The following is a 120,000-nucleotide window of genomic DNA, read 5'->3' as shown; positions in this document are numbered from 1 at the left end:
TTGCATAGACTATTCATAAAAATCTGAGAGAAACATCTTTTGCACAATAATTTGGAACACGGTGTACAGACAACCATTCACAATCACATTCACATGCTTACGGACAAGCTAGAGTCTTCAATAAAGATATCATGCATGTTTGTGGAATGTGGGAGTCAACCGGAAGACCCAGAGAAAACCCACACAAGCATGGAGAGAACATACAAACTCCACACAGGAAGCCCAGAGCCAATATTTGAACCCATGACCTCTGACCTGTGAGGCAGATGTGCTCACCAGTAGGCCGTCCATTCGCTCCACTTTCATTTCAGAGTTTAAAAATATAACAGATCATAGCCAGATGCCGCCCCATTCTCTTTCGGGCCAACACAGAGACACTATGCAAACCGAAAATTCCTAGTCCTGCAAGCTAAGGAAGATGTGAATTTCTGTTAGCCAAATTGTGCCAAATTATAAAAAAAAAAGCAGGAAACAGTTTGTTACTTAAATTATTCTACGGTATATACAGTTTACAGGACCCCTCACATTGTGGCATTTTATCCGCCGTCTTCGTCCGCTTTCTCTCCCAAGCCCCAACAAACTCACTAAGAAATTCTGGAAACGCTTTTTCTCCAGCACCGTGGACGCACTAAAGAAATCATAGCAACAGGCCATCGTCAAATTATTCCAATATTACCCGTTTTGTGGGTGTTTAATGCGGGTCGGACTCGTAAATACGAAATAAATACAAACTGTAAAACACTAGCCGGGCAAGCCAAACCCACTTTCTTTCTGCACGAAAGAAATGGAGTGTGTGGACAGGTCACTGTTGACCGTGACTCGGTCCAGTTCAAAATGAACCGTACAATCAAAAAAGTGTTTATTTGCTGCGACGCATTCCTTATGAGCAATGTCACTCTTTGACGATGGAAGTCAGCTTGTTCCATTCAACATTTAAAGGTATTAAAGAGGAGAGAGAGAGAGAGAGAGAGAGAGAGAGAGAGAGAGAGAGAGAGAGGGAGGGTGGGTCTTGATATGGCACACCAGTGAGGTGGGGTGGATTATCTCGGCAAAAGAGAAGTGCTCACCATCACAGATTTAGACTGCTTCGTGAACAATATTTGAGAGAAATGGTGATATTGTCTGCGATTGGCTGGCAACCAGTTCAGGGTGTACCCCGCCTACTGCCCAAAGCCCGCTGGGATAGGCTCCAGCACCCACGCGACCCTTGTGAGGACAAGCGGTTAAGATAATGGATGGATGGATGGATGGTGATATTGTGTATGTGGAAGAAGTATTAGATCTTTCAGTTCATCTCTTAAAAATGGGAGCAAAAACAATAGTGTTGTGTTTTTAATTTTTGGGGAGTATACAGTATATTCTATGGAAATAATTAATTCATTTTAGTTGAAAATATATACAACAAAGGAAATAAAATACAGTTTTAAAACATTTTTATTCCGTCTGAGATTTATGCGCCGCTGCGTCATGACGGGCACGGTGGTCATGTGATGTGATACGAGGAGCAAGTAGTGAGGTGCCTGTCCGAAACCCCAAACGGAATGAGGGCACTACATATTAGGCAACTTTAAAGTGTGGGATTATACTGTATAATGAATGAGGTGTTAGGGGATAAGAGTGGACATTCAGACAAGGCCAAAGTGTTCTTCCTGGTAAAAGTCTCCTTCTCTCATAGACATTAAGTAGTAGGAGCACTACAGCATGAAGTCATCCATTTAGTGGCAAATAATATAATTACAATTCAAAACTGAAATCGTAGCTATTGGTAATTTTCAGTATATCAATAAATGAATTGAGGTGCTACTCTGAATTGTAGTTAAGATGAGTGGAACTCTGACAGTGTGGGAACTTGCTTCAAGCATAGTTTCCTGTTTGTATGCAGAAGTTTCCAGATCTTTCCCAAGAGAGGGTCACTCTATTCTCCCTTTGCGTGACATTGCAGATGATCATTTCACTCTCGCATACACTATAACTCTAGAACGATGGTTTCTGTGTCTTCAGGCCAACCAAGTTAGTAAGGCATAGTGCCTTTTCTATTTAAGTGCTGCAGAATTGGGTCACACATTAGGACATTGGTTATACATAGCCAGAAGATCAGATTACAGATCTACTCTGATATGCATGCCACTCGACAAACATCATAAATTGATTGCATTCTAAATCATCAAATTTCATTTCTAAATACTACAAATAAAGTGGATCAAACTCACGTCCTCATCAGTCTCCAGCTCCAGGCCCATATCTCTAAGTTTGCCTTCAAACTCTTCCCTCCGCAAGTTTTTTTGATCCTCCTGGCCACTGAAGGTCTCCCCGGGGGAGTGTAGATCCACATTGGATAGTGTTGAGGTTTGTGATGATAAGCAGCCTTTTTCTGCAGATGATGGATGCTGGCTACGGCGCAGGCTGCGTGCAACAGCATTTTCTGTCAGCAAATGTGTCGAGTATCGAATGGAACGTCCCCCAGACGATTTCTTCAAAGCGTAGGTGAGAACATAGTCCACATGCCGCTGACCATCTTGAAAGTAGAGGCCGCGTTGACAATGGTCATTTTCCTCTGGGGTTAGAGTCTTGAGCAGCTGACATTTACAACACAGAGACAGACAATGAGAAAGATTGAGCATCAAGGATATGAGTTTTTAAACCAGATGACCAGTGTTTTAACTTGTATTATTCTTGTTTTGTAGAATGCTCCACAAATATGATTGGACTTAACTTAACGTCTTATTGTTGATGTGCAGTACCTTATCTTGTAGATGCTGCAACAGGTCCAGAAAGATCCAAAAAGAAAAAAAAACTCTGCCACAGTTTAGCCACAAGTGCTTCTACTCAAACGGCAGAAAACAAACTCATTTACGTATGGTTGAGTAAAAAGCTGCTTTACTTTCCAGTTGATTAGAAACACCTGTGGCTAAAGCCAAACTGAGGCTGGGATTCTACTTTCTGGACCTGCCCTTCCCAAAAAGTATATTTAAATATGCTTGAAGTATACTCAAAATTAGGAGAGTATACTTCCAGTTTACTTTTCTTGTACTTATTGAAAGTACACTACACCAATTAAATGTTAAGTGTACTTGTAAGTACCGTATTTTCCCCGACTATAAGGCGCACTTTAAAGTCTTAAATTTTCTCAAAAATCTACGGTGCGCCTAATAATGAGGTGCGCCTTATGTGTGGCCTGAGGTCCAAAATCTGACTGGTTGTGTGGGAGGATTTCCCGTTGACACATTGCTTATATAGCCTACATGAAAGGCGGACCTGGCTGAGGACAGACGTGACGAGAGCGCGAAAGAGTCAACTTGGTTTGCGAGTTCTCCGGCAGCCCCTCCTTGCCCCCTGCCCTCCCTCCTGCTCTGTTGTTCTCTCCGCCTCTCCGTGACTTGTTGTGTTCTAACTTTTGACATGGCGCTGAAGCATTCATGTTCAGTGAGCATGTGTCCTCTACTTTCGTTTTTGCTTGTTTCAGAACTTAACGACCCACTTACAAGTTAATTGTTTGATTGACGCTAATCTCCAAAAGTGAACGGTCGGAGCGCGCGGGGAGGGAGGGAGAGGACAGTCATTTCCAAGAGGAATACGCTGCCTAAAAAAACATTTCCAGCCGGAGTCATCGTTAAGGCCAGTCAAAAGGGATGGATGGACGAGGACAAAATGAAAGAGTGGCTGTGTGACATGTACGTTGTCGTGTTATTCAAACATAAAAAGAGGGTTCTGCCACAACGGGTCCAACAGTAGGCTTTATTTCACGAAGCCATTCCTGGAAATGACTGTTCCCAACGCCCGCCCATCACTATGTCATGTGTAGATGGAACATACCAAAAGCAAAGAAATGTCCGGGCTAAACTACTCCATAGTGTATCTTTTTCTTTTGTTTCTTCTTCTTTTTAATGCTTTATTGCACAGCAACATACATCGCAAAAGTCACTTTGAAGTAGTGCAAGTCTACACAGTGTATCTAAACAGATCATACCCCATATGTAAAGAGACCAGATGTTTTTTTCCACGCATCACCGTCCCTCCTGATCTGTGACTCAATGCATGCACATTTCACAGCCGCTGTGAAAAACCAAGTGCGGCAAATTAACTCGGAACTTGCTATCACCCCGGGAGGCCTTAACTTCAACCTGGGCATTGGTGTAAACAGGGCGTTCAAAGTCAAGTTACTAGCGGCGTGGGAGCACTGAAAGACAAATGGCAAACACAGTTTTACCAAGACTCTGAGGCAACGCCGTGCGAGTTACGCCACAATTTGTCAATGAATTGTGAATGCTTGGGCGAACGCAAAAGCCAACATAATTTCTGAGGAGCCTCTGAGACTGACAATGAGATGGAAACTTGCCCAGTTGTTCGTTTTGGATACAGAAGATGAAGACTGAGACATTTGTGGATTAGGGTTGATTAAAAGCAATTGCAGTACATTGTTCAATACTTCAAGTACAACTGAACTCACTGTTTACATTGTTACAATCAATACTTCAATAAAGTACAACCAAACTCAGTTTTGCTCCGCTCGCTGCTTTTTTAAAAACATACGCTAGCGCTTGCATGTATGCTAGAAAATGTTTTAGCATAACAACATACTACTATATGTTTTGAGCTAGCGTATGTTTCATCGTGCCTGCACCTAATAGTGCGGTGTGCCTTATGTGTGTGTTAAACACAGAAATAGCGCCCCTAACTGAGACTGCACCTTATAATACGGTGTGCCTTATGGTCGTGAAAATACGGTATACTGAAAAATATACTAAGTTGACATACTGTAGTATATACTTAGAAGGCATTCGGTGAAATGGACCGAATTTATAGGTTCAATTTATTGATAACACCCAAAGCACCATGTGGTTGGATAACCTAGAGGTTAAGGTTTACCTTTGGTACCAGAGTACGCCGGTACGATCCCAGTCAATTAATCACTAAGCTCTTTAAATTAAAATTTTGATATAAATATGCCACATAGTATATTTAAGTATACCTAATAATAGTGTACTTAAATAAAATTTAAAGTATACTTATTAATATACTTAAGTATACTTTTAAGTGTTCTAAAATGGGTCAATTTAGTCCCACTTTACTTTATTTAAAGTTTACTTTTAGTACAAGAATAAGTACACTTGAAATATAAACATAGGTATAATTAAGTATACTCTATATTATGTACATTAAGCATTCTACTTTTTGGTAAGGGTGGATTTGGGACCTCTGTTGGTTAGGATGACAATGTGGTCACTAGAACCATAAGTGTGGGACTCAATTCAAATAACTTCACTCGAGACTCCAGTCGCCACTTTTAGGACTTCTGACTTGCTTGGCTAAAACAACAGAAAAACTCAACTTTAACTTGAAAACCATTAAATGTGCACGAGTGGACTAGTCGTTACTGTTTACAGTCGATAGTCAGGATATCTTACATATTGTGCCATTTGTTTTGCTTTTGAAAGATACACATTTTTGTCAACTCCAAAATAAATAAATAAAACAAAACAGAACTTCACTGTCTGCTCTAACCGTCTGCTCTGTTTCATACGCACACAGGCTCGCCACTCTCCTTCCACTCGCACCTACAGCCCTGGTTTTCTTATTCAATCACAGATCAATTCTTAATGTATATTCACGACCTTACAGACCATTGAAACTTACAAGAAGTCTTAACAGCATTTCAGGTACCAGTAACTGAAGGGTCGTGACTCATTACAATGGGAACAATTTTAAAGGCACATTACGAACATCAACAAGCTAGGTTAACTGATAACAGCCACAAATGTAGCTTGATTACTATTTGCTATAACACAGATTATTAGTTGACATTTTATTTTTTTAATGTTCAATAGCATATGAACCAAAAGCTTTAATGTAATAATTAAGAGCAGGGGCGTAGCCAGAAATTTTTCATTGGGGTGGCCAGGGTGAAGCCATGACTCGTATACGGGTGGCCATAAATTCATACCGATTAGTGGGCTGCACAAAATAATTTCAGAGCATATTTTATGAATTTAATGCATTGGAGCTGTTACAATTGTTAATGAGTTGCTCAGTTACAACAGAGCTTTCTGCCACTTGACCGGCAATAAGGCAAATGTCAGTAACTAACCTGTACACAATAAGTAGAAAAGGAAACCGAACAGCGAAATTCATGACTAAGTATTAAAAATGCCTCCGGCATTGATTAAGAGTCCTAAATGAACCACCCAAACGATTGAGTGAATTAAAGAATGATTTTGATGTTTTTGTCACATCAGTTTAAAAACACAAATAGGTTGTTTAAAACCCTGAAAAAACTTTTGATTTTTGTATTAAAGGGAAATGAACAAAGAACATTCACATTGGTGCCCCTATTCTATTTTGCCTGGACTCTATGATCCATTCAAGTTTTAAGTCCATGCTTGTATCTAAGTTGAGGTTCCAAGAATTGTGCCTCAGAGGTGTTATAGTGCACTGGCATCCATCCTCATAATTATGTTGTATATCTTTCTTAAATGATGATTCAACGGTTCTCAATAAAGGTCAAGTTCAAGGGGCCACACAAAGTCACAACTTGGGCCTGATTTATTAAAGCTCTGTGCATGTGAATACAAACAACATACAAACTTGATTGCTCACACAATCAGATGTTCAAGCTAAGCTACAAAACAAGCAAATGCCAAATGTGCTAAATTGCCACACAGTTCATTCTGCGCATTCTGGGAGTAGTATAAGAAAATACATTCAGTTAGCATGGCCAAATTGTTTAGACTCGAGTAACAAATTTTCATGTGCAAATGATCATCCTCTTGTATTTAATTGCTTTGTATCATAGTGACACAAGAATTACTCTCAGTAACCAAACCGTCAAACTATTGTTGAGGTAAAACACAATCACAGTGTTTGTACATTGCACACAAAATGGAAAGTGAATAAAATTGTGTTTTACATTTAAAACAAAATGTTTAAAAAAAGAAGTCCAAATCCTCTGATTTCAGCCTTTAGATGTTTATACTTTTCAGTTTCCTTAGCCCTCCATCAATGCAGACTGTTGGGCTTTATTTTTTAGGTAAAACAAGACATTCCACAGAGATCAGCTTGGACTCAGGAAAACTAATCGATATTTATGTTTCATTTCTTTCATTTTTTCCTCACCGTTCTGAATCAAATACTTCCAGTCATTCCCAAGAGTGCCACAGCCCTATTCAAAATCAGAAAATCCTTTAAAGTCTTCCAAAATCTCAGCGCATGATTCTAGGATCAATATTAGCATATTTGTCAAATATTTAAGTTTCATATACAGTAGAAGAAGTGCATCTGAACATGGAGGTATAAAAATGAATTCAAGTCCAATGTATCAGTCCAATTTTCAAATCAATTAACAAAAGTACAGTGGTGCCTTGTGATAAGAGTGTCCTGAATATTTTGAGATACGTATTTTTTGCTTTGAGATACGCGCTCTGTATACTGGCAGCTGTGCCAATCAACTTTGGCAAATAGTGAACAATTCTTCTTAAAAACGAAGAAGCTTCAAGCTGTCTCATGCATAACATAAAACTAGAATTACACGTGCATTAAAACAAGCCGTTAAATATGAGAGGATGATCATTTGCACATGAAAATTGGTTACTCTAGTCTAAACTTTAGTCTTCTAGCTTAATGCTTAATGCTTGCTAACACATAATGGGATATGAAACTTTGAGCTTTTAGACTGAGCTGACTTGGCAACATTCTCCCATAACAAAATACTTTTCAACTCTGCATTTCCTTGCGTCTGGGTCATTTCAGCACACTGACGTTTGTTTGGGTCTGGCCTCTTCCAGAGCAGCTTTTCAAGTGTGCTGACCCCAGTTTTAAAAGTAACGTTATGCAGATGGGCACTCGAGACGAGTTCTAAGAAAACGTGAATTTTATAGGGTTCCTCGCTTAACCACAATGATCTGAGTGAAGGACATATTACTTCTCCTTAACTTAGTGATATATTTGTTTATCTTCCACTACACTTCCAATTACATCACTTTCAAACTTCGTTTTGTGCTTGCGGTGCTCTTCCATATGTTCCATAGTGGAATCCATCAGCGTTAACCAAAGCGCGAAACCTTTTTAAATATGACTGTGTTCACCACTGTTGCTAACATCACCCACAAGAACCCGCTATTTGGGGTATTTGTGGTAAAAGACCACAATGTTAGTAGATCATGCACAACACCATCACCAATCACCAGTAGCACGTGCAATCTGTCAAGAGTGAAAACGTAATTCATTTTATTTGGGATTGTGCTAAATAAGGCCCCTCGGGGGGGTCATTTCTTTTTTTTTTTTTTTCTCTTACTGCCTGGATCTCTGACTTTGTTTTTCCTTAGTGTGCTTTGGTAGTTTTCCTAGATCAGAATTGAAATGATCAATTCTTCAATCTTCACGTGTCGCCTGTGCACATCAAAAAGCAGTTTCTCATTTATTTGAACAATTTGCGAATGCTTTGCTCCATCAATGTAAATGATCATGTATAATTCTCTGTTGTTTACTACACTCAATTGCTAATCTCACATCAATCAAAATGTATTTTAATGTGTCTCTGTTGAATTGCCTCACACCCCAAATATTCTGGCATTATTACATAAGCCTTTACATGCAAAATGTTGAAACTTTGTCATATGTCAAGCATATTTCTATCCATTTCCATCTTTACTTTCGCTAATGAAAAGAAATGTATGGAACCATGCACTTATTAGCCAGTTTTCTGAAATAGCTCATCACAAGAGAATATATTTTTTTGTGATGTGGATGAGAATTTATGGCCCAAAAGCCAAGAACATCACATGTAGGAAGACTTCGTGCAGTGGTATCTTTTCTTTTCTGAGAAACTGTCAATGTTATACATATAGAACTACATTGCATTATTTATTTTACACACGGCAGCTATTTGTTCCCCCCCCCCCACCCCCCAATTGCTAAAATAATCTAGAAGATGTTTCACAACTGCCTGTCACTATCAGTGTCACAATTCACAAAGTGAACTGAGGTCACTTCCAGTAATTCTTCTCACTTTTAACTCATGGCAACACTGAAGAGAGATGACTAAACCGCCCATGAAGTTACGAGTATTTGGTACTCCACCCATTTAGAATGCATAGAGGGATCGAGCTCTGTTAAGTTTGTTTTATTGGTGGAATCAGCCGCAGGAGTAATACGCCGTGAGAAAACAAAAACAGGAATTTATGTAATGTTCATGTTCTCAAGCCAACATGGTACTTTTAAATTTGTACTCCATCACATGCAACAAGACACACGTGACACAGACATCATGCAGCTGCATCTAAAAAAACACTAAGAGGTTTTGTGACTCACACGATTTATGACTAACCCAAAAGAAAATTAAATCAAGATAGCAAATGAAAAATATTCTTTAGCGTCTTTAATCTACTCCAGCAGATGTATATCAATGTGGCTGAATTTAATTTTATTTTTTTACTATTAATATTATTAAACCATGTTCACCACTCTGAGGTTTTGTGACTCAACATTTATGAATAAACCAAAAGAAAATTAAATCATGATAGCAAATAAAGAATATTCTATAGCATGTTTAATATACTCCAGCAGATGGATATCAATCTGGCAAAAAAAAATTTTTTTTTTTACTAATACTAGACCATGTTCAATAATTGCGATAACAGCAGGTCTTGAATTATTATACATTCATATAATATATTATATCACTATACAGCTGAATAAAATTGAACGGGCAGCATCACCCAGCAAGATGAGCATCCTTGTAATGTAAAAATATGATGTACTTAAAGTACAGTTATGATTGATGTGGCTAACACTCACCTCAAATTTGCCATGGAAGACGACATCTTGCAGAAAATGTGGAATCTGCTGCCCTGACGATCCAGAAAGGTCTGTCAGCTCTGCCTCATCTCTCATTGTCGGTAGTGACTCTGATGTGCTCAAGAGGAATAACGAGGTGAATAGACTCGACTGTCCTTCTCCTCACTTGTGTTGTCTGCTAGTTGAAATGTTTCATCTTATGGTGCATCTGGAATCTAATGATCCTTATGCCTGTCAATGGCTTGATTGTCTCTTGTTAAAGCTCACTGTAAGTGTGCTGTTTCCGTCTGTTTCTGTCACCATGTGGAGCGGCTGCCCTGACCCACAAGCCTTGCTACTTGAGAAGCTGAATTTGAGCCAACATCTAAACTTAGACAACCATAAAACTCTGATGAACACAAGGCAAACTCCCTCACTTCCTGTCAATTCTCCCTCAACAGTATCCACCGCTAAATCCACAACCGCCCTCCCCCTCCCTACCCCCCTTTCACAACAGTGGAAACAAATTGCTGGAAGGTCAATTGTGATTCAAGCATTTTGAAGAAATACAAACACACTACATCGTACATACATAGTAAATGACCGGCCATCCCCACCCATTTACTCATGCTGATAAAAGAGTGTCAGCACACACTGACGTAAATTTGGTTCTATTTTTTATTTCTTTATTTAACCTTGTTTATCCAGATGTGGCAATCGAGAACAGATTATCATTTGCAAAACTTGACCTGGCAGCAGACAGCAGAGTAAAACAAAGCAAATGCACTGACTGATAGTCGGAAAAAATTTGGGAAAGCAAAAAATTTAATTTATATCACCAACTTCAATGTAGCAAGCAAAATGCCAAGCACGTAGTGCAATTTGTGGTTTAAATGCTGCATTTTACTCATGGCTATTAATTATCTTCCCTACCTATTACCTTGAAACTGAACTTGTTGAAACACATTATTTAAAGAGGTCAAAAATCATTAACTTATAGTAGTATACTTATATAGTGGAAATAGGCTAATCACTTTTCTAAAATCGACATGTGCAATAAGACAAAACATTCTGTAGATTAGGATTAGTATAGTCTTGTTTTTGTACTCTCATCTATATGCTATGTTGACCCTAAACCTGAAGTGCAAAACACAACAGCAAATGAAGGGGGGAAAAGTACTATAGGAAAAGTAAAATAAATAAATAAAAATAATAATAATTAAAAAAAAAAAAGACAGCAAATTCAAAAACACAACCAACAACTAAATCAGTCCTCAATTAATGGGGACGAGCCCCCCAGGTCAGGCACGGGGGAACATGTTTTTTTGTTTTGTTTTGGTTTTGTTTTGCTGTACTTGAATAAAGTGTTGTCACAAAAAAATAATAGATAGAATATAATAGCCTACTTAACAAAACACTACAGCAGATTATATTGAAAACAAATAACTAATCACAATAAATAACTAAACACAGCAGCAAGTTAAAAAAGACAAGAAATTGCTAAATAAATTGTTAAAGCTACTGAATGCAGAAAATTCTATTTTTGCTACTCCCACCTGTTGACGAAAAATGAAACAGCACACACCCTCTTCACATACACAATGTGCTATTGACGTCAGAAGGCAGGAAATTCGAACCTGAATCCAGTCTGAAAACTATTGGCCAGAGGCTTGCAGGAGTACCCATGGTAAACAATGTGTCAATCTACTAATTAGAAGATGCTTCAGTCATAAATGGTCAAATAAAAAGGCTATTGTAAAGATATTTTTGGCTTAATTGTTACAGAGAGCAGCTAAAAAAAATTAAAAAAAAAAAAACATGACAGCAAACAGCTAATCACAACTGACAAATAACTAAACAAAGCAATAAACAAAGCACAACAGCAAATTGAGAAAAAAAACATGACAACAAATATCTAATCAACAAATAACTAAACACAACAGGTATAGCTAAAAACAACAGTAAATGACAAAACACAACAAACATACTGTGGGTGCCGTCGGGTGATTAGACTCGTCGCTAATTGAACGAGAGGAACCACCATGATTTAATGTGCTGATTCCCTGTGAAAGAGTCATAGTGGTGGCTGGATGAGACTGCATCAAAGTCTGTATGCGCATAACGGAGGGTATTGCTGCCATGGTCCCATTCTCCATCCCAACATCTGTTCGTATAGTCTCATTCAGGTGACATCCTAACCATCCACTTGTCACGGGAGTCGGGCGGAGTACTCCAAAATCACCACTTTTCAGGAGATGCCAAAAAAAACGACATGCTTGTTCAAACATTAACCAAGCCGTTTTCTACACTTTAGACTGGTGAATAAGTTGCAGTGTGAATGTGCAAGTATACGTGAATGATGTATCCAATATGAAGTGCTTTGAGTGCGCTACAGAAAAGTGCCATATAAATCTGATGCATTACTATAATTATTTGCTGTTGTGTCCTTACACATTCAAATCAAACTCAGTGTGGTTGGTTTACATGCGCATACTGTATTAAAGCTAATAGTGATTTTTGCTACTGTACATAAATCATAATTCTCAATCCTTGTCGGGCAAAAGCAACACAACATAAAGAAGAGATGACGTAACTGCAGCAATATTAGCTGTATATGTAAAACTTACACACAAATAGAAATGTTACATAAAGGAACTGTTTGTTTTAGACATGTGCCGAACTGGAACTGGAACTCATGCAACTAATGGCATTATGGCACGCACTAAGAGCAGACCAATGCTCGCTAAAGCATATTGTATTGTGGGGGGAAAATGTGCACATAGGCCTAAGCAACATTGGCATTCATACATTGTGCATTTATTTTACATGTAAAAAATAAATGAATTACTAATGAATGAATGAATGAATAACACAGTACCAAAATTTGGGTAAACTCACAATAGTTGGCAAGAAATGTTTCATTCTCATTTCCCCCCCAGTTGTCTATCAGTTTGAAATGTGCATTATAAACACTTGACTAAATATGAGCAGTCGAACAACAGTATAGTTGTAAAAGAATATAGTACTGTATAGGATAAGGACGTTTCCTTTGCTTGTAATTGACAATTTAGTTGACTTTCATTGGGACTCAAAAACGTACAAAATTAACCAACCCTGACAGACATCATGCAAAAAGGCCAGTGTTGTACATGACATTTTTAGTTTAAGTTTTTGCCAGTTAGTTCAAGATACAAACCATTGTTCTGTACTCTTGGCATAACTTAGATATGGATCAGTGCTTGGTTTAATCAAGAAATAGTAGGTGCAGCAGCAACAACAATACTGCTTATAAACCCCATGAACCTACTTTGTTATTTTCATCTCTTCAAAGAACTGGGAAAGGTATATGTAAAATCCTCCTATTTCAACTTAATGTTTAATTTATTTGCTAGGTAATTCATTTTAATATTGGTTAACTTTTATTTTAAGTTGAAATGTTGCACTCCAAGTAACTGTCTTGTAATAAATGGACTGGCGAGTTGCCGGTTAAATTCCACACGGAAAGACACTGAGCACAGACGGACATTACATCAACAAGAACATTTTGTTTAACCTTTAAAGACAGTGATTGCCGACCTTTTTATTCACCATAATAAAATGTGTGCCATTACCTCAGTTGAACTGTAGCAGATGTAAATAGCTGTAGTTTGACATTATGTCGGAAAAACATTTTCAGATTACTTGTGGATTAATTTCTATCTAGAGTAGGCTATTATTATTATTATTATTATTACTATTATTATTATTATTATTATTATTATTATTACTATTACTATTACTATTACTATTACTATTACTATTATTATTATTATTATTATTATTATTGTTAAAGAATGACCAAACCCAAAGTATGAAGTCAAATCTGGATAGTTTCCCCTGTGAAGTCGCCCCAGGAAACTGTCCATCTGACTGTTTACTTAGAATTAAACTCCTAAAGTCTTCAGTTCAGCCTCTCATTCCTGACACTTCAAACTCAGAAGTTGCGCAACACAGTACTGAGAATATTTTTAGATTTTAAGAGGGAAGAAAATATACAGATTCAAGCAAAGGAACGCAGAGACCTTGAAGAGCACAAGCTGTCCAATTCTCACGAGGATAGTGTGTGTATTACTTGATGTTGGCTGTAAGATTTTGTGCTCAAAGGCCTCTCACAGGAAATAGTAGGAAGCTGTGTTTGTGTTTATGATCAAATAAACTTTACAGATACTGTACAAATTGTCAAACCATGTTGTACAATTAGTGTGAGTTAAAAATGATCAAACGTTGTCCATTGTAACTACAAACCTAAAATGTGCTCTTGTCTGTTTTATATCACAAACCATGATCCACATGACAGTGAACTTTTTTTTAAAAGATACATTTTCACTAATGAGGGGAAACCAAAGTTCAGGCGTAGATCAGAGCCTTGCTCAAGGGCAGCCACTGCGAGAGAAGTATGGTTGCAGGGGAACATCTCTCTATCAATTACTTGCAATTTCCTTTTTCTGCATTTGGACTCAAATGAGTTCTATTGCTTAACCGACGAGCTACACTACTCCCACCGCTGACGGTGTAATTCCAACACATGTAATGACAATGAAAATCATGAGTTGTAAGCCTGTTACAAAAGCTTCGCTATTTTTCTCCTGAGTTGTACTTTTCCACCCTTTTCGTTATTTGATGATCATTGTGTGTCCTGCCGACCAGCTGTGGACTGTTTTCTGCTCTTTAGGCCCTGACATTCATTGGAGGAGGGTGTCAGCGCTTGTTGTTTTGCACCTTCACAGGCAGCATGTTTGCAACAGCCCCGTTTTTGTTAAGGGGACAATGTCTGCGCTGTTGGACTCTCTGCAAAGGTACTGCTGCACGTAGCTGTAAAGAAAAGATGTCCAGAAAGAGATGTGGAAAGGAATGAGAGTTGGCGCTAAAAGGTGAAGTGAAGCGAGAGAGATGACTACCGGTAAATGGGACAGCAGAATTGTGCCAATCTTTCTGTATGTCTGTTACTCACCAATGGACAGGCTTGGGGAGTAACGGAATACATTTTTTTTTTTTAACTGTATTCCATTCATGGTAGGCATGAATCTCACACTGTAGCCCATGAGGTGTTTGCTCAACTTGAAAAATAGAAGGAAACCGTTTCCCTATGTAACTTTTTTTCTCCTTAGCTCAATACGTCTTGCGGCATGCACTAAAAAGTATTTGAATAAAATAGTTTCAAAACCGCATCGTGCTGAGACGAACCTCGACATACTGACAAAAGTGTCGCTCAGTAACTTTTGCTAAGGCCATGCACAATTCTATATGACATAATAAAAACCTATATGATAAAATAAGAGTGACTCAATCAGGGTTTTTCCTGGCTCAAATTGAGGCAGAGATGGTACCATCCTGACATAATGGGCGAGTGCCGATACCCGGTATCGGTGCCAATACAGTCTCATTTGAAGGTATTGGTACTCGCAGCGGTGACCAATATCATTATCGGCAGCCCTTCTGCAGCCGTTTTACTATCAGGAATTGGAAATTATATGATTTGCCATTAATTTCATGCAATGTTAAGGAAAAATATATATTGGGGTATAAAGGTCTTTCTTTAAAATCATCTGTCATTTTTGGGTGGGGAATTTTATTTACTAGTGGTATCAGGTATCAGTATTGGTGACTACTCAACAGTAGAGTATCGGTCCGAAAAAAAGTGGTATCGAACATCCTTAATCCTGACAATGCACCATGACGTGCATGTATTCTGTAAATTAACTGACTCACTTTAATTTTTTGCAGCCAACATATAATACTCCCATGTTCCAATAATAATAATAATAATAATAATAATAATATGACTGTTATCACGTTAACGCATTCATTCATTAAAACGGTTCTGCCGTAACATTGCATGTTGTATGATATGGCGACATTTTAAAGTATAGCCCATCGAATGCACATAAGTTTTGACATATAAATTAAAATTGCATTTCTAGGTTTAACCAGCAAGACGAGACGCCCGACAGCCAGCCAGCGTCATGTCAAATTACGCACAATATATATACAGACTACAAACATTTTGCATTTCCACCGTGGATGAAATATTGCCGTCATGGCACTACAGGCACGCGAAGCTCACCGCGAGTGCTCAAAACACACCAGCAGTTTCATTCATTTTGGCCACGAAGAGTCAACGGCTAGTCGTCCTCACTCACCGGGCAGCTGAAGGCTTCCTGCGGTCTCTAAAGCCGCCATACTCGAAGCTGGAGCCATGACCATGGGCTGGGCAAGCGGAGGCTCCGTGCTGCGGCTTGGCTGGAGCGCTCAATTAAGTGGATGGCCCGGTGTTGTCTGCCACGACTCGCCTTTTTTTTTTATTACTACAATCATTTAAAAAGTCATCCACTAGTATATACTAAATTGTAAATATTGTAGAGCGATGTAAAACACTATTATGTTTATTGTATATACTATGTTTTTATGACTTTGGCAATGGCTGGAGCATGCCACCTCTCCCTCGAAACCCGGAAATGGCCATGTGCAACGGTTGCTCTGTGATCTGTTTCTTCTTCAGTAAAATAAAGTTAAAACAAATAAAAAAATAAATAAATAAAAAGCAGTTTCTTCTTCGGTTGTTGCTTCAAGTCTTTCCGGTACACTGCTGTTGATATAGCGCCTCCATAATGGCGTAGTGCTTAAAAGTTAAAATACGTTGCTGTCAAGCTGGAGCGCTGCGGCTTTGTTGAGTGATATCAGTCGCTCAGGCTGGAGGTGGCGAGCAAATTAGGTGGTGGCAGCCGCCTCCAAATTTTCTACATAGGAAAAACCCTGTCAATACAAGGGACTCAGCAACTGCATAACATCTCAAAATAAGAGTGGCTAAATAGGGACAGAGCTACTGTACAGCAACTGACCACTTTCACATTATTTTCATGAGGAACATAGTAACTGCACAAGACTAGACAAACTAAGAGTGTTTAATACGGGTTAAAACAGCATGATCATCACATTATCATCATAAGAGACATAGTAATCGCATAAACATAATAACTGCATAAGAATGATACACCACAACCCCCCCCCCCCCCCGACCTGAAAAGCATAATAACTGCATACGTATAATACACCAACATCATAACACCATGACCCATGGACCCAAATCACACAAAACACAAAACACAGTCACCTATGACCCAGTGACCCAACCCTAAACACAATCACAACATATCATATCCTATGCTTGCTGACGAGATGTGGTAGTAATATTGAGTAGCTAGTCTCACAATGACAAAAGTTTGAGAATCTATAAATTGCATTTGCTCTTCGCTGAAGTAGGCTAAATGTAAAATACAAACATTTGTGTGCTGTATACTATAGGAAAGTCATAACAATACTACATCATATATACTACACTACTTAAAATGTGAATTTCATGTACATTTCTTACTTTTATTGATATAAATATGTTGTTTATATTAGAATTCATTCACAAATGTTAAAAGAAAACATATTTTGCAATTGGCATGAAGTTTTAGTGGGTGACTGGCATTCCAGACAAATACATTTTCATCATGTATTTATATTTTGTAGTGTTGTTTTTTTGGGCCTACGCCACACCCATTCAACTCCCACCATTAACCTCCTCCTGAAAATGCATATTTGATGTTTAACAGCTTTTTTTTTTGAAGATTTTTTTTGTTGCAAATCCGATTATTTCAATCAATGTACCTTTTTTTTTCATTCCAATGCATTTCAATGTGGGCCAATTATACCTAAATTAATTAAAATCAATTAAACATTTTAATTATGACTGTAGTAATAAGTCAAAATGAAATAAAAAATAAATAAAGAAATGATTGATTATCCTCTTTCATTAAGGCAAGGGTGCATATATCCAAGCTAATACAGAAAGAAAAAAAACTATACTAAAAAATTATTCATAAGCGAACAATGTCAGTGTCACAAATATTTTGTTAAATGCCAATTTGAACGTAAACATCGCATATCATGTGTTCAATCCTACAGCATTAACCACAAATTAATTAATCATAACATAATACATAAATGAATCCCAGACTGATTTTGTTGTTATGATTCAGTTTTTTTCATGAGACTGAAAAAAAGTTCAAATGACAATCAACGTTTTGACCACCAGCAGGGTTTGTGTGCAGACGAATCCTCACCAGCTGAACCATTGTAAACCAGTTGGATGAATGGAAAGCTTCAAGCGTTTAGAATGCTTCTTCTTGACTGGCCAGTCACTATTGCTTTCAGCCCTTTGATACAAATTTTATGACTGCGTGCCAAAATGACACATTCCAAGTTTGTTTTGAGTTATATTGATTACATTATTATAACGTCATATACTGTTGTCTGTGTAACAATTGTTTCTTGTTTATTTCCTTTTTGTGGCTTTTTTTTTCTCCAAGTGAGCAACGATGTAAAAAAGTACTGCCTTTACGTTTCGACGTAATGAATTGGTTTCTTTCAAGCAAAACTATAGAAGTCCCGCCTAATCTCAATTCTATTGGCTAGCATTTCCACATAAACGCAATTTAATTCGTGGATTGGTCAGAAAGCCATTCAATCACAAAAACAACACATGTCATTGGTTCGCCCTGCTCGTGTTTTTATTTTGGAAGGAGGGTTCGACTAGCTTCAGTCTCAGACAGTCGACTCAACAAGGTCTGTCTGATGTGTGCTAACAGGTACGGAGGTTTCGCCTTGATCACCGATCCTTAATCCGCGGGTGATTTAACATTACATTTGGAATTGTGAGTACAGTAACCAACTAATGTTGTATATTATGGCTCACTAGACTTTTAAAAAGTAAACAGAACAAATTCGTTTAGATTCCATCGTTTAACTTCCCTTCGATAAATTAGCCTGCAATTCGGTAATGTTTTATCATTTGACGGCACTTACTGAATTTAGCACACATTGAATACTTCAGTCCATCATTCTTGGCAGAGAGCGGCTGGTTGTGGTAAGTTTTTGGCTTCTGCCATCAGAATTACAAAGCTTGCTACATATTGAGCCACATCTGAACAAGCTAAACCTTTCAACTGTAAAATGATTAGCTACATAAGTATGGCCTCGTCGAAGTCACTGGTATGTCTTAGCGCTAGAAACGATAGAAAAATAAGGATTTAAATGTCACATGCATAATTGATCAAATGAGTCGGTTGATAGCTTATGTGCTAACTCTGTTTTGGTATGTTTAGATAATCATCACAATATGGCGAAGCAGTGTTGGACTGTGTGTTTTTAATGTTATTGTTGTTGCCACGTTTTTTGGAGGTTTTTTTTTTAAACAAGGATTTTGTGCCATTCATGTATTTTGAGGTCCCTATTAGCTTGTTTGGACGAGTCAGCACCTCTCTGTTTTGCTTGTATATGTAGATTTGGATGCATGCAATATACATACAGTATATGTAGTAGTTTGCACTATTGCACCCACAACACACATATAGTATACTACATACTGTACTTGAAGAACCGTGTGTTTAGCTAAGTCTGACATTATTCATAAATACATGCAATACAAGCACCTTTGAATGACTGCCCATTTGAGCAGAGCTTTCCCTTTGAGGCAAGCTCTTTTATTTACTGTGAAGGAATTTTTGTGGTGACATGAGGTAACTAAGTAGCCACAATAATAACCTCTTGTTGTGTTTACATCTAAAGAAAGTATATTGTTTACCCTGGAGACCACATGTTTAGGTGAGAATGTAAAAGGATTTGGAATTAGAGATTCTCTTGACTGTGATGAGGGGCAGTTCAAATGATATAGGTATACATTTTTGGATTTATCTAGCTATGTTACAGAACATGGTTCACATTAAGGCCACACCACTCATAGTTAGTCTCAAACACTGACCACATTTTGAGTTAAATAAGCTTTTAAAATTGTGTTATTATTATAACTACACAATCAGGATATTTAGAGCAGATCACCGATCAATGTGTTTATGTAAACCAATCACCGATCCAATCACAAGATGGATGTCTATCTAATTTATTTACTCCATATACTTGCCTGCTGTTTTACGGCATAGCAACATATTCCAAACATTTTTGCTGATGTTAAACAATGTTTGGCATGTGACTAAGCGTTGATTTGTATAAGAAACATTTATTCGTTAATTAACAAACGAGCTGCGCTTGATCTTTAGCAATAATAATAATCTTACTGATTCAACATGTCATCATCATAGGTCTCACTATTTCGTGTGTGTGTGTGGGTGTGTGTGTGTGTGCATATGTGCGTGCATGTGAGTTTGTGCTCATTATCTCACCTGAAACCTATTAAAAATCACATACCCTTCACCTAAACCGAAGACTTCAGAATCCCGCTAGTCATGAAGTTGTCCGGAGACCCGAGGAAGGATCAAAGAAAAGACAGGAAAGTGAAATCCAGCACCGACCAGACACCACCTACTTACTACCCACAGGGTTACAAACCAGAATCTTTCACCAACCCCAGAAACATCTAAATTCCAACAAATTAGGGAGACCTCAAGAGACCAAAGGAAAGACTGAAAAAAGGAAGGAAGGATAGATGAAGCAGAGTGAGATCCACAGACATCAGCCTCCACCGATTCAGCAACTAGAGGAAGAAGCCGATTCTGTTTGAATTTCGGTAGATGCTAGTGTAGTGGATCTGGCACGCATGAAAACCTCCACCAAAGAAGGGAGCCGTCAACCAGGACAGGGCAAGCATGGCCCCCCAGGCTGCGGTAGCGCCAGGGCACAACCCCCGGGCCCCGCGGGGGCCACCGGCCGGAGAGCAAACCCAGGAGCCCGGAGCGCCCCCACACCCCAACACAGCCCGCGCCCTAAGCCCAACACAGCAAAACGGGGCACGGCAGGCCCACCAGGCACCCCAATGGCCCACAGCCCCCGCTACCCCCACAACCCCCTGCCCCACACCCGCCACCCACCACAACCCAGCCTCCGGACCCCAGACACCTTCCCACCCAGCCACCCGTACAACCATCCCCCTCCCCCCAACAAGCCGCCATCCCGCCCCCCCAAATCCTGGGGACCCCCTTACCCCGTACCCAGGAATCGGTGCCAGAGAGGGGCTGGACAGCAGAATAGTGAGGGCACCAGCGCCTCCAGCCGCGTGGTGGGGCGGAACACTGGGAAAAATGCAATACATCAAATTAAACAACTGTAGGAAGGGATACCACAATCTCCATCATGTGATCAGAAATCTGGAACAATCACATCATTTTTAGCTGATCAAAATTGGGGGGGACAGGGATGTGTTTTATACTACACAACATCGTAACACAGCTGTAAACAGCAGAAGTAAACACAGCCAGTGGGGAAACTTCGGTTATTTTTTTTGTTCAAGAGGGCCAGGTTTTGTTAGACCTCCAGGAAAAAAACAGCCTAACATGCAGTACACAAGCATTCATATGTAGGGGGATAAACTGTAAACACCGTACTGGTTAAATTAGTTCTGTGTTTTGGACTGGGTGAATGGCCACACTACAGACCCTACACAATCATGTGGTGCCACCAAGAGTACGGTCCGACTGCACTTTGTCGATCCAGGTGTGTGTGCCATCGGCTCATTATTTCTGCAGAGCCTAGCCTCGGCATGGACCCAAACTTGTGTCCCTCTGTCCTGCATCATGAAATTATCATGAAATGAGTGAATACAGTATACATGATTGTTAATGGTGCATTAATGCTTTTCAGTGAGGACGGCCACCATGTCGGTGACTGTTCATGAGAATCGGAAATCCCGCACCAGCACGGGATCCATGAACATTTCACTATTCCACAAGCCATCACACCCTGACAGTGTCTTGACTCATCTCAACACAATGAGGAAACAGGGCATGTTCACAGATATCACCCTGTGGGCTGGGGACCGCTCCTTCCAATGTCACAGGTAAAAAATGGATTGTTGCTTCAAATGTATTTGTTCCTGTATATAGTAATATCATGTTTAATGTATATATTTAAATGGCTCATTAACAATTCTGAAAGACAATATAGGCCTTAGATCACTCCAACAAGAAAAATGAAGTACCGGTAATTTGATAGATTGGGATTTCTTGTGTTCAAAAAGAGAAGTTCTCATACCTTGCTAACAGTTTGGGGTATAACCACTCGAGCCTTCCTTAGAGCTGTCCTTACTTAGCTTCGCTTGTCTCCGCTTCCTGTTGTGATCACTAGGGCTTCAGACTAACTTAAAAACAAAACAAAACAAGGAGCACAGTGGCCCCTAACTGGAAATGTTAGGGTATGAAATTTCGGGTTGCACATTGTATATTGACTTGCGAAGTAAATATGCACATTTCCAATATTACTGATCAATGAGCTCAAATGTTTGTCAAGTTATGTCAACAACAAACACTCTTCAAGAGTAATGATAAAAAAAAAATCTGCTAGTTTACTTGTCGTACATGCAAGAATGGATAAAAAATGGACTTGCACTGTCTCAAATTTCAGATGTGAGTCAAGTCTTTTCGAACATGACCTGAGGGTTGTGTAAAAATGTCAATGCGACGAAAAAGACTCGAAAATACTTCCTGCCGTCTTTTGTAACCCACTTCTATCAAAACAGGACATTTAGTAAGAAATATTTGTTTTCATTTATGGCCGCTTCCTTGTTACTTGGCCTGACCCGTTTGAGACCCTTTTATTGGGACAAATCGACACAATCGATACTACTCAGACCAGCGACAATTATGTTATCGATTTTAAATGTAGCTATTAAATTCAATTTGACATTACATATCATATTGGAATGAAAGTACATCTTTTTCACAAGGTTCCGATATAAATCTGTACAATACGGGGAAAAAATTGTTATGCTTGTGAAGTCAAGTATAAAGTGCACCCTTGATTTAAAAAAAAAAAGAAGCACTTTTTACATGAGAAGTAATGTTAGTCAGGTTTCGGTGTGGCCAGTGAAAGTGAACTCAACTTTCCAAAGAATACGATTAGCCACAACTAATTAATGATTTAACCTTTACAATCATTTAAAAGCTACATTTTGTGGTTACTTGGGTTATATTTTTCTGATATTTTCTGAATTTCTTGCATTTTTTTAATGATCCTAAATATGGGGAAAGTACTTTTTCCCAACACTTTTATTTTTTATTTTATTTTTTTAAATAGAAACAAATCACCAAAATCATTTACAGGGTCTTTAAAACTGTGTGTCTCAACATATGCATGTAAACGATTTATATGAACAATTTGGATGATTTCAGTTACTGTAGCCAAAAAACTGAAAGAGTACTCTTACTTTAAATTAAAAGGACTCAAGGAGAGTAAAACATGAATTACACAAGGAAAATTATTCAGTGAGTAAAAAACAAAAGAAGTACTAACTGATGAGTACATTTTTGTTTATTTTTTAATTCAAAGCATTAATCTAAAAATAAAAGCTCATTAATGTGCATTCAGATTTTAGCCCACCAGCACATAAACTAAAACAATAATAAAAAATAATAATCACTACTATTGATAAAGTAATCAACAATTATAAATAAAATATTCATAAGTCAACAAATCAAGACAAATTCAGCCGCAAGAAGCGAGCTTATGCTGTTTTGTATACATTTGTTAAAACAGCACAGTGGGGTAGATGCCACGGACTTCCGACTTCCGTAAGTCACACACCAGCGCCGTTTCCGGCCACTGCTGCCACACACAGGCTGCGTCCCAACACTTGCACCCCCACCCTTGTGCCCCTCAACCGCATGTGCCCACCGATGGGTGCGAGCGCACAGGGCGTCTCAGCTCTTTGAAATGCTTCGGAGAACTGAGACAGACACTACACACTCGCGCTCATTGACGGGAACGCGCAACCGAGGGGCACAGGGGCGGCAGCGCAAGGATCGGGACGTGGCCCACACGTCGCAAACAGCAACCGATAACAGCGCCTGTGTGTGACAGTTGGAAGTCCCGCCTCCTCCATGGCATATACCCCATAAGCTTGCCAGGCAGAAGTTACAAAAACAGTAAAAATGTGGCTGTACACTAAGCAATAAAGCTTACATACTACACCCCCTGTTAAAATGCCAGGTTTTTATGATCAATAATGAGACATGGTTTCATAGCGTTTTCCACCATTAATGTCACCTGTAACCTTTATAACACAATTTAGGGGCGGGGTTTTCAAGAAAAATATTCTAGGGGGTTAATACAAATATTTAACTAAGTGCATTAAAACTATTTTGACAAGTGCAATTTTGCTAAAAAGTCACATGAGTAAATGTACTGAGTATAACCCACATCTGGTTGTCATTATGGTTTTAAAAAGGGCACACTCATTTATAAGAAATGGCTTTAACTGACCATTAACCCCCCCCCCCCCCTTCCAAAGTTTTTCTCTTGAACAGTCATATTTTCTCTTCAAAAAAGTCATTATTTTACAAATGATGCTAAGGTATGTAAACTTGTGAGCACAACTTAAGCTATGCTGATATCTTTTTGGAGGTGCCTAACAGAACACTTTGCATCTTCCAGGGCAGTATTGGCAGCTTGCAGCCGTTACTTTGAAGCCATGTTCAGTGGAGGACTTCGAGAAAGTATGGACAGTGAAGTAAATTTCAGAGACAGTATACACCCTGAGGTACTAATATTAGTATGGTTTTATTTATTTGTGGTTTGGCATTTATGAACTTGCAAATTTACAGATTTTTACTTCTGTAAGATATCCGCCAGTATTAGCCCAAAACTCTATTCAATGTTTTTTCAGGCCAAAGCCATGCCTAAAATAACAATATTGCTTTGGTGCCATCTTGTGGCATTCTGGGGGCAAGAATCTACACTGAACAAAAATACAAATTTATTACATTTGATTTTGATAAGCTAATGGGGATCCTTTTAAAAATAACAAATAAGCAGGTAATTGGTTGACAGCTGTGTCAGTCTCTTCATTTGATTGCCCAAGACATGTGGTTCATGAAGTCTGTCATCGAAATGCAGCCTATGGTGTCGTCCATTGTGTCCATTAATATTAATTATTCACTCTTACAGGTCTTGGAGCTTCTGCTGGATTTCGCCTATTCATCTCGAGTTATTATAAATGAAGAGAATGCTGAATCATTGTTGGAGGCAGGAGACATGTTGCAGTTTCATGACATCCGGGATGCCGCAGCAGAATTTTTAGAAAAAAACCTTCATTCTTCCAACTGTTTAGGGATGATGTTATTATCAGATGCCCATCAGTGTAAAAGATTGTATGAGCTGTCGTGGAGGATGTGCCTGCTACATTTTGAAACGGTAAACAGATGTACACTCCAGATACATCCTTTAAAAACAATATTGTAATTGTATAATTGTAAATGACTTACTTATACGTTAATCTACATCAAGGGGGGTACTTTTTTGGCTAGTGCATTACTTTGAAAATGTCTGTATCAAAATGATGTGCCATGGTGAAAATGAAGCTTGTTAAACGAAATAACAAAAAAATAGGTGGGGTAATCAGTTCTGATTTCTGACAAAATGAGAACAAATCGTATTAGCCACAGTCACTAGATACTTTATTTGATTAGTGTTATGGAACATAAAGTGGTAGGCCACCTCTGGTCCGTGGGCCTCGAGTTTGACTTACAGTATGTTTAAGAGTGCTATGATTTGATCCATTTACATATAGCATATTTATGCAGCTCCGCCCCCTATTCAATTATTTATTTTTCCTTTTATTACTTTTAAAATGGGATTTAAATTTAAATACAATTAATTAGAAAAAACGAATTACATGATTAACATTTGTCGAAAGATGTATAAATTTAATGTGACTTTTACCAATAATTGTTTTCCCATCACTTCTATAACCATTAGCTGTGTTTCAACATACATTGTTGACAAACCCATTAATGTTTGCAATTAAGTTTATGGGATCAATATTTTGACTTAGTATCTTTCACAGATGGAATTCAACCAAATACTAACCAAATTGTATGAAATGAATAGTCTCTCGTGATGTACTTTCGCAACAACTGTAACTGATATACTGCAGAACTTTTTACTTTAGACAGTAAGAATGTTTTTGTGTCATTTTCAAAACTATATGTGAAATTCTGCTTAGTTGGTATGTCTAAATAAGCAGATATTGATATGTTTAGTGCATCATGTTTTAAGAAGTGTTAATTGTTTTTTAGATACGAGAATCCGAGGACTTCTATAGTTTGACTAAAGAAAAGCTGCTGGAACTTGTGCTTAGCGATGAGCTGGAGATAGAAGATGAACAGGTAAGTAATTCTGTTTCATTACCGTTTTACTTTTAAATGTTAGCCATTTTTCTTAAAACGTCATTGTTATAGAATAGAATACGCTTTTTTGAGTCCTACAATGGGAAGTCAGGTTTTAGCAAGGGACGTCCCTGCTCATTTTAGCAAAACAATGCCACATTCTGCAAGTGTTACAACACTGTGGCTTTGTGAGTGTGGGGGTACTAGACTAGACTGCTGGCAGTGCACACCTGCCTCCCACTGAAAACGTGTGACACATTACGAAGCGACTGTTCAGCAACTTAAGTTGTATATCAAGCAAGAAGGGAAAGAATTCCACCTGCCAAAGCTTCAACAATTTTTTTCCTCATTTCCCAAACGCTTACTAAGGGTTGTTAAACAGAAAGGTGATGTAACATGCCATTGTTGCAGGCCAAAGTTTATCAGTTTGAACATGAAATATCTCACCTTTTTAGTGTATTCAATTGATTATATGTTGAAAAGGATTTGCAGATCATTGTATTTTGTTTTTATTTCCGTTTTACACAATGTCCTAACTTGACTCATTTTCCTGTACATGAATGACTACTCAAATTACAAAAAGGGATACAGGTACAGCAAGAATAGTCAGCTGCATTGTCAACCATCCATCCATTTTCTTCAGCTTATCCAAGGCCGGTTCACGGGAGCAGAAGCTTTAACAGGGAAGCCCAGACTTACCTCTCCCCACCGACTTTGTCTAACTCCTCTGGGTGAATCCTGAATCCCAAGCCAGCCGAGTAGTCTCTCCGGTGTGTTCTAGGTCATCCCTGGGGTCTCATGCCAGTGGGACGTGCCCGGAACACCTCACCAGGCAGTCGTCCAGGATGCATCCTAATCAGATGCCCGAGCCCTCTTGCTCTTCTTGATGCAGAGGAGAGGAGTAGTGGCTCGACTTGTATCCGGGATCTTGTTGTTTCGGTCACAACCCACAGATTGCCATAGGCGAGGGTAAAAACCTAGATCGACCGGTAACTTGTCTTTACTACGACAGACTGATAGTCTGCATCTGCGTCAATGCAGACGCTGCACAATCCGCCTGTCGATCTCCCATTTTATCCTTCACTCACTCGTAAAGTTCTCAAGATAGTTGAACTCATACACTTGTGGCAAGATGTCATCTCTGACCTGGAGAAGGCATTCCAACCTTATACCATGAGAACAATGGTCTCAGATTTGAAGGTGCTGATTTTCTTTCCAACTGCTTTACACTCAGCTGTGAACCGGTCCATTGAGAATGAGAGATTGTGGCTTGATGAAGCCAACAGCACCACGTCATCTGCAAAAAGCAGAGATGAAATAATGAGGCCACCAAATTGGAATCCTTCAGCGCCTTGACTTCATCCAGAAATTCTGTTCATAAAGGTTATGAACAGAATCTGTGACAGCCTTGGCGGAGTCCAACTCTCGCTGGAAACGAATCGGACATACTGCCGTCAATGCAGACCAAACTCTGACATCGGTCATACAGTAAACGATCCAGTGTCCCATATCCCCCAACGCATCCCCACAGCAGAACTCCCCAAGGGACACGGTCGAATGCATTCTCCAAGTCCTCAAAACACATGTAGGCTGGTTGGGCGAACTCCCATGCACCCTTGTTAGACCCTGCCAAGCGTGTAGAGCTTGTCCACTTTCAACAGCCTGTAGGTAAACCACACTGCTCTCCCTGAATCTGAGATTAGACTTCCTGATAGACACTCCTCTCAACCGATCAATGCATTTAATTTAATTGCAATAATGTGTTTTAATAATAATAATAATAAAAAGTCAAGACTAAAATCAATACTACAAAAATAAATTAATCAGCGAAAGCTTTTATTTTATTTTTTTAAGGAAGGTTTTGAGTCCTTTTTTAAAAGCTTCCACCGTCTGTAAAGCTCCGAGGTGGTCTGGGAGAGCATTCCACAGACAGGGGAGCAGCAGACTGGAAAGCCCTGTTGCCCCTGGTCTTGAGCCGAGTCCTGGGCGAGCGCAGAAGGTGCAATTTGCCTGACCGGGTTCTTTCTGATGTGTGCGGTTTGAGGAATCCTGTGAGTTAGGTGGGGACTAGATTGTGCGGACAGTGATGTGTGTGAAGGAGAATTTGTATTCGATACGGAAGTGTATAGGAAGCCAGTTCAGAGTGCGTAGGATGGGGGTGATGTGCTCATATTTTCGTATCAGGATACGGGCAACGCTGTTTTGTACATAGTGAAGCCTTTTTAGGCTTTTGCCAGGGATCCAGATGAGAAGCACATTACAGTAGTCCAACCTGGAGGAGACAAAGGCATGGACAAGCTTCTCAGCAGCATAACGCGAGCGAGATGGTCAAAGTTTGGCAATATTGCGGAGGTGAAAGAAGGACGTTTTGCAGATGTGATTAATATGGTTGTCAAAGCTAAAATGGGGGTAAAATCTGACTCCGAAGTTATTCACAGAAGGGGACAGGGGAAAGTTATGGCCAAGAATGGAAACGGAGGAAAAGAGGGAGGAACGAAGCTGGTGTGGGTTGCCTATATAAATAGCTACTATTTTGGAGCTGTTTGGCTGCAGAAGGTTTTCATTCATCCAGGCCTTTATCTCATCCAGTCAGGAGTCCAGTTGAGTGGCAGAAGAGGGGGAAGTGAAGGTTGGAGGGACTTTGAGGTAGAGTTGTGTGTCGTCAGCATAGCAATGGAATTGTATTCCATGCCTGCTGACGACATGACCGAGGGGAAGCATGTAGATATTGAAGAGGGTTGGATCAAGCAGAGAGCCCTAAGAGACCCCACAACTAACAGTGTGGGGGCAGGATGTAGCATCCCCTCGGGCTACAAACTCAGTCCTACCAGTGAGATATGATTGAAACCAGTGAAGGGCGGTGCCAGTGATTCCAGTATGATGTTGGAGGCGGTGTAAGAGAATGTGGTGATCAACTGTATCAAATGCAGCGGAGAGGTCGAGAAGGATAAGGAGGGAAGTAGCGCCGCAGTCAGAGGTCATCAGAAGATCATTTGTGACTCTGAGGAGAGCTGTCTCTGTGCTGTGGGATGAACGAAAATTCTCATACTGACTGTTTGACTTGAGATGGTCGTGAAGTTGAATGGATACAATTCTTTCTATAATTTTGGAGATGAAGGGTAGATTGGAGATGGGTCTGTAGTTTAACAGAGATTGAGGGTCAAGAGTGGGTGTTTTAAGGAGTGGTTTGATAATAGCAGTTTTGAGGCTGACTGGGACATGGCCGGTTTGGAGAGAGACGTTAATGATGTTGATTATTAGTCGGTTGATGTAATGACAGTGAGCTTTGAGCAGAGGGGAGGGAAGGGGATCAAGGGAGCATGTAGATGGTTTGGATGTAATTATTATTTTCTCGATCTCCTGCTGCACTGTGGGGGGAAATTGAGACAGATGTTGACTGATGGATATGATATCAATTGATGGAACAGAACTGTTGGTGTGGGAGAGAAATTACAATTATATAAAAAAAACACTTTTTAAAAAAAGTAAGCCATGATAATATATTTTAGTAAATCTTACAAATTGTTTGGCATCCAATAATCATCCAACTTGACTAAGTAAGGTGTACACAATTGGAAGAACTGCTAAGAGTAAACTCCTATGCCCGAATTCATAAAACCGTAGCGTTGTTCTAGGGAGCCACACACGGCTGTATTAGCTAATGTTACATAACTTATACCAATGAAATGTAATTATAAGTTATTTTTACTGTTTGTCCGTTTTACTTCTGTTATTTATAGATCGTGTTTAACTCTGTGATGCGATGGGTTCGAAATGACTTGGATAATCGACGTCACCATTTACCAGAGCTGCTTGGGGCCATAAGGCTGGCTCTTCTCCCCTCTGAATGTCTCCTGGAGGCTGTTGCATGTGAAGAGCTTGTAATGGCTGACAAGAAGAGCAGGTACCTTATGTTGATGTATTTATGTTAAACCCTCGATTCAGTTGGTGTTTTTTTCTCCCAATGTGGCATTTAAAAACATAATTGTTCTTAAATCCTGCTGAATGGTTTGCTGTTTACAGGGTCATTGTAGAAGAGGCAATGCAATGTAAAAAACGAATTCTTCAAAATGATGGAGTTGTGACAAGTCCATGTGCTCGACCGCGCAAGGCAGGGCACACGCTGCTGATATTGGGAGGCCAAACTTTTATGTGTGATAAGATATATCAGGTAAAATGTCAAATGCACAGCGTGCCACGACATAGTACTTGTGAGTTGCACATAGACACACGTTTGACTTTTACTGAAAGCTAAACTTGGACTTAAGTTGTCAGGAAAAAAAATGCTGATCAAATAGTGGTGCTTTAGATAGGAATTTAATTTGTTTCATGACCAGGTTTGTAACTGAAAACACTCATCTCAAATCATCTTTCTCCCATAAAATGGGAATACAACAGAAATACTTTTAATCCCTCCAATCCCAAATGTTTTTTTTTTTTTAAATAAGGAAAATAGTATTCTATAGTATTGTAGTTTCTAAAATTGTGTCATAACCTAATTAAATAGAATGTAAAGAATTAACTGTTTGTGCATCAAGATTCAATGCTGCAATTCATTTAATTGGGCTGCTCCTTCTGGTGTGCCCGCCTTGGTCATCAGGTGCCATATAATAGTCTTGCAGAGGCATTTGAAGAAGAATAACTACTACTTCTACTTCTATTACAAGTTGCAGAGTAAGCTGCTATAACATTAGTCATTTTTGTCGAGGATAAAAAAATATATATGCCTTTGCGTTTTCTGTTTATTATCTGTTAACTCACTGTCTGTATTAAAATATTGCACAAAGGTTGTAAAATTGTGACTATCAATGCTAAAATTAGCATGCCAATGGCATTTTCCATTATGTTGGCATTAAGCTAGCTGACATTCTTCAGGCAATGTTGTTCGGTTGTTTTAAGTACACTGTGTAATTCAGTGTGTAAGTCTTTAATGTGTAATTGTGGGCATTAAACAGCTTGAAGTCTCTTTTTTGATTAGTATTTCACTATTTACAAAACTGCTGCTTATTGTGAAGCAATGATCATTTCGTTGACGAAAATTTTTCGTAATTTTTGTCACAAAATAGTTTTCTGACAAACTAAAATAGAAGCCATTCATTGAGGTGATAACAATAACTAAAATTGATTGACAATTTTGTCAATGACTAAAATTAAAATGAAAACAACACAGTGACGAAAATGAACACAATCCAATCAGAAGGAATGAAATGCGGGTTGGAGAAAAAAAACTCTGAAACTGTTCAGTGTTCACTGCACTTGTTTACATTCATTGTGCAGCTGTAAGATTAATCTCAAGCCATTATGCAAATTCACGTTAAATTATTGTCAGTTCAACATGTTTCATTGAAACAATTAATAGACACCGATGTATTAAATGTGTCTTGCGTGTTAAACTACAGTTCCAAATAGGTGTGTTATAGTTTTCTGTATAGAAGTTGAAATGTATGCTGAAGGAAAATTATCGACTAAACTGTCAATTTAGTCGACTAAAATTGCTCTTTTATTCGTCGACTAAAATTTGATTAAATACTAATATACAATCAGATGACTAGATTGTGACAAAAACTTTAAATAATTTTAGTCAAAAGACTATAACAAAAACTAAATTAAAATGTATTGTCAAAATTAACACTGTTGGTGAAGTGAGTTACCATTCAGTGCTTGAATCTCAAATTTGCGCTTGCAAGTCAAAGCAAAAAACAAAACACAGAATGATGGCTCGTATACCAAAAAACTAATGAGTCGGGTTAATCATATCTTAATGCACCACTGTATGCATAGCTGTTTGCATTTTATAGTTACAAATTTATGACTAAATGTTCATGTTGAATTCATATACAGTACAGTACTGATCATTGTCATTGCCTAAATTTATTTCATCCATCCATCCATTCTCAACGATCACCAGTTTGTTACTGTACATTGGTGGTGCATAGAAGACAGCAAATTACACCATTTGTATAATTTAAATTACAAATATAATCAGCCATAGAGCTGCCATATTCAAAACCAGACCAGTCCCAGTTATTTGTTTTACGTGCAAACTAATATCAGGAGTGAAACAACAATTGCATATGCAATTACATCCTCGTTTTGTTGTTTTTGTTTCTGATTGTCTTTATGATTCATCCATATTAAGGTTGACCACAAAGCCAAGGAGATCATACCAAAGGCAGACCTTCCCAGCCCAAGAAAAGAATTCAGTGCGTGTGCCATTGGCTGTAAGGTTTATGTGACAGGAGGAAGAGGGTCAGAAAATGGAGTGTCAAAAGACGTCTGGATCTATGACACAGTTCATGAAGAATGGTCGAAAGGAGCACCCATGCTAATAGCAAGGTCTGTCATAATAAATGCATTTGAGGATATTGGAGCATACTGCTTAATCCAAGAGGGGGACAGGAGCTGTAATGTACATAATGTGAAAATATGTTGCTTTCACTAAGTCATTTTCATGGCTCAATTATTATTATTTTTTGTGGAACATTATTGCTGCTCAATATCGTCATTGAGGAGCAACGTTGTTATTTTGAGGAGCAATTTTTCCACGTTAATCCATGACAATATAACAGGATAGCTGTAGCGCTGCAGTTATTGAATATTAGTATCCTTCTGAAAATTCTATTGGATAATCAAATGTTCACATATATTCAATATGTGAATATTATTTGCTTGAATAAAGAGCAATTATTAATACAAATGGAGAGACATTGTGCACTACAGCAAACTATTTTCTTGTCCAGGAACATTTTCCATGCACTGTATTTCAAACAAAAATATACATTTAAATTTAAAATGAGCTCAACTTGTATCAAAAACACAAGGCATTAATCATTAAAAATCAAATAGCATTAACATTCTTTATTGCCTTCACTGAGCAAAACATTTAAGCAGTTGCTCTTCATAGACACAATACACACATCTCACTTAGTGTTTTTTTTTTTTCACTCGCACAAATCAGATTTGGTCATGGTTCAGCTGAATTGGAGAACAGCTTGTATGTGGTTGGAGGTCACACAGCCATTGCCTTTGTTTATCCTGCCTCTCCATCCGTCTCTTTAAAACAGGTAAGAGAACGACGTATTTGACCATAATACTTTTTTAATCTTGCCAAAGACAATTCTGTAGTAAACTAGATTGTTTTGTAATATTTTCCCAGGTTGAGCGGTATGACCCTGTCAGTAACAAGTGGACTATGATGGCTCCCTTAAGAGATGGTGTCAGTAATGCAGCCGTGGTCAGTGCCAAATTAAAACTGTTTGTTTTTGGGGGCACCAGTATACACAGAGAAAAGGCCTCTAAGGTTGGTCCAGGTTGATAATGCTAACAGCATTTTCTGTTTCAAAACCTGCCTGAACTCAGCCATTCTCTTGTCTTCTGTTTCCAGGTCCAATGCTATGACCCTGTTGGGAACCGCTGGAATATTGCAGCTGAATGCCCGCAACCTTGGCGTTACACAGCAGCTGCAGTCTTGGGGAGTCAGATCTTCATCATGGGTGGTGACACAGAATTCACAGCCGCCTCTGCTTATCGGTTTGACTGTGAAACCAATCAGTGGAGTCGTGTGGGTGACATGACATCCAAACGGATGAGTTGCCATGCTGTGGCCTCTGGAAATAAACTGTACGTGGTTGGAGGTTACTTTGGAACACAAAGGTGTAAAACACTGGATTGTTATGATCCAACATCTGACAGCTGGAACTCCATCACCACTGTGCCTTATTCACTCATCCCCACCGCCTTTGTCAGCACGTGGAAGCACCTACCTGCCTAAGTGGAATACATTATGAGGTAAATTCTCAATGACTGTTCATCGTTATTTTGGTAATTTGTTGCTGTTTCACTGTTTAGCTAAAAAAAAAAAAAAAATCCATTCATTCCAAGATAAAGTGCTCACGATCTAGTACTACACTTGTACATATGATTGTGCACACTGCACATCTTAGTACATGCATGGGTGTCGGCAACCTTTACTGTCAAAAGCGCCATTTTAGGCCAAATAAACAACCAAAATTCTGTTTTGAGACACAAAACATTTGAAGATTGTGATGAAGGAAACAGTGTTGTTAGTGATAGTCAAATGTACTGAGGGCCCAATTCGTAGAGATTAATTTTCTTCTACCTTCTGTCTTACGTTTTTGGATTTGTTTTTGTAATTTTTCATACTCAAATTTGACGTTTTTTGGCAATTTTGTGGACATTTTATGGTAATCTGGGAAGTTTCTTCTTTTATTTTGGGACATTTTATGGTCACTTTTTAAATGTTTTCTTTCCTGCCTTTTCTTAAATCACTTTTCTGCCTTTAAAAAAATATTTTTTACAATTTTTGGGACTTTTAATGGTAATTTTTGTGATTTTCTTCTTTTGTGTTTCAACATACCTTTTAAATGTGTTATTTTCTGCTCTTTTAAAAACATTTTTAAATTTTCTGACTTTTTGGGGCTATTTTATGTACATTTTATGTTTTTTTGGCCTTTCTTTTGTTTTTGGACATTCTTATGTCATTTTGAAAACGTTTTCATCTGCCTTTTGTCTCTTTTTCTAATTTAAAATTATGGACTCTTTGACATTTTTTAAATATTTATTTATTAATTTTTTTAAATCTAAATAATTAATTCATTAATAATCTAGTAAAAATTAAAATAAATATGTACAAAAATATTAATTTCTACTACTTGTTTTAGAGATCTACAGAGAGTCACGGGAAAGGGACAAAAGAGCCATATGTTGCAGACCCCTGGTATAGACCAAGGGTATAGAGAAGTCCGGTCCTCGATGGCTGCACTACTGCATATTTTTTATGTTTTCCTCCTCCACCACACCTGATTTAAATGATCAGGATCATTATCAGGTTTCTTCAGAGCTTGCTGATCATTTGAATCAGCTTTTTTGGAGGAAAACATCAATAGCATGAAAGACTGCGAGTTGCCCATCCATGGTTTAACTCATTCAAGCATTTCCAGTGGAACGGTTGGGAGAGTACGACTTTCCAGTGTCAGTTTGTACCAATCTATTGGGATGCCATCTGGTGGAAAAATAACACAGGTTGATGTGGGATTGTATAATCAGTATATTGAATATGTTGGTGCTGGTACTTTTCGAGGTCGAAATTTCATCAAGCGTTGTTACTTTTTAAAAACTAAGGGATAGCTTGTCTAGCCAAGATCCTGGTGTGTGTTTGATTGAACTCGGCTTTCATTTTAACACGTTTACTAGTAGTACCTGTACTACAAAGGGAAGAAGGTAGTACTGGGACATCATTCTCCACCATCAGAACGTGTCTGCGGCGCTCAATACACCCTTTACCTAATCTGTTAAGTGTTGATTGGCTCCCGGCTGGCCGAATGAGCCGCTCCTGTCACAGGAATCGACAAATTCTTGAGCCCTGAGAACATTGATCTGGACAGTATTTATTCTTGTCATCATTATTTTATTGTTACTGGTTACTAGTGTTTAATATAAGTTTTCATATCTCCAATTCTGTTGTATCTGCAGCATACAATGACAATAAAGGTTTTCTTTTCTATTCATGTTTAATAAAATGCCGAGGTATTGGATCGGGACTCTGAATCGGCCGATCTCAAAATAAGGTGACCCGGACTCGGGTCCCAAAAAGTGTGATTGGGACATCCCTAGAAGAAAAACAAAAAAATATATAGATTTTTTTTTTCCTTGTGGAATTTGGTGGTAATCCTTAATTTAGTAGATTCGGTGCACATGTGACCAAAATTGCTGGTATCTTTCTGTTAATGAAAGAAAAACCCAGTGTTCAAATAACTCTAAAAGTGTTGGTACCCAAGAAAGGCTAAAAATAATTTGACCTTAGGGGCATATTCAACCAGGTTTGTCAAAAATTTCAAACTTGTATCAGTCAGTCGGCCTTGATAAAGCAGTCACTGTGTTTGTTGAAATTATGTGTACCACAATAAACATGGACCAGAAGACAAAGAAGAGAGGTGTCTCAGGAAATTAGGAAACAATTATGGCAAGCACATTCAAGTTAAAGCCTATAGGACCCTCTTCAAGCAGCTTCATGTTTCTGTGCCCATATTATTCAGAAATAAGATGAACTGGACTGCAGCCACCCTTCTTGGGTGTGGTCGCAGGAAGAAAATTGATGATAAATTGAAGAGGCGGCTAATAGCAATGGTAGCAAAAGAGCCCAATCTCCAAAGAAATTCAGGGTCAAAGTACATTAGTGATAGATCGCACCATCCATCGTTGTTTGAGCCAAAGTGGACTAATTGCAGAGGAACAAGAAAGACGCCACTGTTGAAAATGAAAACCATTCGGCCTGAGGAGAATGTCCTATGGACAGATGAGACACAACTACAACCTTTTTGGCAATGAGCATCAGCTCCATGTTTACAAATGAAACATACTAAGAAAATTCCTGTGATGGCTCTATTATGTTGTGGGATTGTTTTGCTATATTTGGCACAGGGTGTCTACAAGCCAGGGTACAATGAAATCTCAGGACTATCAAGAAATTCTAGACTACAGAGAACTCGAAGGTTTGGTCTCAGTAGCAGGTCATGGGTCTTGCGACAGGATAATGATCCCAAACACACAGCGAAACACACCCAACAATGACTAACAGCAAACCATTGGACTACTCTGGAGTGGCCCTCAAATCCATCATTTTTGTTCAGGCCTGTTTCACAAATGTGTCTGTTTTTAATTCAGTTGAACTACACTTCAAAAACAATGGATTATTTCTGATTAATTCTTACTATTTTTAAATGTATTATTACTTTTGTCACATTCAAGGTGTTTTTGTGTCCGCTGTAGGGTTTTCTTTCATTAATAGGTGCTACCAACAATTTTGTCCACGTGCATATCCTCACACTAATATTTGTCCTTGAGATTTCCTGCAAAAATCTCAATTTTAACCCCCCCAGAAAAAAGGGATTGCTATGAGAGGAAAAAGTGACAGCTTGTTCACACAATGACACATCACCAGGAGTGATGATTGTGTGTTCAGAATGCAGAGATGGAAAAACCAGGTCAAGAAAGTAAAACCCCTGCCAGAGTTTGGGGCTTCTTGTAAAGACCTCGTTTACCTGCCGGTTGAGTACAAGCACCTGTTGCTAAAGCCAAACTGTGGCAGGCGTCTCTGTCAGAATGTTGCTCAAGCAGCAAATCTTGCTGTCGATTCCACTACGCTCAAATTAAGGGTCAATTTTGGTTTAGGTCTTTTTGGGACCGCTTTCTTTAATGAAAGAGTGCATGAAGACCAGTTACTGTATGTCGTTAAGGTTTGTTTTGAGTTTTGTTTATTAGAAAGCATAGCTTTCTTATGAGATGGGGCCCGTAATACCCATATGCAGCTCAGTCTCTTGCATTAGTTTTTCTTTTCTTTTTTTTTGCCCACGCGTCTTTAAAAATTTATTCTGTGTAAGTGCAGCTTGTACTTGAGTACATAGTTTTAAAAGCATTTTTGTCTTAATGCTTTGTCTCCCACTTGTGTATGTATTCCATACTTTGGAATACTTTAACATAACAACTCTCAATATAAAAACAAACACATTTTGTTTTCCCAAGTTTCCTTTCACAATCGATATTTTCTGTGACATAGAATACTACTATTGAAAAAAAAAATAAAAATACTCGAATGTGCATTGAGCATTGTGTGCGTGCGAAACGTGCGTGTGTGTGTGTGCGTGGGTGTAGATGTGGTAAAAATCAAGTGCAGTGCACTCCAATGATTCTCAAACCACAATACGTTTTACTCAAAACATTTTTATTTATATAGCACTTTCACAACAGCTGCAGATTATTAAAGACAAATAATTCAGAGCTAAATGCAGTCATAATTAAAATTCTGGAAATGTGTTTCATAAAGAAATAAATTTATAGGTTATTTATTTTCAAGGCAGGTGCACTTATTTGTCTTGAGCTCTGTTTTGTCTACATTTCTTGGCAGTTCAAACACACACACAAAATATCCAATGCATGGGCCTGGCCCATTATTCTCAGTAGATACAGTACGTTTGCCTCATTGTTTTTGTGGTAATGATTTATTTATCAAAACACAGATTAAAAATCTTAATTGCAGTACATTTAATAGATTGTAAAGCGTGTTTCTTTTTACATCAAATGAATATTTCATATCGAAGCACTACCTATATGGAAGACCTGATAGCCCAGAAAGTTGGAAAAACTTTTTTTTACACTGTTAGCCTTGCTAATCACAAACACTGGGCAAAACACTGCCCAGTGTAAAATGTCAACAGGTAATATCAATTATTATACTAGATGTCAACATTTATCACAGGCTGTTCTACCTATAAATTTGTGTGACGCTGTGTATTTGCATGAAAAAAAAAAGTGGGACCAAAAAAATAAGACTGCCAAAATGTAGATAAAGTCTTATTACTAGCATTTTAAATTAAATGTACCATGTTTTTTGGGGGCTTTTTTTTGCTTAGTTTTTGGAACAGAAGTAATGGAACAAATTGTTCAGTTGTTCCATGGCCGTGTATTCTCTTATTATCCGGGCAGATTAATGATCAAGAGTTCATTTCAAATGCGGTATTTGCATCTGGAACACTGTGAGTGACGAATGCTGTCATTAGGCTGAAAAATCCAAACAACCCCATCAGAAAGCTAGCAAAACATTAAAATTGCTTATTTCAACTGTTTGGAATATTCTTAAAAATAAATAATACAGAGGTAGGTGAATTTGGGTGTATCGGGATAATGTGGGTGTCTGGTTATACAGTGGAACCTCGGAGTTCGAACGTCTCGGAACTCGTACAAATCAAGACTTTACCAAAAAATCTGAGTCAAAAATGCCTTTAAGTCATATACACATGTACTGGATCGTTGAGGTCTGGTTTGATCAGCTATGAAAAGATCAGCCTCCATCCTTGTGACAGTCCCTTTTTCTATTTGTGTCTATTCTAGGAGCGTCTATGCTGGCTGGAGGAAAAAAAAAACAATCCTGCGACCAGATTCTGATTGCAACAGACAGTAAACAATTTCAACCTACACAGACAACCGCATTATCATTGTATACTGTATAAAGCTGCACTTGACACTATTTAAAAGACTAGATCAGCGAGGCCAAAGGATGACTATGCAGGGCTCAAGCCAAATGGACAACTGATACTATTTCCTTTCAATAATATTGTACAGTGAACCACCGCTGTCCGTGGTTGATAGGGACAGAACCCTGCCACGTATAGTGAAATCTGGGAATAATAGACATAAACCCCCTTCAACCAGTGTCAAAATTAAGACTGGGAGGATCATTAAGCACCAAACACTACAAAACTTGTAAATGTCATTTAATTCCAAGAAAACAACATAGCACACTTTAAAGGGACATTTGATTGGCTGAATATAATATTGGCACTTATATAATAGTATTTAAAAAAGGATGTTGGCTCTAAAATTCACCCCCTGAAAAACTAATTTTAAGGGGAAGTCGACCTTAAACCTTTCTTGACAATATGTTATATGTGACTTCACTAGTCCAAACATGACATTCCATCTCGGGGCGACCATTTTGCCATTTGCTGTTGACTGAAGATGGCATCACAGGAAAAAGGAAAAAAAAGATGGCATCACAAATGCGCCGGGCATAGGCAGCGACCAATCACAGCTCAACAGTGATGTCATTTTCACTAGCAAGTGGCAAAATGGCCGCCTTTTGATATTGTCAAAAACTGCTGGATTTTGCTGCTTAACCCATATTCCACTAACTCATTATTAACCAGAACACCGTATTTATATTATCCATATTATTGTCAAGGGTTTTTTGGGGGGTTGATTTCCCCTTTAATGATTTTTTTATGACTACATTCAACACATTTTAATAATGGCAATTTGGTTGGAAGAGGGGACCACTTTTTCACTCAAAAGCCTGACTTTTGTCATTGTTGCTTTTATATTTTTACAGGTTGAAATAGACAACAGTAGGAATATGTATATCTGAATTTTGGCGGTGATTGGTTTGCAGACATTTAGCAATGTTAAGTGTTGTTAGACTCCATTGACAGGCAGCCTAAATTAGCCCCCGCCGCTAACTGGCTAACACCACTGCCGCTGTTTGGACAGCACTTAGCCTTCAGCCACTGATACTGTTAACCCTTATAGATAGCAGTAATGACCTGCAAACAATTCCGTTTACAAAAATCCTCTCAGAACGCATTGTATTATGCTGTCTTGCATATTATGCTGTGGCATTGCATTAAACCTTTTTAATTAGGATTCTTAATACTGTATATTGTACCTACAACATTAGTTCGCAATGAACTTCTTGAAGGGATAATTAACAATTTGATTCGAGTTTCACAGTTGTCTGAAATTGCATGCTACCGCTTTGTATTGTCCATTGCAGTTTTGTTTTAAAGCAAAAGAAGCACAAGTATACTCAATAGCACAAATATTGACAAGGCAATAACTCGTGTCTTGTAGCTTGAATCTATTCCAGTTGACTTTCCATGACGTTTGATACATTGTGGACTTACACAGTACAGGCAGTTTAGTCTTTTTATGGCTTGGTGTACATGATGCAAAATCAACTGAGTTGATCTTTCACCCAATCTAGAGCTCATTGCTGTGAGACAATATTGATAATCAATTCATTTGTAAAGTAGCTTTTTTTTTTCTTTTTCTTTTTTTTTTTACTGTAAAGTGTGTTGTGTCTGCAAGGGGCAAACAGCTGTACATTTAAAGTGCTTCGAATCAAGTGTTCAACCGCATGCACATGCACCTTGTGTTGTTGGACATTGACTGTAGGCGACATAACTGTTTAGAATAATTCATCTTGTGGAACTTTTTCAACAAAGTTACTTTGTATTTTTACAGGTAAAAAATAAAGTTATTCTTTTGTTAGTTTTTTCATTCATTGGCTCTTTTTGTTGTGTTTACTTCAATCCAAATCTTTTAGTGTATTTTGTATTTGTGTGTGAATAAGGGTGGGTTTTTTTTGTTTTTTTTTCTGGGGGGAAAACAACTCAAAATGATACTTAATGTCAACCAAAAAATTTATAGCTCACACAATTTGGAGACCCATCATTTTAATTTGACAATGACAAACATTAACTTTCCCTTGGATGTATTTTGTGTTCTTTGTAATGTAATGCGCGTATAATATTGCATAATTAATGGTAATGTGAAGATACTGGTCACGTTAATAATTTCTCATAATAATTTTGTATTTCTGTAAATCTCTGCCAGTATTTACAAAATCAAATGATCACTTCTGGAACATTCCTAGAAAATCACAACATCGCATCATGGGTGAGCTATTTTTAGAATAGAAACATCGGTTGCACCTTGAAGATTCAACGTTGATTTCAATTAGATTAGACTAATTACAGATAGAACCTTAAAAATGTTTTCCTTTTTTTCTTAGGAGTGGGTTTGCATGGCATCATGGCTGATTGTTTTCCTTCTGTTTTTTGTTCTGTTTCCCCCCCAAATAAAACTCATTTTGAGCATGTTTGATAGCTCAGGGAGTGTTAGAAAAATGTCTGATAGAAGACATCTTAAGGGAATTGTAAATAACTTCAAGTAAAAGAGATTCAACTTTTTGCACTGTTTTTTACTAGTGGAATTAATAAAAATAAAAAAATACTTTAAATTAATGCTTGATTGAATTGTAATAATGTGTGTGCTTCTTGCAGAAAATATTGGCAGAATATGCTTTTTTGGACATAAAGTGCACTTGTGCAAAGAGTTCTATGTAAACAAAAACGGCGGTTCAGGTTCATACTAGAAGTTGTGCCAAACCAACGGAATAAGCATCTATGTGACTTCCTGGTATGCCGCTGAGCAGAGGCGTAGCTTGCCATTAGGCAAACCAGGCAATTGCTTGGGGCCCCCCAGAGGGCCAACAGATTTCACACAAACCGCGTTTCGTATTCTTTCACATTAGGAGTGCCAAGGTGCAATGACAATTGACCGTCTCAAATTCCCTAAAGGGACCCCGCGAGCCAAACTCGCCCCTCCCCCACTTGTTACTCATCAGAGTCACAGCGTGTGTACGCTAGTGTAAACAAATAGGGTGACAGGAGATTCTCTGACAAGACTGTCAAGATGAAGAGGAGCTATCCATCTGGGAGTGAAAAAACAAAAAACAAGACAGTGGTGACTAAGTAAGAGTTGTTTATGACTGCGTTAGGCTTAGGAGAGACTTTCAGGGCTGGCTTTAATTTCAATCGAGTACAGAGTGAGATCACTGAATCGTGAGCATATAGCCTAATAACTGTTTTTGCACAAGCCAAAGCAAGGAAGCACCACTTTTGAAAATGGCTCGAACATATGTTGAATCGATGTTGAATCAACCAAGTTTTGACTTTTGCGCAGTTTAATAACTTTAATATTGAATATGCAGTGCAAGTCATAGGTTTGGACACCCTTTCTTATTCAATGCATTTGCTTTATTCTCATGGCTGGTTACTTTGTAGATTCTCACTGAAGGCATCAAAACTATTAGGGGTGGGAATCTTTAAATGTCTCACGATTCGATTCCGATTTGTGGGTGTGCGATTCGATTTAGTTTCGATTAAGAATGATTTTTGGTTCAAAATGATTTGATTGACAATTTTTGCTTCAATTTATAGATGTTCAAGGAATTGTAATGATCTGCTCCAGTCTGACAGTCAGTAGTGCGTTACTCACAGCACTTTTATCACTCAAAAGAACAGCTCCACACTGCAACAATTTTTATTTTTTTTTCCTTCTACTCTCTAATGTGGCTACAACTTAACAGTGTATCAGACCGCGTGGAACCACACTGCCCCTAAGTGGCCAAATCGGGTACAACATGAACGGCGCTCCCAAATAAAGGCACACTTACAAAGTGAAGACAGTAAAAAATAATTTAAAATAGATTTTGGGACATTTCAAATCGATTCTGAATCATACTAAATGAGAATCGCGATTCTTATGAGATTTGTTTTTTTTTCACACCCCTAAAAACTATGTATGAACTGATGTGGAATTATGTACTGTGGTGGATACTCTTACCACCACCATCTTATGTCAGTATTGTTTGAATTAGCTTTATCTTAATTACAAAAGGATTTAATATTTTCAGTTAATTTAACTTTTATTTAATATTTAATTAATTAAGTAGTTTTTTTTGGATACATAATTTCTAAGGGGTGAACACTTTAGTTCATATTTGTATATTTACTGCATTTGTTCTTGGGAAGCAACGAGGCTGGAAGGTGAGAGGAGTGAAGATCTGGCACCTGCCATTGTTCAAGACTGGAGTGACAATACTGAATGTATTTGTTTAATGATTTGTTTGGAGTATTTGAATTTTTGATTTTGGTTTAAATGCAATTTAGTTTTCACTCGTTAGTGTTGATATATATTTTTGTTAATTTTTCCTATAGAATTAAGTTGGTCATTTGGTTTGATTTGTAGTCATACCTCTCTCTTGTGTTCATTTAGGTTGGTCCACCCCTATTTAATCCACCTGAGTTCAATGAGTTGTTTGTCTGATGGTCAGTCCAGTTTGAGTTGTGTTATGTTAAGTTGATGTCTTTTAAATTGGGCCCACAACTATTTGATCTTGGAATTGTTGTTAAATCTTTTTGCTCTGATTTGATTAAATGGAATCTTTTTTTGAAGTGCCTATGGCCTTGTCCATGTTTGGTCCACTACAGTATTAAACAAAAAACAAAAAAAGTGAAATAACTGAAAACTTGTTTTATATTGTAGATTCTTCAAAATAGCCATCCTTTGCTCTGGTTACTTTTTTTGCATACTCTGGGCATCCTTACATCTGGGAACTCTGGGAAAAACTGTTGCACTTTACTATTGTATCACTGTTTTATTTTGTTATTTGAATGAAGCACAATTCATGTTGATTCTTTAAGAAAAGTGAGAGTTTGGGGTAGAGCTGGTAGAGGAGTTCATGGCCAAAGAAGACAACAAATGAAATCAGATATGATCATGTCATCAACCATGGGCTGACAAAGCGAGAGGCTGCCTAATTTTTGATGCCTCTCTTTTTTAAATGTATATTTTTTCCTGCATTTTTCTTTTTCATTTTACTGTTTCGTGAGCATATATTTGTTCACTCCAATGTAAACATATGTTGTGCATATGTTGCACTGACTTGGTGAAAAAATAAAATAAAAAATCTAAATTGTTAAAAAGTTTTAACAGCATGTGTGTTTCTTCAAATATTCCTGTTCATGTGAACAATCTGAAGAATATTCTACAATTTCAACTATTTTAGTATTATGGCAAAGCATACTAAAGATGAGAGTGCTTTGCATTATGCCCAACAGTGTGTAGTTGATTAGACATAAATCTGGTCATATGAATGACGTGCGTGCCACTTGGTACAAAAGTTTGTACTTTTGGTTGCAGTGCTTCATTTTGCAGGATATGTGAGGGATTTGTGTTAAGTATTTTGATAAAACCAGCCTAGCTTGCAAAATTGTGTTTTAGCAATTGGAAAAAACTATAATATGAAAAGAAAAATGCACTGAGCCGTCACATCTTTCAAATGCAATTATGCCTTCTAGTGGCAGAAAAATGACCTCAACACAAATCCCTATCACACTTGATATTTTTTAATTTGAACTCAATTTTATGAATTTATATGAAATTATTAAATCAATGAAAGATACGGCCATATTTCTATTAGTTTAACATTTTTTTCCCACTTAACAAGAGTATGAAAACTTTTTGTACATTCTATTGTACATTTAGAACAGATATACAATTGGTGATTACCATTAAACATTTTACTCACACCCGACACCCCTATTAAAAATATATAATATATATAGGCTACTGTATTTAGGGGGCTTCAGGCCTAGTGGTGGCGAAAAGATATAAGCAGTGTATACAAAAGTGAAAAGTAACTTGAAAACCAGGATTGCAGTACAATAGTGCAAGCAAGCAACTTTCAGGGCTAATAATATGCACCTTTTTCCATTCTCCAAACAGTTGTGGCCACGTCGTGCGCTTCACCAATCTTGTTTTGTCAATATCAGTCTATTGCGGTGGTGTGTAATGACAAATAATTATGGACTAAAAGCAAACGCTTAAATAATCCATTAAGTGTTTTTCAACGCTCTGTGCTTATTTCAACAAATAAAAAGTTACTTGGCATAAGATTTTTAACTGTGCAGTAGGTCTTCGAGACTCTTTAATGGCTGGCCAGCCAACAGAGGGAGTAAATTTCACTAATGACTTTCCAATGGTCTTTAATTCTCCATTTAGGAGGAAAGGAAATGTCAGGGCCGATGGAAAGGTTAATGTGACTTTCACCCACTAATAAACATCCGAGAACAATGAAATTAAAATGTATTTGCTGGTCACACGCGTGCTGTAAATGCCCATGCATTTACCCATTGATAGCACAGTGACTTCCCAATTAGATATTCAATTTTAAATTAATTCAATGAAGTTAATGAAACAGTTTTGTGGAGCTAGAGAGGGTGCTATATACTCAAAGCAAGGGAATCATTTTGTTTGGTCTGGAAATTACATTTCTTTCATTTAAATGGTTAAGAACTAATAATAAATCTTTGCATAAAAATGAGATCCACCACCGCAAAATAAATGCCAAGTGATAAGGTTAAAAAACGATATAGTCCTAAATCACAGATGAAGCTTTTTCTGCTTTCTTGTTCTGCTTTTTCTGCAAGATACAGAACTGTTTCGGGTTAAAACGTTGCTAATCAAATTCCAGGCAAATACTGAGCTCAAGAGCAAAAGTCACATATTTGGATGCATGTTCTTTTGCAGTGTACTCTCAAGCTTAATTTCCCAACCAATTCATGTTAAAATAACAAACAAACAAAATCACAAAAAGCTTGCATACATCCTAATAAAGTTTTCTAATGGCCAGGCTCAAGAGAACCTCCGCAAATAGAGGCGCCAGATGACGCCTCCCTGCTTTCTATGTTTCTCTCCACTAACACACCTGATTCATGATCAGCATCGTTATCAGGCTTCTGCAAAGCTTGCTGATCATTAGATTCAGCCGTGCTGCAGGAGGGAAACATGGAAAGCAGGCTGGATAAGGGCTCTCAAGGACCGAACTTCAGCACCCCCGGGTTAGCACATCCACCGCAAATGAGTGGGTTCAAATCTGGCCTCCAGCCTTCCCGTGTGTAGTTTGCATGTTCTCCCCGTGCCTGAATAATCAATTACAGTGCACTATCCCCACGTTCTAGTTCGGATATTTATGCATCGTGCTGGATCTGTCAGCCTTTTCATGCCAGGACAGTTTTGCTGGGCAACAGGAGAGTTTGATATAATCCTTCTGATGTTTGGGTTCCGCCGATGGTTTTTAAAATGAATTTATTATTAGTTCACCACTAGATGACACAAAAAACAATTTACACTATCCCCTTTAAGTTGGAACATTGTAAATTACAAATTGGCATTTATAGCAACAGCACATCAAAGAAAGCAAGTCTCTACTCAAAAGCAAAATTTAAAATATTACGTTGAATTGCCCAACTTAAAATGTTGTCAGTTTGTTGCCATGAAATCGCATAACTTGGGTTTTACAGTAGAGCCACAGTTTTGTTGTTGTTGGTGTATTGAAATATTGTGCTAATTTACTACAAAACTCAAATCAGGTCATGTGCAATTGCCAATTTAATGACTTTCTTGCTAAATTTGGTGATTTTTTCCAAAACCTCTTTTTTTTGTAGACAAAGCATTTAAAGTGACAGTAATAGTTGACCACTAGATGTCGCTATAACATAGCATACAGCCGACGTGCATTCATTTCAAAGCACGCATACTACGGTGGCTCGAAGAGACCGCACTTTGCATGCCTGCCACCAATTCTTATTTAGCATGAGCGAACGAGTATCTCAGCAAGCGACGGCAACTTGGCAGCCGATGTGGAGGCCGATGAGCGACGCCAAAAGACAGAGCGAGTCGGAATTAGCTAAAGTAGCTAACAAAAGCAGCTAGCGGGAGTTCGTCAGAAACAGAGGCTACAGTGGCTAACAAGAGCGGCTAGCGGGAGAATCTAGTAAAAAAAAAAAAGACGTTTTTTTAAAAGCTTGCGGGAGCAAAGCAGAAGTGACAAGGAGCCCGAATCATGGGACTCAGCGACGACCACCTGCAGGCCCCAGCTGTGGGAGGTAAGCGGCGGTCAACCCATTTGGGTCCAACATTCGATGCAAGCTCCACCAAGGCTAGCTACGTTTGCAAAGTTGTCTTTCGGGCATCCATAGCAGGAAGATGGCGGCTCCAACCATGGAATATAGTGATTTGGCCTACTAGACCTACGATTATATAAAAATTGGCGTTGATGAGATAGAACTTTTCTGTTTGTTTTTTTTTAAACTGAAGTAATGATTTTCTTTTTTCTTTTTTTTACATTTTCTCTGCTTTGTATATATCTTCACCATATGGCTTTACAAAGCCTCACATTCACCCATTAACACACGCTCATACACAAGTGGTCGGTTTCTAACTTGCTGCCATGCAGGTCACAGTCATTTAAGTCATGAAGCGTATTTCAAAGGCAAACTAAAAAAACAAACCAACAGAAAAAAAAATCTATTTGTGGTTCTTATATTTAGGATGTTTTTGACTCACTTTTTGCCTTTCCTGCAATGTTATTCCTCTCTCCTACAGCGCCCATTACAATTACATACAATAGGCCAATCATGCAAAATTAGGCAATGATGTCATTTAGCAGAAAAGACTAAACTCGTGGTCTTCTCTAACACACGTGAGTTACAAGAGAATATCCCAACCCTTGTAACTCAACAAGGAAGTCCGATTGAGCTGGTTTCTAAATACAAGTATCTTGGTTTTCTTCTTGACCGTGATCTTTCTTTTGAAGCGCATGTTGCTTGTTTAGTCTCCAAGCTTAGAGTGAAGCTAGGGTTCTTTTTTTTTCTCAATTTTATACATTTGTAAAATGTATTTACATTTATTGTATGTATAGTCTTACTTTTAATGAAGTGTGCTGTTGACCTCTTGGCCAGGTCGCCCTTGTAAAAGAGATCTTGATCTCAATGGGATTTTATCTGGTTAAATAAAGGTATTATTATTATATTATATAACCACTTTTAGGACAGCCAATTGTTATTCACCTTACTGGGGAGTTGGCAACAGTGCTTGTCTATTTCCTGACGTCACACGTTATCGCTTCTGTGTCTTCAGTATAGTCACGTTTTGGTCACGTGGTGTTTCAATTGGTTTGCAGTCATCCATGTGTAGAACCTTTCAAAGTATTCAACTTGCTTTCTCGGTGTCATTTGTACACGCTTTGATACGCTTATTTCATACACAAGGCTTTCATCTGGAATTTTGCTGTCACCATTTCTTTCACTACTGCCAATATGTTTTCATTGATCAAGTCATCAATCCAGATTGTTGTGATGACTTTCTAACCATTGTTTACTTTTGTGTGAACACAATGACCAGCTGGCTTTTGCACAACATTAGTTTTTCTCCACATATTCAAGTGGCATTCTGTTTGCATTCCTGGACTGGTTTAATACGTAACGTGACTTTTGTAAATTGCACACCAATTCATCATCATGTGGTTGATTTAATCTCATAGCCCACTGGCTGTTCAGTGTTAATTTCACAGTCAATTGGTACATTCCAAAATGGTGTCAGGTTATCTTGTACTGCTTTTTGCATTAGCACTCTATAAACGCTAGTCATGTTTGCAGTGGGTGAACATGTCTCTTCATAATCGACATCCATCTTTTGGTTATATCCCTCTGCTTTGTATTTGACACATCCTTCAAGTTCACACCTTTTTTTACGATATAAACTCAAAGATCTAAAACTTCTGTGTACACAATATCACCATTTCTCTCAAATATTGTTCACCAAGCAGTCTAAATCTGGGTTAGTGAGCACTTCTCCTTTGCCGAGATCATCCATCCCACCCCACAGGTGTGCCATATCAAGATGCTGATTAGACACCATGATTAGTGCACAGGTGTGCCTTAGACTGCCAGTCAGTACTAACTGCTCCCCCCCCCCCCAATAAAACAAAACTGCCCCTTTCAGGGTGGTCTAAGGCACACCTATGGACTACGTTCATCTCATAAAAAATGGGATTATGTCACACATTAACCAATAACTGTAGTCAACACTAGTGAAAATCTGATCATCACTTTCCTCACCACATACATATTCAATTAAATACCCTGGTTTCTTTCTCTTTTCTTCTCTGTTTGCTCATTCACCTCTGGCGTCATTTTGGGGACATGACCCTGTGTGACCTTTGGATCCACACCCATCACACATGGATAAACGATCATGTGTAGAAGATATACATCATCTGCAAGTGGAGATTTTGCCCGAATGAGTGGAGAGCCGCTTCGATTGGCCGGGAGTTGGCATTTTCCGCTTCAATAGTCCATCCTCCTCTTCATCTGCTTCATTTTCAGCAGGATCGTACAAATAATGCCTTCGTAGTTCGTAGTTTCGCTCATCCCCGGCTACTCCAGCGGCTCTTTGTCTCAGTTGGCCGCCGATTTATTGCGCTAGCCATTGACTCACTTGCCGTTTAAGTCCTGGTAGGATTCTTGTCAAGTCTTGGCTTCAGCTGGATTTTGGGCCCTTTATAACCTGTTGGTTGAATGGTACTATGCAGCAGTATTCGAGTTCAACTATTTCCAGGAGCACACCAATAATATAGAGCTAAAATGACACTCAACCTGCCTCTCTGATACTGTAAACGAAGTAAGAACTTTAATACAAAGCCACAAGGAATCAGAGGAACACTGTTATGTAACAACATTAGAACCATTTGCAACAGTGTGTGTGTGTGTGTGTGTGTGTGTGTGGGTGAGAGAGAGAGAGAGAGAATCACTGTCTCTTGCTCTCTCCCTCCCTCCTTGTGTATACAAAATGTGACAGCCACAGAAGCACTCACTAATGAACTCGCCACTATTCTGCTTTAAATGTTCCCTCCCCCTCTTAGCTATTGCTCACCTCTCCGTACCCCCTCCTCCTCCTTCAGCAGCCCCTGTACCCTCCCACTCTACCAACCACCCCTCCCCGCCTCCCACCCGCTTTCCTCCATACTCTGTCTTTCTCTGCACTTGTCTCTTCAGTCAAGGAGAAACTAATTGGAGGGAAGAATCAGAAGAAGGAGCTGTTGCACAACAAAGCGAATTAAAAGTTTACTTCTCCCAGAATGCCACAAAAAGGTAGGCCCACTCATTCTTTCTTTAGCTTCTCATTTCTTCCTTCGTCATCTCTTGTCAACATGCACTTGTCAGGGACTGGAATTGAAAGTTGTCATGTTGAACCTCCTTAAAAGGGAATTTGAAGATTATTTATAAATAAATAAATGAATAAATAAATACAATTGTTTTGAATAGATACAACTACAGATTTGGAGGACCTGATCCAAAAACATACTCACTTTCACTTATAGATGGCAACTTTTTTTTATCTCTTTTTAATCATCTTGTGCCAGTTGAATGTAATATGTTATCTGTAGAAGAAACCATCAAAACAATGTAACGTGTCAGAACTAACCAAAAGTGTCATCTTTTAAGATAAACCTGTTTTTAGTCAAACAAATAATTTTACAAAGTAATGTACAGTTGTATTTGCAACTGCAAAAATTATTAACTGTATATACTCTTGATTGTTTTATATGTGATTTTTTTATATATATTTTTTTACTATGACCGACTTGGGAAGGGCGTTTGGTCACAGTTTGGTGTCGTTTCAGACCAAATTTCTCGTACTTATTTACAACTTCAGCTTAATATGCTTTCTAATTTCGTCCTCAGATTGTTAAAAACTATTTTAATACAACTGTTGGACTTGACTCATAATCTAATCAAGTTGTTAATGACACCACAATTCAATCGATTTATGCAGGAAGGAATTCTATCCTACATCTGAACTTGTGAAAAATCCCGTTGAAAATACATTTAGTAGAAACAGTTCGACTTAATTAATTTTGTAATTAAGATAGCACTGATGACGCCTCCATTCATCGATTACTCAGAGCGATTTACATCATCCGGCATGCGAACATGCAGGCGTGAAATGTGCGCTTTTGTGTGTTGAGAGGAAAGAAAAGCGCTCCCAAGTGTTCTGATGAAGACGCGCCGTGCACGTGTACAAACACGTCTGAATGCGCGTGGGACCACCTGAGCCACATAAACACAGATATATATATATATATTTTTTTTAAAGATTGCCATTACGTTTTACTTCTGTGTCGTATTATTATTAGCAAAAGGATAATGACATGCATTCAATAAACTTTGACTATGCCACATCTGTGTCTGCTGCCTTCCTTTTTTTAAATCATTTTCAGTTACAAAGGTATTTAAAAAAAAAAACATAGTTATTTTAGTTATTTAGCTACTGTATAGTACAGCGACGATAGCGTTTCAAATAATAATATTTTTTTATTTACTATTAGTCTCCGAAAAATAAAACGGTCGTATGTTCCGAGACCTAAAAATCTAAATCCAATGCGTTTTATAGACCTTCATCTTGCACTCACTCTATTAAACAAAAAAACAAAACACAAAAACATGACCATAAACAATGTTTAAAGCACAGGCACTTGTTGCAGCGTATGCCGCCTTCTCTGTAAAGAAACAGGCCTACATTTTGCTGTATGAACGTTGTTCGGTAGGTTACGTCGACATTTTCTTTCTTTTTTTAGAAATCAAAGCCAGTGGTGATGTGAAGCGGGTCAAAATAGATTTTACCCAAATGACGATGTAATATAGGCTATTATTGTATGCTCCCTTTCCAAATGTACTCACTCGCCACTTTGCATTTTGGAAAAAAACCTCTGGTTTGATAGGCTGGTCGTGAATGTAATTACTCATTTACTCACAGAGAAAGTTTTTCGGCAGACATATGGGCCTACTTGCACCATTATTCCTATACTCAAAAAGTCTATCTAAAACGCCATATTTCTTTTTAATTATCACGGCCCTAACTCCATCTTCAAATTATGATTATTATGATTATTCATATTATGATTATTATTATTATTAGTCGCTGCAGCTGCATCTGTGTCCCTTCTTTCATTTCCACGCTCCAAAGCTGCTGACTGAAAACGTTTATATTTGTCATCAGTGTGTTGAACAGAAGTCCATTCTGTCAGCTCTACTGGTCAAACTGGGCTCCCCGCCGCGGTTTTGTGCTGCTGTTTTTTAACGAGCCGCAACTAACGAGGTATGAAGACACCGAAATCCCGCGGACACACAAAGGCAGCCGCGGCGGAGCGGCTTCTTTCCGCGGGCTCTTGTCTTTGTCCCCTTTCACATGCAGGGTGCAAGGTGCGGCTGGGGAGCCGGGACGAGGTGCCCGGCGTATAGCCGGCCTGTCAGTGTGTGCGCGCTGCTGCCCATGTATGGAGCTGCATTGTGCATTTGGATAATGACAAGCGCCTGAGGAGAAGAGAAGCTTTGAAGTTGTTTTTAAACCAAGCGCAGAGGTTTAGTTGAGGATTTGGATGCATTGCATCATACCACTCAGTTTCAATATAGGATGACATGTGATGGCATGAAGTTATTGATGGTTTTCCTTGTGTTGTTATGACAGCACATTTTGCGTGGTGAACAATTGAGACACATTATATAACTGCAAGGGGAGCTAAGAAACGAATTCGTATAAGTTATTTAATTGGCCAGATTATTATTAATATTATTATTATTATTATTATTATTGCATATAAGAAGCACTCTGCTATTGCTGCTTTGATCTCATGGAAACAAAATAAGAAAATACAATAAAATTAAAAAGGATCATTATAAATGACAACGCAGCTTTTTTTAATCAATTTTTTTTACAATTATTATTAATTATTATTATTATTGTCAATTAAATTACTTGTATGTTAAATTTTGCTTTGCTATAGACTTTGGAAACGCTTTGTGCGTGCGTGCGCGTGTGTGCGCGCGCGCGTGGACCAATTTCAACTGCCAACGACCTACATTTGGCATTTGTGGGCGTATTTACCTGCAGTATATTTATTATGCCATATAGAAAATATTGGTTCTGAAAGAAAAGCTGCATCAAGATTCAGTAAAAAAAAAAAAAAAAACCTATACATAATTTAGAAATAATTTTCAGAATATAAAAAAATATATAGAGAACATGAATGCAGTTGATGCCTGTCTCCTGACAACCTCACGACTCTGGCTGGATTCTGAAGTATTCGGTTTAGGTGAACGGTATGGGATTTTTAATAGGTTTTAGGTGAACTAATGAGTACACACTCACACGCATGCACACATACACGCACACGCACACACACACTCCTACACTCGCACATGCACTTACTCACGCACATACAAAAGAAAGAAAAATAAAAAAGAGAAAAAAAAGAGAGCAATGATGATGACATGTCAAATCGGTAAAATTACAGAATGAACAATACTGAGCTCTCAGGAAAAAATAAAATAAAAATACATTCAGTAAAAAAACCAAACCTATACATAGTTTAGAAATAATTTTCAGAATATATATAAAAAAAATAGAGAACATGAATGCAGTTGATGCCTAATAATAGTCTTATGTAATATTTGAGGTATTTTTGATGAACCTTTCCATTACAACAGATTTCCCAACTGTTATTTTGTCAAGTCACATATTAGAAAAGCATCTCAAGGCACACCACTAAACAAACATTTCACACAAAATGGATACACAGGTTAATTAGGCACCTGTCTACCATCGAGATGAAGAGCATTTCATTGTTCTGCCTGACACTTAATACATTGTTTGAAGTAAAGGAATAATTTTCTCACCAATTAAGTTGGAAAAATGGACTCTTCAATAATTCACACTTTAATGTTATTTATGCTACCATGTATGTAATTTATTGGATTTAATCATTAAAATGTTTAGTATTTCATGTAGTATTTGAATAATGATGAATGTCATCACACGACAACAACTTATAACATTGTCAAATCAACAATTTCAAATACAAAGCTTCTTTCATGTTTTTCATTTCCTTCTCTTTCAATTATTCGATCAACACTGAGCAGAATTTGATGCTCGACAGTTTCCACATTTGTCATCGTTCATCAGACTGATTGCCTGAGATGAATTGTACACTGTCCATGATAACATAATAAAATATGTCATTTGTTTGGACAGATTACAGAAGTCAAACAAGCTGGGAGATCGGAGTCGCCTCCATGATGCAAAACAGTGAGTTCCTTGATAATACCATTTGCTTGATTTGAACCCATTGTATTCAAATAATTCTCATTTGAAACCTCACGTTGACTCTTTGGAAGTGGATGCATTGAGCAAACAATCGGAAATGCTCAATTCAGCTTTTAAACATGTCAACAATTTCAATTTGTGAGATTTTTCAGGAGTCAATGTACTTTAATTTGCATGGCATTTTATTATTATTACAGGCATAATAAGATACTTTATGAGTATTAAAAAAAATTACATCTTGGAAATTATAAACTGGCATGTGATTTGACAAAGGTCAAATGGTCTCGGCAGCCAGTCAATCACCCACTTTTGGTGTACAATCTAGATGAGTAGGACTTGTTTGTGTTGTGATGGTGCCAAATTGGTTTCTGTTAAAAGATGCAAACGCTTTTGCCAGTCACAAAAATGTGTTTGCGTGTGTGTGTTTAGCACATGTAACCTCCGCTTTGATCTCAACCAACTTGTCAGAAAATGTGTTTGTCTTTAGAGTAATACTCATCTTATCACATTTATGATGACTAACTGATTAACTAATTAACTGGCGAACTGACTGACAATTTTTTTCACCTTTTTTTTTTTACAATGCTGTTTGTAGTGAAGGTGTGTGCATTACACTCTGTCCTTTTATACATGTTCATTCCTTCAGTAATCCATCACACAGTGCTACTGCTGGTACCCCAGAACTGTAAAAGAAACAGCTCTTGTCCTTTTCTGAAGTATTCCATGTTTCATTCTGTCATACATAGCAATGCAATTCTTATTGGAAGACCTTATTTCAAGTTAACGGCACCAGCTGCCCCCTTCAGAGATTAAAACAACAGAAAATTGCCATTAATCTCATGCAATAAAAAAAACATTGCAATGGGAGTTTCTTTTAAATAATCTGTCATTGTTTTTTGGGGAACATTTTATTTAGTGTGTAGTTGTGAGAAGAGCTCTTCAGATATCTCCCAGTGGAATAATTACTAAACATGTTTTAAGGAGAATGAATATATTGCCGTTCAACTTCATTGAGTTGATTCAAAGTGAAACCTGCTGTGGTCCCAGGGGCAGGGGGCCATTTGGTCTGTGTGCAGCATGCTTTGCATGCACGTGGGTGTATGAGTACTCACACACTCCTATGTTTTTGAATGGGTGGGTGTTTTTGGTGGGGGTGGGGGTTGGGAGGTGGGAATAGACAGCTTTGCAAAGGGAGCGCAGCCAAATTGACGCCATATGTCTGTCTATTAATTGTATGTCAGCAAGCGAAAAGGGTGGCTCCTCTGGGAAATGATACTGTGATTAAGATTTGTGCTGCAAGATGATCACACTTAGAAGACAGTGTAAACACGGTGTGTGAAGCAGCCAGGCAAGGCTTAGACCGAGAGAAATGACCCACCTCAGACAAGTCAATCAAGAATTTTCAGTCGCAGTTGAGAGAGACCCAAACTTGCACAAAAAATATGAAGCAACAATAAAATAATATTTAAAATATAATAATGTTAACCATGTTTTTAATAGCGACACATTTGTGGTCAGAACTTAAAAACAAATTAAGAGAAAAAAAATGTCACATAAATGAATGATTTATTTATATAAACTATTGTTTTTCCAGATTGGAATGATTCCACAACTTACATATTGGGTGAATTTTCAAGGTTTCATGAGTTATGTGAAAAGGCAGCTGCTCGTGTATATGTACAGTTTGGGGTGTGTTCTGGCTGATGATGTATAATATATTAATACCCTGTGAAGAGCTCCGTAAATCTGCAATATGCTTTCCCCCACTAAACCATTAACAGACAATAGACAATTGATTAATTTTACAGTAAATCCCTACTTAACCTGCCCCCTGTCACAGCGCAATGTTGTCGAGTGGCAGACAGAGCATTAAGCTTCATCCAAACATTTTGACTTCCCCTTCCCTGAACATACAGTCACTAAAAAAATATTGAAAATATACATTTTAACAGTACAAAACGTGTGAGAATAGTGCAAGGTACAATTCAACGCTGTCACCATTTCTGAAACGGCAGCGAAAATGCTGTTTGTTGAAAAAAGAAAAAAAGTGCAGCATTTTGTTTGTGTTGTGGTAGCGAAGCATCATGCACAGCACAGCATAAGGTACCAAGGACAGCTGATGGCCCACTGAAAAGAACGACTATGTAATAATTTTACAACAAGAGTGTATATTTAAAAAAACAATAATTATGTCTAGAATTACAAAAAACAAAACAAATTATTGTAATTATGGAGTCATAATTTTACAAGCAAAAAGCCATTGAAAAATAAATAAATAAATAAAGTAATTATTATATGACAGGTCTCCATAAAAAGCTGCAATTCAATTCTTACAATTACACATTTTTGTAATATTGCAACTTAATTCTTGAAATGTTAGGACTTGTATTGCTAGTAAAAGTGCACAATACTGTATCCAAAAGTAAATAAAAGTACAAATTCAATAGTATGCAAAATCAAATTGACGAATTATGCATGCATGAATTTTTTTAGAAACATTTTTTGTTTCAATAAGACTAACTGGGAGTCTCACCCTGCTGCTCTTTAAATGTTTAAAAATATTCATTGTTGCTCAGTAACTAATAGAAAAATTCATTCCTGGTACCGAAACATTGGCGGGAGGAGCGAATAACTAACGTTCACTTGCTCTCTCAATCTGTCCCTTTCTCTCACACATATGAGCAATTGTATGAATCCCATTTAGGGACCATATCGTTTCCACCGTCGCACATAGGGAACCTGTATTGTGATGAGTGAAAATCAGGTCCCCATTAGTGAAACAAATTATGCCTATGCAGTGTGAGCTGTACCTGCTCAGAATCATCACAGGTCCTTCCACCTGTGGCTGATTACTGTACCAGTCTTAATTAGGACACCTGAGCAGCCATCCGCCAGAGCAAAACCGCTTGACTGGTCATTTGGCACCACTGAAAAATGGCCTTTCGAAGGCACTTTTCATCAAATGTATCCATTCTTGGGCAGTATCTCATTTTTGTTGCCAGACGTTAAGCTATTAATGGCTGTATTTTGAATGATTTTGACGGAAGAATACATTTAGGCTGTTCTCTGATCTGTACACTGACTACTTCTCATAGTGTCAACGTGTAATTTCTTCAGTGTTATTTCATGAAAAGATATTACTAAATATTTACAAAAATATGAGGGGTTTACTCCCTTTTGAGAAATACTATAAATACCCATTTTGGTCACATATATTCAAAACTAGAACAAGCTTTCTTAGGTCAAGCGATTCTTACCTAATTAAGCCCCACATCTGTGTCATGATCTGGGTTTCTGTTGATTTAGTTTTGGGTAGTTTTAGTTTTGTCATGTTGTTTATGTGTCTCTCGTGAGGTTATTGTATTCACTTGTGTTTGTCAACCCAGTCGGTCCCTTGCGCCATCCAATCAGCTCCCTCAGCCAATTATGTCTTGTCCAGGTGTCTCTTGTTGTCTTGTCAGTTTCTTTTTATTTAGTTCCCTGCATGCTTTCACTCCTTGTCGGTTCATTGTCCTTGTCACATGTATTTATTTTTTGCTCCTGTGAATCCTGTCTGTCTTTTTGGTACTAGTAATTTTATTCCCTGTTTTGTTTACTTTTCATTTTCTTTAAATGCTATTTGAGAGCGCAACTGCCTGTTTCCCTGCTTTTGGATTCTCCTCTTTATTACCCAAAAATGACAATGTACTCCCGTGTATAACACAAGTTTTTTTGCACCAAAAAACCCCAAAGAGAGAGATCACAAATTGAGGTGGGGTAGTATACAGAGAGCTTAATAAGTAACATACATCTTTCACATTTTTTGCACGTTTACCTAGGCAGTACCTAGAATTGTTAAAAAAAAAAAAAAATGAATCACTGATTTATACTTAATTTAATGCGTAATAGGGTACATCAAAAAACTAATTTTTTGATTTTCTATATGACTGGGAGCCAAAAGTGTTCCAGTATATCGAGAAATTACACATGCAAAATATTTTTTCAATATATGATGGTTTAGGGGTGCCACCATATATTTGTTTTTTTTAATATGAGTAAATTGTGGTCAATGGGTGTGAGGTAAAACAAAAGACTGTTTCTCAAGAAACTGAAGTGACCTTTATTGTTTCAGTTGGATATTTATAGTCTTATTACATTTTACCATCATATCTGTTATTTTTGTGTGGGGGTGTGCATGTGTGTGTGTGTGTGTGTGTGTTTGTACTTTTACAGTCATAACATCAACTAGCAAACGTTAGGCTAGTTGACAAACCTATTAAAAAATTTTTTACATCATAACATGTTAAGAAGGACCAGAAGGTTTTTCTTACAGTATAATAAACACTGATGGATATTAAATGATAAATTCTTGACTGTTAAAGGAAACAAAAACGTTTCATAGCTAAAGGTCTTTGTATGGGTGTTTTGTGTTCATTACATAAAGCTAACTAAGCTAGCAAACGTTTGCTAACCACAGTTAGGTTAGTTAGTTAACAAATCAATTTTAAAAATGGTTGCATCATAACGTATTAAGCTGGACCAATAGGTTTTTATTTTCTTTTTTATAATGAATACTGTCTCCTTCCCCCCCTCCCTTCCCCCTCCCCTGTCCGCCTTCCTTCCCCTCCCCTGGGCCGGGGAATCCATCCGTGGCCCGGGTCTTGGCGCTCCGGGGGCCGAGGGGTTGGTTGGGTTTGGTGTTGTGCTCGCCCCGCTCCGGTGGACCTCCTGGCACCTCGTGCGGGCCCCTGTATGCGGGGGGCGAGCCCTATCGCCCCGCCGGGCTGGTCCCATATGCCCGCCGGGGTCTCGGTGGGGTGTGTGGGGGTTTGGTGGGCGGGTGCACCTCCTGCCCCCGCCCGGTTGGGGGAGGGCCCCGCTGGTCGCTCCTCTTAACTCACTGCACTAGGTTTGCACAATACACTTTTATAGACATATAGGGCACATAACACACTTTGGGGGGGGGGGGGGGTAGGGTGGAAACTCCGTCTTCGGGGGCTGGGGCTGGTTTGGGGTGGATGGGGGGCGGGGGGTCGTGGGGGGAGCGGGGGCTGTGGACCGGCGGGGTGCCTGGCGGGCCTGCAGTGCCCCGTCCTGCTGCGTTGGGTTGGGGGCGCAGGCCGTGTTGGGGTGCGGGGCGCTCCTGCTCCTGGGTTTGCTCTCCGGCCGGTGGCCTTGGCGGGGGTCGTCCTTTGGCGCTGCCGCGGCCTGGGGGGCCCTGAGGTGTTGCGCTTGCTCTGTCCTGGCAGGGGTCGACGGCTCCCCTCTTTGGTGGAGATTTTCATGCATGCCAGATCCACCACACCAGCATCTATCAAAACTCAGACACAATGGCTGGTCACACCTCTTAACTCACTACACTAGGTTTGCACAATACACTTTTATAGACATATAGGGCACATAACACACTTTGGGGGGTGGGGTAGGGTGGAAACACCGTCTTCACCCTACAACTCCCCTCCAATTTTAATACACCACACAACTTGTGGGTGGGGGGGGGGCTTGGGGGCCTGTGGGGGTGCCATCGGTTGGGGGCCGCAGTATAGAGCAGTGCTGCGGTCCCCTGTCCGTGTCGCCACCCCCCCCCCCCCCCCCCCCCCCGCCCTATCTATTTTTTTTAATGCACCACATACACTCAGCAACATGCTTGGGTGGCGGGTGGATCGGAGCGTGGGAATATCATTTCCATCGGCTCCGGTTCACCTGCTCCTAATTTTAATGCACCACACACACACACTTGTATATACACTGGGTGGGGTCACATTCACGGTTTAGGGGTAGAGTTCGCCAGTCCGCGAGCTGGCGGACTCAGTAACAGGGGTTAATTTTCACAAAGAACGCTGGGGGTGACGACCGGGGCCTTCCCCCGCTGGGCCTGGGGTTCGGGGGTGTCGGCCGCCCTCCGGTGCCCCCATCTCCCCCTTCTGCCCCCGGTGTTCCGTCCTTCCACACGGCGGGGGGTGGGGTGGGCGCGGCTGCCCTCTCCGCTCCGCTGTCCGGCCCCTCTTCGGCGCCGGTGCCTGGGTGCGGGTGGTCCCCGGGGGCTGGGGGTCGGGGGTTGGGGGGCTGCCGGTTGGTCGGGGTGGGGTCGGGGGGGGGGCGGCTTTGTTGGGGGGGGGGGGCGGTGGTGGGGGTTGCGGGGTGGGGGGGTGCTGGGGGTGGGGGGTGTCTGGGGGATTGGGGGCATGGGGGCGGCTGGGGCTGGGTTGGGGTGGGTGGCGGGGAGTGGATGGGGGGCGGGGGGTGGTGGGGGGGCGGGGGTTGGGGGCCGGTGGGGTGCCTGGTGGGCCTGCAGTGCCCCGTCCTGCTGCGTTGGGCCGGGGGCGCGGGCCGTGTTGGGGCGGGGGGCGCTCCTGCTCCTGGGTTTGCTCTCCGGCCGGTGGCCCTGGTGGGGCCCGGGGGTCGTCCTTTGGCGCTGCCGCGGCCTGGGGGGCCCTGAGGTGTTGCGCTTGCTCTGTTCCGGCGGGGGTCGACGGCTCCCCTCTTTGGTGGAGATTTTCATGCATGCCAGATCCACCACACCAGCATCTACCGAAACTCAGACACAATCTGTTTCCTCCTCAGGTTATTGAATCGGTGGAGGCTGGTGTCTCGGATCTCACGCGGCTTCGTCTGTCCTTCCTTCCTTTTCTCGGTCTCTCCGTTGGTCTCTTGAGGCCTCCCTGACTTTATGTTTTTTGGATTTGTTGGGGTCTGGATGTTTCTTGGGCTGGGGAGGAGTTCTGGTGGGGGGTGTCTGGTCGGTGCTGGATTTCACCTTCCTTGGTTTTCTTCGGTCCCCTCGGGTCTCCTGGTGTTCGATTTAGGTGAACGGTATAAGATTTTTTTTTTTTCTAATAGGTTTTCTGGTGAGCTAACAAACACACGCACGCACGCACGCACACACACATACTCACCCACACACACACACAAAAAAAAAAAAAAAAAAGTATGTATGTATGTATGTATATATGTATATATATATATATTTAAAAAAAAAAAAAAAAAAAAAAAAAAAAAAAAAAAAAAAAAGAGCAATGATGATGACATTTCCGAATGAACAATACTGAGCTCTTATAAAAAAAAAAAAAAAAAAAAAAAAAAAAAAAAAAAAAAAAAAAAAAAACTCAGACACAATCTGCTTCCTCCTCAGGTCATTGAATCGGTGGAGGCTGGTGTCTGTGGATCTCACTCTGCTTCGTCTGTCCTTCCTTCCTTTCCTCAGTCTCTCCTTTGGTCTCTTGAGGTCTCCCTGATTTGTTGGAATTGAGATGTTTCTGGGGTTGGTGAAGAACTCTGGTTGGTGGCCCGGTGGGTGGTGTCTGGTTGGTGCTGGATTTTACTTTCCTTTCTTTTCTTTGGTCCTTCCTCGGGTCTCCTGACGGCGGTGTTCGGTTTAGGTGAACGGTATGGGATTTTTTTAATAGGTTTTTGGTGAACTAACGAATACGCACACACTCACACGCACGCACGCACATACACATTCTCACCCACATACAAAATTATTTTTCTTTTAAAAAAGACAAAAAAAGAAAAGAGCAATGATGATGACATTACCGAATGAACAATACTGAGCTCTTAAAAAAAGAAAAAAAATCAATACTGTTTGATATCAAAGTAGTTCTAAGGAACTTTTCAACTATAATCAAATATTTTCATAACTCTTCTGATGAAACATGGACTTAAAACTAGTTGAATGGTACCTCTGCCATGGCCTGGAGGTGTTTGTATCATTTTTACTGGCACTAAGCAACTTTAAGAAGGATGGTAGGAACACTGCCACACAAAAAATACTACAAATGTGCTGACTACTTTATGGCATACGTCATTTCCCCCTTTGCCCATTCGTTATAAAGACAGAAGTCAATTTGAATGTCGACGCACAATTACTGTTTTCCTGGCAGAAGCTGCAAAACAACTTTTTAAAAAGTTTTGTCTGAGGAGACAAAAAATAAAAATGGAAGCTACCCGGGTAAAAGGACAGTCAAATAATAAATATTTTATTGGTATGACCAAATAAACTAAACTAAACTCTTAGGGAGACATATCCAGTAGGTGAGTGGATGATGCAATGGTAACGTGGAGGGGACTCTGTCACTGACTGAGCAATTAAGTTTAGGGTTTAGTTAATATACCCTTTTATATTTCTATTAGTTAGCCACTAAATATAGATTGTTGCTCTACGTGTGTCAATATTGCTCCTTGTGTGTTAACAATAAAATCAATTCAACTTCATATGTGTCTAATTTCCATCTCTACTTCAAAAAATCAGTTCACACAGGCATGCCCCATTGACCTCCATTCATTATGTCTACAGGACGAATGAATGGAGAGTTTTTAAGGTTGATTTCTGAGAAATGTCCAAGTTCTATCTAAGGGTAAACAAACTAAATGAACTTTGATGACCCAAGAGAATATACTACTGTTAAAAACGGTACTGTATTCAACATTTCCCAGTGAACTTTGGACAATTACACTAAAAATATATATTTTTTTAAATTAATTCGCAAAAGTTTGTGTGCTTGGTGGCACGCCTAAATTTCAATACATTTCCTCAAAATTTTGTTAGTCATTTTTTGATAATTGGAACAAAATGCAATGCCAGCCAAATTCACATTTTCACATTAAAAATTCCCATTCAAATTTGATGCACCCAAATGCACAACATAACTCAATGTGCTTCACATACTGTAATTAAAAGTACAACATTTAAAAGCAGTTCCAGAGAAAGAGATTCAAAAGCAGGCAGAGAAATAAAACATAAAAAATTCCTGAAAGGTTTAATATAATTGATAGTTCTCGATCACATGATTAATGTCTGTGTGTCCTCCATTTTGGAGCTTGAAAGTCCAGATTGGGAGGATAAAATCGGCCTGAAATGGAAAAACTAGTAGTCTGGCATGTGTTCATTTTCATTTGAGTCTTCTCTGTATTACACTAATGAGGGAAGTTGAAAAGCTAAGTAAGTAACAATGGCGGTGTACATCCAAATAAAGTTTCTACGAAATGTATTAAACTGGAAAAAAAAATTGAAAAATTAATCTCATAGTTATGTTAGTAACAACCAAAGAAATAATATAGAGAAAACTTGTCATTACAGTCAGGGTTCCTTTTAAGGCAGTGCTGGAAAATAATGGTGGCCAAACAAACTATTGACATTTTGGGCATTTTCACTTTTAAAGCAGCACAAAGCAACTTCCAGTTTTCGTTGATTATGGCAGCACCATATGGACAAAAGCAGTATTGTTTTTCCTTGAATGAAAACCACATTTCCCATAAGGACCAGCGCATATTGTCGTGAAATCTGGATATCCCAGGCGCCCGCAGTTGGATTGGTTACTTTGTTTCTAGTGGCCATTTTCTATTTTTCTTTATACAGCATTCAAGTATGCTAACAGCAGACATTGGTTAGGATCTTACCTTCTTTATTGTGAACACACAAACGGCTGCGCTTCCCCTCCCTCCCAATTCCCGCGATGCATTCACAAGCACTCGTAAACAAGAAAGCACAGAGCTTTTGAGTGTTGCGTGGCTGGTCAGGTCAGTATGGAAGGGCGAAGTATCAAGCTGATGGCTATTTATTGCTACCACACAATTTTCCAATAGCTAACATTAGCATCATCATTTTGATTTGAGCATAGTAAGCTACCTACTAAAAAGAGCTGAGCTCCGCAAAGGCAGCGTCGGTTGGAAATCCCCCCTCGTCTTTGACCTCACGTCAGCGAGTGAAAGCAGGGTCAATATTAATCCTGTACTGCGCTTTTATCCAGGCAGGCTCCCTTTTTATTATTATTATTATTATTATTATTATTACTATAAATGTTGTCTCCTCAGGCAAAAATCTTCGTTTCTTGGTTTGTTTTACAGCTTCTCCATGGTAACAGTAATCATAGACGTTCAACTTGACTTCCGTCTTTAGAACGAATCGGGATAGGGGCACGTGACGTATGCCATAAAGCAGTCTTGTATGTTTGTAGTGTTTTTTTGTGTGTGGCAGTGTTGCCACCATCCGCCTCAAAGTTGTTTAGTGCCGGTCGGTAAACATGATACAGACCCCCTCAGGGCATGGCAAAGGTTTCATTTAACTAAGTCAATGCTTAATCAGCAGAATTATAAAATTCTGAATTAAAGGTTCAAAAGTTAATTAGCGGGGCTTTAAGGGCGTACTCACTTTTGTTGCCAGGTGTTAAGATATTAATGGCTTTATTTTGAGTGATTTTGATGGAAGAATACATTTAGACTGTTCTATGATCTGTACACTGACTACTTTTTATTGTGTCAAAGAGTTGTTTCTTCAGTGTTGTCTCATGAAAAGATATTATTAAATATCAGCAATACCGTAAATACCCATTTTGGTCACCTTTATTCAAAACTAGAACGAGCTTTCTTAGGTCAAGCGATTCTTACCTAATTAAGCCCCACATGTGTCTCATGATCTGGGTTTCTGTTCATTTGGTTTTGGGTAGTTTTAGTTTTGTCATGTTGTTTATGTGTCTCTCGTGAGGTTATTGTATTCACTTGTGTTTGTCAACCCAGTCGGTCCCTTGTGCCATCCAATCTGCTCCCTCAGCCAATTATGTCTTGTTCAGGTGTCTCTTGTTGTCTTGTCAGTTTCTTTTTTCTAGTTCCCTGCGTGCTTTCACTACTTGTCGGTTCTTTGTCCCGTCGGTCCCATTGTAATTTTATTCTCTGTTTTAAATTGTACTATGTATCTTGTTTTGGACATTTTTATTTTTTATTATACCAGTACCCTTGTTTGCTTTTCATTTTCTTTAAATTAAATTATGCTATTTGAGAGCACACCTGCCTCGCCTCTCTGATTCCCTGCTTTTGGATCCTCATCTTCCTCACACAAAATAGAGTGTATACCACAAATGTTTTAGTGAGAGAGAAAGAAAGAGAGAGAGAGAGAGAGAGAGAGAGAGAGAGAGAGAGAGAGAGAGAGAGAGAGAGAGAGAGAGAGAGAGAGAGAGAGAGAGAGAGAGAGAGAGAGAGAGAGAGAGAGAGAGAGAGAGAGAGAGAATAATATGCAGAGGTGGGTAGGAACGAGTTACATTTACTCCGTTACATTTACTTGAGTAACTTTTTGGGAAAAAAAGTACTTCTAAGAGTAGTTTTACCACCCAATACTTTTTACTTTTACTTGAGTAGATGTGTGAAGAACAAACGCTACTCTTCCCCCGCTACATTGGGCTACACTAGAGTCGTTACCCGCCGCCCTATTCATACATTAGATTGACCATATTTTCACGTAAGCGTTCCGCTTGACTGACTGTATGGGAGCATTTCCGCGGCCCTGGTTGAGGACTGGCAGGCATGATGAGAGTCAATATATAAATGAAAGAGTCAATATATATATGAGAGAACATTCAGATTATTTGTAAATCAAGTATCTATTGGTCCTTTTGAACAAACAAACCATTTTTTTATTTAGAAAATCAATTTATATATATGACTTTTGATTTGTGTCATATTTGATACATCCGGTCACAATGCTTTAAATTGGTACAAGTATAACTGTCAAAAATATAATAACAGACATATCAAACATATTAGTATTTCCAAAAATCTGAAAGAACATTTCACACTATTAATAAGTATAGGTTGTCTCTCCTTTCTCAATTGGGATCTTGTAAGTTTGCTGGAAAAGCCATCAGCTGGGTGATACTGCCCTCTAATGGATTATCCGTGCAATGCATGTGTCAGATCATATACATCAGGGCTTTAATGGGGGGAAAATATATTATATTCATGAAATAGAGGGCTAAAAATGTCTTGTATTTAATATGATACGTTTGGCTTTATAGGGTTAAGAAACTGCCACCTATGGTGATTAGACTGGGAGTAATGCCCCAATTTGTGAAGGGATTGTGCATTCTTGGGCTAACGTGTAGAGCGCAAAAAGTAATTTTATTTTTATTTTATTTTATCATTTTAAGATGCCAGAATGTGCACCAAATTTGAGGTTTTTGTCTATCTGATGACATTTTCTTTTTAAATAAATCAGACTTTATGTTCAAGCAGTTACTCAGTACTTGAGTATTTTTTTCAGCGAATACTTTTTTTTATTTGTACTTGAGTGATTTACTTTTTATTTGAGTAATATTATTTTGAAGTAACACTGCCCTTACTTGAGTACAATTTTTGGGTACTCTACACACCTCTGGTCCCTACCATGTCTAAGTATTAGCGCAGGGAGTCTTAACGTGATTTTGGCGAATGTGATGGATGTGCATGCAGACAGATTCTGAGCTCTGCGCAAGTGTGGTGAATGTTGTCATAGTACATTCATAAATATGAAAAAAGAATACATCGGACCTTTGGAATCATTGTAGAAACTGATAAATACGTTCTGTTTAAAACTTTTTTTCAAATTGCCAGTGTCCCAAAAACGCATTTATACGTTCTTTGTATGTGTGTTTTTCATGCAAGAGCATACAGAAGGCTTTGATGCAGCCTCTGAACTGAAGAGAACGGTTGAAGCAATTGTAGTTATTACAAAAACGGCCAGCAAATGGCAGCAAAGTGTAAGAGAACAACCAGGGCCATGTTGCAAAAAGCTGTTTTCCCCACAGTTGTAAACAGATTTGTGAATAATGATGACACTTAGCTACATTCTAATGCCAATTGCTGCAAAACGGAAGCAGATAGAAATATACTTTTTTTTCCTGGTGAAAAAAAGAGACTCTAATCTTTCTTTTGGTAGGTTTCATGTTTTTATAGCAATAGAACACAATATTCTGTGGGCCTTGCAAAATCAGTCAAAATCCAGTAAAAGGAGCGAAGGGGGTTACTTCAGTGAAAATGGCTGGGAGTGAATGAGTTAAACCATAATTGCCAACTTTCCCGATTCACACAGGTGACTCTGAATTTCAGATGCTAATCTCCCAATTTTACAGTGAAGTAAATAGTTTACATTGTGGGGAATATTTGACACAGTATCTTGCAACCCTGGCCTGCTTGCACGGTCAGCGGCCTGTTACGAAACTCCCACTGGAGGCAATGATAGTCAAGCAGCCTTGATTCTACTCATAATGCATCCAAGATTGGACAGGGAAAGCAGTTGGACGCTGGAGGGGAGGAGACTGCAATGTGCAGCGTTATACCGCTTCATAAATGGCAGAGATGGATAGTGAAAGAGACAACCAGACACCAACGGGAATTTCATGTGTTTCCCAAACATCTGGTCAATTTTAATCGCTGGATGAAGTTTGGCGTTTACTGTATGTACTTTTTATTTTATTTTATTATTATTATATTCTACAGTGGACCCCTGCATATATGTGAATTGGCAACCAATTGGATTCACCTAATTTCAGGTAAAAGAAAAAAGAGAATTGTATTTATTTATTTAAATTTTTGAATATACATGGTTCGGCAACCCTTGGGTTAACCTCATTTCAGGTTTAAAAAAATTAAAAAAAAAAACATAAATTTTTTTTTCTATGGCAGGAGCCACTGTATACATATTTTTGGATGATGAATAATTAAAACTTAGGAGGAACTGAGAAGTGAAGACCAACGTCTGATGAATCCATTCAGAGACATTTGTCCATTTACCATACTGTATCATGAAAAAACGATACAGCGTTTATGTAAATTATCTCTCATTTTGTGAAAGGCTGTTGGATAATTAAAAGCAACAAAAATGTGAAACAATGGACTAAGCTTTATCCGCTCTAAGCTACATGCATGCCTTGCATTTGCGTGGTCAGTTGTGGCAAACCAGCTCTCTAAAGTCATTTTCATTTGACAAGTTTTTTTGCTTTTGTTTTTTGTGAGTGTAGGTCACAGTGGAGTAAACCAGCTTGGAGGTGTGTTTGTGAATGGGAGACCTTTGCCTGATTCCACCAGGCAGAAGATAGTGGAGCTGGCCCACAGCGGAGCTCGACCATGTGACATATCCCGAATTTTGCAGGTAGAAAGTTGGAACCATCCTGTTCATGTATAATGTGCAATTTCCTGAAACATTTTGTTAAACAAGTTGCACTCAAATAAACAAATACAACATTTTGTTTGTCATACTGTCACATTACTCTAGTGTCCACATAAAATTGTGTTATATTTGTATCTTATCCAGGTATCGAATGGCTGCGTGAGTAAGATTTTGGGCCGGTATTACGAGACAGGTTCTATTCGTCCTCGAGCGATTGGAGGAAGTAAACCCAGGGTGGCCACCCCAGAAGTTGTCGGCAAAATTGCTCTGTACAAGAGAGAGTGTCCGTCCATCTTTGCCTGGGAGATCAGAGACAGGCTGTTGGCAGAGGAAGCCTGCACAAGCGACAATATACCAAGTGTGAGATTGGATTTTTCCACATTCTTGATGACAGGCATGGCTTTCAAACTGGAATATTGATCTAAATATTTATCATATTAACTCATTCACTGCCATTGATAGCCGTCAAAAATTAATTTGAACTATTTCTATTAGTTTAACATTTTTCCCACTTTTGTTAACAAGCGTATGAAAACCTAGATTTTTTTTTATTATTGTACATTTACAACAGATATAAAATTTGCCTCAAAGTGTCTTACTTTTTATTCAAGTCAAAGCTGCATTAGGCAGGCATTGCAGTGGCACTGGATTTTTAACTGTACCATATAAGGCACACTGTGAGTCATCTGTGTGAGATTTTAAAATAAATTATACTTATTTACCTTTTAGCACACTTTTGCATTATAATACCTAGAACTGACCCATGTTGTGGATTAGACTAGGGCCGGTCATTACATAGTGCTACACTTGTATATAATAACGGTATAAATATTGTACAGATACATATGTTATTTATATATTTTTTAACTCATGCAACATTATAGTGATATAGTATAATGATAATTGCAGCGTTGATGCCTCAGCTCTTGTTTGTTAATCTTGGTATGTCAAAAATGTGAAGCAAAACTGTGGGCATTATTATTATTATTATTATTATTATTATTATTATTATTATAAGCATTTTGTCATTTTCATCAGGTTTCTTCAATAAATCGAGTACTCAGGAACCTGACCAGTGACAAACAGCAAGTCATTAATGAGGGGGTGTTTGAAAAGCTAAAGATGCTCAATGGACAAGCTACCTGGGGTGGGCGCACTGGGTGGTACCCTGGGTCAACACTCACAATCACAGGTAAGATACTGACTCTTACTTCGTAGAAGCTTGCAGTGATACTAATTACCACCCCAGTGACTCAAAGTGTAAAGAAGACTAGTATATCATTGACATGCTATATAGAGAGTCTGGAGAAAAAATATTGAGGACAAGCATTAAAAGCATATGTACATACAGGTCACACGTGTTGCCATTTAATAATTCCTGTGACTAATACACATGGCAATATGCTATGATTCATTTATATTTGGCATTCTCAACATCGATTTGTGCACAGCAAGAACATACGGTAAACACTTTTTTTGCAGACCGATACCAGTACGAGTACACAACTCTTGAGTAGTCACTGACACCAATACCATATTGTCGCTGTCCTGTGAAAAACACTTATCTCTGTTTTTGTCTTTTTTTATTATTTATTTTTACGTTTTTGGGATGTCTGCTGCATTGAGTTTCTTCCCATAAACGTAAAAATGCAAAAAATGACAAAAATGGACATAAGTGTTCACAGGACAGCGATTATAGTGATGTCAATGTTAAAGTGTTAACTCATTGATTAATCACAAAAAAGATTGCATTAATCATGCATTAACGCAGATTAATATTTTGTTCAGAATAGGACATAGATGACAGGTCAAAAGTTTAAACTGAGAACATGTATAATTTTAAGGCAAAAATATGTTGATTGTAAATTTCATGGTGCCAACAAATCAAAAAAAAAGTTGGGACAGGTAGCAATAAGAGGCTGGAAAAGTCAATTGCACTTGCAAAAAAAAAAACAGCTGGAAGACCAGTTACCACTAATGAGGCCCATTGACAACTTGGTTGGAGTATAAAAAGAGCTTCTCGGAGTGGCAGTGTCTTTCAGAAGCAAAGATGGAATCACTAATTCCTCCAATGTTGCGCAGAAAGATAGTGGAGAAATATCAGAAAGGTGTTTACCAGTGAAAAATTGCAAACAGGTTGAAGTATTCATTATCTACAACATCATCCAAAGATTCAGAGAATCTGGAACAATCTCTGTGTGTAAGGGTCAAGGCCGAAAAATCCTACTGGATGCCCATGATCTTCGGGCCCTTAAACGGCACTGCATCGCAAACAGGAGTACTTACTGTAAGGGAAATCACAGAAAAGGCTCAGCAATACTTCCAGAAAACATTGTGGGTGAACACAATCCCCCGTGCCAGCCGCCGTTGCCAGATGAAACTCTACAGTACAAAGAAGAAGCCATTTCTAAAGCAGACCAAGAAGCGCAGGCGTTTCTCTGGGCCACGGCTTATTTCAAATGGAGTGTGCCAAAGGGGAAACCTGTTTTGTGGTCAGACGAGTCACAATTCGAAGTTCTTTGTGGAAAACTGGGGCGCTATATCATACTGACTAAAGAGAACAAGGACAACCCAAGTTGTTATCATAGGGTTGCATGAGTGCGTGTGGCATGGGCAGCTTCCACATCTGGAAAGGCATCGTCAATGCAAGAAGGTATGTTCAGATTCCAGAACAACATATGCTCCCATCCAGGCATCATCACTTTCAGAGAAGATCTTACTTTTCTCAACACGATAATGCCAGACCACATGCAGCACCAATTACAACATTATGGCTGCGTAGGAAAAGGATCCGGGTATTGAAATGGCCAGCCTGCAGTCCACTTCTTTCACTTCTAGAGCACATTTGGCGCATCATAAAGGGGAAGGTGCAACAAAGAAAGCCCAAGACAGTTGTACAGTTAGAGAGACGCGTGTTAGACAAGAATGGGACAGCATTCCTATTTCTAAACTTGAGAAACTTGTCTCCTCGATCCCCAGACATTTGCAGCATGTTGTAATAAGAAGAGGGGATGCCTCACAGTGGTGAAAATGGCCTTGTCTTGATTTGTTGACACTGTAGAATTTAAAATCAACATAGTTTTCCCTTTTGACCTGTTCTCTATGTTCTATTCTGAATAAAATATTACATTTTGGCACTTCCACTTAATTGCATTCAGTTTTTATTCACAATTTGTAGTATCCCAACTTTTTGGGAATTGGGTTTGTACATGCATTAAAGTAGAGCATTTAATAAATGTTTATATATGACATTCAGAATATTTGTTCATGTCAAACTATCAGGGTCTTTTTTTCATTTTAAATTATGATAGTCATTAACTTATTAGAAAAAGAGGAGGATGAAAGTGTGCAGTGGATCAAAAGATGTTGAAGACATCATCATAACATTAAATGTTGAAAGAATGTCTAAAGAGAAAAGAAAACAAATGTTGAAAGAATGAACACAGCAGGTGCTCTTCAAATTTGGTGGGCAAACATTTTTGATAAAAAAAGCCTTTTTAATTCATTCAAAGTAATTTAAGATGTGATTAGTCTGATAAAAAAAAATGTGTGTGTGTGTGCGTGCACGCGTGCTCGCGTGCTCGCGTGCACACACACACACACACTAAAAAGACATGTTGGAGCTTGAATTGTCTGAGCCGCTTTGCTGGCCAAATTGCTGTGGGAGCAGTCTCGTAACCTGCTGCTCCTCCTCTTCCAGCAGCACTTTGGGATTTGAACAGTGGGATCGTCATCAGTCTATAGAATGTCTGTGCTATTGTGTGCATATGTGTGTGTATCGGGGAGAAAATAGGTGGTGTCTTGCGCCATTTGTGTCTGTTTCTGCCTGACTGACTGTGACACTGAGCAATGGCTTTATTCTCTTTTGCATCCCCTCTCTGCTGGGAATAATGAATAATTAGGCTCCGACCACAAATAACATGGGTTCCACAGGGAGCTGGAGTCAAGCTCCAATCTGTTTAGAAATTACATGTTGGTGATCTACTGAACTGCTCTTATTCCTAACGCTCTTGAATAATATTTGTATCGAAAATAATGTAAATATCAAAAATTTCTCTGACTTTTGTTTTAGTAATTAAACCAAATACAGTGGAGCCACTGACGTCAAATACTTTTTGGAATGGTGACTCGGAATTCTTATTATTTTTCTTATGCAAAATGATGGTAAGGGGATTGGGGGGGGAGGGGGGGGGTGTTGGGAGTCCTTAAGTAAAAAAAAAAACATGGCAGCATAAGAATCCGGCTGAAATTAGTTTGCGGTACTCATCGTCCAGTAGACACGATGAGGAGTTTAGTCATTTGTGAGAGTTGCTGTTCATCAACGTCAAGAGCCATATGATTATTTTTCATGGGCATGAAATATATATATATATATTTTTTTTTTTAAAGACTACAAAAGTAACATGTCCATATTATGCAGCATAATACTAGTGAGAAATTTAAAACAACCAATACTCCTGTTTGCAGAAAATATGTGTTTGCAAGCAGAAGGAGCGGAAAACACAATATCAGCAAGTTCCAACAGTGAAGATTCAGAGGAGACTCAAATGAGGCTTCAGCTGAAGAGGAAACTGCAAAGAAACAGAACATCCTTCAGCCAAGACCAGATAGAAGCACTTGAAAAAGGTATGCTTCTATTTTTATGCAGTAGTTCTTATTGCCGCAGTTCATTTGTTGTTGTGAAGCTTAACATGTGCACTCTGTCATAGTAAAATATCAATAAAAGCCTCGTTGAAATTGGAAATAGATACAATATGTCAAATATGTGAATGACCAAATTTTTGTGTAGATACCTTCAGAGCCCTGTAGATTGACAGTTTGCACAGGAAAAAGACATTTCCCTCACCCAGCAAATAGGACCACATACCTAGTGGTCTTGAGGCCCAATTTCGATTGATTGTTGATATCACAGCTTTTCAGAAATGGCAAATGTAGAATATTTAAATCAACTCTGCCTTACAAATAAAAACAAGAATTTTTTTTACTGCAATCTCTTTCATTTTTAATTACAGTACTTGCTACATATGTTTACATTAGGGATAGAGGAAAGAAGAAAAAAATCACACTTTTATGTTGAGCCTGCCCTTTATACTTTTCTGATAAATCAGAGATTGTAATCAACATAAACAACAACAACAATCATCATCATCATCATAATGCATCAGAATAATCTGGTACTTTTCTGGACACTCAAAGACGCTTCACATTCATACACTCACACATTCACATTCACACATATGTAGCCACAGCTGCACTGGGACTAACATTTAACCATTCAATAAGAAAAAAAAAATCTGATCACAACTGCAAGTGAAGAACTATAATTTGACCTAATAAAGCTTTCCTTTTTGTTATTGTTGTTATAAAACCGGAAATGTGAAAATTTGTGTACCGTTAGAATTCTACTTTAGCATTAATTTTAACAAGAATATAATTTTGGTTCAGGAGTTTTGACAAACTGGTATATTTATGAATACAGAAACATGTAAAAAGAAAAGGAAAAAAATAAATAACCTGACCCTGAGTGGCAATCCCCTTTTTTTTACCATTAAAAATCCATCAACATAATAATAAATAGAGAATAATGCAAAATGTGTTTGTTGCAGAATTTGAGCGAACTCACTATCCAGATGTGTTTGCCCGAGAACGTCTTGCCAACAAGATCGACCTACCCGAGGCACGGATACAGGTATTCAAATACGTTTGAACGTACTCGCAAATACATTTGAACGTACTCAGTACTTACTATCAAAACTGTTTACTGAACATTGGCACTTCCACATTTCCATTTATCATTAGATTGGATAACAGAATATTGTGAAAAAAATCTAAGGAAATGTATCATATTAAATACAATACATTTTGAGCCCTCTATTTCATGAGTATCATTTTTTTTTCCTAATAAGACCCTGACGTATATGATCATGCATTACACGGATAATCCATTAGAGGGCAGTATCACCCACCTGATGGCTTTTCCAACGACCTTGCAAGATCGCCCCAATTGAGAAAGGAGAGACACCTATTTATATTAATAGTGCGAAATGTTCTTTCAGATTTTTGGAAATACTAATATGCTTGTTTGATATTATATTTTTGACAGTTATAAATGTACCAATTCAAAGCATTGTGACCAGGTGTATCAAATATGAAACAAATCAAAAGTCATACATGGAAGTTCATTGTTTTCATTTTTTTTTGTATTTTTTTATTTAAGTTTGGTCAAAATAACCAATAAATACTCTGGTTCAGGCTTTATAGGGTTACGAGTTACATTGTATTTGGACCTCTTTTTCTTGGGGGGACAAATTCTCTTGACATTGGACTAAAAAAAGTTTCATATTTTGTGATATTTATAGGTTTGGTTTTCCAACAGAAGAGCAAAGTGGCGAAGAGAAGAAAAGTTGAGACATCAACGTCGTCAGGTGTCCAACTCCTCCAACCAAGTTCCCATCAGCAGCAGTTTTAACACCAGTGTTTACCAATCTTTACCCAAACCTGCTACACCAGGTAGTACAAACAAAGACAAACCATATGTAGTTTCCTTGTTTTGTTTACTCCATTTTATCATTCATTTAACCATCTTGTTCCTCTCTTCCTTTCCTTCACATCATGGACTGGTTCAATTTATTGCAGGGCAGAAAAGATTGATATGTTTTACTAAATAATTACTTTTACTAGAAGTTTAGGCACAATTTTACTGATGCCCTTTTTCTAAACCCAGTTATTGTGTTTTTTTTAGTGTCCTTCGTATCAGGATCGATGTTGGGGAGGTCCGACTCAGTTCTGTCCTGCAGCTACAGCATACCGTCCATGCCGCACTTCAGTATGGCTGCCAGCATGCCTATGCAAGTAAGATTTTTTTTTATGATACTCTATACAATACTACTTGCAAAACACCAATTATGTAAGAAACTTGTACCAATCATTTCTGCACCACTTAGCGAGACATCATTTGCAGTCAACATTACATTACATTACTTTTCTGCTGATGTCAGGTTGAAACCTGCGATGTAAACATTTGGAAAATGTCACTTTTCTTCACATACAGTACAGCCAGTTCTCACGTGTGTTGACTAATCTAAAGTGTTGAAAAGGTCTTGCTCTTTTTGCCCATGCAATGTTAATGATTTAATAAAAATGCAATTTTTTGGTCTCCTGAAACCAAGATTGAGCCTGACACCAGCGTAGTTATTTAACACTACTTGTAGAGAAGTAATGTTAAATAACTACCGGTACATATTTGTCTACAGTCCCTTACAGGGGGGGGGAAATTATAAAAATAACTTATGTATGAACACGTCAAACTGGCATGTTATGGATATTTCCCATAACATGTGGAAATTTGTTGTTTGTTCTTTAAGGGAATTATTATCATTATCATTATCATTATCATTATTAACTTACATGTTCTTGCCTTGATAATAAACACTATGATGAGATAGGCATTATGTTTGCCAATTACCAAAGTGAGATATACAGTATGGGCTATAAAATGACCAGATCCTATAAAGGAAATATAAATGATATACAGTATATCTTGTATGTGCATACATATATGGTTTACATGTGAATATGAAGATGCAATACAGGATACCTACATGTCCTGTATATGCAAATGTACACGCCTCAATTTGGCCTGTATGTGGCATATACAGTATACGCATAATATGTAATCATATATGTACATACATGCTAAATATATGCAGCATACGGTATAAAGTGTGCACATATAAACCTCTTTGGTTTCATGTATGCGCATATACCCGAATATCTCTATATATCCTAATTATTTCCTTGTGGGAACAAAAGGTTGCTGTTTCATTTGTAAGGGCTTACATTACTGATTGAAAGAAATGATTAAGTAATGTGAATTTGTTACTTTTGTAAAACATATTTCCAACACACTGGACATCTCACTTTGAATCCTGCATGTTTTACTTGCTGCATTTAGGAAATAACCTTCACAGTATCAAGGCTTCTGTGTGTGTGTTTTGGTTATTTTTTTGTGGGAGGGGGTTGGTTATGGGTATCTGTTTCTGATTTCACGAGTTTTATATTGATTTATACTTTCAGGCATCTTGCCAGCCGTCTTACTCATGTATGCTGCCCGCCAGCTCAGCTGCACCGGTAAACGGAAGAAGCTACGAGACGTACACTCCTCCACATATGCAACAGCATATGAACAACCAGCCCTTGACCTCCTCTGCTACATCAACAGGTGTAGTGCTATGAATTGACTTCATTTACATTTGGTAAAAAATAGTCTCAGTCTCCCCTTGAAAAGAAAAATCTTTTGAAATGGATTGTGAAAATCCACATATAATTGATGACTTAAAATGTATGTGGAGAGATTAAAAAAAAAAAAAACTTTTTATTTTTTTAGTCACTCAAAAAGATCTTCACAAAACGCCAATAAACCATCAATGTACGTTTTCCACAGAGGATTGTCTCACAACCCCCAAAAAACTAAAATACATAAAAAAATGAGAAATGAGTGACACAGAAATAATTTGGTTTAAGCTTTCAACACATTTTGCATCTGCACCTTGGCGCGAAAGCCAGCGAATCCTGATTTCCATGTGTTACGGTGTGGTCACGGAGCGGCGTGGTGCCTGTCGGCATGTGAAGTGGAGGACCCAAAATGCAGGGAGTCAGGAGAACCACAGCAGGAGTGCGGGCGAAACTGCCGTGCTTTATTTTACAGAAAACACTAACCAGTGTACTGGTTAATGCTAACTAAACAACAAACTGAAAAGCTACAAAATCAAAATGACAGACAGAACTCCGGGGTTGACCGTGACAAGCGGCAATGATCCCACCCGACTGATCGCCACCCGGGAACTAAATACACCCACACTAATTGGGTAACTAGCCACACCTGGGGCCAGGCACAAGTGGCTGAGGGCCCGGATTGGTCAACCCGCGGAAGGGCTGGAACCCACTCAGGACCAATCGGGACCCTCAACCAAAACCAGATCTTCCCAGACATGACACCATGTCCATTTGGCATACCAGTGTTAAGAACTTAAAGTTGGGCGGGCCAGAGCAGGAGCAGGAGATACGAAGTGACTAACATTGGGTCCAACCCGCGTGATAAATCATAAAAAACATATTTTCTCTGCTTGCTTCTTTATGGCATATTCTAATCACAAATCTGTTATGACCTCTTTCATCAGGTCTGATTTCTCCTGGAGTCTCAGTTCCAGTCCAAGTTCCGGGAAATGAAACAGACATGTCACAGTATTGGCCACGTCTGCAGTGATGTCATTTGTTGCTTAAGTGCACAACATTCTCAATTTAAAACTCAAATGTCAAAAAGGACCTTTCATTGAGAATACCACTCAGGATCAGAATGACACTAAGCTCAGTCTATTGCCACAGGACGTCTACCATTGACAAGATGAGCAACAACAAATCTTATGACATCATGCACATCAGCTGACACACAAAATGTGGCGCGGTGCTTGAAGTTAGAGACGACAATTGCTCTAAATATGTGAATAACCATTTTATGTGAACAGGAAAGTGAACTGTCTGCTGTAAATGTGTTTAATTGGAAGAATTCATGAGAAACAATAACTGTAACGTGTACAGAATTAAAAAAATTTAGTGACGTGCTTGGTCAGATATGGGTGATTTTATAATCTGATCAAATTCTTCATGCTAAGTCTTTGAAGGGGTTGGTTTACGGGTGGGAGGGGCCTGATGTCCAATGCTCATGTTGAAACATTGTACCAAATGCAAACAGACTGAATCGAAAGCTCTTGTACAGCATAAATTGGGTCTTGGGTCTGTTTTTATGTCCATGTGTTAAGTATTTGCTTCTCCACTGAATGGGGAAGAGTTCCTTAATAAACTTATTTCAGGTACAATTATTGTTACTTTTTTTTTTTATTTTATTGACCTTGGCACACTTTTGGGCACGACTGTGTTAATAAACACAGCTGACCAAGCAGTAAAACCAAGCTAATGAGGTTGGAAAAACTTTCCAAAGAGTTTAGAGACAGGATTGGGTCAATCACAAACCTTGATGAAAGAGCTGTTGCTCATTTTAGATCCTGTGTGGAGTTTGTGTGTGGATATGAGTAGGGCTGTGCAATTAATTGAAGTTGCAATTACAATTTCAATTATTACACTCCACAATTACAAAATTAGCATAATCGTAAGGAAAAAATTAAGATTATTAATACTAATTTTGACTTGTTTAAATGCATTTATTTGCACAAATTAATCGTGATGAATATTTTCTTCATAATCGAGCAGCCCTAGATATGAGACCCAATTCTAAAAGGACACTACAGTGGAGGAGTGTTAACGCATGCCAGGGTTCCAGATGGGGTCTACTGGGCCCCGTTTAAGCCCCCCCCCCCCCCATCCTGACAACTGAAGGTGAAAAAAGTTTAGCGCTATCTCAAAAACGCAATACTAATTTGTATTTCGTCTTTGCACTTTTTTAAAGTACTTTTCTAGAAACACATAAATTTTTGAGCAAACTAGTAGTATTAAATTGTTTCAAATATAGTGATACGTTGGTAACAGTTGTCTTATTGCGATCTCAGCCTGGTCTAATGAAATCTGTCATCATATTAATAAAAATAAAGTCTTGACAGAATGATAATGATTAGAATAATAAAAAGATTTTTTTTTTTGCTTTTAAACAACTATAAAAAATCAATTAATTACAGGTCGCCTTTAATTATTTATATAAGCAACTATCACTTAATCATAAATTCTGTCACTTTGTCAGGTTGGGGAGTGGGGTGGAGAACCCAAATGCAGGGAGCAAAAGGAGCAAGGCAGTCAAAAAGGGGATTTAATTAAGAAAAAGGCAAACAAGGTACTTGGCAAAAATAACAAAATCAACAATGTCCAAAAACACAAGTCAAAGCAACAAACTAAACAGGAACACGGCTAGGCAAGGAAATAATGACGACAGAAAAATGGCATGGGTGTGACAATGACAATGACTCGACAAGGACTGAAAGAAAGCAGGGAACTAAATACACATATGCCGCGTTTCCACCGCAGGACGTTCAAGTATGGGGAAGGGGGTAGTGACTTTCACAGGATTCGTCCTCTCAGCCGGCCCGCCGCTTGTGCCTGTGTCTCCACTCCCATTTCGCGATGTCATGAGTTTCGATCGACACGTAAACGCCGTGCGACGGTTTCTCGCGTGACGTCACCCAAGCACTGCACGCCGAAAATCACAACGAGCAAAGAGAAACTTTTCGGTGGTTGCTGTTTCTTTTCTGCTTTTTATTTTACTTGGCGTGGATGGATGGTTTGAGTGAGAGGAGACGGCATCTAGATGAAGAATTTGAAAAGGCTGACAGTAGAGTGGAACGAAAATAGGCAAAGAATTATTAAGAGAATTGTTTTGGTGGAAGAGACTTAAGTCGAGAATGTATCATCGTCGCGCATGAAGGTAAGATAATTTTCTATACCAAATAATTTTTAGCCAATCAGCACGAAAGCACGATCGGGAGTTTATCGGGCCGGCGGAGTACCTACCCTTGAGTAGGACCTCGGCTCGTCCCTGTAAGTTCCTGTAAATGTGGCCCGGTTGGGAACGCTCTTGCAGTGGAGACGCGCACAAACGGGGCTGGCCCCGTAAATTTAGCCCAAAGTTCCTGCGGTGGAAACGCGGCTACAGTAACGAGACAACAAGAGACACCTGGCTTGGGGAACTGATTGGGTAATACCAGGGACCGGGATAACAAGCACAGGAGGACATGATAAAACTTGACGAGACATTGACAAAGGGAGACACACACAAAACATGACCCATAAACCAAACCGAAACACGAAACACAGACCATGACACATTTTTAAGTGGTGTTAATTTGCATACATTTGGTAATCGCAACCTGGCTCAGTTCCCATTTCCCACAAATAGGAGGGGCCAACTGTATATTTGCTATGCTTATGTTTTGCTGCTCTCAATCAAGCTGAGACGTTGGTAGTACAGCGGTATAAATGTTTTGCTTTCTGTTGCTCTCTATCGGCATCCCAAAGGATGCATAAGTGGGGTCATGTCAGAAAGGACACAAAGTCTAATAAACTGTCAACAAATCATTGCCGAGCTTGACTTCATGTGAAAGGTGCAGTTTTGAACAAAAAGCTATTAATTCAAAGGGGTTGCATACTTGGAGGAAGCGATCATCACCCAAGAACCAGCTGCACAAGGCATGATGGGCAGACGAAAGAGGAGGACGAGGTCCCGAGAAGCGAATGATTTCATCCCACTGGCCGAGGCCAACTTGCATTCACCATGCACGCCTCGCTCCCTGGAACTCCCAACACCGGAGCGCACCAGGCGGCGACCCAGGCATCATCCAACACCAAACCATACCAAAGCACAAACCTACACAGATACAAAATATTTCTAATTTGGATCAGTATTACACCACTTATGTTAGCTCATAAATAACCACCTCCTACTTGTGCATGAATTTTGATCTTTATCGACACTTACATGCCCACAATAAACTGAAAAATGGTAATTAAAAAAATCCATACTAAGGCATGAATTTTTACGAAGAACTGTAAACAGTAATTGAATTGAAATGTTTAAATAGTTGAATAAACCTAACAAATAAATGATGTTAAATAAGCAACTCACCTCACACGTGCATGCTTGTATCTTCATACAAACAATAACAATTTACATTCTAATGAAAAACGATCATTATGTTGACAATTTACATTCTAATTAAAAACATTTGCATGTTAATCATCACAGGATGGATTTGTGACAGGAAGGCATCTTGCCTTTTCACAGACAAAAAGAAGGAAAGCCAAAGAATGAACTCAGAGATAGAGCCAAATTGATGAAATGAAACCAAATAGAGCAGATGGGAAATTTGATTTGTTTTATTCACTATGACATCTCGATTTCACCTCACAGGTTTTTTTCTCACCAACATCTGTGCATACAAGCCTCAATAAAATGGTGGTGTGACTGTCCCACAAACAAACTGACAGCAAATACAAAGCTAGAGCTTGTCAACTGTCCATAGAAGATGATTTCATCAATCAAAGTGTGTTTTCACTCGACACACACATCTAAATAAACACTGTTAACACATTGCAAAACTTGACCTTTAATAACCACAGCCATTTGGATGTTTGCTCCAGCATATAATGTCTCAGTCTTGAATTTATTTTAGCTGTGATTTTGCAATGTGCATTTTATTTACTTTAAACTGTTGGGCTCTAGCACACACGTGACCCTAGTGTGTATAAGTGGCACAAATGTATTTACAAAAGTGTGTATGTGTCATTTTGGGCCTGAACACAGCCCATGATGAGGCACAATGACAGTCTCGCATGGAGACAAGAATGAGGTGATAACATAATTATGTCCACGGATCTCATCTAACTTTTGGCATACTTATGCTGCATTCGAGGATGGTCGGAAGTCGGACTTTTCCGGAAATCCATCTCACTTTTCCCAGCCGGAAAAAAAAAAGACCCCGACTTCACCAACCGACTTCGATCTGACGTCACTCTACAATGCCGACCTCTTTGGAAACACAGACCGTGAATGGTTAAACACAATTTATTAGAGTATAAAACTAGATAGCTTTCTTCATTCATAAATATTCGACATAACTTCACGTAACACAATGTACGTGACAGTATGCCGCGATCTCCCTGCATGAAATTATACGGTGAACTACTGAACTGTATGATAAATGAAGCTTAATTGCGACAAGGCAAGTTTGCTGGAGGGCAAAATGAGTTTTGAGGACTAAAATAAAAAACTATTTATCACTATCCGCCATTTTGGTTGTTTACTTTCGGCTCGAACGCTTTCAGGTCGGAACTGGGAAAAAACAACTCGGACAAATCCAGCTTCCGACCATCCTTGAATGCAGCAAATAATACTACTACTAATACTACTACTACTACTACTACTACTACTACTAATAATAATAATAATAATAATAATAATAATAATAATAATAATAATAATAATAATAATAATAACAGAGCTCAATACTAATGCTTGAGAAGTGATGGCCTATTTCAATGGCAAAATAAATAAATAAATTAAGTAAGTAATTAATTAAGTAATTGATTAATTAAGTAATTAATTAAAAAACAAGAAAAATATAAATCATTTGTAGTTCACATATTTAGGGGGATTTTTACAGAATTTTTGTCTCTCCCACGACTTATTCCTCTCTCCTACAACGTCCATTACAATTAGACCTACATGCAAATTAGTAATTATGCAAATTAGGCGATGGACGACGTCATTTAGCGACTTTTAGGACAGCCAATAGCTACTTTCCTTACTGGGGGTTAGCAACACTGAGGTTTGCAGGTATGAGCGTTGCAAATCCAGACCAATGGTAGCTTTCTCTCGGGAGCAGAAGCTCGCTGTTTACTAGCAGTTACTGCTGACCAGTGACGTGCGGTCAGGATAGGCAAGGTAGGCAATGCCTGCCCCAGGCTGAAATGAAAGTTGAAACTGTTTGACTTTTCCTATTTATTTTAATTATTTCTTTCATTTAAAAAAAACCCTACACTTCCTATAAGTTTAAAAATGACAACATTTGGTGATTTTCATACCTCAATTAAAAATGTATAAAAACTCATTACTTCGTCTTGCCTGCAGACAAACATACTGCAAAAATTATCCTCCTAAAGGCCACCGCTACTGTGCTTTTCCCTGCTCTGTCTGCGTAGCGATGTGTGTTCACGCATGCGTGGTCAGTTTCCCAGTAGAAAAATCCTTTACGCAAATAGGCAGATCGCTACACAGTCTTTTTACGTCGCTGGATTATTCCTATGCGAACGTACGTTCGCACAGTGCATTCGTGAATTCAAAACACACTTAGTGCACAGCAAGGCGGTAAGACGACGGCACTCTGAAGAATATAAAACAATTTTCACGCCTTTTATTTGAGGGGAAAACATCAGCTTTTGAAGAATGGGAAACCAACGCCTTAGTTACCGGATCTTCAGCGAAGTAAGGGACAAAGAATTATTCGTACTTTACACAAAGAATGGTGCAAAAGGAAAGATTGGCTTTGTGGATGTGCTTCGATTAACTGGCTGTTTCACTTTACATGGTGTTTGGCATTGCTATTGCTATTGCTAGCTTGATTTTGTGAAGAATTAGGCTGTTTTACAGGGAGATATTCACTTTATTACATTCTTTGCGGGCGTCCGGTTTGAAATTGTCCGTTTTTCGTTGTACTGCAAATAGGAGGCGGAGTGCACTGCAACATTTCCCGTGGCTGGCAGACTGCGCACTGTCTGACGGTGGGCCAGAACTTTAGCTGAGTGGCAAGTGTTGAGCTACCGCACCGGAGGCGACGGGTACGAACCCCGCTTGGAGTAAAAAAAAAATATATATATATATAAATATATAATAAATATTGCTGAGCAAAAAAAAATTAAGACTTCAAAAGAGATTGTTTTTTTTTCTACCCATACAGAGGAGGCATATGTTAAAATTGTTTGACTGTATGGCATCTTGTATCTGAGTATCAAGTATCTCGAGGTCGGGCCGAGTGTCCTCTTTTTGGGGAAATGAAAATATGGTCACCCTAGGATACGTTGTACACTCGTCTGCCGACACACAAATTTGTAATTGGTGTGTGCGTCTCAATTTGCGACTGCCTGCCTACCCAAACCTAGAGCTCACTGCATGTCACTGCTGCTGACCAAGGGGACAAATGTGCTTACTTACTTAGTTTTATTCTGATCATATGCGTAACAGAGGGTTGCATGAGGTACAGTGAGACATTCAATCAAGGACAGAGGACATCCCTTTGCTCTGCCCATTGTTTTGGATAGCTGTTAGATGATGTCAAGTCCAGCGTATCAGCGTCTTCCCCCATTCTCAAAAGGTTATGGGACACACATTGCATTAATAATTATTATTATTTGAAATAATAAAACAAATGTTTCAGAGACTGCAATTAAACAAACAATAAAAAAAGAAGAAGAAAAAGAAGAAGAAATGTAAGTTTCATTTAAACTCTTTTATTTGAGACTCAATTTGGTCAGTAGGTGGTGTGGGATAAGACAAAATGGTATTTTAGGGGATAGTACAGACGTATTCGATATTTTTTTCTTTTCTCTTAGTTTGTTTCAGAGTTGGTCCCATATTTACTCAGAAACTGCATGTTTTAATATTTTGTATGTAGATTATTTAAAATTTGATGGATAGGACGTAAAATTTCCTCCTACTCTATAATGACCCGGTTATTAACATTAGATGTCTTTCTGAATGAAGAAAACAAACCAACAAACAAACAAAAATACGTTTGACTGCCTAACAGGTTGATAACCAAATGAGCAGTCCATCCGAGTTCTGATGTGAAGCAAAGAATTGCAAAGGTCCATGCCCTCCACCTTAGAGGCCTCTCCTCAAACAATAGAGCGGTAGAGCTGCTCGGCACTTCAAATGCGGAGGTCAGACTGGTCCCTGTATCAAACACAGAAGGGGGACCAGGCCACACAACACATAAGTAGGTTTGCTGGGCCACACACTGGACAAATTCAGTTTGAGACCCGCCCTCCTATTGCCGCTGGGACGAGCAACGCACAGCCGGGCAGACTTACATCACCTCTGGCAGCTCAAGTGCTCCTTCTCTCCGTGGCTTTTCTCCTTTTCTCACTTTCGACTGTGGCCAATCTTCTTACACCACAAAAGAATGGCGGATCCCTTTTTGCCACAATGCTGTTCTGCAACCGCATGGACAATCCCGTCCCGCTACAAAGCACAACATTCTCTGCTGCTCAGCTTCAATTAGCTGTGCTCTGATACATCTCAATGCAGCTTCAGTACAATTTCAATATGACTAAAAACATCTCAATTCAACCTCACTGCTCTTCAATGCAGCTTCAATACTCAGTCCCTACATTTTAATACGGCTCAGTTGATCTCAATGCAGCTGGAGTAGATCTAAATACTGCCTCAGAGCGAGCGCTCGGGGCATTCAGCGCATCAGATTCACTACCTGTAGCCCCCAGTGTGTCGATTGTTTGTTAGCACTGTGAAACAGTGGCAGACCGAATGGAGGAAATTCCAATAGGTATGCCCAGTCAAGAGTTCAGCTTGACTCATAACGACAGGGGTTAATACTGACTTAACAAACTGAATGGCTGTCAGCGCAAGATAGCTGGACGATATCGGCTGGATCTTGAATTAGCATTTAGCTTACGCCGGGGTGCGAGTGTTTGCTGTCCTCTCCTGACCATTGAATAGAAGAAAGAAAAACACTTAGGGATCAGCTCGCTACCACAGGGTTATTTAAAGGTTTTCATTAGCTTTTTTGCATCCTTTCCACAACTGCGTATTAACGCAAAGCTGTCTATTTGGTCACCAAAGTTAATGACTCAAAATTAATTGTATTAAACAAACAAACGAGGTCAAATACATTTATAGTAACTCAACCGAAAAACATTTTTGGAATGCCCGCAGCTTTCTCACATGGTAGATCAGTTCTCTTTCATCTGAACCTGAAATAGAGTAAATTGAGTAAATTGGGGTTCAAATAACACTGAAATACCCACCAAAAAAAAATCTAGTAAACCCATTTGAGTGTATGTGCATACAGTTAAACTTTGTCAACTTTTGTACATTTGCAATCAACTGAATACTCAGCTTTTGATTTGATTTTTTGAATTCAGTCATATCTTTGGTAAGTCAGAATTGCATTTAAAATAAGGATCGATGATTAGAATTTTGAGGGAACAAACGTGGATCATTATTCTGATTCTCTTCCATCACACGGTGTAATTGTGGAAAATTACAGAACTGTGTGTGTGGGTGCGTGCGTGCGTGCGTGCGTGTGTGTGTGTGTGCGTGCGCACGTGCAAGGGTTTGCATATGATTAAATCCGCACCTTAACGTCAACCAATCTTTGCTGTTTTTGTTAAAAATGGGATATTAAACCTGGCTTCATTTAGATTTTCATCATTGAGAACTGAGTTCATTTATGCAAATAATTTAAGGTGACAAAGAAGAAAGAAGAAACATCCTTCATCCTGTAAGAGAAATTCAATTAAAATTGTGATGATTTTTCTTTCTCTTTCCACTACATGCATATACAGCAATTTTTTACACATGCACATGCACACACACATACAAACGCACATGCACACTTAGTATCCCCTCCACTACAAACGCGCGTGCACACACAGTCTGTAATCTGCCATAATTACACGAAAGGCCTCATACAGTGATGGAAGGTTATTAACTAAATGGAGAGATATGTATGTCATAAAATATTAAAATATTACAACTGCCCCCACCCCTCCACCCACTATGCCACAAAGAATAAACAGAAAACATTTAATTTGGAACTTAGAACTAAACTAGCCCACTGAAATGCCTCCCAAAATATATAAATTCATTCAAATGCAATGTGAGCAGGCCTAATCATTTGGGGATTGTGAATGCAAGACCAACAGTACATGGATGATATTAAAATGTTGAGTGAGTTAATTATTGTGGAAAAATGCAGGCTGGATCTTTTATACATTCATGTATATATACATACATTTTTGTCATGCATCTGGTTTGGAAGTGTGTAGTCCCATGTGGCCCTCCAGAAGTGCTGATGAAAAATTGTGGCTCCCTCCATCATTTAATTTGCCCATCTATCTCTCAATGAATAGTGCTGAGGCACTTCTTGAATTCAACTACCTATACATAGGTATATTTGCATATGCTATTGACTAATGGGTGGTGTTTTCCTGAAGTAGTGTGATTATCTATGTGAGCTCTAAAGAAGAGCTCTAAAGGGCATGAAAAAGACTTCCATCTGCTGTGAGGCCCATTTGGCGAAACTCTCAATACGGTACTTGTCCTCACAGGCTCCCAAGACAGCACAGAGGCTCGGCCTTTTCTCTGGATGCATGCAAAAGGACAATAAACAACTGTATGAAGAGCATGGTGTGGCCAGATAGAACCGTTGTACTGACTGAGGTTAATCTTAACTGGCTTTAGTGATGAGGGACGTCCAGTAAGAGGCTTTCGCTCTATTGAGCTCAGTTCAAAAGACAGCTGGACGCAGATAGGTGATGAAGACGTCCAGCCCACCCCCATACTTAAAGGGCTGCCCTCTGAGAAAAAAAAAGCTGTCACGGGGTCTCAAATGATCAAGCGTCTCAATAAAACTTGTATAACTCCAAGGTCCGGTATAATTACCGTAATTTGTTGATTTTTTGCAATAAATTAATAAATAAATAAAATCTAGAATTGTTCTCCAATATTGTCCGAGGGTTGATTAAAAAAAAATAATACGAAAAATTTTCAGATTATATAGATGTTTATCAATCCCTGTTCAAAGAATAAAGGCATACTTTCATTCCAACATGATATTTAGGGTCCTATATTTGTGCCCAGAAGTCTAACTGTGTGTTTTCTTTCTTTTGGTATTTTACTTGACTAGCGCAGAAAGAATAGGGTGCTTTGCATCATTGTACGCCGTTGTGCGATGGAACACAGCCGACTTCCGGCCAAAAGAAGCGGCTCCCACATTCCCATTAAAATTAGAGTAGTTCCTTTCCTCAATCTTTCCTTTGGTCTCTTGAGGTCTCCCTAATTTGTTGGAATTTAGATGTTTCTGGGGTTGGTGAAAGATTCTGGTTGCTAACCCGGTGGGTAGTAGGTGATGTCTGGTCGGTGCTGGATTTCACTTTCCTTTCTTTTCTTTGATCCTTCCTCGGGTCTCCTGACAACCTCACGACTCTAGCTGGATTCTGAAGTATTCGGTTTAGGTTAACGGTATGGGATTTTTAATAGGTTTTAGGTGAGTTAATGGGTACACAATCACACACACGCACACACACACACACACACACACACACACACACACACGCACAAGCACATACAAAAAAAAGAAAAAGAGAAAAAAAAGAGATAGAGCAATGATGATGACATGTCGAATCGGTAAGATTACCGAATGAACAATACTGAGCTCTCTCTAAAAAAATAATAATAATAATTGGAGTAGCTCAAGACAGAGGTGAGCATTTTCATCTCTCTGCCGGCCCATCGTTGATGAATGCCAACATTTTCGCCGAGTGCTTTATGATGCAAAGCATCGAAAAATACACTGACGAGGACCATCTGTACTGACCCGGATCGACGGTCGAAAACCTGCATCGGTCGGTGCTTAGTCTGTATATATTTTTTCACTCACTGAGAACGTGGGCACTTGCCAAAAATGTGGGCATTCGTCACAGGGCCGACAGAGAGACGGAAGTGCCCACCTGGTTGAAGCACACACTGCTTGACATTGCAGAAGCAAAAATTGAGTTACCTGTAATGAAAATTTCCGACCTGTGTCATCATTTTTAAGTCGGAGAACTTGCACACTCGGTGGCTGACCAAAAACCTTTTCTAACCAACTGTATATAAAGAACCAAGTTGTTCACTGACTGTTTTCCTGGTCCGTTATTAAGGAGGTAAAAAAAGAAGAAGAAAGCTTTCACCTAATAACAAGCTAACAACCCGCTAATGACTTGACAAGGTCTGAGACCCTCGAGGGCCCTGCCTGCCGCAGCCAATTAGTTAGCGCCCGATGGGGTATCACTTTTTCACAAATAAGCTGCTATAGAGGGTTATGTGATAACTCCTTACATCTAACCGCAATTGGTCACACTACTGCAAATAATACAAGAGGTGAGGTGTTTCTTATTATAATGTACGCTGCGGTACGCTAATGGGTAAATATTACATTCTTTTTTGGGGTGTCAAATTTTTTGTTAATTTTGAGTTAATTTAAAGTTCCTTTAACGCCACAAAAAAAAATTAACACACAATTAATGACTGCCCCTTACTTGGCAAGCTAGCTGTACTGAAGGAATTCCAGTCGCAACGCAGCAGATACGTTCACGTCAACATTTTGCAGTAATAAATGTAATAATAATGCATATATTTGTGGAGACTGGCATCAAGTTTTAACATTTTTAAAAGGTCCAGAATTTCACACGTTACTTCATGTTAAAGATTAGATAGCTCTTAATTAGAAAAGAAAAAAGACCAATGCAATTATGCCATCTAGTGGCAGAATAATGACCAACACAAATCAATATCACACTCATTTTTTTACAGTACAGTACATATTTTTAAATTTAACGAAATTGTATCAATTATTATAAAATTATTGTATCAACAACTAAAAGATGCAGCCATATTTATATTAGTTTAACTTTCCCCCCACTTTTATGTAAACGAGAGTATCAAAACATAAAAAAATATATTTGATAAACTTTGTGATTAGTCATGAGTTAACTATTGAAGTCATGTGTTTAATTACGATTTTTAGATAAGCCAACGTATATTATTGAATAAAAAGAAGTGGCGGGGTTTTACATACTAAGATAAAACATTGATGAAAACAGGGCGTTCTCAATATTTACTTGAGAAGGCATCTTTCTTTCGAGCTTCATCAAAAATAAAATGAAATAAAAATTAAAAAGATTAAAAAGGGTGTGGCCGTTTAACTTAATGCCCTGTTGTAAACACATTTCTAATTGTAAACGTGGCCTTGGTTGGCATGTGGAATTTGTGTGATTGCGAAAAGAAAAACACATAACTATGATTGCAATATTGAATTGTTTTGTGAGTGTAGGAAGGGAACAGGCCTGTCTGATAAATGATGGTTGGGGGAGGATGAAAAGTGATCTAAAGCATTCTAATTCTAATTGCAGGTGGTGTGTTGGTGAAAGTGATTTTGTTTCTTTGCACATCTCTGTCAGTCTCTTTGTCTGTCACATCAATATTCTACCAAGCCCTTCATTTAAACATCAGCTGTCAAGTCCCCCCACCCCCACTTTGGATAATCTCCAACGCGGCTGACCACTTTTGCCGATTGTGATGGAGAGAGGGGGAAAAAAGTCATAATTAGTGCAGGATTCAGAAAATTCAATTCCACCCACTTCTTCTGTCAAACTTGAAACTTTCTTGGGCATTCCGCTTTGAGGAGGGCAGCATGCCCACGTGGATTAAATGATGAGAGATGATCATCATTCAAAGTCTCTGTCAGCTGTGACCTTTGCAGGTTGAGTGACCAGAGAGAGCAGAGTCATTACCAGTCTTTATCCCTTTTGTGTGTCTGTCGCAATCCTGCTGAGAGGAGAATGGCGCTGTCATCGAGGGCACTGCTTCTCAACTTGGGCTTTGGCACCCCTGTGGGGTCACAACATAATTTTGCCGGGTCACAGAATGCATTTCGATTGCAATGATTTGGATATTTTTTCTATTGGATTTTTTTTTGTTATACATTCTGTGAATAGTAAGCACTGCAGACACCATATGAAACTAATTATACATTTAATTGGTTGTTAAAAAAAAAAGAAATATATATATATATATATAAAGTGATATTGGCAAGCATTCAAAAAATGCTGTATTCCTTTTGTGTCTCAGACACAAAGGAGCCATTTGTAGTTTCATAAATATTATACTCTTATTCTAATTTGGCATGCTATTCCAACTGCTGTAAAACAAAGGAATATGATGTTTGCATACTGTACATACATTTACGATTCAACAGTCAATATGGTACAGTATGTATTAAGTTTACACCCCCCTGTTCAAATGCCAGGTAGGGATGTTCAATACCATTTTTTTTTTCAAACTGATACCAGTACGAGTACTCAACTCTTGAGTTGTCGCAGATACCAATACCATTAGTACTTTTGAGACATAAAATGTCCCTCAAAAAACAATAACAGATTACTTTAAATAAAGACCTATGTATCCCAAAATAGCATTTTTCATTGAAATTGCATGAAATTAGTGCCAATTTTATATTATTTTAATTCCCAGTTCCTGATCATAAAATGGCCACATAAAGTTTCGAGTACCAATACCTTGAAATATTGCAGTGTATCGGCCCAATATCGATACCTGGTATCAGTACTCACCCATTACCAAATTTCTAAAAATTATTTAGGGAGCAGCAGCAAAAAACAAAACAAAAAAACACAGTGAGATAATGTGGTTGCACGTGTGCACTGAGGATGAGGCTGTGTTCATAATTAACCAATCACATCCAAACTCCAATAGGAGTCAACACACACCTGCAGCCATTTGAAATGGCTCTGACTAACCCGAAATAAAGTGCAGCTGTTCTAGTCGACTTTTCCTGCCATTTCTTGAAAGTTTTGTGTTAACGCAGAAACCTGGAAATGTCCACAATTCCCAGCCACATCCCCAGTTATGAGGGTGTGCACACTAATGCAATCACATTATCAGTTTTTTATTTTTTACTTCCCCTTTAAAGCATTTTTTTTAAGTTTCACTAGTTATATATCACAATAATGGTGGAACCAGTTTTGAAAATATTTATTGGTCTTCATTTCTCTATCACAAAACAGGTGTTTGGCCTTTTCATAAACGTTAAGCCAAGGTACATATTTTAAATAGAAAAGTCTCATGGTCTACCAAAAAATAAATAAAAAAACACATACAGTACTGTATCAGTACATACTGATGATCTCACCTCAATTTCCTCTTAAATGTACTTATTGTAAAGTTTTTTTCCCCCTCAATCCTACATAATGCAATTAAAAAATGTCTCTACAGCTGTCTGTGTGCAATATGGGTAGTATGCATCACATATTCAAACAAGTATTATGCCAGGTAGGCAGGTTAAGACATGTCGCTAGGACTCGTGTAGATATTGCTGCTGCAAAAAAAAGAAGAAGTGTGTTCTCTAGGGTATAAAGCATCATCACCTTATACTACTGTAGCTCAAAATAATTCTCATGACAGGCTCAGTGTTACGAGTGACAATTTTGACAAAAAAGTAAACGGAGCTAGACCAAGCAGAAGTACAGTCCTGGCCAAAAGTTTTGAGAACGACACAAATGTACATTTTCACAAAATCTACTGCCTCATTTTTGATGATGGCAATTTGAATGTGCTCCAGAATGTTATGCAGTGATCAGATGAATTGAAATTATTTGCTAAATCCATATTTGCCATTTATCGGATCAGCATACCAGGGCAAATTGCAGATGTCTTGAAAAAAAGGGTAGCCACTGCAAATCGACATTTTGCATACATTTCAATTAATTGTCAATAAAAGTATTTGACAGTTGTGAAATGATTGTAATTGTATTTTAGTATATCATAGTAACATCTAACAAAAATATCTAAAAACACTGAAGCAGCAAAGTTTGTGAAAACCAGTACTGTGTGTCATTCTCAAAACTTTTGGCCATGAGTGTATATATCAAGCGTCCCACTTGCTGTGCTACAAAGGAAACAAAGGACACACTGAATTCATGCAGTCATGACTCACTTTATTAATATATGATGTGCATGCGGAAAATATTTATTTATATAATCATATTAATCTATACAATGGTGAGCATAATGACTATATGATACCGTAAGAGTTAATGTTGTCTTTGGACTAACCTCAATTTAAAATGACACAATCATGATGTGGCAGAATAGGAAAAGTAAATTATTCAAAGTTAGCCGCTTTCCTATACACACACAATGAAGTATCTCAAATGAGTGCACCTCTCATATTTCCAAAAATATTTAATGATATATTTTCATGGGACAACACTGAAAAAATTAAACTTTGTCACAATGAAAAGTAGCTCAAAATACAACCAAGAGCTTAACATCAGGCGACAAAAGTGAGTACAACATGGCACATCATAGGAAAGGACTCTATGAAGATTGTCAAAAAACAACAACTGTTGCTCTACATGAAGATGGCTGAGGCTATAAGAAGATTGCTACGACCCTGAAACTGAGCTGCAGCACAGTGGCCAAGACGATCCATTGGTTTTAACATGACGAGCTTCCAACTCAGAATCGGCTGGTCAGCCATTTTTGTAGTCATTTGTTTTTTTAGAGATCAGGAAACGGGGACCGAGCACACTAAACAGGGACAAATGAATTTTTCAACTTTCCCACACATGGGATCCACTTCTCCGGAGACCACCAAGTGACGTTGGGCGTAGTCTGCGTGGAGCGTCACATGACAGTACCGCCACGCCGGCTACGCCCAGGAACATCAGCTGATAAGAGGACACGTCACAACTGTCAGTTCGACAGCTTCAAAGGAAGGCGGCAGTCGACCATTTTTGTAGTGTTGCTAACGTGCCTCTTACCTGTGGCGTGTCAAATTTTGTGTTTTTTCTTGTTTGTTTTCACATGACAGGTATGGAGGACCAAAACTGCCAAAATTTAAAATAAATTAATGACTAAATAAATGACTAAAAGTTCAAATAAAAACTGATATTGAAAAATATAATTCGAAAAATGTAATTAAAATAATAAATATAAATGGAAATAACAATTATCTATATATATATATATATATAGATAGTTGTTATTTAGTTTGGTTCTGCGATTCGATTCAGAATCGATTTTCGATCAAGAACGATTTTTGATTCAAAATGATTTGATTGACAATGATTTTTGCTTCAATTTATAGATGTTCAAGGAATCGTAATGATCTACTCCAGTCTGACTCGCTAATGCTAATTAGTGCTCTACTCTCGGCACTTTTATCACTCAAAAGAACGGCTCCACGCTGCAAAAAAACTTTTATTGGAATAACTTGATCGTGACTTTTTCCTTCTACTTGCTAATGTGGCTACAACTTAACAGTGTATCAGACCGCAAGGAACCACACTGCCCCTAAGTAGCCAAATCGGGTACAACAAGAACAGCACTCCCAATAAAGGCACACACAAACAAAGGGAAGACGGTATAAAATAATTTAAATAAAATCGTTTTGGGGACATTTAAAATCGATTCTGAATCGTACTAAATGAGAATCGCGATTCTTATGAGTAGCGATTTTTTGGCACACCCCTAATATATATCGATTCGGCAATATATCGCGACATTACAGCGTGCAATTCTCGAATCGATTCGATATGCGGCCGAATCGATTTTTGATGGGAATATTCAACAAAATATCTTACTTAGGGTTAGGATTCACACATTAAGCATGGAAGAATTTTATATTAATGGAACATTAAGCCTTAATAAAAATTTGAGTTAAAAAAAAAAAATCGCAATAATCAATTTATATTTGTATCGGGATTAATCGGTATCGAATCGAATTATGACCTATGAATCGTGATACGAATCGAATCGCCAGGTACTAGGCAATTCACACCCCTAAAAAAAATATATATATATATATATATATATATTTATTTATTTTCACTTTTAGTCATTTATCCAAGACACGCTTAGGACCGCCCCCTCATTTGAATAACATTTCGTCCTGGCAGTATGGACCAAAACTGCCAAAATTCAAAATGAATAAATAAATGAAAAAACAAACAAAAATAAAAACAGATATAAAAAATTCAAAAATTAAATACAAATGTATTTATTTATGTATATAAATATATATTTTTAAATTTAATTTCCATTTATATTTAATTTTTCAATTATATTTTTTATGTCCCTTTTTATTTTCACTTTTAGTCATTTTTTTTAATTTTGAATTTTGGCAGTTTTAGTCCTCCATAGACTTTAAATGTCTAAACAGAAAAGGAGGAAATACACTCACAGAACTGATGCATGCAATCATTCTCATTGACATTGGGAATGTAGAGTCTTGTTCAATGACAGTTTGACATAAACACTGAGTGAGCAGGTATCACAGCATACAACCACATGTTGGCTCTCTTCATCATCATTCCCTTGCCTCCATGGTATCTCTTCTTCTGAAATGATGAATTGTCCACCACAGCGGCAGCAGTATGTATACACGCACTCATCTAAAAATGACACAACATGCATAAAAAATTGGAAGTCAACCCCAAAATTTGCTTTCCAATATGTTCTATGCAGCCACACTACTAAACATGGTATTTTGATTAACATTACGTTTAAACAGCAAAATCTACCTGTTTTAAACCATCGCAGGGGGCGGCCATATTTGCCACTTGCTGTCAACTTAAGTCAAGTCAAATCAAAGCAAAAAAATCTCAAAAAGCTAGTTAATTCGGGTCATTCATGTCTCAAGACACCACTGGAGTTTTTGTGTTTGGGAAAAATAAATACCAACACAGGGCCAAATGAAAATGATACATTGATTTTCATATGTACTTACCATGATCCCACGTCATGTCCTCCAGTGAGACGATAGAGTCAACTGGCCAGGCTTGTTGAAGTTCTTGAGCTGAAGGAAGAAAAACATAGCGACAACAATTGGTCAAATTTTCTGGACACCATGCATTACAGTATGTTGTCATTTTCATTAGCTTAATGAGGCTTTGGCTTAACCAGTAGCAAGGTTTGCAGGTCATGTCAATTAGAAGAACAGAAAATAGTCATTCATTTCATGCCATTTTAAGAAAAATTCTATATTGGGATTTAAAGGTGTTTCTTTAAAGTAATCTGTCATTGTTTTTTGGGGCAATTTTATGTATCAAATGACTAGTGGTATCAGTACTTGGTATTGGTGACGTTACAAGAGATGAGTATTTGTACTATTATCGGTTTGACAAAAAGTGGTATTGAACAGCCCTACAAATTTAATAAATAAATGTGATGAAATAAACACGTTCTAGCTTTTTTAATGTACAATAATATACAATATTTTGAGGTTTCTTTTATTGTGACTTACTTTATTCATTATACTTTATTATGAATCATGATATTATCTCCTATTATTATTTGTTGTTATAGTTATCTTTAATTTGTTTTTTTGTTGTGCCAAATGCCGTTGTGATGGCAGTGATAAATAGGGATGTAACGATAACGGCAATATCGCAATATTAAAACTGCCACAATATATTGTCGTCGTCATGTCACGATATTAAAAGCAGCACATCTGTTCAAAAAGTCAGGTTGATTTCCATTTGTGTAGTTCTAGCACCCTCTGGTGGCTAGTTTTTAGTGCAGTTTAATTTTCATAAAGCATGTTTTGGCCCTTCTATGTTTAAAATCCACGCTAATGGTCAGATGAAGGGGAACGTAATATGCTTATGAACTGAGTCAATGTGTTTTGTTGCTTCAATTCAATTATTACCAAATTATGTGGAAAACGAATGACTATTCAAAAATATATTATTTCAAATTGTATTGCTTTATTAATTGACATTGAGTGCTACTAAAAAAAACTGTGAAATACAAACACCAAGGAGCATCAAAAATGTCTGCTATTTCACCGTTGAAGGTGCAGCAACAATTGCAGGCCACACATTTGTACGCGCATTAACAGCAGTGCCCTTTGCTTGTCTTTTCTTCTCCAAATGAAGTAATGTGTGAACCGTCGCATATGCCTGATGCAAGTTTTCTGTGGAGCCTATCCAATATCAAATGTTTATTTTTTGCAAAGTCTGCCCAAGCAGATCTATTAACTTCACATGTCCAAATTTTTATTGATTTAGGACGATTTTTGACACTTTGAAACATAGCAACACTTTTTCCAGGGTCAATACCGATAACGATTATTAGAAGTCAAGGACGCCAATAACCAATATTTGGAGCCGATATTTATTTTCACTAAAAAGGAAAATATTGGCATCAAAATTTGAAAAAATACCAACTCCAGCTCTTAAAATTGTTGATTTTTTAAGCATATGTTTATTGAACAACTTTTGTAAAAAATATATATATATATTAAGAGTTTAAAAAACTAAATAAATATTAGTCAATAGACATCTTCGTTTTACAAATCTAATAAGAGCTTCAGTCTTCAAAAGTTAAACAAAATCTTACAAGTAACAAGTAAAATAGCTCACTATAGTTTTCTACAGAAAAAAAATCTTCCAAAATGTCTAAGTATCTTAATTATTAAAGTTGTACTTTTCTTAGTTTTTATTTCAAACAAAAACAGAAAGTACAGAGAGTTCCCAGGGTCAGCAGCATGTATTATTAAAATTGACTGAAATTTTAAATAAATAGTTCCCTGAAGTTAACACTTTCTTATATTGATCTATTATTGGCCGTATGAGTCTTCAAAATGTCCAATCCTGATATTTAAATTATTATGTCATAATATTATAAAATGCTGAATATAAGCGCCGATAATCGGCCCATCTCTAATTTTCTCCCTCACTCCAGTTTGTGTGCTCACTGTGCTGCGCGTCTGTAATCTTCGCCTTCCCCCTTCTGCTTAGGGTGGACACACAGAAGCTGCATTTCCCCCAGCAGTTCTAAACCTCAAATGCATCTTTTCCGTTTGACTTGACCTACGTAACCTACCTATCCACCCTAGATGGCGTTGGAAATGGTATTCCCCAAGTGTGTGATTATGCAGCACGGGCAGTACACATCTAGTGAATCTCCACGGCCATACCTTAACAAAATTGGGTTACTCCAAAACAGTGACATGTTCCAATATTTATGGTGCAACCCCAAAAGCAAGCTCCTGTTAACATCCAAGATATCCAACACATACTGTGTTTTAGGACACACATCCCGGTATTGTATTTCTGCAAGTGAACAACAAGTGCCAGCAAAGATAGTCATCGCAACTTTTTCTGCATTCATTAACAGCTAGCTAGAACTAGCTAACAACCTGTTTTTGAAATTTGTGCATGTGGGTGCGTATGTGCTGGGAAATAAAGAGGTAAGACAAATGAGAAGACAGATGAGGCTCAAAAGTATTACTTTGGGTTATGTTGCACAGAAATATTTGGGTAGGATTTTTCCTCTATAAAACATAATCGATGTGGTCTAATTAAACACATTAATTTGATATTCAATCAATTAAAAAGGCTAAATTTAACAGAGGAGAATCATGACCACATCAAACTATCATACATATTTTTTTTTAAATAACATTGCATTGACATTGCACTGGTAGTTACAAGCATGACTACAAACTGTTAAGTTATTAAAGGATCTTTGTGCAGTTTGTCACTTTTTTACTCACGACTGCCACCTCTGGCCCAAAGCGTAGCTGGAGCATCTGTGTCAGGCTCGTTCAATTTTTGTCTTGTTTTCATTAGTCGATGAAAATGCATACTAATTGAGTCCCAGTTATTGTTTATTAATGAGGGTTTTAGTCTAGTCTAGTCTTAGTGCGGTGAAAATTGTGTGTTGACAAAAAAAAATTTGTTTTGTTTTCCTTGACAAAATTAACACTAGTCTGAAGTTGAACAAAAGTGAAGTTGTTATTCAAGATAACATCTTATCTGTTCACTACAAATTTATATTAGAGTTCCTGAAGATGTCAGGGTTTCCCCTAGTGCTTTATTAGCCTGGCGAGTCGCCAGGCTTTTCTTTTCTTGGCCACTGAACAACAACACCCACTGCAAGTGTGAACATGTTCCTACTTAATTTTAAACCAAATACTCTTTCAACCACTACTAACTAGGTTATTACCTCTCCTCCGTTGATCATATTGTTTCCTAGTTTTGGGCTCACAGAGGATTTTCCAGGCTGCATCAATTTCAAGAAACTTCCGCGTACCAGACTCTGCTTCCGAGTCACACACACCTCCAAGACGGTCAGGGTGGCACTGTTGAAACGCATAAGCATTGGGAGAAGAAAAACATTTTTAATGTGAAACAGAAATGTGGACTACTTTTACAGGAAATAGTGCAAAAATTGTTCTACCACTAAATCAGGATCTTAGCTTTTGACACCACTAACTTACTGCATATCATCACATACTATTCTAACCATTTGGAGAGAAAAAAATTATGCCAATAAATGCACAGCCAAAATCAATCAAAGTCCTACTTGTTACTTACAGGTAACTGGTATGTGACTCAAATACATAGGCCAAAAACACACTTATTAAAAAGTAATGAATGGCTGTCTAGAATGATAAAAGCAAACACACCTCTACATATAACAGCAACAAATGATTCATAATTACAGTATGCTTGCCTCCACACACCACAAGTTAAGACAGTTTGATTGATTATCACGTGCATGCCGAAATGTCTTGAATTCACAGGGAAGGTTGCAGTGCTCAAGAAATCATTCATGTCATTAATAACCTAGCCATGCTGGTCACTGATCTTGTTCACAATCTGAAGAACCATTGATGTCCTGAATTGTTAATATGGATTGATAAAATTAGATTATTTGTGCTGTACGTTTTTTTAAATACTTGCAGCCCATTTTTGTGGAATACTTGACACGGCCCAGACACACCCAGCTGCCACACATTGGTTGCGTATGAGATAATAATAGAAGTTGAGAGACAATTAAAAAAAAAAAACAACAACAACAAAACATAGAAAGATGCATGGTTGGATCAGGATGGACGTACAGATAGAGACGGATAGATTGACAGTTAGTCAGTCAGTTAGTTAGTTAGTTACCTGTAAGGCCAGTTTCTGATATCTGTGTCTTAGCTGCTGGACTGAATCTGAAGGGCTGGCTCCGAGAACAGCATACAGATCCTTCTCTACAGTCTCACACATACCTAGGATCAAAAATCTAAATTAACAGAAACCGAAAAAGTTAAACAATCCGGCACAACTCGAATTAACAATAAGTAAAATGTAGTCGCTGCCGCTTGTCTAAATGCAAACACTGCCATCCTCAAACGTTTTAGCAAATTACACACATTTTGTGTGGCCTAATTGTTCAAACCTGGGGAAACGCTGTTGTTCTTGAGAGCAAGCTGTCCGCTGTTATTGTGAATCCGTTGGAAATAATGGATGTGAATATTAGTTCCGCATCTCACTGCTGTCTGCCTTGTACCGTACATACACCCCCTATCGTTTTTTTCTCGTCTGAAAAGAGAGAAGGCATACCAAAGTGCTAATTTGATGCCAATATCTGATTTTAGAATGTCTTTCTGATTGCAACACGTATTCTTCAAGATGACGAAAGTGACTATATATATTCCTCATGAAGCGTGAATTATGCGTCAACGTCGGCGCCGTTTTAGATGTGGCATAGCGGAGGGTTCGGTGCTGATCATTCATTTACTGCCTGGAGATACACACGTGGACAAAATTGTTGCCCTCACCACCTCGCTAGATTTTTGTGTGTGTTCGTTTTAATTATTTTCAATCTGTTATAAGACGATTTTCTAATTTAGCAGATGTTACTGATAGTTCAAGTTACAAATAGATCTGACTGTGAGGTCCAATGACATGGCTTTATGTGTATGCAGAGCATATATTGACAACCAGTCAGAATATTTAAAATGGGCTGACTTAATATTGAGTTGTGTGTATGGGAGAGGGGGGCGCAGTCTGTGTTTACAGGTTGCCCCTCAGGAGAATGGAACAGATGTTCATTAGAAATGTGTGAACTGATAAAAATAACAGAATACAACAGCAACAAGTTCTGGTTCATTAGAGATAGAAAATATCACATTAACACAGTAATGACTCTAGATAACGCATGACTGATATACAGTACTGTACAGTGAACCCCCACTATTTGCAAGGTAGGCACTAGGTCAGCCCACAAACAAGGAAAACCCGTGTATAACTGACACCCTTTGAAATGAATTGGAAAAATGTATTACAGTATATCTTTAGCTCCAAAACTAAAGATGCTGATAAACTATATAGAAACATACTTTATAGTATTTAATTAAAACCAATATGTGTTTTCCACGAAAAACGAGGGTGAGGCCTACCTTCCAAACACACACACACACACACACACACACACACACACACACACACACACACACACACACACACACACACACACACACACACACACACACACACACACACACGCACACACACGCACACACACGCACCCACACGCACCCACACGCACCCCCGCACACACACACACACACACACACCCACACACACACAAACGAATAGGTGAATGCAGTCCCTCGTGTGGATGTTGGCCACTGGCCTTCAGAATCCAGGCCTGGAGGGGTAAAGGTGGTCGGGTGCATAAAGAGGTGGGTGGTCTCAAAAGGCTGGAACACCTTGGCCGTCCGATTCTCTTGTACAGATGCTGGCTTTTGGAATGTGGAATTTCACCTCTCTTGAAGGAGGCTGGGCTGGTGTGCAAGCTTGAAAAGTTCTGACTAGGTATTGTAGGGCTCCCCTCCATGCACAGCTTGGGCTCTGGTACCAGTGCTCTTTATAGGGCTTAAACCCTATACCCCTCTTGGGTTGCACTTGACGAGAGCCGCCAAGAAGGTGTGGGCATACTTATCAAAATGTAATTTAAAAACGCACCTGAAGGAAACCTTTATAAAAGTCTGGTTTATGCAAAGTGTGTATACCACCAAAGCACTTCAATCCTTAGAAAATGAAGAATCGAGACGCGCAGTCCAGAAAGTAAAAACCCTGCCACAGTTTGGCTTTAGCCACATAGGCTTCTATTCAATTAGCAGGTAAAACAAACCTAGTTTTTACTTTCTGGACCTGGATTTGCCACATCTGTTTGAGGAGGCAAAGTGTCAGCACATTCCATGTGTGGAAGGCACGAATAACCCAAATGTCAAGGATGCCTGAATTTTTCCTGAATACCGTTGAACACAACGTCGTACAGTCACAACAAGGGAACTGGGAACCATAGGCATGTGTTTGCATGTGTGTGTCTTTTTTTCTATAGTTCTGTACTGATACCACATGCAATGACAAAAAAAAAAGGGTAAACCTCATTAACATCTGTTGAAAAATGAACAAATAATGACTTATTTTTATTTCGCCTGGCCTTGCTGCTACAGCATGCTGTCGTATCTCATCTTCTATTCAGAGCTGTAGGGTTTTAAATGTTTAAATGTTCTACAGAGTGTATTTATTGCATGTAATTATTTGCCAATTTTGCATTCATGCCAAAAATGTGTCCAGCACACTTCATCTATGGAAGAGTGTGGATACTTTTTCTCTGTATGTGTGCTTGTTTGCGTATTGTGCATGTATGCTGCACATGTGCATGCTGAGGCTTGGGATGTGTGAAATATGAATTCATGCATGAACTGAATTAATTCTCTGTGTGTGTGTTTTGAAGCGTGCACTGTATTAATTGCATGTGCATGTGCATTCATGCAGTACAAGAGTACCTGTAAACTTAAAGGGGGAGTCAATCTTAAACATTTCTTGACAATAATATGTTATTTGCGACCTCACTAATCCAAACCAGAATAGCATATTTAGATCAGTGGGTCTGCATAGAGTATATTATTGCCAAAAATATTTGTTGAGGGTTGACTTCCCCTTTAAACAAGAAGGAAAAACTCAACAACTGCTCGTAAATGAAATGACTTATAGATTTGTAGTCTATTTTGAGTGTTGCTGTGTTAATAAACTTTTTCAAAGCAGTCATCTTTAAAATGTTAAAACATTCTAAAAAATGATCCATGGAGTTAGTAAGTTAAGCTTAAAATCAAGGGCTTTCTATGCATGAAAATTCGTTTTATGAACACATTATAATCAATTGATAACTTATTTTAATAAGTTGATCTAAAATAAGATGAAGAAAGCAGTCATAACTCAATAATATATTGATTCTAAAAATACATTTTTGACTTCACTTACCTTCGAAGTAATTCAGTTAAGACTACTTAAAAATCTCAGAACTGTCCTTTAAAAGTTGAGTACAAGACAGATGTGCCTGGACCAGCAGTACAAACAGTTTTGAATTATTGATAAACATGAAGATGGGAAATGTGACTTTTAACATGAGGTCAAATCAATAAAAAATGTATTTATTTATTTTATTTTGTTTTTTATTGAGAATGAGAGTAGACGAATCGTGTTTGATAGCAGATTATATACAATCATTAGATATTTGTTTAAATTTCTGAGGACAACTGAATCCGAGAAATTACAATTTGTGAAAACATTGAGAGGTGATATGAGCGCAAAAGACTTGAAAACATGCTCCATGTACGGATATTCCTGTCTGGACAGATTAAGGAACTGATTTTAAGTACAATTCTTAATTATGGTGCAAACACTCCAACAAACTTTGATTTATTAAAAGGGGTAAATGAAATAATTAACATCTATTATTACCAACAAAAAACGTAATCTTACTTCTTACTATTTGCATTGTGCTGCTTGGCATGCTGGGAATTACAGCATCAACTTCCTCTTTCTCTGGAGTGTTTTGAGCATGTTTTGTGTGCACACATTTTTTTTTTGTGAGCAAGATTTCATAATTATATTTTGTGTCCGTTTATTCTTTCGTCCATTTTTTTTCCCCATGTGCTCATTTCTACCCACAACATATATACACAACACAATCTGAGCTGCGTACAGAGTGTCTGCCATCTTGAAACAGTAGTCCCACAACGGTCTTGCTCCTCCATGTCATTTATTTCCATGGAGACAAACCATGGGCATGAACACAAAACAAACATAACTCACTGAATCTAAGCGATTTTCATGTGGTTTGTTTAACATCAGACACTAAGGTACAAAATAGGATTAGTACGTAAAATGAAAAAGAAAAAGAAAGAAAAGACACTTGCTGGTTGCATGAAACCCACATGTATCCAGTAATAATACCCCCCACCCCCCCACCCAAAAAAAAAACCTTTGTTACATGTACACATTTTAATCTGTTAAACTTTTATTAAAGGTGTATTCAAAGATCTTTTGTCACTGCGTCTTCCGGGTGGATCATCTTAACGATTGGTTCTCAATCCTGTCAATCAATCTGCCTTAACAATGTCATGCGTGCTCGTTCCGAGCTGCACATGCGCACTTTGGGTGTTTGTAGTAGGGGTGGGAATCTTTAACTGTCTCACGCATCTTAACATTACTCACCGGCATATGCTCTTCCTACGCTGCAAAAAAGATACCTTTTATTTGCATAATTTGATTGTGACTTTTTCCTTCTACTCTCTTATGTGGCTACAACTCACTGATCAGAACATATTCCTGGATAGCCATTAGCCCTTATACGCCCGTGCAAGCCGTTGAAGTCACAGGGCGGCCAGCTTGCTCTTCCCATCTCGCGAGCAGACTACTGTATAAACTATACGATACACATACATACAGGCTTGGGGGGGGGGGGGGGAAGCTTCACGGACGAGAGGAGGAAATGGGGAAATGGCCACCGGTATTCACAAATATTTAAGTCTTATTGAGTAGGTGAATGATTTGAGTAGAATTGAGGAAAAAGAACAAGTGACTAAATGGAGGAGTTTCTGCATAATTAAAATTACGTTGGTCCAACTTAATTAAGCTTGGAGAGTACAAAGCAAATTTTGTTCTCTGTATTAAAGCATTAAGCTTTCCTACCTAGAGAAAATTTGTTGCATCTAAACAATGGCTAAATTGGAATAACTTATAAAGATACAAATTGTTATTTCGATTTATTAGGTTGATCCAGCACTATTTTTATTTTTATTTTTTACAGTAAACGATTAAATGGAACGATATCACACAATGACAATTACATTGTTTCAACTTAAATCAAACATCTAGAATACAAAACTAATCAAGTTGTTTGTATTAAAGTAATCTTGTGGCATTTACACAATGACGGTTGAGTTGAAATAACTGAAAAAGATGCATGCTTATAATTACCTCAATTTTGAAAGTTGAGTCAACATTTCAGTTTTTAGAGTGGGATGGGCACGTACCGATACGGGTATCAGTATCGGTGCCGATGCCAGCCTTATTTTAAGGTATCGTACTCGCGACGGTGGCCGATACCAGTATCGATCACCCTCTAGAACAGGGGTGGGCACACTCGGTCCTCGAGGGCCGCAGTCCTGCAGGTTTTGGAGGTTTCCCTTCTCCAACACAGCTGATATATGATCACCTCATCAGCAAGCTCTGCATAAGCTTGGTAACAATCCTGTTGATTGGAATCAGCTGCGTTGCAGCAAGGAAACCTCCAAAACCTGCAGGACGTCGGCCCTCGAGGACCGAGTTTGCCCACCACTGCTCTAGAAGCATAGAATAATTGCCATTAATTTCAAGTCATTTCAATGAAAAATGATAAGAACTTTTCTGCCACAAGTGAGTCGTACATTTCAACTTTTACATAGATATTCATTCTGATTTCTAGAATCAGAAATCATTTTTTTGTTATTATTATTTATAATACGTTATCTCTGTCAACAGTAATCTTTCAATCAAGTTAAGAGCTTCCAAAAATACAATACAGTGGTGACATTTAGTAATACAAACCCTATTTACCATTGAAATTAAATTCAGTCATATCAATCATATCAGGATAAAATGATAACAAGGAATGATGAAACAACAGATTAATTACACGTCCTCTTATTGTGTCCAAAATGCTGCTAATTGCATGAATGATAGAGCTGGGCTATACAGTATGGGAGATGTTGCCAGTTTCTGAAACCCTCTTAAAGTGGTAGCCTCAAACACACCTTTTCAGTGAGGGAGGGTGGATCGCTCCCTCACAGTCATAATTTAGTCATCTGATTGTACTGTATTTTATTTTTTAACCAATTTTAGTCGACGGAAAAAAGAGCAATTTTAGTCAACTAAATTGACAGTTCAGTCGATATTTTCCTTCAGCATACACTTCAACTTCTTTACTTATTATTGTTGAACTGACAATAATATAACTTAGTTTTCACCTAAATAAAAAAAAGTGCATAATTGCTTGAGATTAATTTTACAGCTGCACAATGAATGTAAACATGTTTGAACATTAAATAAGTGTGTTTCTTTCCTCCAACCAGCATTCCATTCCTTCAGATTTTTCGTCACTGTGTCGTTTTCATTGTCAGTCAATATTAGTTATCGTTATCGTCTCAATGAATGGCTTCTATTTTAGTTTTCGTAGAATTTTCGTCTGGAAAAAAAAAATGCGAAGAAATTTATGACGAAAATCTTTCGTCGACGAAATTATCACTGATAGTGAGGGGGCTGCCCACGTACTGTATACATATACAGCAGCTGCCGTGCGTGCGTGCACACATTTCTATTTGCCTGCTTGTCGTCTTGACAAGGCTCTTTGTCCTCTTGAATGAAGGCGCTTGGATACCGAAACCAGCATGCCACAGCAGGAGGTGAGAGAAAGCAATTTAGCTAATGAGATTTTTTGACCCACCCTGGCTTGGAGAGGTTGGTCCTGAGGTACATATACCAACTGTCTAACATGGACAAACCCCAATTTTCGTGCAGCTGGAACTGGCAGACAAAGGATGCAGTAGTTCAGCTGCTGATCTGTAATGCTCAGGATCGCTTGCTATCGGGGCAAGTCTGGTGGGCGTCCTTGATGCCAGGCATGAGGTGATCGTCGAGGCCGGTCAAGTGGTTGCCCAGTGTGCCAAGCACGTGGTGGAGCTTTTCCAGGTTGTTCAGAGGTTCAGCTTCCGCATATGTTTGCGTGAGCAATTAAAAGGGACCATTAAGCGAGGATGGCCCATTTGTCACCCAAAAAAAAGTATTTTTACATCAAGAAAAATAAACTGGTATGCATTTTCAACGAGACAATGCAATTTCCAGAGTAGTACAGAGTTTTGTTACTGGCAAATAGAACACTTATAAACAGTTTGAGTTCCCATCGTTTTTAGATCTATAAAATTCGCAACAGCCATTATTTATAATCTCTATGACTTTACTGCGATCGAGGTAGTCTGTTTTTCTCTTAGAAGCTTGTTTCTTAATAAATTAGTCGAGTCTACATGAAAATAGTTAGTTCCAGTAATAATACTGGTCTGTAATTGGTGAACAGATCTCTCTCTCCACTGTTATAAAGATGAATTACTTTTGTCATTTTCCTTTTTGATGGACAATACCTGCTTTGAATGACTTAAGTTGCACTATAATTATGTTTGTTAATATGTTTTACTTATCTCATGCAAATATTAAAACAATCTGTGGCCTTTTTATAGTTAGCGCACATTGGTAGCCACGCTTCCGTCAGCCTGCCCCAGGGCAGCTGTGGCTACTTAAGTAGCTTACCGCCACCACAGTGTTAATGTGTGAGTGCATTAATAATGTATACATTCCATTGTAAAGCGTCTTTGAGTGTCTAGAAAAGCGCAAAATCCTATGCATCATTATTTTTAAAAGTTTTTTTTCCTTTTTTTATTTTTTTAGCTATTTTAGCTTTTAATTTAAGTAATCAATTTACCATATTTGTTGTGTGTAGTACTTTAATTTTATATGACTATTTCAGCATGCTTTTATAAAATGTTTTAATTTTTACGTGCATTCCTTAATACTAATGTCTAATATGTCTAATATGCCCAAAATTAGGGCAAACACTGAAAAAAAAAGTTAGGTATCAAAGAGATGCAGTTTTGAAGTTGCTTTGAGGGGCAGTAATATTGATAACTGTGAATCTCATGGCAGGAGAGAGAAGGATCGGGAAAGGGAAGAGAGAAAAAGTTGCTAATGGACTGTGAGCTGTTGGTATTGATCAGGCACACAGACATAGAGGTGAGATGCAGCACAATGACCTGACAGTGCAGCTGATCGAAAACTAATTCCCCTCCATCGTAATCATCATCGTCTCACCACTGTCGCCACAATCCTGTCACAGCCACTGATGGTCCCTGTTTCGGCCGCAAAGACATTCTCAGCAGGAAAAAAAAATCTGATTCTAACAACTAAAAAAAACTAGGGATGAGGTCTACAGATAGATTTACTTCTCAACTTTAAAACTAATTTAACAAGTCAAAGTTCCGAGTTTGAATCTTGTCTTGGTCTGTCGAGTTTGTAAATTCACCAGATTAATGTGTGTGTTTCTGCGGTTTCTTCTACCACTTTATCAAAACAGAAAGGCTGGGAGAATTTACTCCAAATTGTGGATCTGTGTATGTGAGAATGATTGAGCTTGGGATGAACGATTAATTGATTTCAAACCGACGTCGCAATGATGTAGTTTTCAAATTGCTTAGGATGCCGGCTGTAACCATGCTTATAAAATCATCACCTTTCCATTAGTCTTGCTCTCTATCTCACTCACACACTTCCACTTCCACGCAGGATTATGATAGGCCCTAAAACGTTTTTATTTTGACTTGGCCCTTCCTTTCATTTGATGTCCCTTCACAAACGATCCTCCGGAGAGTATGCAAATGGGATATTTTCCTTTCCATTTCAAATCTGTCAGGTTTGTTATCCAACATATTTTTTTTTTGCTGCCGATTTAGTGCGAGGAGTTCGAGAGAAGGGGCAGTTGGGTGAATTTATGCCAATGCTGCCGCAAAGAATTCAAGCACCTCAGCTTTGTTTGATGGCTTGTGACCATCCAGCTTGCCCTTGATCTCATTCCACAAGTTTTCAATGGGGTTCAAGTCTGGAGATTGGGCTTGCTATGACAAGGTCTTGATCTCGTCGTTCTTCCACACAATGTGCTCTGGTAACAAGAAGGACCGTGTATGTATAATCATGCCCAGTCGCCTCGACTACTGTAATGTATTACTCTCTGGTCTTGTCACGATTGGGTTGTGTTTGTTGGACCCCAAAAGAAAAGGGCAGACCCAGTCAGGGCGGAAGTCACAACATTTTAATGAAACAACAAAAAGCTCACAGCACGTGGACAAAAGGTTGCTTAAAAAAAGGCGACGACCACAAAAAGGTGTATGACGTGGGTAAAAACAAGAAAACACAAAATCACGCCAGATGGCGGATAAAACAGAGAGGAGTGTAGCACACAAAGTTGATTAACGAAAAACGCTACTAGTCTAATTACTAGTGTCCACAACACCAAGAAAGAGTGCCGCTAGAAAGGTAGCATTATCGAAACGTCAGGTATAGTGAGTAGCGTCGCGGAGCAATAACCCGACACTTCTCTCTGTTGCTGCCAGGCTTTTATTTCGGCCTGATGACCTAATGGGCAGCAGGTGTGATGGCAGGATCCGCCCTCCAGCTGTTTCCCCAGCAACTGCAAGGGAGAAATCAGAAACAGGAAACAGCAGAAAACCAAAACATAACAGTACCCCCCAACTAACGGACACCCCCAGGCGGACCACCTGGCTGAGAAGGGTGCAACGAATGGAAGTCTCGGATCAGCGACTGGTCCAGAACCCAGGAGCGGGGGATCCACTGGCGGTCCTCGGGACCGTACCCCTCCCAGTCGACCAGATATTGCATCCCTTTGCCACGCCTTCGAGAGTCCAGGATGGCCCTAGCCGTGTACGCTGGCTGATCGTTGATGACCCGGGGAGGCGGTAGGGGCGCTGCCGGCGGACACAATGGGCTGGCAGAGACAAGCTGTAGTAAGGACGTGTGAAAGACCGGGTGCACCTTGAGCGTGGGAGGCAAGCTGAGCCGAACTGCTACAGGATTGAACACAGAGTCAATTTAAAATGGGCCGATGAATTGAGGCCCCAGCTTCTTGGAACTCCCAGCAAACTGTAGGTCCAGAGTGGAGAGCCACTCCTTCTGTCCCGGCTGGTAGGACGGTGCTGGGATCCGGTGCCTGTCCGCGATCCGCCTGCATGACACAGGGCTCTCCTGGCGTCCTGCCAAACCCTGCGAGGCTGGCGGAGGTGGATGTGGACCGAAGGAATGGCGACCACGCCCTCCTGGGAAGGGAACAACGGGGGTTGATAGCCATAAGCCGTGTTGAACGGGGACAAACCTGTGGCAGAGCACACGAGGGTGTTGTGGGCGTGTTCAATCTAAGGATTCTGATGACACACACATCGGAGCGCAGCCTCCAAGTCCTGGTTGACTCTCTCCGTTTGCCCGTTAGATTGGGGATGATAGCCCAAAAACAGGCTAGCAGTAGCTCCCAATGATTTGCAGAATGCCTTTCACACCCGGGACACGAACTGAGGCCCCCTGTCGGAGACGAGGTCGGATGGGATCCCGTAGATCCTAAATATGTCCCTTATCAGGATATCCGCTGTCTGCAAAGAGGTGGGCAATCTGGGCAGAGCAATGAAGTGCGGCATTTTGGAGAACCGGTCCACCACAGTAAGGATCACAGACTTACCGTGGGAAGGAGGTAGCCCGGTAACAAAGTCCAGTGCCAAGTGCGACCAAGGACGGGGCGGAATGGATAGAGGACGGAGCTGACCGGCTGGCATACGGTGAGAGGGCTTGTTTCGAGCACACACTGTGCAGGAGGTGACATATTCTTTTATGTCCTTGCATAGCCCTGGCCACCAAAACCTCTGCGCTATTAGGGACAGAGTTCACCCGACCCCAGGATGACATGCCACCTTTGATGTATGCCCCCACTGGAGCACCTCTTGACGAAGGTGTGCGGGTACAAATAACTTATTTCCAGGGCAAGCTACAGGGGTCTGTGTGTTGCCAGTTGCTTCTACCAACTTCCGCTCTACCTCCCACTGGAGGGCCCCCAACACTCTGTTCTCCGTAACGATCGTTTCGGATGGAGACCCCTCGGCGGCTGGACCGTGCATCCGGGATTCTGGTCTGTAAGTGATGACGTAATTAAAACGCATCAAGAACAGGGCCCAGCGTGCTTGAGTCTCTGAGCAGACCAGAGGTACGCCAAGTTTTTGTGGTCCGTGAAGACCTGGAAGGGTTCCGCCGCACCGTCCAGCCAGTGCCTCCACTCCTGTAATGCAAGAATGATGGCCAGCAGCTCATAGTTGCCCACATCGTAGTTGCGCTCCGCCTGGTTGAGCTGACGAGAGAAGTAGGCGCAGGGATGCAGCTTCTGGTCGACTGGGCACCATTGGGACAACATCACCCCCACTCCTGTCTATGAAGCATCAACCTCGACAACAAATGGGAGAACCTCATTAGGGTGTGTCAAAACCGGCAAACGTGAAAATAATAATTTCAGTTTAACAAAGGCAGCCTCGGCCTGCTGAGTCCAAATAAACGGAAACTTGGTCGATTTAAGCCTTGTCAGAGGTTACGCTTTCATACTGTAGTTGCGGATAAACTGACGGTAGAAATTAGCGAACCCCAGGAACCTCTGCAAGTGCTTTTTTGATGTAGGAGTTGACCACGGCCTGGATCTTGGTTGGGTCAGCTCTCAATTGGCCCTCCTCCACAATATATCCGAGAAACTGCACCGAACTGGTGTGAAATCACACTTTTCTGCCTTTACATATAGCCGGTTTTCCAGCAGTCGCTCCAAAAACAGCCGAACGTGTTGCTGATGTTCTGCGAGGTTTCTGGAGAAAATCAAAATGTCATCAAGGTAAACAAAACAAAAGTGGTTAAGCATATCACGCAAGACGTCATTAATAAAACACTGAAATACTGCGGGAGCGTTTGAAAGGCCGAAAGGCATAACCAAATACTCTAAATGGCCAATGGGTGTTCCATTTGTCGCCCTCCCTTATCCTAACCAGATGGTAGGCACTGCGAAGGCCTAATTTGGTAAACACCGTAACGGAAAATAATGGTGCAAATGCGGACTCCATTAGTGGCAATGGGTTTTTGTTTTTAATCATTATGTCATTTAGACCTCGGAAATCGATGCAAGGACGTAGAAACAGTAGAAGCTAGACTCAGGACAGAAGCGAGTATTTGTGAACAACAGTATGGTTTCATGCCTAGGAAGAATATTACAGATGCATTATTTGCCTTCAGAGTGTTGATAGAGAAACACAGAGAATGTCAGAAGGACGCCTATGACGTTACCCAGGTAGGAACTGTGGTACTGTGTGAGGTATTCTGGAGTAGCAGAGAAGTATGTTAGAATACTGCAGGACGTGCATGAGGATAGCAGAACAGTGGTGAAGCATACCGTTTGTGACAGGGCAGCGAGACGCTTTGCAACAATGATGAATATGCAGACAGACGAGGTTAGACCAGAATCCCCATGGTCTGTGATGTTTGCAGATGACGTTGTGACCTGCAGTGAAAGAAGGGAGCAGGTGGAGGAACATCTAGGAAGGTGGAGGCATGCGCTGTAAAAGAGAGGAATGAAGATTAGCAGAAGTAACACAGACTATACTTTATGTGCATGAGGAGGAAGAGTGACGCTGTACTCCTCCTCAAATATGGGCTTCTGCCACAAGATAGACCTGGTTTTACCAAGTCTAAAATCACATCTGCTTTTTCTCACCACGTGTGTGGGTATGTGTGTGCGCGTGTGTGTGTACACCAAGGTTATTTTAGCTAACTAAAATTAATGAAATAACTCAAACAAAAATTCAAAAAACCTTTTCGTTAACAAAATGAAATAAAAACGAAAATGCTTTTTAAAAAAAGAAAACTGACTGAAACATTTTACATATACAAAACTAAATAAAACTGTAATTACAGCAAAAATATTCTTAGTTTTCATCTTTGGCAATTCATTTAATACATGAGACTCTGAGGTAGATTTTAAATTTGATTTAAACATATTTATTTCGATATTTACCGGAATAAGGACATTTGAAACAGTGATAATTTCGTCTATGAAAATTTGTTTTATTTATATTTTTTGTCACGATTTTTTTTTCAGACAAAAGTTAAACGAAAATTAAAATAGAAGCCATTCATTGAGACTATAACGATAAATAAAATTGACTGACAATTTCGTCAATGACTAAAACACAAATGAAAAGCACAGTGACAAAAAAATTCACACAATCCAATCAGAAAGAATGTAACCCGTGTGGGAGAAAAGAATAACTCAAAAACTGTTCAGTGTTGACTGCACTTAATGTTTATTGTGCAGCTCTAAGATTAATCTCAAGCAATTATGCATTGTCAGTTCAACATGTTTCATTGAAACAATTAATAAAGACACCATTGTATTAAACGTGTCTTTGTCACGGTCAGCTGTGGTTTTGGACCCAAGTGTGTGTGGGTGGGGAGGGGGGGGGCAGAGCGAGTAGGCCGAGGTAAAGTCCAAAAACAAAAGGGTTTTATTAATTAAACAAAAAAAAACAAGGTGGTGCACAACGTGCCAACAAAAAACAACAAAGTCCTAAATCAAAGCAAACTCAAGTGGCTTGATGAAGAAATGGGAGAAACGACAAAACTTAGAAACAACAATGGACCGACCCAGACTGGACAAACACAACAGACTAAATACACAGACACTAATGAGACACACCTGGGGAACACAATAGGCTAAGGGCACCGATTGGTCAGACACACTGGGAAGGGAACCACAGGTGGACGTGATTAGACATAACGAGACAAGGGGAGAAATCAGGAACACATGCAAACACCAACCACAGACAAAAACAACAAATATACCCATAATAAACAAAATCCAACCCCTACAAAACCGAAACCTAACAGTCTTGCGTGTTGAACTACATTTACAAATAGGTCTGTTATAGTTTTCTGTATAGAAGTTGAAATGTATGCTGAAGGAAAATTATTGACTAAACTGTCAATTTAGTCGACTAAAATTGCTCTTTTTTTCCCTTGACTAAAATTGGATTAAAACTAAAATAAAATCAGATGACTAAATTATGACTAAAACTTTAATTAATTTTAGTCAAAAGACTATAACTAAAACTAAATTACAAGTCTTGTCAAAATTGACGCTCGTTTGAAAGTGTGTTGCACAGACGTGACGTCATTTAAAAGCAGCCAATAGAAAAGCACCTTCAGATGGTGACGCTCCAAGATGACAATTTTACGTGTTTGACTTTTGGCTCCAATGGCTTGCCTTGCCTGCTCTTTCATTTAATTCAGCCGAAACGCAACGCTAGGTAAGAAGTGCATTGCTGTTTTCATTTTACCATGGTATTCATTAAATCTTGCACACAAGTAAGACACTTTTTTTTAAATGAAAATAATACTAAAACTAAACTAAAACTAAACATTTTTGAAATAACTAAAACTAATAAAAACAAACAGAGCCACCAAGAAAACTAATTATAACTACATTTAAAAAACAAATCTCAAAAAGAAATAAAAACTTCCAAAACTATAATAACCCTGATGTGCACGCACATGCATGCATGAGTGCATGTAAAGGAAAACCCCCCGAAATAAATTAAATAAGCAAAATAAGAAAAAATAATCACCCTTGAAGCCAAGATTTGATATAAAATACAGACATGATGAAATGGTTGTGAACATTAGAATTCTGTATCTTCTGCCGGTCTGCCTTTGTGTCAGTTTGCCCGAATAGCTGTATTCGCACATCTTGTCTGCATCTGTCCATCTGTGATAGTTGCTTGTGAGGTCGATATTTAGTGAGGTGACAAATGATGACACCCACTTCTTTGTAAACATCCAATCAAAGACCTGATGACTCCCAGTGCCCCTGTGACCCTTTCCCATCCCCAAGTGAAAATACGTGTACATGTGTTTGTGTGTCTCTACAGTGTAATTATGATGTCAATACATGTGTTTGTTCGCCAGGGGTGGAGTAGACCTGTTATGGATTTGAAAAAGTGCCTTGAAGCATTTTGTTCCAAGGTGGAGTGCCGACAAAGGCTGTCATCCGAACACTGTCTGACAAACGATACACAGTCAAAAATAATGAGCTGAAACCACGAGCTAAATGCCCCCAACAAGCAAACAATAAAACTAACAAGAGAAGTTGAAGGTGTTGCAATTATGTTTAATTGAGTGAGCAGTTTTGGTGAATTTTCTTCTGTGCTGTTTACTATTTCCTTCAGTGTACTCAGGGCTAAAGAAAATAATATCTCAAAGTTGTACCCTTTACTGTAATTATGCTTTTTATTTGTAGCAATACAAACAATGAGAATTGTATGTACACAACATTTTATTACATCAACATAATGTTTATATTCTGAGCAATAACTGTGCCATATTTTATTGATTCTAGTCACTTTTATTGTAACCACACATTAACCACATTTTCAGTTTGGTGTTCAGCAAGGCTAAAAAAAAAAAACTTCTTTTTTTTTTGAGGCACAGTTTTGCTAGTTAGTGACCCCATTTGAGAAGTAAACGTCTCATTTTAAGTAGCAAATATTTGCATTTTAACCCCAGACACATGCTACATGGTTTTGTTCAGTAAAAATGCCAATATGTGGCGATAGGCTTGTAAATGTAAATCACCCCCCCCCCAATAATAATAATAATAATAATAATAGTAATAATAATAGTAATAATAATAAGAATAAAGAAAAAAAAACAACACTAACATAATTTGCTTCAATTTACAACGTCATGGCAGGGACCAAAACAAAATTACCTTATTACAATCAGTGGGAAAAAACATACATCAGGTTTGGATTCCCATTATCCCAATTAATAATGATAACGGCTCATTGAAGAGAAACATGAGGCCGGCACCCACTAATGGCAACAACTACATTCAGCGTGATGTGAATTATTTGTTTTTATTCGTTTTGATGCCCGTCCGTCAAAATATTGTTTTAACTTGAGAAGTGGTGTGTGGTGCAAACAAGGTGGGGACAGCTTCTGTACAGAAGCTATAAAAATAGATGAATAAGAAACACAATTTGTTCCAGAAGTACTTGGCTGCCATCATGTGGCAATTTACACTATTGTCTTAAAATTCAATGATTATCATCAAAATAATAATATGAATGAAAGGGTACTACCTTTTTTTTTAAACAAAAAGATGATGATGGTACTGTATTTTTCGATTATTTGTATTAATAAATAGCACAGGGCTACATTTATGAGACAATTAATTACACATACATTTGTTCATACACGTTTCAAAATCCTCCTCCTCACAAAGTTCAAGGGAAAGGTGAAAAGCTGTACAAATGGTGGTCTTCATTCATCCCACTGAACTGTATTTAAGAAAATAGACAGAGCCAAAACAGACAGATCCAAACGGGACATCTTTGCCAGCGGAGGGCAGCATTGTGCTTTCTTTGCTACAGCCTGTCGGACTCGATTAGAAGAAGACGTACCAAAGAAGAAGAAGTTGAATCTGGAGCGCCAAACGTCAACTCGAGAAAACAGAACGCGGAGTAAGAACATTCAACGTTGTGTGAAATCTTGTACTATTTGTTTGTTTTCTTTGTTTAAAACCATGCAAAGCGTGGTGGCGCAGTATGATCGGTACCACCGGCTAACATAACGTTAAATGTTTTACGTGTTAACAAATTTACCCCACTCTTTGTCAGAAAAAATGGGTGACTTGGAGGGGATCAGCCGCTATATTAATGACAGGATTTCATCAGTCCAGCGCATCTTGTATTTCTCACTTGCAGGTAAGATTGTTTATTTGGAAAAAATGTTGGCTTTAGAGTCTAAGGAAGGACAATTATTTTCTCAATCTAAGGCTTAGGCTATGATATACTTTTTGTGGAATAATTGTTTTGCTCTCTTTTTACATCTAGAAGTACCTCACAATAAGATGAAACAACTTGAACAAGAACTTGATGCACTTGAGAGACTTTTGTTGGAGTTTGAAAAAAGCGTTGTCCAGCAGAAAGACCAGCTCAGTCAGTTGAAGGTAAACTAGAGTTGTGCAATTTGCTTAGCTAATGTCACTCTACTCCAGGGGTCACCAACTCCTTGTCCTCGGGGGTCCCTATCCTGCATGTTTTAGATGGTTCCCGCCTCCAACACACCTGATAAGAATAATCAGATCATCAGCAAGTTGCTTTACCGAAGCCTGATAACGATCCTGATCATTTGAATCAGGGGTCCTCAAGGACCGGAGTTGGTTACACCTCTTCTATTCAATAGTGTACATTTTTGGGGGAACAATTTGCTCAAACCTGACACTTCTCTACTCTAGTTTAGCCAAGCAAAAAATAAAAAGCAGAACCACAAATAATTTCTGTTGAGAGCCATAAGGGACCTAAAAAAATATTAAGTTTATGCATGTACCTAGGGCGGGCTCACACATTAGGCAATTCAACCAAAAAAGGCACAAGGAAATGCCACAAAATCGGTAAGAAAAAACCCCATCCATAATCCAAAAACTGGTTATTTCTATTTGGTGCCATCTCTCGCAGCTTTCAACTCCCGCATATTGGCTGCATCAAATGATTTATCAAACAGGTAACATTTTATTAGGCCTCAACGATTTTGGTAAATAATAAATAAAAGCACAAAATAATTTTTTGCCCCCTCATACTTGTGATTGCGATTTAATAATGTAATTATTTTTTTTCAAGGTTCCTCTTTTCATGAGTTTGAAATTACCGTAACATGCAAATACTCCAGTGGGCTCTCCTTGGCTATGCCATTCTTTAACAGGGCTGCAAAATGTATTCTATGATGCTAAATGCATGACAGTCAATAATTTATTAAACACATTATTAGTTGTTTTTAATGGGTTTAAAATTAACCTTCTGATTTTTTTTTCCCCAGGCTCTTGATGACTTATATCAAAATAATTTGGAGAGTCTCCAACATCTTAAGGACAACGTCCCTGCTCATATGCCCCACAAATGTCCCCAAAAGTGAGGACATTTTTTTCCTTTAAGTTTTCAACACAAAACTGTAATTATACATCAGCTGTGAAACAAGATGCTAAATTATGAACACATTTTCATGGCCAAGAATGATACCCGATTAGGATTTTGGGGCAAGATGGATCAATATGTCTATTCAAGTAACATGTGTTTTGAAAATCTTGATTTTATTTTAGAGAAAATGAACCAATAACCACCCAGAACCAAGCACCTGATGTGGAAATCACCCAGCAGGAAACTGTCAAAAGCAAAATCAAGAACCACAGCAAAGAGATACCGTTCATCACTCTGGCAGAATTTGAATGTATCCCTCAGTAAGTATACCTTGAATTTAGTTATCCAATTAGAGTTTTGTTTATTCTCACATAGACAAAAATACAATATAAAAACACTTGTAACATTGAAATAATTTTTGTGCAGGATGATCAGGAAACCCACATCGGGTTTATAAAAAGATCTCACCGCATACATAATCTTTATATTTAGTGTACATATTCAATACAGAAACAAATATAAAAGAATATAAAAAATACTCTTAGTACAGATCCACTAAAGTTTTGCGTAGCTTTTGCGCGGAGCTAACCAGTACAAATGCAGTTAATCAGGGAGCCGTGCAATGCACTAAGCACGTGCAGATGGGGAAAGTTTTTGCGTGTACGTAAATGAGGTCATTTGCATACATTTGGCGAAGAAATTGCCCACCTCTGAGCAAATGAGACACATTGATAGACAAGCGTCTAATTCACCAACGCTAATAGCCACACGCCGTTTGAGTGACGCAAACAACGTATATGAAAGGCTGATGTAAACTTGGCGCTTCCTCCATTCTGTGGAAGGCTCTCATGCAGAATTTCAAGTGATCACGGCAGCAGTGTCATGGAGAAGACCAGGCAGAGCTGCGCGCCCCCCTATTCACACAGATCACGTACGCTATTGGCCGCTGTAGGCCCACGTCAACCTCTGAAAATATAAAAGATGTATCAATAGTTTTGTACTTTATGGACAATTGGACATTTGGAATGACGTCGTCGTCCTCTCCGCTCACTACAGCTTAATGGCGCTAAATGAAGAAAACGCTTTTGGACCTCCTCGGTCCAACCATCACTTTCTGGTAATGTCAGCTTTCTTGCAGCTGTTGCATACTGCCGTGTTCTTGGCACAAATCCATTGTCGTGGTGAATCAAGTGCAAATTTGCGTGTTTTTGCTAGTACATCAGAGCAATATCCTTAGTGAATAAGACAGGGGTAGGGAACCCTGGTCCTCGAGAGCCGCGGTCCCGCCTGTTTTCCATGTCTCCCTCCTCCAACACAGCTGACTCATATTAGGTCATCAGCCAGCTGTAGAAGCCTGATAACGATCCTGTTCATTAAATCAGGTGTGTTGGTGGAGGGAGACATGGAAGACAGGCAGGACAGTGGCTCTCGAGGACCAGGGTTCCCTACCGCTGGAATAGGACGTTAACAGGGCTGCGGGTGCAGATGTGGAGCAATATTTAGCGCTCTTAGCAGACGCAGCACATTTCAAAAAATGGATGTCACAGTGTCTGTATGTTCAACAAAGCTGAATTTTCATAGACACAACAATCAGTAGAGTCCAAACAGTCCTGTACTTCTTCACAATTCTCACTGCAGGCTTTTCACGTTAAAGTTTATGGCTGGCTGTATGTTGAAATTAAGCGGATTAAAAAGTGATTTAGATTGTGGTGCTTGTGTTGTGCTTAGATTTAGGTGGTTCATGGTTAAGTTTTGCTCTGCGGAATTGGTGTTGGTATGAGGTAGAATGTATACACTGTCAAGTGTAAAAGAGGAAAACGTACCTGTCCTTCAAACGCCGTAGTGCTGCCACCCCTCCGTTAAGTATCTCTGAAAAACTTGTGGATTTGAGAAAATTAGCGAAAAAAGTTTTAGATCAGTAGCATCACAGGTATCGTCCAATTTGTCAGTCAGTTGGCCTATCTCAAGGTTGACAAGAAATCACTGTGCTGTTTGGTGTTATGATCTGTCGTGTTTGCATATGTGTACAGTGTTTTGTCTTTCAAATTCATTGTCACAAAATGAAAGGCCACAATGCCTGTTCTGCCAACCTCAGGTACATGAAGGGACGGGTGACATATGAGCAAATCAACACAGCAGTGCTGAACATTAATACAGCAGTTGTAGCCAAGTATAAAATTGTTCACCAGCCTGTGAAAACGCTCAACAACCATGCACGCAAGCTGCACCAGCGCTTCAAGGAACAGCAAACAAAGGACACCAAAGGTACCCAACACAATATATACAATTGAACTCCAGCAGGGGTTTTATTGTGGTATTCTGTTATTTATGGCTTGTTTATTAATATTCTTATTCATTACCATTTACACTGGAACCTAAACTTACAAGTGACCCAACTTGTGAGTGTTTTATTTTTTAAATAATTTTTTAGATACAGTCGTCCCTCCCTATATCACAGTTCACTTAAAAATATATATATGTATATTAGGGATGTGCAATTAATCGAAATTGAAATACAATTAAAATTATTACACTCCACAATTACAAAATCAGCATAATCGTAAAAAAAAAGATAATTAATACTAATTTTGAGTTTAGGGTTGTTAGAAAAAATCGATTCGGCAATATATCACGATATTACAGCGCGCAATTCTCGAATCGATTCGATATGCGGCCGAATAAATTTTTAAACATCAATTTTTTTTAATGGGAATATTCAACAAAATGTCTTACTTAGGGTTAGGGTTAACACATTAAGCATGGTAGAATGTTATAATAATGGAACATTAAGCCTTAATATTTTGTTTCAGTGCTGTTCAAACATGAAACAGACTGCAACCTGTTTGTTAAATGCAGTGGCTCAGTTATTAGCCTGAATTTTCACATAAATAAATACATTTTCATACAAATCTTACAGGGTTCATGT

General features: G+C 38.7%; 5 protein-coding genes and 1 pseudogene across 10 annotated transcripts in view; 3 read left to right on the top strand and 3 right to left on the bottom strand.

Annotated features, from left to right (window-relative positions):
* The window catches only part of LOC147176342 (anoctamin-1-like), a 42,985-nt gene extending 32,917 nt beyond the window's left edge, over positions 1–10,068 (bottom strand). Inside the window, exons 1-2 of the mRNA XM_086072645.1 lie at positions 9,790–10,068; positions 2,211–2,576 (exon numbers count right to left, since the gene is read on the bottom strand). Coding sequence (XP_085928771.1) covers positions 2,211–2,576; positions 9,790–9,885 — 462 coding nt within the window. The 5' untranslated portion in view covers positions 9,886–10,068. The remainder of the gene's footprint in view (positions 1–2,210; positions 2,577–9,789) is intronic.
* An 8,297-nt stretch (positions 10,069–18,365) lies between these two features.
* On the top strand, positions 18,366–40,814 carry klhl25 (kelch like family member 25). Of its 3 annotated transcripts, none has more exons than XM_086073342.1 (12): positions 18,366–18,440; positions 21,445–21,640; positions 24,232–24,337; positions 24,745–24,990; positions 25,875–25,964; positions 29,705–29,868; positions 29,988–30,135; positions 32,104–32,300; positions 32,923–33,028; positions 33,121–33,264; positions 33,349–33,752; positions 38,871–40,814. In XM_086073342.1, exons 2-11 carry the CDS (start codon positions 21,459–21,461, stop codon positions 33,733–33,735), a joined length of 1,770 nt encoding a protein of 589 aa, XP_085929468.1. In that variant the 5' UTR covers positions 18,366–18,440; positions 21,445–21,458; the 3' UTR covers positions 33,736–33,752; positions 38,871–40,814. The 3 variants fall into 3 exon arrangements, with proteins under 3 accessions (XP_085929468.1, XP_085929466.1, XP_085929467.1); XM_086073340.1 differs by having other exon boundaries at positions 18,389–18,506; XM_086073341.1 differs by having other exon boundaries at positions 18,409–18,718.
* Positions 26,817–28,532, bottom strand: LOC147176341 (uncharacterized; annotated as a pseudogene).
* A 9,007-nt stretch (positions 40,815–49,821) lies between the features above and the next one.
* On the top strand, positions 49,822–77,582 carry pax6a (paired box 6a). Its single transcript, XM_086073458.1, has 11 exons — positions 49,822–50,095; positions 54,036–54,089; positions 67,853–67,983; positions 68,146–68,361; positions 69,040–69,193; positions 72,469–72,627; positions 73,608–73,690; positions 74,361–74,511; positions 74,744–74,853; positions 76,078–76,222; positions 77,181–77,582. The coding sequence occupies exons 1-11, from the start codon at positions 50,083–50,085 to the stop codon at positions 77,264–77,266; spliced, it is 1,302 nt and encodes a 433-aa protein (XP_085929584.1). The 5' UTR covers positions 49,822–50,082; the 3' UTR covers positions 77,267–77,582.
* A 14,689-nt stretch (positions 77,583–92,271) lies between these two features.
* On the bottom strand, positions 92,272–99,644 carry dnajc24 (DnaJ (Hsp40) homolog, subfamily C, member 24). 3 transcript variants are annotated; one of them, XM_086074839.1, is made up of 5 exons: positions 99,536–99,644; positions 99,262–99,365; positions 98,312–98,447; positions 95,088–95,156; positions 92,272–94,752 (listed from the first exon to the last, which is right to left on the bottom strand). In XM_086074839.1, exons 2-5 carry the CDS (start codon positions 99,361–99,363, stop codon positions 94,565–94,567), a joined length of 495 nt encoding a protein of 164 aa, XP_085930965.1. In that variant the 5' UTR covers positions 99,364–99,365; positions 99,536–99,644; the 3' UTR covers positions 92,272–94,564. The 3 variants fall into 3 exon arrangements, with proteins under 3 accessions (XP_085930965.1, XP_085930966.1, XP_085930967.1); XM_086074840.1 differs by having other exon boundaries at positions 99,262–99,379; positions 99,536–99,563; XM_086074841.1 differs by having other exon boundaries at positions 99,510–99,550.
* A 15,879-nt stretch (positions 99,645–115,523) lies between these two features.
* ska1 (spindle and kinetochore associated complex subunit 1) overlaps positions 115,524–120,000 on the top strand; it is a 7,452-nt gene continuing 2,975 nt past the window's right edge. The window contains exons 1-6 of one of the 2 annotated variants that reach the window (XM_086073334.1): positions 115,524–115,622; positions 115,779–115,865; positions 115,995–116,110; positions 116,977–117,068; positions 117,257–117,394; positions 119,170–119,339. In XM_086073334.1, coding sequence (XP_085929460.1) covers positions 115,784–115,865; positions 115,995–116,110; positions 116,977–117,068; positions 117,257–117,394; positions 119,170–119,339 — 598 coding nt within the window. In that variant the 5' untranslated portion in view covers positions 115,524–115,622; positions 115,779–115,783. Of the gene's footprint in view, positions 115,866–115,994; positions 116,111–116,976; positions 117,069–117,256; positions 117,395–119,169; positions 119,340–120,000 lie in introns of both variants that reach the window. The other variant, XM_086073333.1, reaches the window with a different exon arrangement.

This window comes from Leptonotus elevatus, chromosome 4 (genome assembly GCF_054856555.1).
Source record: "Leptonotus elevatus isolate MCC_2025b chromosome 4, RoL_Lele_1.0, whole genome shotgun sequence".
NCBI classification, from domain to species: domain Eukaryota; kingdom Metazoa; phylum Chordata; class Actinopteri; order Syngnathiformes; family Syngnathidae; genus Leptonotus; species Leptonotus elevatus.
Note: the sequence above shows the minus strand (reverse complement) of the source record. Positions and strands in the feature narration are given on the sequence as shown.

What these genes read in the sequence shown, in the direction of transcription:
- klhl25 (XM_086073342.1), top strand. Translation starts at nt 21,459, where the DNA reads ATGTCGGTGACTGTTCATGAGAATCGGAAATCCCGCACCAGCACGGGA. An exon ending in GAGACAGTATACACCCTGAG is followed by an intron (nt 24,338 to 24,744) that starts GTACTAATATTA and finishes TCACTCTTACAG; the next exon opens with GTCTTGGAGCTTCTGCTGGA. An exon ending in CATCCGTCTCTTTAAAACAG is followed by an intron (nt 33,029 to 33,120) that starts GTAAGAGAACGA and finishes ATATTTTCCCAG; the next exon opens with GTTGAGCGGTATGACCCTGT.
- pax6a (XM_086073458.1), top strand. An exon ending in TACCCGAGGCACGGATACAG is followed by an intron (nt 73,691 to 74,360) that starts GTATTCAAATAC and finishes TGATATTTATAG; the next exon opens with GTTTGGTTTTCCAACAGAAG. An exon ending in ACCCAAACCTGCTACACCAG is followed by an intron (nt 74,512 to 74,743) that starts GTAGTACAAACA and finishes TGTTTTTTTTAG; the next exon opens with TGTCCTTCGTATCAGGATCG.
- dnajc24 (XM_086074839.1), bottom strand. Translation starts at nt 99,363, where the DNA reads ATGTGTGAGACTGTAGAGAAGGATCTGTATGCTGTTCTCGGAGCCAGC. An exon ending in ATCAGAAACTGGCCTTACAG is followed by an intron (nt 98,448 to 99,261) that starts GTAACTAACTAA and finishes GCGTTTCAACAG; the next exon opens with TGCCACCCTGACCGTCTTGG. An exon ending in ATATGATCAACGGAGGAGAG is followed by an intron (nt 95,157 to 98,311) that starts GTAATAACCTAG and finishes TTCTTCCTTCAG; the next exon opens with CTCAAGAACTTCAACAAGCC.